The following is a 144,179-nucleotide window of genomic DNA, read 5'->3' on the forward strand; positions in this document are numbered from 1 at the left end:
GAGCCCGTCCGGAGTGACATTCGCCTCCAAGGCCGACTCCAGCCCCGAGATGTCAGTCTCCAGCCTCACCACTGCCTCACTCTTGACCCTCTTAGCCACCACTATCTGGGAAAGGGCGTGTCCGCGGATCACGGTTTTAAAGGCTTCCCACAGGGACATTGCAGACGACACCGACCCCTCGTTATCTAGGAAGTATTGGTCCATAGCCTTAACCAGGCTGTCACGAGTCGTAGGGTCTCGCAGGTACCATGGGTTAATGGGAGCGATCCGCCCTGCAGACCGCGGCCCGGTGTCAAAAAGAAGCCACAGCGGAGAATGGTCGGAGATACCCCGCGCCAGGTGCCTGACCTCTCGAATCCGACCAGTCTGCGCCGCGGGCATCAGGAAGTAGTCTAACCTAGAGAGACTCCCATGCGCCCCCGAGTGAAAGGTGAATTGACATTGGGTCGGATGCATTAATCTCCAACTATCCACCAGGCCGAAGGTATCCAGCATCCCACCCAGCCATGCCTGGGCAGCGGGGAGGGTCCTTGGTGGGTGACGATCCAGTTCCCCCGAAACCACAGAATTAAAGTCCCCGCCCATGAGCAGAAGGCTGTCCGGAAGGTCAAGCAGCATTCGACCCAAGTCAGTGAAGGTGGAGTTCTGGAGGCCCGGGGGGACGTAAACTGAAACCAGGGCAAGGGGCTGCCCCTCCCACCTCCCAATCAAGCACACATAGCGCCCTCTGTCATCCGAGACTATCTTAGTGATCTCCACCGGAAGTGAGGTTCGCAGGAGAATGCCCACCCCCCTGGAACCAGTTGTGAAACCAGAATGGGCCACGAGGCGGTATCCCCCCCTGTTCATTGCATGACAAACATTGCCAACCAGATGCGTCTCCTGGAGAAACACCACGTCAGGAGTCAAACGACGCAAATATTGCAGCACTACACCCCGCTTGATACGGTCCCCCAACCCATTGACGTTCCATGACATAAGCCTCAACCCGTCCCTCCCCATCCCCCCCAATAGATCAAGGGTCCCCCAGCCTGCAGCACAGTTCCCAAATGTGGACAAAAATCAGTACCTCGCCCTGTAAACAAAAAACACACAACAAAACAACCCCTCCTCCCCCCCAACCCCACCCCAGGACAAACTCCCCCCACCCTGCACCCCTGCGGGCCAAAAAACCCCCCCAACTTGCAGTGTGCCTGTCGCCCCTCTAACCCCATTCTACGAAAAGACCCCAGAGGAGGTAAGGGACCCGTCCCCGCCCGCCCCCCTCACTGGTCCTGGTAAAACACAATATGCAAATGAAATAAGACCCAACTGTACAGTGCAAAACGGCAAAATCAAGGACCAAAAGTCATTCTAAAGGGGACCCGTCACCCGCGGTGCCCGCGGAGGGTCCGGGACGGCCACCTCCGTCCGGCAGAGAGTCCAGCCAGTCACTTGCAGCCACAGGAGAGTCAAAAAAGGCTGTCCGATCCCCATGTTCCACTCGGAGTTTTGCAGGGTAGAGCATCGAATATTTTAGGCCCAGCTCGCGGAGACGACGCTTCACCCCCTGGAATCCCATCCGTTGTTTCTGGACCAGTTGCGTGAAGTCCGGATAAAAATTGATGGTCGAGTTCTCATAGCGAACCGGGCCGTGGGCCCGTGAGGCCTGCAAAATAGCGTCGCGGTCCCTGTAGTAGAACAGTTTGGCCACGATAGGCCTCGGGGGGGCCCCCGGCCGTGGCCGACCGCCCGGAACTCGATGGGCCTGCTCCACGGCAAACAACTTACTTAGGCCAGCCGGGGACAACTGTTTCAGGATAAGTTCCTCGACCACGAGGTCAACCGGGCGGCCGTCGGAGGACTCCGGTACACCTATGACGCGAATGTTGTTGCGTCGGGCCCGTCCCTCGAAGTCCTCAAGCCGCCGGGCCATATGATCGTTAACCACCCTGATGTCTCCAAGCGCGGCCCGCAGATCCGACACCTCCGCACCGAGGGTGGAGGTCCGCGTGTCGAGAGCCTGGACCCTCTCGTTAGTTTTGGAGAGGTCGGCCCGGATCAGGGTGACATCAATCGCGACAGTGTCAATCTTACGGGCCAGGGCCTCATATTGCGTCGCGATGGTTTCCCTAATGCCATCAATGGCGCCCATAATGTCCTGTAGGGATAGTTCCGTAGAGACGGTCGCGCCTCCCTCCGCAGTATCCGAGGGGAGGCCAGCAGCGCCAGAGGGCCCCCTGCCCTGGGTGTAGCGGTCCATGTTATTGCTCTGGACAGGTCCCCCGCGGAGGGAAGCCTTGGTCTTGCGGCCCTCGGGACCCCCTTTACCCCCCATGTGAACACGGTCACTCAAGGGGACCTCCAATCAAGAGGTGTAAGGGCACCAGCAAGAAGACCACAAAATGTCAATATAGGGGGTCCGAGGCGATAGGCACTCTAGTGGCAGTTGAAAGGAAACCTCATGCAGAGGCCCAGGAAGCACCTCGCCACCCCGAGCGCACCCCCCTGCCGGTCTCCTGAAGTGCAAAACCGAAACCGAAAGTGATGGATCGGCAGCTGGCACCGCGCTGAAGCCGCTGTTGTTCAATTGCAGCCCGGCCCCTCGGGTCACCTTCACCCCGGTCACCTCCGTCGGGTGGGTCCCAAAAGTTCCGACGACGACAACTCAGGATTCCCAGGTCCGATTTGAGTTCTGAAAAGAGATATATGCTCAGCTGGTCTTTATCTCCCAGATTCCATAAGCCACTTCAGGATATTCTCAGGATAGATTCCGAGGAGCGGAGAGGGTCCGGGGAGCCCTGTGCTCACGCGACCATCTTGGATGCGCGCTAGGCTCCTCCCCCAAAACATTTTGTTGATGTTATAGTTTTATGTCGTTACCCCTGAGTTGTCACACATTTTGGTGACATGTCCCTGCACTGGCCCCTTTGTCACATGGTGCACCAAGACCTGCATCCTGTGTATGATATATTTGGGCATGTATGTACACCTTAAGGCATGTACACATTTTAGTCGGCTTGGTTGCTATTTCCATGCATGCTTTACAATGCATTACACCTTTTGATAGTTGGTTTTAATTAAATGAGATGTGTGCTTACTGGTCTTCACAACTTTTTGTAGGATATTTGCCTCCATTTCTATCTGTTATCCCTTGGCACTTTCTGTTATCATGCTATGTATGTGTGCATCTTAGGACTGTATCAAGAAAGTGCCGCAGCATGGCACCACAAGCCCTTTGCCTGCACCACGCTACGGCACTTTCCAGAACAGGAATGGGACATATTTACATTATTAAGTTGCATTCCGGTGCTCTCCCCTGTACTGGTGCACAAACAGCTGCCAATGCGCCGGCGCAGGCACCCTTGTACCATGGTGCAAGTATGCTTGCGTCATGAGGAGATTGTTTTTGTGCAGGAAGGGGCACCTAACTGCAAAAAAACTATCACTACAGGCGTTTTCCTCTATTAATGCATGCTGTAGAATGCAGCACACATTGAAAGAGGAAAAAAAACAATGTGAAATGCAAACATTTCTCCTTGTTGTGCCAAGCTAAAGTATATCTCCCTTGGAGTGAAGGAGACACTCCCCTGCATTCGCAGGTACCACAACACTGCTCTCTGGTCAGCTGACCCTGAGCTCCTATGGACTCCAAAGGCTTCAGCAGCCCAAGAGTGGGTTGCTATGTCCGTCGGTGTCCGATCTGCCCTCTCACCAAGATTGAGGCTGCAATACCCAAACCCCTGTGCACCACGTACATTTTTGCAAGTGCATATGCTTGTTGGTTTCCCAAACAAGTGCCTTGGGCTCCAAATAGTTCCAACTTTGGCTCCATTTCCTACCAAGAACTCTGGACTCCTCACACCGAGTGCTCCCTGTGATGCTGTTTTGTGAAATTGTTCTAAGTCCTCTCATGACTCCTGTGCCTCTGGCTTGTGGGTCCACTTGAGGGTCAACATTGATTTTCTTGGGCTCCCCTGGTTGCTTCAGGCCTGCTCTGACTCCCCTTGCTGTGGTGAGTCTCCTGGTCCTTGCTGGTCCAAATTCTACACATCCTTGACCTTCTGTGTGGATTGCCGTTGCCAAGGGAGGTTGGTGCTAAAGCCAGCACCGACTTCTCAGTACTCAACATCCTTTGTTGACTCCACAACATTGGATCCACATACCTCAGTGAGAGAGTCTCCTTCCATGTACCCAAGAGGGACCTCCGTTCTGCAGACCTCGCCCTCGCAGAAACCCCCCCGCATCAACATACCAGAGCAGGCGGAAGAGCTTTCTCCTATGTCACAGCCAAAGCCTGGAACAAGCTACCTGTCAATATCAGACTCTCTCCCAACATCCACACCTTCAGGAGGAACCTTAAGACCTGGCTCTTCGACTGATCTGGAGCTGCACCCCTCCTCCCCAGCTCCTTGAGACCCTCACGGGTGAGTAGTGCACTTTATAATTCCCTGATTGATTGATTGATTGATTGATTGATTTGTGGGACAGCTCATATATGGTTCCTGGCTGTCCTTGCAACTCCTGGTCCCTATAGTTGCAGAGTCAAGACCTCCATCAACACACCTGTAGCACCCGAAATTGGTGGCCATTTGTCTACAGAGCCCCTGGTCACTCCTGAGTGACTCCGACTCTGTCTCCTCTGCTTTTAGGTACTCTTCAACAAGAATCCACCTTTGGATACCAATGGACACTTTTCTTCCTTCCAGCAGCGGCTCTTCTTCAAAGTCCTCCATTGGGTCGGACAATGGTTTCCGACACCACTTCAGACCTATGCATCCGGCTTCCCTGGGATAGGTAACTTGGGTACCTTGGTATTCACGGGTGGGGTGGCTCTCCAACCTCCTATCTTCCAAGGGGTTTCATCAAAGTCCATTGGGAAGGGTCCTTAAAGTCTAAAACTTCAATCACGACTTTCCCATTGAATTGTACGGAGCACAGGGTTGTTTTTCCACACTGCACCCTTCCTCTGTGTGGTCGCTACTTAATATCCTTGGGTGGTTCTCTGGGGTCCCAAGGAATCTACAACCTCTCAACACTGTCTTGACTCGAGTTGTGGTTCTTATACCACTTTTTGGTTACATGGTTTGGTCCCCCTGGGGCCCACTGTGTATTAGTGCTATTTAGTATCATTTTTGTTCTTACGTATTGTGTGCTTTGTGATTATCTCTGTGTAGGAGATACTCTCTCGTACTAGATAGTGTTATATTAATAAATACATATTTTTATAACTACTGTGTGGTTCTCCTTTCATTTAACCAATACTATAAGATTGCATTCTGGTAAAACAAGCTCCTTAATATACCTTCAAGACTGAGTCTGAATGCTGCTCTCCAAAGCTACCACTTGGATAGCTTTCTGAAGTTATCTTTGACCTCTTAAATCACCATAAGGGTTGTTTGGAAAAGAACACACATTCCCTCTTTTGAACGAGTGCCTACTGTAATATTGTTTAAATATCATATATTCAATATAGGATGCTTGTAGCATATATCCTTTATATTTGAAATTGCACCAGATATCACATTTCCAATGCTTTCATAGAATTCCTAGTTTAATCATGAAGGAGTATTTTGAACACAGGATAACTCTTAACAGGATGTCATAATCTGTTCTCAGAACCTCTTGCATCCTCAATTGTTGCTGGTGGTGGTAGTGTTATGGACAGTGAATGCAACCATGTCACCCCAGCCAGTGGGGAAGAGCTCGTAAATCTAGCTTGTTACGTCCCCCCTGTAAGAGTGTGCGGAATGGGCTGGCCCACGTATGCCAGGATAGCGTAGGGGTGTGAATAAAAATCACGTATCCCTGGGCATGATTCTCTTCTGGAATGGCCAACATATCTGCCAGGGTGGTGCCTCTTACCCCACCACGAGGCCAACGCCATGTGCGGAGGTGCCTGCAATACTGTGTGCATGCCGCAGCCCAGGCCGCTAGTCCCCGAACCAGTCCACCCCTGCGCATCCAGGTCTCACTGCTCACCTGCCGACACCAGTGTGTCTCCAAGAGGGCCCGCCATGCGCCGGTGGAAGCGCCAAGCCCAAGGCCCGTGATCTTAGCAGCCTCCTCAGACCATCTCGGCCTCCACGAGCAGGGCCCGCAGTACTCCTTTCCTGTTGACGTACTCCGCCGGCATACTCAGCGGGCAAGTAGGTCACACATTTGGAACTGACTCTTGATTACACAATGTGGGATTGTGCTTGTACATTGTTTTTTTATGGGTCACCATCAGACCTAATACATTCTTGTTTTATCCCAAATCATAATGAAGAGCTTTAAAGTATTTTATGGCTGAGCTTATGTCACTATACTTCCTTCAATGTGGTGCCACCAACTCTGTGCATAGCATTCCAACCACACGTGTCTGTGGGCCCTTGCTGACTTCTGCCTTTGGCCTGCACTGCGGTCCAGTGGGCCTCAAACCAATCCAATACAGTCCACACCAGGCAGGACACGGCATCATCGCAGGGTGCACAGCCGCTCAGCTCTGGTGCCTCCATCTCCGTCAACCAGAAATCTTCTCTACATGCCATTTCAACGCTGTGTGTTAGAGATGCAGGAGGAGCAGGCTGCACAGCATTTGACCCGCGCTGACCGCTGCCTCCGGCACACACTGAGGTCAAGTAGGTCAGCCTACACTGCAGACAATAAGGTCACACATTCGGAACTGAGTCTTGATCTCATCATGGCAGAGTTCATATCACAGTACGCAAGGAGAGGAGTAAGAGGAAGAAGCGGTTTAGTCCGGAGGACAAAAGGATCTCTGTTACGGAGTTGATCGAACATCTCCTACAAGTACAACTGCACTGGTGCCACTGACTCTGTGCATTGCAAGCCAATGATACGTGGCTGTGGGCCACTACTGACCACTGCCTCCGGCACACACTGAGGTCAAGTAGGTCACACAATTGGAACTGAGTCTTGATCTCATCATGGCAGAGTTCATATCATTGTACAGGCCTCATCGCAGACTGCATCCCCTTCCAGTTCTGGTGCCACTGACTCATGGACACTCTCTGGTTGAACTTTGGTGGCATCTGAGTCCATTGCCTGAAGGTTGTCTTTATCATCATGTAGCTGATACTGACATGGTGGGATAAAGGAGACTGTGACATTCACCTCCTCCATATTGCCTGTTTCTGCTTGCTTTTGCCCTCTGCATTATGCCCTGGATGGACACCTTCCACTGTCCCCTAACACTCTGCGACATTCTCCTTGGACATCAATGAGGACCCACTCAGCTCTCGTGGCCCCACCTCAGTGCATCGCAAGTCACCGTCCCGTGGCGGTGTGCCTGTGCCGGCAGCAGCGCATCCGGGGCCACTAACTCTGCGCAGCTCAAGTCATGGACCTTTGCTGTTTGAACTTTGAACATCTGATTGTCTGATCACTGTTTTAGTTGTTGCCGGCACCAGCCAACACATGAGGGGTGGTTTACACTACCCAACACCCATCCAGACCAGGCGTCACTGGACATATGACCCTGGCAATAAAATGTGCCTGGCGCACATACCAGTAGCCATTGCCATAAATTATCTCAGTGTGCCCGTGTGGTCATTATGTATGCAATTGGGCCCCGGGCCATACCACATTACATTGTGCAGTGTACAGCGGGCGCAACCTTGTCACCTCAGGCAGTGGGGTAGACCTGGGAAATGTTGCTATGTCGGACCACCCTGTGAGCATAAGGGAGTGAGCTGGCATATGGCAGTATGGCATAGGGTATGGTCATTGAACACGTGGCTCTGGGCGTGGTTAAGTTTAGGCCTTGCCAAGGAAGTAACTAATGCGTGTGTCGCTGGTGTAGTGTCGGTGCCACCTGTCACGCAATTTACAATGTTGCTGTGTAGCATGCCCCCGGAGTGCGGGCTCAGCCGAGGGGTACATGAGGGTGCACAAGCCCCCTCGGGGTCAGGGATCAGACATGCCAACTGTTGTGTGTGTCGCTATTTCTGCAGCATAAACCAAAGGTCTACCCTCAACCGCATGGTGAGGACAGACAGGCATGAACTATGTCTGCCCTGTCCTTATCATAGACCTACACACATGTAGCCACCCACCTGCACTGTGTTGTTGTCAGTTTTGTAGACATGTGCAGACTGGCATGACAATGGTGTGCCGTAGGGGTGCAAGTGATGTAACCGCGCTGCGCACACTAGTGAATAGGCTCAGGGGCAGGAGTAGCAGCAGTGAGGCTACGTTATACACATTGATGCCACTCATTTGCAACAAGCAGTAAATGTCATACAGGAATCACAAAGTCACACATATCACACACCTATGAACCAGTGAGCCTGCCAATACTTCATGCAGAAAAAACTACTGACTCATGTCTCTCTGCACTGTCACAGGTGATCAAGTGCGCTTGGATGATGACACCCCTCCGAGCCCCGAACACACAGGCCCAGAGGCAGTACGATACAGCCCACAAACACACCAGGGGCATTGTGGAACACACATTTGGCGTGTTGAAGTCACGTTTCAGGTGCCTGGACGTCATAGGTGGAAGACTCCTGTTCAGCCCAGACATTGTGTGCAAGATGATTGTTGCATGTTGTGTGCTGCACAACATATGTGTACGCAGCAATGCCCCATGGATACAAGTCAATGAAAACAAGAGGTGGTGAACTGCACACCTACTTTCTCCATGCTTTTATTGCTTGACCACTCCAGAACTGTAGGGGCATGCAAGTTTGCTCCGCACTCTGCCACACTGCACTGCAGAAACAACGAACACGTTGGAACCGGTTGTGGTTCCTAACAAACTGCACAGCCTTTTTCAACTGAATGAATCAAATCAATCACATTTTCCATATTTTCTCCGTTTTAACTCCATGTTTTCTCCCTTTGCTTTTTCTCCATATTTCTTTTATTCCATGTATTTTTCAATTCATTGTATCCATTCTATAACCATTCAGTTGAAAAAGGCTGTGCAGTTCCATGGATACAAGTGCCAGATGCATCGGACGATGATGATGAAGAGGAGGCAGGTGGACCACACCCCACTGCAGCCGCAGCAGGATTAGCCTGTAGGAACACCATCATTGACAATTTCTTCACATGAGCACGTCCCATTGCGACAGTCCTTAGCAATCATGGGACAGTACAAAATGACCACAGGCACAGCATGTGCAAATAAATGCATTCCAAAAAACATTCCCTGAGCGCATGTCACTCATCTGTACAGGCACATCACTCAGACAAGTGCAACATGTAGTGCTAACATTTTTATGATTTGTTCATAGATGGTGGGTGTGTCACCCCTGTCCAGGGAGGCTGTTTAGAGTGTCACGTATTCAAACTGTCAGTTCTGAGTGTCGCAGTTAGTAGGAAATCCCACACTTTGGCATTGATATGTACCACCATGATGCATGGATGCCCTCGGTGACTCAAGTCCCACAACATGGGCAAAATGTACGTAAGTGGGAGTCACTGCCCCTCCATTCGTCCACGCTTTCATCATTGATTGATTATGGACATGACATGTCTGTGTGCAGTAGGGGTTGCTTGTCCCTCTGCAATGTGAAGGGGAGATGGGTTTCTCAGAGTGGTCCATGCATGTTTCAGCATTGGCACAGTTTACATGCAGACTGCATGTCAATGTACATTTTGACTGTGAGGAGATGCCTATTTAATGCGGGACAATGGTCATTTGTACTACATCACGGATGTGGGGTTGTGCTCGTACATTGTCATCTCACAGTTTTTTTATTCTGCTTTTATGGTGCATTTTCTAGCAAGACGTGTTGAAATTGCAGGCCTATCACTGGTTATCACAGATTTTTGTATCGCGATTGGCCTCATCGCTATTATTTTCGTATTCGTTTTTCACGTTTTTTCAGCATCGTGTTAATTCTAACACAGTCATTTGACGCGCTATCATGGGAGTATTACATGGTACTGCCGTGTTGAGAATACCACGTCAACACAGAGTTGTTTTCCCGCTATAGATTGAGATGTGAAGAGTTGCGTTAAGCTAATTTTGCGATGGTTATCACACATTCTTGAGAATATGCCCCTAAGTCAGAAGGCAAAGTCCTAGACCAGGCCGACCTGCTTGATGTATACAAGCTTGAGGTCCATTTTTGTAAGCCATAAAGAGTGCTTAGGTCCCGGTGTACCATAGAATACTATTGCCACTCAAATGTACTTAAAGTTTTAAAATGTCATTCCTCTGGTTCCCCTTATTGGATTTTGATCATTTTGATGACATTTCCCTTTTAAAAATGTACTTGATTATTTTTTTATTCGATTTGGGTTTTATATTGTTCGGTATTTTGAATTTATTACTGTTTCAGTACTGCATAAATAATTTATGCATTTCCCTAGATTAAGCCTGTCTGCTCTGTGTCATTGCTACCATGGGTTTGAGCTCACGGACATTTAGTGACTTGCAGTACACCCTGGCAGTTGGTGTTATTTTTCCTTAAAGAGGGCGACTGCCAACCCCAGATAATAATACACTTTGTTAAATTAGAACTGAGAGCAAAGGGGCATCCCAGAATCCTTTGCAGTGTTATATAAAAATGTGCATATTTGGACTGTGGTGGTGCAAGGGGGCTAGGAGCACTGGGGGAACATTGGTTTCATGTTCAGGGCCACACAGGAGCAGAAGCAGAACCCCCCCGCCCAAAAATCCAAGAGTAATGTTCATTTAAAATTCAAAAGAGCACTTTAAGTCTTCCAGGTCATTGGATTCCTGATCTGGGGAGGATTTATTTTAAACATTTAGAAGTAAATGGGATATAACTATGTTTCCTCTTCATTTGCTTTCTGATTCTCCACTATAACCAATGTGTGCCACAGGTGGGTAGGACTCTGCCACATAAGATGCCTTTTTTTCAGCAAGGATGTTTTTTTTCTTTGTTATGGGTCACCATCAGACCTAGTAAATTCTTTTTTTATCCCATATCATCACAAGGAGCTTTAAAGTATGTTTTAAATGCTTAATTCTGGGATCAGCATAAACATGTTACAGCTTAATCAGCTCAGAGTAGACCCAGATTTCCTGAATGGGACTCAGTTGTTGAAACTCTAATGATCATCTAGACTTTCTTGGAGACACATTCATGGCAAACCTGAAGTCCACCATGTACTTGAGAGACAGTCTTGAACTTCACTTTGGTCCAACCCATCCTCCATTTGACTTCAGAGTGACAGCAGGCATGCCTACTGCCATGGTTCTATGCCAATGGCGGTTTCATCCTGCCTTTGACTGTTCTGTATAGGTGTCTATTTACCTTTATTCCTTTTACAACCCCTCTCCCATTAAACACTCAACCAATAGCTATCCATAAAAAACACAGACCCATAGTAGATGCAGCAGTGTCAACATAAGTTTATAAATTATAAATCAGTTCTATATTGTTTATGCTATGGGGTTTGCTACAGCATAAAGCAGACCAGTCAGAGGATTACAAAGCACAAATAAACTCATAACTCTACGTTCTTCTGTTTTGACATCATCAACACAACGTGGTAGATATGTTCAATGATCTTATATTCAAAGAGGTGTTTAACTTTCAGGCCACGAAAGAGAAACAAAACAGGAATGACCAGAAGCCCCTGGTAATGTCCCACTGATAGTAGACGGCTAGTTAGTTGGGAGTCTCCTGAGAGCGTCTCTGATGGTCATCATTGTGGAAAGAAAGCAGGATGACCTCGAGCTGAGGCCCCCAATGGCTGATCCAACATCTCCAGCTGCATCTCAGATGGGAGGTGACTCCTTGTCTCTCTGAGTCAGGCTCAGATGTGGTCATAATTAAACAACCCTTGGTGGTGGAAAGGAAGTGATAAAACTGAAGGAGTCAGAGATTCAAAGTCAGCCAGTTTTCAAGCATGCTGAAGTGTGTTACACTCTTTGTGTATCACATGTTAACACAGAGACTTGATATGTAATCTGCATTTATATTTATTGGCAGGATATACATTGACTGTACACTAATCATTTGGTGATGTTATTTAAAATAGAGAGGTGACACTAGATTTCAGTTTCCTCCATGGTTACACATCAAGTCGGCATTAGAAGCTCATCGCGAGGAGCGCCTTCTCTGACCACAAGCCAATATCTGTGGGTGGTTGAAGGGCCCGGGCTTGGATCACTCAATGCATCATGCAGATGAAACCCTCTCATGCGCCCAGGCACCAAAGATGGCATAATATGGAGGTTGGTGGTCCGTAAACAGCCCAAATATTACCAAGCACCTTGCCTACGTGTATTCTGTGTCCCAGGGAGGCTGACATGAGTTCATCTGCTTCTTGCTTACAGTGTTCCACTTCACGAGTCCAGACTCTGCATGACAGGTACTTGTAAACGTTTAAAAATGTTTCTACTGACCTCTACTAACCTGGGGTATTACTGCATAAGATGTGTAATTAATGGACTCAAAGCCTCTCTGCAGGTGAACACAGTAAATCATAAGTGTGGGCATGTGACCCAGACAGGTAGAATGATTGACAGAAATCTTGCGAGGCGCATCCTTTCACAAAATACTCTTTCACATCTTTAGCTGCAGAAGAAACACACAGACAATAATCGGTCATTAGCAATGCTGTTACATAAAAGTTTGTTTTCCATTTTGGAAAGAATTCATGCCCATCCCAGTTCCAAAGTCCCCAAGATCTCAGATTGGCAACTAATACAGATGCTGCAAATTGTGAGAAGCAACCTGGACTGGATTCCAGGCCCTGGGAGTTCAGGCTGAATTGTGACTGTCACAAAAGGTCCTTAAGTGTCCTTATGGTGGGAATTTAGAGGGCAGCATGGAACAAGGAAACTATTGGCCTGACACATAAGTCATGATTTCAGCTTCACACTGTCAACAACAAATGTCAATCACCCACACTATTTTATGGAGTTTACCAAAGAACTCTTTTTTTATTGACTGCTTTTTGGAAAACTTGTTCATCATTTTCTTTTACAATAAATATTTTTTCAACTGATTACCAATGCCCATAAATGCTCAGCTATTTTTCAGCAAATCTGATAATGAACTGCACCACATTCATGACTCAAAATACAACTTTTTTTTATTGTAATTGTGTATTTCCTTATGCAACTCTCCTGGTGCACTTGCATATTCAAGCATCATTCTTAAAATACCACTTCACCTTGGTGATGAGTCCATCAGTGGGAGTTATCAAGAAATCCATCCTTGTGCTTCGTCATGTTACGATCCTCTATGTTATAAAGTGGCAATATATATGATGCACACGTATTTGTGCTGGGGGTACAGCAGCAACAATGCACTCATTTGTAGGAGACTGACTGGGCTATGCCACCATGAACAACTTGAACAGTGTGCCCTATATTTATGGACTTACCTGAGAGAACCCATCGTCAAAAATAGCAGAGACACACACACTCATGTCCACAATGTAGGTATTGTTTCTCTTCATGGTATTGTTGCTGGTTGTGTGTTGTGTCAGAGTCCAGTGGTGAATTACAGACTCTGCCAAGGTGAGTATGTAGCTCGCTGCGCTCGCATAGAGCACAGGGCACAACAAGAGGGAACCACTGCTGTTAGGAAATCTGGATTATACCCTCCTGATCACCTGCCTTTACTGCATTCCACAGCATCTCATTATTCCAGAGGGTCTTGTTCTTGTGTGATGTGTTCCCATAGGATATATTGTATGTTGGACACTTAATTATACCCAAAGGTAAGAACCGCAGGGACTGAAGGAGTTATATTGTTTGGCCTCCACTTCTGCATCCTCTCATCTCTTCCACCATTAGGCAGGACAATCAAATATTCTATGAACCGCAATCCTCTGAATCAATATTGATTAGGTGGCACAGAGTTGTGCCACTGACCTAGATGTACCCACTCTGTAAGGCTCTGGATGACTCCGGCAACAGCAGGGTCCTCCCCCTTAACCCAGCCATGGCTGCTGACGTCCCTGGAGGGAACATACCTCGCAGACATCTGGGCATGCTTTGAGCCACATCACAGGCTCACATGCCCTCCACTTTAGCCTTGAAGCTCTGGAGCCCACTACTGCCCAATGTGTGGACGGAGCCTGCTGTCTGCTGGGCATCTGTGATTGCTGCCAGTGCTGCACAATGGCATCACATAATGCTAATTTTAACCGGCCGGACTAATGTCTCCACAGCCCATCACAGATGCCCTGTGCTGTTCTGCGAGGTGCACACTGAAAACTAGGGTCTTTGGCTCAGAAGTGTCTACCATAATGATTAAAACAATGCTTTAACATTTATAATTAAAATCAGGGATCTGCTTATATATTACAATTTTACTCCAACTAATGGCTTTCAGGATAAAAAAATGTGCAATAAAACATGCAGAAGGATCATTTAATGCGTCATAGTGAAATTATAAAATCGAATGTTTTAAGCAACAAGGATGGGTTTAAGATAAAAATGCCTATAGCTTAGAAGAAAGTTGCAAAACATAAAAAATTGCAACGTGCTCTGTTTACACCATCTATCTCACAGTCAAAATATCATATTTAAGGGGCTGGACTTCATATTAGGAAAAGCCACCACATGATGCACTGTGCCAAATTTGAGTCTTGTCAAAAGTGGGCCTGACAATAGTTTGTTCATTTCTCTTATGCGGAACTCTATAAAGCGGACAAAAATAGCTCTGCCACATAGTCCTGCAAGCAGCATAGTTCTGTGCCGGTCACAGAGATTTTTAGCACCCAGTTTTTTAGGTCTCGCTGAGCCTAGCGCATGCGCTGGCTCAGAGAGACATTTTGTAGGTGAGTTTTCAAAGTGCTGCTGGCTGGCCTAACGCTTGCGTTCACGCGACCGTGCACGTGCGAACCTCTAGCCTTCAGCAGCACTTTGAAAACTTGTGCCTCATCGTGATCACTTTCGCTTTCAGAGCGATCATGATCGCGATGACTCACACGCGCATACAACTCCCACTTCTCCCCCTCCCCCACCACATCAAATTCTTTATTTCGATGGTTAAAAAATCATCATAAAAAGTACATATTTAAAAATACACAACATATACAATTATACATTTCATTAGTATAAAAATAACCATCAACCGAACTGTTACAATTCATATAGATGCGAGAGGTGAATTAGTCTCTAGTGCTCCTTAGTCTTACTGCAGCTTTCAAAAAGCTTATCACTGAACATAGCGTATACATATCATTTGCTCTTTGAAGGAACAACAAGGCTACCTTCGCATGTCGAAATTTTCCACGTTTTAAAATATCAATTAAAAACATGCGTCTAGGAAGACAATAAAATGGGCACAATAATACAAAATGAAGGGTGTCCTGCGGAGACAAATTGTCGCAGCCGCAGGCACCCTTCTGCTCAATAGTCGCAGTAAAACCCGATGGGTAAGATAAAATATTATGCAACAAATTGAGCCTAAAACGACACATTAAAAATCTATCCTGTTGATTATGCAAGAGAAATAGATAGGGTTCCATACCCACTGTCTCTTTAACTAAACAATGCGCTACCACTGAGCGTTTTAATGTGAAAGCTTTAGTCTCCCTGAGGGATTCCATTTTATCCAGCAACAGCCTTTTAATTTGTATTTTACTATTTCTTGAAATTAGAGCAGGGGTACTGAAAAGTGTGTGCTGGCCTACAGATTCTAAAGTTAATTTAACATATTTCAGCCATGGGATTGACATTCCTTTATCCCTTTGTAAGCAATCATTAAGAATTTCCTTGCTTAGCTCAGCATCCGGGTTTGCCCAGATGCCGAGCCAAGCCAAAACTGGTTTAATTTTGACCAAATCAGCAATGTATGGGATACCAAGTTCAGAATGTGCAATTTCAGCTGGTATCGCGTGTGGGATCTTCAGGATCCTACGAATAAATGTATCTTCTTCCATTTGTAGCTGTTTAACATCCCTGAAGCCCCACACCTCTGCTCCATATACCGCTTTAGCTATACCTATTGAATTATATAAGGTCATAACTTGCTCGGGGGACCAGCAGCCTAATCTTTGTGCAAAATTCATGATTGCACCACATGACGAAACTAGTTTGGAGCAGCGTTCCTCCAACAACTTATCAAATTGAATTTTGCAGTCGAGCAGTAGGCCTAGATACGGGAAGGTAGTTACTATATCCATGACATGGGTCCCAATATTGAACGTCGGTTTTTTAGTCGGTTTTTTGCCTGCGATCAACGCAAAGGATTTAGTCAGATTTACAGACAGATCTAATTTTTCCATAAAATCTACAAATCCATTAATCAATATTTGAAGACTTCGCGGTGTCCTAGCAAGGAGAACCGTGTCATCCGCATATAGGAGGACTGGTATTTGGCGCTTTCCTACCCTAGGACAATCGGCTGCCTCGGCTATGAGGGTTGACTCCAGGTCGTTTATATATAGTGAGAATAGGAAGGGGGCAAGGATGCATCCCTGCCTTACTCCACTGGAACATGGGAAGGAATCAGTTTGCCCCCCCTCCATACTATATCAAACCCTGATCAATCCCCAAGGAAGTCATCATTTCCCAAAGCTTGCTTCTATTCACATTGTCGAAAGCCGCTGCTAAGTCCATAAATCCCATGTAAATGGTCCCATTACTTGCACTAGTATATTTAGCAACCAGTAAATATAAATTTAAACATTGATCACTGGTCGATTTTCCCGCTCTAAAGCCATACTGGGTATCAACTATTGTGCGCTGCTCTTCTGTCCAGGCCATTAAACGATTTAGAACCACCCGCCCCAGTATTTTAGCCGAAACATCAATCAATGATATAGGTCTATAGCATTGGGGTTTGTCCTTGTTTCCTTTTTTTAAAATAGGAACTATTAAGGCAGTAGACCATGACCTCGGGAGTCCTGTTTTAATGGCTGCATTTAGCACTCTCATTAAAATTGGTGCCCACAAATCGACATTACTTTTATACAGATCTGGGGGAGTGCCATCAAGCCCAGGTGCTTTGTTTGGTGTTAATCCAACAATTGCTTGCGTGATCTCAGTGAGTGTAAAATCCTGCGCCTCATTCCTATTACCAACCCATTCCCCTTCTTGTTTACAAACCTTAGAATGATTGTAAAGTTTCTCAAAATGAGCTACCCATTGCTGTGGGAGGATATTTGTGCTGAGGACCGGTGTGTTACAATCATAAAAAGAGGGCCTATTTATAATCTTCCAGAATTCAGTGAAATCTCTGTTTTCGCCAGCCTCTCTTAAATCAGCCCATAATTCAGCTTTTAAGGTAGTTTTCCTTTCTTTAATCTTAGTTCTATAGATTTTCCTATACTTTGCCACCTCCACTATGTCCCTCGGGTTAACCTTAAGACTTGACTTTAAATTTCTTAGTGCTCGTGCACAGTTTACGTCAAACCATCTTGGGTGAGTCACTGGTTTTCTGGGACCTTTTGTCAACAATAGTTTTCCAGCGCATTTAGTTAGCTCCCTGAAAGCGGCGACTAGGTCAACTCCCTCTATTTGGAGATCTAAACACTCCGCAAGCCACTTTTCCCCCTTTTGCACCAGTGCGGTATAAAATTCAGGGGCATTGATTTTTGTCTATTTTAAGCGCCTACCCTGGTCGGTAGGTTGTAAAATGGTATCCAGCTGTTTATTCATTTTAATATAATCCTTATACGGTATTTCTATAACCAGGGTGTTATGATCGCTAAAGGCACTCCATTTAATGTTTACCTTCCCAATCCGGTGTTTAGCAAAGGTCGATATAAAGATGTAGTCTATAATAGACGAACATCCCCTTCCTTTAAAAGTTGGTATCAGGGTGCCCTCTGGTTCTGGAATTACCAGATCAATAGTGTGTGCTAGTGAGTGACTCCCTAGTATTTTTGTTATTAGTATGCCCTCAGCTGTGTGCTCCAAATGTGGGCCCTTTTTAAGTGGGCAAAGATCCCAGTGGGTAGTTACCGGTATCAACCGTGAGCAAAGATGACAATTTAGATCCCCCATTAAAAGGACGAATACGTTTTCTCCGCCTTTTCTTAGATCAGATTCCTGTTTTAGTCTAAGATCTAATTCCTCCAGCACAGCATTAGTGCCACTTCCTGGGCCAGGGTTATAAAAGTTAAATAATTGTACCCTCAACCCCTGTCCCTGGAAGGTTACTGCTTGCAAGTTGTCTGAGGACCAAGGTGACACAGTCCATCTCCCCTTTAAGTTGACATCAGCGTATATTATTAGGCCTCCCTTTGCTCTACCAGCCCTACTCTCGTGAGCTGGTACAAAGAAGGACTTATACCCCTCTAAATGATGATTATCGGGCTCAACTACCCATGTCTCCTGTAAAGCTATTATATGGGAGTCCCTTAGTTGATTCCTCCACTCTATATTGCTTATTTTTCCAGCTAGGCCTGCGATGTTCCAAGATGTTATTTTCACCCTTGCCCCCTGTGTCCCGGACAGCCTTGGACCATGAGTATCTAATTCATGTACCTCCCTCCTTCCTAGTGGTGGGTCTTGCCTCTCCCCAATCTGGCTTTGCGGGCCAATTTCTGGGTGATTCGGTGTGTGCCTTCCCTCTGAGGTTAATTCATTTATTTTCGTAGATGCCCTTATTTTCTTCGCTACCAGACCTACCTCTGAATTCGTTAGTCAATCATTTCCATCCAGCGATTGAAGGGGACTAAATCTGTTCTCCCACTGCAGACCATTCAAATTTAATAGTGATAGAGAGCTGTATTCATATTTCCTTCTCCAGTCTCCATCTGTTCCTCCTCCCTTCCTGCCTAAATTGTGACCCTGAGGGAACATAAGGCCATGTCTGGGATAAAAATAGGCCAGAGGCATAGTTCGAATAGTACTGGTTGCATTTTTGTTATAGTTTCCCAGTATATACTCCACCAGCTTTGGGTTCCTGAAATTTGCAATAACGCAATCCCCTTCAATGTCCTTTCCTCTGTTTCCCAACCATGGTACTCTTCTTACATGGATGATTTCTCCCCTTTCCCTCCCTTGGAGAGGTCTGTGTATATTTAACCAGTATATAATCTTGTTTTTTAACTCTAGGTGTGTCTCCCTTTGACCCTCCCTGAGTTCAGGAACCCCGGCAAAAATCACAACATAGGGACTTACTTCGGGGGTAGATTTACTCCAGGGGGGGGGAGGGGGGGTTTTTCCCTTACTATCAGGGACTTTCTGCCATACCTCCACCCGCTCATGGGACACAACCTGCCCTGGCTTTATCTGTAATCTCCTCGGCTGATCTTTATTTATAGGGTGACAATCTTTCGTATTTTCAGGGCGGCATCTATCCTGTGATTGGTCTACACTTATGGGTGGATCATGGACCTGTGCAGTAATGCATAGCTCATTTCTGGTGCCAATGTTTTCCATAGGTAGTGGCCTTAGGGGGGGAATTACAGTTGAGGTTAAATTTCCAATAGGGTTAGAGTTGCTTTCCTTCAGCTTCGCCTGTTTATGAAGCTCATTAGTAATTTTATCTAGTTTACTAAAGAGTGGTTTTATTTGGGCAGTAATGAAGGTTTCTAGATGTTTTTGCAAATCGGCTATAACTGGTTGTAGCCATCCTGGTGGACTTAATGGAGTTGGTATATCTACTTCTATGAGCTCATCCTCTATTAGTTGTTTCTTCCCACCCTTATTGGAGGGTTTTGGCTTCCTTGCTTGGAACCTCTTTTGGGCAACCTATGCTTAATTAAATTAGGTCTTTTTGTTACCTTATCAATAGGTGAATCGGCCTCTATTAGCTGCTGGCCACAAGGTAAATTCCCAATTGAAATGTCCGGGCTATTATCCAGCAGGCTATCACAGAGGTTTACTTGTGGGGCTTGCATTGGACTACTGTGTGTTTGTAAATGGGAATTTTGCATAGGGGTCATTGATAGGTGTCTCTGGGTGCGTTCAATTTCCCCGTTTACTGCCCCAATGACCTTACGTAACATTAAATCTATGGCCGTTGGAGGTGCAGAGTGCCCAACAAGAGTATCTGTGTTAGGTTGGCTATTTGTCGTAATCAACGGGGTGCTTGCTTTACGCTTGGTTGATCTAGTTTTTGGTTTAGTAGCCATGATGCTCTTTCTGTTGACAACCCACTTTTCCCCCACTATGATCGCGACTGAGTGGCCAAATATTTATCAAGATTTGTTACTCAGCAATTATCTACTCACAGTATCAATGCGCCTCATGTATATCCGTTACAGTATTACTCAATATACTTCATAACCACCACGATAACCAACCCATGAATACTGCGTAGGCCAAACACCACTACCACTTTAACAATTTTGCCACAAAGCACTGAGCACTTATATGCGAGGCAACTCCAATACCCAAATTTTTCTACAATAGTGAATGGTAGTGGCCCAGCCCGGCCTCCTTGTGCCTCTGAGGGCCACAGAGGGCCCGACCTTTGCCCGGGCTTAGCCCGGCGCCGCCCGCGCGCGGTCCCGCGACGCGGGAGGAAGGTTTACTTTTGTAGCGCCTGCGGGCGCGAAATCCGTCGCTTCCGCTTCCGGCCAAGGGATCTTGGGAGGTGTAGTCCTTTCCTCCCCCCACACAGCGGCCGCGCTGTCCTGCGGCGGCGGGAGGGAGAAAGAGCGAGCAGCAGGGAACTCAGCAGCCCACAGGGATCAAATGAGCACAGGTACGTTTGTGGCTGTTATCACCGTTAGTCCGTTAGTGGCAAGAACCCCCACATATCCTGTCTCCGGCCGCTCGCGCGCGGCCAACGCTTGTTTAAATCATGATTGATTCTGTAATGTAAGGGGTCCTCAGGGAGGAAGGACTATTTGCTCTCAAGTTGCAGGTAGGTACGACTTTATTAGTAAATTAACATGCGTTAAGCTCGCCGGCTCGGTGCTAAAATGAATCGTCCACAAGATGGCCGCCGCGCTCTACATCATCACGCTACACCGTGAAGACTAGAGCGCGACACTACATACCTCCCCCCTTTACAGATATACATTTCACACATAAGATAATGTCTCTCAGGCTACTTGCTGGTGGACTCGTTCCCTTCTCCCATCTCAAAGTTTCTGTACTTCAACGGTCTTACCACAGCTCTGCCAGTGCGGGTGCGCCTCACCGGAGTCTTGGAAGTGTACTCAGCAACTTCTTGGGAATTCCTCGTTCCACTTCTTTCTACACTCCAGGGAACTCCTCTGCATGGCGACCTGCAGGTGCTTCCCGAAAGTTCCTCAGCTCCTGGATTGTTCCTTTTCTCTACTTCCTCCTCTCTCTCTCTTTCTCTGGTTATTCCCGTTCCTGTTCCCACTGGATTGACCTTCGTATCTTGAATCCGCGGAGTTGCTGTCTGTCCACTTTCTTTTTCATTCCATCTCAAGATCTTGTTGCATTTGGACATCCTATCCTGGGACCAAACCTTTCCGTCACTCAGCAAGGCTGCTCAGTTGTAGACCTCTTCCACTTGCATGGGTGCACTGAACTTGCTGTCGCCTTTCCTTCTTAACTGGGCTAGTTTGACTCGAACCCATTCTCCTCTCTCTATCTTCGTCTCCTTGACATTTCTCCTTCTATTGAAGTGTTCGGTATATATTTGTCAGGTTGTCAGTTGGTTCCCCTGTACGGCTGATTTGGTCTGACCATTTGGCAGTGCCTTTAGATTTAGCAGTCCCCCTTGGAGAGGTGCCTAAACTGAGCCCCATTAATAGAATACCTAAAAGATGCTATAAGAACATCACCAATGAATCTCTTATTCCTTTCATTGGGGCTATTTCATATTTTGCAACTAAGGAAGTAGATGAGGCTGCACAACAGCTCGTCAACTCTATCTCTAGAGCGGTAGATGTGTTAGCTCCTGTTTCCCTTCGATATGTGGCAAGACGGAAACCTTCTGCTCCGTGGTTCTCTGAGCCATTAAGGCTCCTGAGGCAGGGCGTTAGGCGACAGGAAAGAAAATGGCGGAAATTCTGGGACCCTAGGGAAAGAGAGACATATAAACATCTGTTGCGAGATTATAAGGCCAGGGTGATCAAGGAAAAGCAGGAGTTTTTTTCTAACCTCACCTCATCCTTGTCGTCATCTAATGAACTCTTTAAGATCGTGGATTCCCTTTGCTCTCTTCAGGTGCCTGATCCTGTGGTAGGGTCACAAGAACTATGTAATAAAATTTCGGAGTTCTTTCATAATAAAATCGAGGAAATCTATCTATCCCTGGAATTACAGAGGAGTACTTTGGGAACTCATTCTTCCTCAGCCCTGGAAAAAATGGAGGCGTGGAATAGAGATCCTTGTAAGACCTTTACTCATTTCCCTTCACTGTCCCTCGAAGAGTTGGAGCTTTTGTTGAAAAAGACAAAATCAGCCACTCCTCTGGATCCTTGTCCCCTGAAGGTGCTGAAATCATGTCAGGATATGTTATTACCTCCTTTGTTGGAGGTGATGAAGAATGCCATGACACAGGGGACGTTTCCAGTAGCCTGGAAAAAGGCGATAGTGAGGCCCTTGCTTAAGAAGCCCACCCTAGATCCAGAAATATTGAAAAATTTCTGTCCGATATCCTTGCTACCCGCCCCAGCCAAATTGTTGGAATCCCACTTGAATTTCCATCTGTCGGCTTTTCTGGACTCGTCTGGCTATCTGGATAATTCCCAGCATGGCTTCAGAAAATGTCATAGTACGGAGTCGGCACTTATTATGGTGGTGAATAACATCCGGCTGAAGGTGGACCAAGGCCAGACTACTCTTTTGGTCCTTTCGGATCTTACGGCAGCTTTTGATACCCTGTCTCCCTCAACTTTAACATCTCGTCTGAGGGAGGCAGGAGTAGCGGGTCCGGCCCTGAGCCTTCTGTCCTCTTTTATAGAACTAAGAGAACAGAGGGTCAAACTTGGAGAGTTCCTCTCCCCTGCCAAATCCCTGCAATGTGGGGTGCCACAGGGGTCGGCCTTGAGTCCGACCCTTTTCAACATCTATGTGGCCCCTCTTGCCAGGTTGGTGAAGTCTATGGGGTTGGAGGTGGTGTCATACGCCGATGATACCCAAATTATGGTATCCCTAGCTCATGCGGCCTGTACCTCCGCGCTCAGCTTCAGGAACTGCATGCAAGCAGTTTCGGAATGGATGATTCAAAACTCCCTGAAGCTGAACGGTGAAAAAACAGAGATACTGATTTTTGGCAATAATCAGGATATCTGGTCTAATGAGTGGTGGCCTCCATCTTTGGGAACCTGCCCTATACCATCTTGTTCGGCTAGGAATCTCGGCGTTATATTTGACACCTCATTGAATATGACTCTACAAATTAATAGAACGGTGGCCACCTGCTGGGGGGTTATTAAGATTCTGAGGAGAATTGCCCACTACCTCTCCCCTCAGGCGCGTAAGCAAACGGTAGTTGCTTTAGTAGGTTCAAGATTGGACTACTGTAATGCACTATATGCTGATATTAACAAGGGTCTCATCTCTCGCCTCCAGGTAGTGCAGAATGCTGCAGCAAGATTTGTGGTCGCTGCACCCTTTTTGTCCTCAGCTACCTTGGTTAGAAAGGGTTTGCATTGGCTTCCAATCCAGCAGAGGATTGTGTTTAAACTCTTGTGCTTAGTGTTTGGAGCCCTATCCTCTGGTCCTTCTAATGCATTAGGCTCTTTGTTAACCTTATATACTCCCAGTAGGAGCCTGCGTTCTTCTGAGAAGAATCTTCTGGTGGTTCCTCGGGTAAAGAAAGTCCGATGGGGTAGTAGAGCTTTTTCCAATCTGGCCCCCCGTCTTTGGAATGCCCTTCCTGTAGAAATTAAGGCCCAACCATCATTAGTCCAGTTTAAAAAAGAGCTCAAAACATGGTGTTTTAGCAAGGCCTACCAGTAAGCAAGCATATTTTATTTACCTAGTTTTTTGGTTAGGCGCCTTGATGCCCAGGGGGCTGAGTTGCGCTCTATAAATCTATTTTCATTATTTTCATTATTCTCAGTGCCTTTTCCAGGTTGTGTTGCACTACAGCTGGAGACCACTTGCTCGTGATATTGCACTCTTTCCAGACAACATTGTCCTTCGTGAATGGGTCTCGACCTCTGAGGATCTGGAAGGGGCTGTATCCTGTGCTGGTCGGGGTAATCCTGTATGCCCACAACATGCACTTTAGTTCTTTCTCCCAGTCCTTCCCAGCTCCTATCGCTGATTGTATTGAGCCCATGATGACTCTATTAAACCTCTCGGCTAGTCCGTTCCCTGCTGGATGGTATATGGAAGTATGTTTGACTTTTATCCCATTCCTTCCCATGTACGCATTCCATTTTTCCGACGTGAACTGAGGCCATTGTCACTTAGGATAGAGCGTGGAATACCTTCTCTAAGGAAAACGGTTGTGAGAAATTTTAATATTTTGTCAGTGGCCATGTCTTCCTGTATGACCACTTCTGGCCACTTGGAGTACCGGTCCACAAGTACCTCCACGTATTTCTGGACTCCCTGATAATCCAATATTGGACCCAAGATGTCTATCGACAGATCTTCCCAAGGGTTGGCGGGGTTGTCGATTTTCACTAAGTGCGGACGCATCAGGCTTTGGGACTGGTCCGCTCTTTGGCATTGTTCACACTCCCGCACGTGCCTTTCTACCTGGTTATCCATTGCCGGCCACCAGTACATCTGTTTCGCCCTGAGCTTCGTTTTCACAATGCCCAGGTGTCCTTCATGTATGAGGGCCAGTAAGCGTGGCACCAGCGTGTTGGGAGGAACTACCTTTTCTCCTCTCTGCAGGAAGATCCCTTGGTCACAAACTGATAACTCCTCTCTCACTTCAAAGAATTTCCTGAGCGCTGCCTCCACGTGTCTCTTCTCTGGCCATCCCCCAAGTGTGAACCGTTTGACCGCCCTGATGTCCGAGTCAGTCTCGTACGCTTCCTGTTCGCTTATCACTCGTTCGTGATCTTCCGTGAACGCCACTCTAGTGTCTTCCTCCTCAGCTCCACTCGGAGCTTCCTCCATGGCTGCGGCACGACTGAGATAGTCTGCTACTTTATTTCTGGTTCCTGGGATGTGTTCTACATCATACCTGTAATCCAATAATTTCAAAGTCATCTTCGCGATGCAGGGGGTCGCACTAGCCTGTCCAGATGATGTGAGGACTTTGACCAGAGGTTTATGGTCTGTTCTTAACCTGAATCTTGTACCCCATAAGAATTGGCGGAACTTTTCCATGGCCCAGACTGCCGCCAACATCTCCTTTTATATTACACTGTACTTTTGCTCCATAGGCAATAAGGATCTGGATGCGAAGCTGAGGGTGGCTAGTTCCCCATCTTTCGTCTCTTGCATTAGGACCGCTCCTAGGCCCCTTTTACTCGCATCTGTCGTTAATACTGATCTAGCTTGGTGATCATATCCACTCAAGGGAACAGCTGTGCTGATATCTGTCTTGATCTTCTGGAATTCTCCTTGTGTCTCCTCTGTCCACTTGAAGGTTGTTTTATCCCGGAGGAGTTGGTGTAAGTGGTGCGTTCTAGTGGCTACGGGCCATATGTAGGAAGCCCAATACCGGTCAGTAACGGCCGATTTTCGGTAAATATCCCGTTACCGACCGGTATTCAGGCTTTTGGTATGTAGGGGGCATATTTCAGGATTCGCTAATTTACCGAATCGGTAAAATTACCGAATCGGTAATTTTACCGATTCGTTAAATACCGAATCCTGAAATGATATGTAGGGGGAGTGTGTGGTTGTTGTGGGGATTCGTTATTTACCACCAACTAAAAGTTGGTGGTAAATGATGAATAGCTGGAAAAAAGCATTTTTTTGCACTTTGAAGTGTGCAATGTGGCAGACATAAATGCCCTTAGGGCATGTATGTGTGCCACATGTGCACACATGCAGAAATCAGGGGTGCAACAGGGTGTCACTGTGACACCCTGCCACCCTTGATTGTGCTCCCCCCATTACCGAATCGGTATTTACCGATTCGGTAATGGTAACTGGCTTCCCATTGATTCCTATGGGCCTCCTGGCCCATAGGAATCAATGGGAAGCCAGTTACCATTACCGAATCGGTAAATACCGATTCTAAATTACCGACCCATTCCGAATCGGTAAATATTACCGATGGATTACCTACATATCATTTACCACTTCATAAATACCGAATCGGTAAAATTCGGTATTTATGAAGTGGTAAATGTTAGGCTACCTACATATGGCCCTAAATGCGGTACAAATTTGCTGTAGAATTCAGCCATGCCTGGAAATGATCTGACTTCTTCCTTGGTTCCCGGGGATGGTGCATCACATATTGCTTTGACATTGGATTGTTTAGGTGTGATGCCTTGGTCGCTGATCTCATGCCCTAAGTATGTGACCGATGTCATCCCGAACCGGCATTTGTCCCACTCTGCCGTGAGTCCATTGCGCTCCAAAACATGTAGGACTTTGGACAACTTGGCGTCATAGTCTGCTTTGTTCTTGCCCATCACCAAGATGTCATCTTGGAAATACTGAACTCCTTCTACTTCCTTGAACAGCTTGTGCATGAGTTTCTGAAATATGGCCGCTGCCGAGGCCAGTCCAAATGGCATCCTGCGAAACTGGTAGCATCTGAACGGGGTTATGAACGACGTCAGTTTTTGGCAAGTGTGGTGTAGGGCTATCTGATGGTAGGCTGATGTGAGGTCAATGGTAGAGAACCATTTCACCCCGTTGGTTTTCGCTAGCATCTCGTCTATCCTTGGTAGTGGACATTTTTCTACTATTATGTTTTTGTTTAATTCCCTCAGGTCTACACACAGACGCACCTTGCCGTTAGGTTTGATTGCTACTACCAAGGGCGCCAACCACTCCGCGCTGGTTATCGGTTCTATGATGCTGTTGTCCTCGAGTCTGCGTAATTATTGTTGTACTTTCTCTCTAATTGCTAGTGGGATATTTCTCACTTTGTGGCACACCGGTTTCGCATCTGCTTTGAGATTGATCTTGTGTGTGAATTTGGTTAATTTGCCAACCTTGCCTCCAAATACTATGGGAAATTGTACTTTCAGTTTTCCTACGTCCGGTTGTTATTCTTCGCTGGTCATCAGGACTTGTGTGGCGCCTCCGGGGTTTAGCTGTATTCTCAGATCTCCTTGGTCGATCCACCCCAGAACTGAAGGGCCTTTCTCCGCCACGTATAGTTTGCATCTTGTGCTTCGCTCCTTAAATTGCAATTTCAGTCTTCTGTATCCAACCATAGGAATGGGGTCTCCTGTGAATGTGACTGGCCGAATATCTGGGGGTTCCATGTGATGCCCCAGGTGCTCTTTGAAGTGTTCATCCCATACCGTTAGTTGTATTATGGTGTACGGAGATCCTGAATCTGTCACCATCTTTATCGGTATACCTCCTATCACCAGGTCGCACTGGGGTTTCTTGGAATGGTTGCAGTTGATCCCTAGTATGTGTTCTTCTATACACAACACGCCATCTTCTTCTTCTTCTCCTTCACTTTCCACCTCTGTCGCGACATATTTTACTGCTGCTCTCTTTTGCTTACGGCGACATACTTTCTCGTAGTGTCCTACGATCCCGCAAAACATACATTTGGCCCGAAAGGCTGGACATCGCTTGTCGTAGGCTGGATGTGACAGACTGCTGCACCTGTAACACGTGTTCTTGCTTTCATTACACGGTTTCTTCGCCGGTGCTTACTTGGGCGTCCATTTGGCTTGGGCTCTCGTGTCCCTCGTGGCTCCCTTGCCTCTTTCCGGTGGTTCTGCTTCGGTGACTTTGTTCACCGTGGGCCTAGCGGCTGTCTCTCTCTTCGCCGCCTCCGCACATCTTTTTGACAGCTCCGCTTTCTTCACCATGGCTATGACTTCCTTCAAGGTCACGTCTCCATTTACCCACAGCTTGTCCTGGATCGTCGCGTTCGTGGTGTGCATGACGATCTGATCTTTGATGAATTTGTCATGTAATGTGCCAAATTTACACTCGGCCGCCAATTTCCTCAACGCTGCCACATATTCATCTATGGACTCCCGCACTGCCTGTTTCATTTGTTGGAAGTTGTATCGGTCTATGGACATGTACACTGCTGGCCTATAATGTTTATTCAGGTCATCAATAGCATGCTGGAACACATCATCATCTGCCGCTTGAGTCGGGACTATGTTCTGGAACACTCTGATGCCTTCTGGGCCTAGGTTGTGAAGTAATATCCTCTTTCTTCTCTTGCTGGGAAATCCTTCTCCATTCTCGTCCTCCAGAGCCTCCAGATAGTTCATGAAGTATTCTCTCCAGTCTTCCCACTTCATCGAGGGATCTCCTGGTTTTGGTAGGAAGGGAATGGGTGTCGTGAGTGAGGATGTTTGGGCGCACATTTCTGCTCTTCTTCCAGGTGACTCTTCTTCACCCCTCGGGCTGCCTGGAGCGCTTTGTCTGGGTAGGCGTGGGGGGCTCTGTTGTGATGCAGCTCCACCCCCTGGTCTGTGTTCTGCTTGCTCCACCAGGTCCTCAGGCGTTTCTTCTGTCTTCCACGAACGAGGAACCTTTGCCTCTGCGCTTCCCCGGTCGCTGTCGCTGTCTTGACCCACTGCTCTTCTCTCTTGTGGGCAGTGTCTATCCTGTTGTGTTCGCCCCCTTCCGCCTCTTCACGTACGCCTTGGAGTGTAGCTTGGTGGTTACTTCCTTCCTCTCCTTGCACGTGGCTGCTAACACCAGCTGCAGTTGGCTTGTATGCTACAGCTATGCTCCGGACTGTTCCTGCGCTAGTTTGGCTGCAGTGGCTTAGCGCTTCCCCTCTGCCGCGCTCTCCTTAATGTTTGTACCTGCGTGAGTCGGCCGCTACTCCCTCGGGTTGCAGGTGTGATGCCCCTTGTCCCTTGGTTTCTGGGCTGCTCCTGGTTGTTTTTCTTATGATCCCCAACCTCGTCGCCAGTTGTAATGTATTGAGGGTCCCTCAGGGAGGAAGGACTATTTGCTCTCAAGTTGCAGGTAGGTACGACTTTATTTGTAAATTAACATGCATTACAGAGAGCTGTTAGAAAAGGTAGACGGACCGGGAGGGTCGGCCGGGGTCAGGAGGAGAGGTCTCCGGGGAGAACCGTCTCCAGCGATCGTACAGACAAGTAACTTCCCCCCCCCACAGACAGATACCACACACGGATAAGGTTCAGTGTTCTTTATAAGCACTTCTTAAGGTACGGTTGAATGGTACAAGGAGGTCTGGACTCTGGAGTCTCGCAAGGTTGGAAAGGGGGTAGCGGGACAGTCTGTTTACCAGTCAGGTAGTTCGGATGAAATGATGAGCTCACAATCCTCGAGCTTGGTGGTTAGGTGGTACGGGCCGTGGCAGCGCCAGCAGGTCCCAGGAAGACGGTCGATGTACGGTCCGCGGCAGCGCCAGCAGGTCCCGGTGAAGATGGTTGTTACAACGGGCCGCGGCAGCGCCAGCAGGTCCCAGGAAGAGGGTCGATGTACGGTCCGCGGCAGCGCCAGCAGGTCCCGGTGAAGATGGTTGTTACAACGGGCCGCGGCAGCGCCAGCAGGTCCCAGGAAGATGGACGATGTACGGTCCGCGGCAGCGCCAGCAGGTCCCGGTGAAGATGGTCGTTACAACGGGCCGCGGCAGCGCCAGCAGGTCCCAGGAAGATGGAGATTGCAGAAGGCCGCGGCAGCGCCGGCAGGCAGAACGATGGGTCACAAGAGCGGGCTACGGCAGCGCCAGTAGGCCGTCAAGGCTGAGTTCACTCGGTGTCTCTCGACTCCAGGATACAACTGCCTTCCTGCTCCGGAGCTGCCCCAGTTATAGGGCTGGTGCCCTTTGATGTCCGGACCCTCGCACTTGGAGGTCGGAGGGTCCGGGAAGAAGGCGTCCAGACACCCAGCAGGGGGTGGAGCCAGTGCCTGGGGGAGCTGGAGGCGATCGGCACCTGGCGGGGGAAGAGCTCTTGACACTTCGTTCTCCCATTGACCTGCCAAGTGGTCCGCTCACCTCCTGGGTGGATGGTGGTGCCGGAATGTCGGGGCCGGCCAGGCCCGGGGTTGGGGTCGGGGTGAGGCCACGCGGCCGCGTGGTGCAGGGCCCAAGATGGAGGCTTGACCCGGCCGGGGAAGCCGGTGGGCTGGACCCCGTGATGAGTAGTGGTCCGAGGGCAGAAGATCCGTCGGGAGACGGGGTACAGGTGCTTGTTGCGGGGGTATGCCTGGTGGGCCGGAGCTCGGGCCCTGTCGTGCGGGGAGGGAGCAAGCCCTCTGTGTGGCCTGTCCAACATGCGTCCCCCCCAGCTGAAGGCGGGGAGAGTCACCCATCTCCTTGGGGACTCTCTTCGTCGAGGTGGAAAAAGCGGGACAGGCCATCCGCGTTGGCGTGGTCTTGGCCTGGTCGGTGCTCCACGGTGAAGTCCATTCCCTGCAGGGAAATGGACCAGCGCAAGAGTTTTGGGTTCTCCCCCCGCATCTGCATCAGCCATTGCAGGGGTCGATGGTCGGTTTGTACCCGGAAGTGGGTACCGAAGAGATAGGGTCGGAGCTTTTTGAGGGCCCACACTACTGCAAATGCCTCCCTCTCGATGGTGCTCCAACGCTGTTCTCGGGCCAGGAGACGTCGACTGATGAAGGCCACCGGCTGGTCATGACCTTCGGGGTTCAACTGAGAGAGGACGGCCCCGATGCCGTGGTCGGAGGCGTCGGTCTGCCCCACAAATTCCCGACTGTAATCGGGGGCCTGGAGCACAGGGGCGGTACACAGGGCGGCCTTCAGCTTCTCGAAGGCCGCTTGACAATCAGGAGTCCAGTTAATCCGCTTCGGTTGGTTCTTGGACGTGAGACCCGTGAGGGGCCCCACGATGCTGCCGTAGTCCTTCACGAACCGCCGGTAGTAGCCGGTGAGCCCCAAGAAGGCTCAGACCTCGGTCTGGGTGACGGGGGGCTGCCAGGACTGGATGGCCGCAATCTTAAGTTGTAGGGGGGCCACCAGCCCGCTCCCCACTTGGTGCCCAAGGTAGGTCACAGACCCTTGGCCAAGTTGGCACTTGCCGGCCTTAATGGTGAGGCCGGCCCGCTGGAGGGCTTGTAGGACCTCGTGGAGGTGACGGAGGTGGTTGGACCAGTGGCGGCTGTATACAGCGATATCGTCCAGGTAGGCAGCGCTGAACTCTTCGAGCCCTGCCAAGACCTGGTTCACAAGGCGTTGAAACGTGGCGGGGGCATTCTTCATGCCAAAGGGCATGACCTTGAATTGATAGTGGCCATCGGGGGTAGAGAAGGCTGACCGTTCCTGAGCCCTGGGTGTGAGGCCGATCTGCCAGTAGCCCGCTGTCAGGTCGAAGATACTAAGGTAGCGGGCGGCCCCCAGCCGGTCGATCAGCTCGTCTGCTCGGGGGATGGGATGAGCGTCGGTCCGGGTGACAGCGTTCAAGCCCCGGTAGTCGACGCAGAATCTCAGTTCAGGTGCGGTGCCGGGGGCAGCGGCTTTGGGAACCAATACAACCGGACTGGCCCAGGGACTGTCCGAGGGCTCGATGACCCCGATCGTGAGCATCTTGGCCACTTCCTCTTGTATGCAGGCCCGTACCCGATCTGGTACGCTGTAGGCCCGGTGTCGGACAGGGGGGCTGTCCCCGGTGTCTACGTCGTGCAAACACCAAGGGGTGACCCCGGGGGTGAGGGAGAACAGGGCAGCGAACTGCAGCAGGAGGTTCTGGCAGTCCTGGCGTTGCTCCGAAGTGAGGGCGTCAGAGAGCCGGACCCCGTCCACGGAGCCGTCCTTCTCCTGAGTCTTCAGAAGATCCGGGAGGGGTTCGGAGTCTTCCTCTGCCCCACTGTCCGTAGCCATCAGGAGGCGGAGTTCTGAGCGCACAAAGTGTGGTTTGAGTCGGTTGGTGTGGAGGACCCGAAGGGGGTTCCGGGAGGTCCCCATGTCGATGAGGTAAGTGACGGGGCTTTTGCGCTCGACCACTTTGAAGGGCCCCGTCCACTTATCTTGCAAGGCACATGGTTCGGTGGGGGACATCACCCATACCTGCTGACCCGGCTCGAATTCAACGGAGGAGGCATTGTGATCATACCACCTCTTCATGTCTTCCTGGCTGGCCTCGAGGTTTGCCTTGGCCATCTCCCTGAAGCGCCGGGTCTGGTTTCGTAGGGCCAGGATGTATTTGAAGACGTCTGGAGGGGTTGTTAGGGGGGCCATCTCCCAACCTTCCTTGACTAGGCTGAGGGGCCCTCGCACAGGGTGCCCGTACAGGAGTTCGAAAGGGCTAAAACCGAGGGACTTCTGGGGAACTTCCCGGTAGGCGAAGAGGAGGCACGGGAGTAGTACATCCCACTGGCGACGGAGGGGCTCTTCCAATCCCCCAATCATCCCCTTGAGAGTGCGGTTAAAACGCTCCACTAGTCCGTTTCCTTGGGGGTGATAGGGGGTCGTGAATCTGTAGGTGACCCCGCATTGTTGCCAGAGGGACTTCATGTATTTGGATATGAAATTTGTGCCTCGGTCGCTGACGACTTCTCGGGGGAAGCCTACCCGGGAGAAGATCCCCATTAGGGCCCGGCCAACCACCGGAGCTGTCACGGTCCGTAGGGGCACCGCCTCGGGGTAGCGGGTGGCATGGTCCACTAGCACTAATATGAACCTGTGTCCTTGTGCCGTGCGGGGGTCCAGAGGCCCCACAATGTCTATCCCCACTCTCTCGAACGGGGTGGTGACCACAGGGAAGGGTTGCAGAGGGGCTTTCAGCTTCCGACCACTCTTCCCGCTGGCTTGGCATGTGGGGCAAGATCGGCAGTGGTTCAGGACATCATTCCTCATTTTTGGCCAGAAAAAATGGGTCACTAGGCGACTGTACGTTTTGTTCTGGCCCAGGTGTCCAGCCAGGGGGACATCGTGGGCTAAGTTGAGCAGAAAGTCTCTGAAGCGGAGAGGTACCACCAGAACTCGACCGGCCCCCAGCTCGGCGATTCTTTGCTCGCTGTAGAGCAGGTCGTTATCCCAGTAGACCCAGTGAGTTCCGGTGGCGTCCCCTGCGCTTTGGGCGCTGGCTTGTTGGCGGAGTCCCTCGAGGGAGGGACAGGTCTGTTGTTCTTGGCGGAACTGTTCTTGGGTGGGCCCCCCTTCTTGACGCCACTGAGCCAGATCCGGAAGGTCCTGGGGTTGCGCGTCCTCTTCGGTCGTCGGGTCCGGGAGGCCGGCCTCGCCGTTGCCCTCTACTGGGGCGACCGGGGGCGGAGGTGCTGGCCATTCGGGTTCTTCTGATCGGGGGGCGGCACGGGCGGCCATGGACCGGGTGGTTAAGCAGGCCCAGTCCGGGAGGCCCAGCATCCCCAGGTGCTCCCTTCTCTCGACGGTGGCCCACGGGGAACTCTCGAGATCATTCCCCAGGAGGCAGTCCACGGGGGCATCGTCCCGGACCGTCACTTTCAGCAGGCCGGAGACCCCTCCCCATTCGAATGGGACGCAGGCCATCTTACACATACTCTCAGAGTTATCTGCCGAGCGGACGGGGCAGATAATGTTTGGCAGGATCTGCTCGGGCTTCACCAGGTGACAGCGGACGGCCGTCACACTGGCGCCGGTGTCACGCAGGGCCTCGGCCCTCTGTCCATTAATGGTCACCCACTGACCGTATTTCCTGGTGTTGGCAGGTAGGGGAGCCCGCGGGACCATGTCTCTTCCCCCTAAGCACGCCAGGACCATGGCGGCCGGTTCCCACCCTTGCTGGGCCGGCTCATACTCTTCGGGTTCCTCCGATAATCGCTCTTCCCCCAGGGCGGCGGCAGCTACCTGGCGGGGCTTGGGTGTTTGGTTTAGCGGGCAGCACGGGTCATTGGCGTAGTGGCCTAGTCGCTGGCACCGGTGGCACGTGACGTTGGCTCGGAACCCGGGCCGCAACGGGGGGTTGCCCCGGCCGGCCGGAGGCGGGGTGCTGGCCACGGGTGTTGCTGGCAAGGCGTCTCTCCCTCGACCCTGGCCCCCTCCTCCTCCCCGAGGACGGTGCTGGCCTTGGCTGCTTCTGTTCTGGTCGTGTGGCCCTTTCCGGCCCACTCGGGTGCTTTCCCATCGGTCAGCTTCGGCGGCGAGCTGCCGGGGGTCAGTCAGCTTACTGTCGAGGAGGTGCTGCCTGAGCTCGACGAAACAGTTGTTTGACAGGTGCTCCCATACCATAAGGTTGAAGAGTTGTTCGTAGGTGGTGACCTGACTCCCCTTGATCCAACCCTCGAAGGCACGGCTGAAATAGTTCACGTATTCTACCCAAGTTGTACCTGGGATCCGGGTGCAATCTCTGAACCTCTGGCGGTACATCTCGGGTGTGAGGCCGTAGCGGGTGAGGAGAGCAGCCTTCATGTGGTCGTAGGACGACATTTGGTGATCTGGGAGCTGCAGTAGGGCATCGCGACCCTCGTTGATAAACCTCCCCCAAAGTCCGGCTCCCCAATCACTCCGGTCGATCCGGTGGGAGGTCATGGCGATCTCATAGGCTTTAAACCATTGCTGTATGTCGTCTTCTCGGACATACTCGCGGACAACATCCTTGGGGATATGGACTTTTTTCTCAATTGGCCCCGGGGTGTGTGGTCGCTCAGGCACCCCCAGTTCCTTATTTTGTTTTCGCAGTTCTATCTCCGCTAGTCGGCGCTCGTGCTCGAGCGTTATTTTTTTCTCCTCCAGCTCTCTCTGTCTCTGCTTCTCTTCTCGTTCATCTCGGAGCCGCATGTGCTCGAGGTTGAGTTTCTGTTCAGCTAACTTGAGTTCCCCATCCATCTTGAGTCGTGCCATCTCTAACTCGTGTAATCTGATTCTGTCTCTTTCTCGGATCTCCTCCTGTGAGAGGCCCGTTCCCCGCTCCTCGGGAGTCGTGGCGTTCCCCTCTGGTGTGACGCTGTTTTGGTCTGGTGTGACGCTGCTTTGGTCGGAGGGTCCTGCGACCCCAGTTTTTGTCCATGACTCAAGGGCGCGCTTTAGATCATCCTTGGTACTTAGGCCGGTGGTAGCAATGCCAAGTTCTATGCAAAATTGTCTCAGTTCGCGGTGGTTGTATTCTTCCAATTTCTCCATTTGGAATTTCTCGGTGGGGCTGCTATCTTTGGTCGACATCGTGTTTTTGTCGTGGGGTGAGCTACTCTCTGTACGATTACGCGTTGATTCGGATCGCGCCGCTGGCCACCAATGTTAGAAAAGGTAGACGGACCGGGAGGGTCGGCCGGGGTCAGGAGGAGAGGTCTCCGGGGAGAACCGTCTCCAGCGATCGTACAGACAAGTAACTTCCCCCCCCCACAGACAGATACCACACACGGATAAGGTTCAGTGTTCTTTATAAGCACTTCTTAAGGTACGGTTGAATGGTACAAGGAGGTCTGGACTCAGGGGTCCCCTCGATTCGAGTCTCGCAAGGTAGGAAAGGGGGTAGCGGGACAGTCTGTTTACCAGTCAGGTAGTTCGGATGAAATGATGAGCTCACAATCCTCGAGCTTGGTGGTTAGGTGGTACGGGCCGCGGCAGCGCCAGCAGGTCCCAGGAAGACGGTCGATGTACGGTCCACGGCAGCGCCAGCAGGTCCCGGTGAAGATGGTTGTTACAACGGGCCGCGGCAGCGCCAGCAGGTCCCAGGAAGAGGGTCGATGTACGGTCCGCGGCAGCGCCAGCAGGTCCCGGTGAAGATGGTTGTTACAACGGGCCGCGGCAGCGCCAGCAGGTCCCAGGAAGATGGACGATGTACGGTCCGCGGCAGCGCCAGCAGGTCCCGGTGAAGATGGTCGTTACAACGGGCCGCGGCAGCGCCAGCAGGTCCCAGGAAGATGGAGATTGCAGAAGGCCGCGGCAGCGCCAGCAGGCAGAACGATGGGTCACAAGAGCGGGCTACGGCAGCGCCAGTAGGCCGTCAAGGCTGAGTTCACTCGGTGTCTCTCGACTCCAGGATACAACTGCCTTCCTGCTCCGGAGCTGCCCCAGTTATAGGGCTGGTGCCCTTTGATGTCCGGACCCTCGCACTTGGAGGTCGGAGGGTCCGGGAAGAAGGTGTCCAGACACCCAGCAGGGGGTGGAGCCAGTGCCTGGGGGAGCTGGAGGCGATCGGCACCTGGCGGGGGAAGAGCTCTTGACACTTCGTTCTCCCATTGACCTGCCAAGTGGTCCGCTCACCTCCTGGGTGGATGGTGGTGCCGGAATGTCGGGGCCGGCCAGGCCCGGGGTTGGGGTCGGGGTGAGGCCACGCGGCCGCGTGGTGCAGGGCCCAAGATGGAGGCTTGACCCGGCCGGGGAAGCCGGTGGGCTGGACCCCGTGATGAGTAGTGGTCTGAGGGCAGAAGATCCGTCGGGAGACGGGGTACAGGTGCTTGTTGCGGGGGTATGCCTGGTGGGCCGGAGCTCGGGCCCTGTCGTGCGGGGAGGGAGCAAGCCCTCTGTGTGGCCTGTCCAACAAGAGCGCCGGGAGACGTCCGATAAGCTCGTCGGCTCCGCGCTAAAATGAATCGTCCACAAGATGGCCGCTGCGCTCTACGTCACCACGCTACACCGTGAAGACTAGAGCGCGACACTACAGATTCGTTGTGTAAACAGTTTATAAAACGTATGTCTTCATTGCAGAGGTACCATCTGAAATAAAATTAGTATTTTTTTCTCTTGAGTAAAAAAAGAAGCTATGAAGCGGTTAATTACGATGAATATGTTGACATAAAAGCACAGTAGCGTGTGCAGAAGTTTCCCAAATGCCGCCTAGAAAAGTGTACCAGCCCCTTAAACTTATGCCTCTGAAAAGAAAGGAAACCTTTCCAGCAGTAGACATCTTCCTCCGACCACTTGCCTCTCATTATATATTACTGTCGAAGAGCCCTGGCCGCCCAGCACGAGTCCGTCTGCTAATCAGCTCTTTTGCAACCTCTGAAAAATTACACTTAATGCGTTTATAACTTCCACCCCAATTACCGAAGGCTTTAAACCACACTGAGGGACATATTTACAAGGAGGCGATAAAAAATTATCGCCGCTTTAGAGGCTGTTTTCGGCCGAAAAGCGGCGATAATTTTATCGCCTAATTAGCAAGGCCACGCTAACGCGTGAAACCTTGCTTTAGCGTGGGGATTCCTAACGCCCAGCTTTGCATCTCTAATGAGATGCAAAGTGGGCGTTCCTGACCTAAGCGACATTTCTCCTATCATCAAGCCCCACGCTATGAAGCATAGTGTTAAGAAAAGTAGCGATAACCCCTGTTATCACTACTTTGCTTACGCCTGCTTCAGGACTGGCTTAGCCATGGTATCCTATGGAAGGTGCATATCATGGCTAAGTTTGTGAGTTCCCATCAACAAGCTAACGTGAGATTATCGCTGGGTTTCCAGCGATAATCTCACGTTTGGCAGTTAGCGCTAGGATTTTTATCGCTTTTGAGATAAGCGTTGCTAATAGCACGCTATCTCAGCGATAAAAATCCACGCTAGCCGGTGATAATTATCCTAGCGCTAAGTGCGCTTAGCGATCATTTTCGCCAGTTGTTGTTGATATGCCCCTAAGACTTTTTAGCGTCGGCTATCCGAGAATCGAAATCGCATGATAGGAAAATATCCTACCAGACGACTTTTTTGGGGCTTTTGTTGTGCGAGGGTAATGAACTTTCAAGAAAAGAGGGCTTTTAAATAGAAAAACTTGAAACGTGCCACAGAAATGCACCATGACTAACACACACTACTGCTCCCATTCAGTTATCGCTTGATACGGATTTGTTTCTACCCCGATCGACAGAGACATGCAGTGTGACCACATTGGCTTCTGCACGTCGGATTCATGGCTCTTCCCATTGATCACACTCTGTGATCCACGTCAGATCTCAATACCTCAATTCTTTCGACTTTTACACAATTTCGAACCTCCAGAGGCAGTGCAAGTGACTGCTGTCCAACACATCTAGTTCATTCAAGAGTTCAAATCTGACACTTGCAGTCACTCAAAATACCTTCAAATGTTTTTGCAGCAGTATGTCCCATTCTGCCAGCTATTCAAACACGCACCAAAGTTTAGTATTCTGGTGGTTAAAATGCTAACTTTACAACCAAACCCAAGTTCCCACTTAACAACAAGCATTGGCATAGCCAATAGGTCTCGCTTTTGGGACCTCATAAGTATTTAGTTTTGCAGCACAATATCCTTGGTGCAACAACAACTGTTGTATGGCTAAACACTTATAAGGTCCCAAAGGCGAGACCTATTGGCTATGCCAATGCTTGTGTTGTAGTGCAAACGGAACCATTCGCAGGGCACGAGGGCGCTGCTCCTTTCTGCAGCTCGAGGAGATTTTCTCCTCGAGTGGCACATTCCTCAAAACAAGCAGTTGGTTCGGACCGAGAGCAGTCGTGACCATCAGCGGCCGCCAGCATTGAGAAAGCTCGCTGGGAGGTGGTCTAGCATTGGACTTTGCTGGGTTGCGAAATTTTGCAGAGTGGAGTTTTTCACAACTCTGTGTGCTCCGCAAAGCACGGAATACAGAAATATCTGCTAACACAACGAACGGAGAAAAGTTCACAGCCCAGGCCTAGTCATAGCAAAATGGTACCGCATGTTAGTGACACAGGATAAATAGCTTTGCAAACGTCTTCTGTATCAAGTGACATGTAAAAAGCATCCGTCGATTTCATAGTTTCAGTGCCCATTCTCCGACCCTGTAAGTGCCGAAAAATAGTTCATTTAATAGTCTTCTTAGTAAGTGACAGTACTTGGGTGGGGTCTGAACAAATGGGCAATTTAAACAACAAACTAAAATAAGAACTAATATATGATAGCCGAGGGTTATGTGGTACATTATCCAGATGTAAGCAGTCAAGGATAATAGATGTGGTAAAACTGGTTTACTCTCTTGCCCACATAGAAAAGCATAGTAACAAAGGTCTTGCAAGTGTATGTCCTCCATGTACTGAGGACCAACCTACTGATGTGCGATCACAGCTGAGGGAGAACCGGAGAGGCACAATAATCATTTAAAAAAAAAATAATAATCCTCTGCTTGCAGGACTGTCCTAGGAAGAAAGCCACAGGCCATCTTCATAGGAAGCAGAAGCCACCCCTCTAGCCTCACACATCTCCACCATTTCTATAATGTGTTGGCTTCCTAGCTTAGAAGAGAACCTAAGAATCCCATGTGAAATGTGTTCATTTTGTCTTTGGCATTTAATATCTGTTGTGCCCAAGAGCTATGACCTGTGAATAGAACCTCCAAGTAGCAAAACTAATTTACGTTAAGAATTAGGTTATTATCATTATAAAGGTTGTACATTGTTTGGGTTTTTGCCCACACATCATTGTAAAAGTTGCAGATTTGTTGATCACCACATTTTTAGAAGATATAAACTCTCCAAATGCACTCATCAATTTCCGCAGTCCTAGACAGCGAGACAGCGTAGTTAGAATATAACAAGACTGGTATAGGACGCACCGGCACACAGGGAGCACACAGTGAGCATCAGCTTGCAATGACTGCAAAGACTTATCCACCCCATTGATAACAAGCATTTGCAATGCAATAGGTCTCGCTTTTGTGAACGTTTAAGCTATTGACATTGAAAACTTCAATGCCTTTTATTTCTGTGTTTTTAAAAGGAACACATATATAAAAGGCTTTGTTGTTTTCAATGCCAAGTGCTCAAACTCTCGCAAATGCAATACTATTATAAAGGTGGCCCCGCCCTTTTTTGGAAACTGCTCACATATTCAGGTTACCTTGAGCAGTGTCTAAACAAAGGGGCGTGAACACTACGACAGTGAAAGCGTGTATGGTGCTTTCACCCAAAGTAAAAAAAAAATCGTAATTTCAAAAACTCTGTAGCTTTGCCACTAAAGTGAATACCGACCCCGCTGTATATTAAATAATTAAATAAGCGCGGCCGCTATGAAGTGGACCACGCTGTAATTTGAATAATAAAAATATATAGATGACAAAGCGGGCAGGTGCACCGATGCCGTGGGTGGAATAGGGGAAGAGTATTAAAGAAAATAGTGCTCACCAACTTATAAAGCAGACCGTGTAACAACCGAAGTAAAGGGCCAGTGCTTGTGGGAGGTTACAAGTGAAGACAAGGCGGTACTAAGGTGGGACTAACAAGCCTATGTACAAATTAAAAGCCAGCATTTACAAAGGGCAATGACATAAGCCAATGACACATAGGAGCAGAGAGTGGGCGGGGCTTCAGTAGCGTGATCCAATACAGCCAGCCTTGCAGAGCGAGCACTGCACGCGCGCTGCCCTTAGGCTTGTCCTAAAAAGCTGGTATTTTACCCAATCGTACGTCGTCAACAATAAGTGGCTGTTAGGTGGCATCTGGCTTGGCTGTAGAGTATATGTTTTGTTTGCCTCCTGACTTTTTCCAGTAGAATTTAAAATCACTAGATCCTGGATGTGCCTGTCACTGACAGAGGATAGTCAGTCAATCATTAACTGCGGCTATGTAGTGCGTGTGTCCATCAGGAAAGTAGGGGTGTACCGAGCTGGTGTGTGACTATGAATGAGTGAAGGTGGGGGGTGTGCACACGAGAGCTGGAGGTGAGAGACTGAAGGAGGGCAATGGACACAAAGTGAGGGGCAGCGGAAGGAGGGAGTTCATGTGTACGAGGGGGCTGGCTGTGAATGATTAGGTAAAGCAAATATATTTCTTTAATCCTGTAGATTACAGAGAGCTCATTTTGGAGACAGCAGGGGTATTCCTAGGATTCCAATGCACATACGTACCAACCCACGAAAGAGCACACCTATCCCACGGGCTATATCGCGCTACAGTCAGTAGGCATGACTAGTTGGCATGTCACAGAGCTCGCCTTAGCTTCTAATAAAGCAATATATCCCTCTGATGAGAAAACGGAGATATCTGGGATGCCCCTCAGTACCACGACACGAACATCAAATGTTTTTGTTAGCCCCCAGTCAAAGTCATCAGTAGTGCCAGAGACAGCACAACTATCCCTCTGTTTCCACTGCTCTCACTAACCCACATTCACAGCGCAGTCATTAAAGGCGACGATGGGACACGGAAGCCCCATCCCTCAAGGACCAGATTCTCACTGATGTCGGAAACAGCAGTGCTGTATCTCCTGTTGAAATAATCATGCACAAACCTACCCAACCACAGGGAGGCGCCTTGAGCGGTGTGTGAAGCACTATATGGATAACCATGGGAATGTTGAGTGATCCTCGTGATCAGGGCCAGCTTCAGAGGAGGTGGCAACAGCCTTTTTATGTGGCACCCCACAATGACGTCCTTCACGAACATCCTCACTACCACTCTCCCACGGTGCTCCTCATCTCTCCATAGTCTCGCCCTGCGCGTGATACATACCTGTCAGCAGTGAGGCAGAGAGTGACATCAACCGGCTGTAGTAAGTCGCTAACACCGCCACTACCCCTCAGTTTACAAAGTACTCGGTGGACTGCAGACCTCTCCCCACCACATTTAACCTGGCGCCAGAGATGTCCGGATCTCCAGTGTTTGGAGCAGGACTTCCACCCGCTACTGATTATGTTCTTGCCCCCCATTTTACTACTGCTATTCAATTTCCATTGATAACTAATACAGAACTACAGATACCAGAAAACAAAGCAGCGCAAGAAAAGAAAAAATATTGCAACTTTTTCGGCAGCAGCGCAGCACGCCGCCTGTGCTGCACTGCTTACGAAAAGCGTATACAATTGAAAGAAGCAGCTATGGACAGAAAGCAATATGGACAGTATATAATGCACACACCTGTTAAACTAATGTTCGCAGTGCATGCGATCGCCTACTGAGCAGTGCCCTCTTAGACAAGCTGACGGTGAAAGTCCTGGAGAACTTTTATCGTGGACAGAAGGAGTACGATCACAGCCGCTGCGGACCGCAGAACACACAAGTGAAGCAAGCCAGGCGCTGCTATCAGACTCAAGCTGCCCCGCCATCTTGGTAGCTGGCCAGAGAGACGCCCCAGGATCTAAACAAGCATTTGCAATGCAATAGGTCTCGCATTTGTAAGAGTTTAAGCCATAGGCATTGTAAATGACAATGCCTTGTATTTATCTGTTTAAAAACTAACACATAAATAAAAGGCATTGTCATTTACTATGCCAATAACTTAAACTGTCGCAAATGCGAGACCTATTGCATTTCAAATGCTTGTTGCAATAGGTCTCGCAATTACGTGAGCTGGAGCTATCGGCATTCTAAATGTCAATGCCTTTTTTATTTATGTTTTGGTTTTTAAAATATAAATAAAAGACATCGTCATTTACAATGCCAATAGGTCAAACTCGTGTAAATGCGAGACCTATTGCATTGCAAATGGTTGTTTACACTGGTTATGTGGTTTGCACTTCCAATATTGTGAGGTTTGTGTAAAAATTACATTTGTTTTTTTCTGGGCTGGAGCAAAAAGCAACACACATACCTTCAAACCACTGAAAACTTCTCAAACAATATCAGTAATTAAATTTTTTCAAGAATGCATATGCCGCAATCCAGTAAACTACATACAAATGAAATGTAGACGGAACTAAAGAAATTGCATACGATTTTACTGTTTTCCTTGTACTTATAATGTTGAACTTTTCTTTAGGGAGCAGTTTATTTAATCTTTCAACACTGCTTGAACCCACATTTATGCGGTCACATTTCACTGGGCAAGGATAGAAAATGGATGCTTTAATTCGTAGAAAATGGATGAGGGAACACAAAGATGCTGAGTTTCTTTTCACTCACCAGCACGTGACACCAAGCTGCCTGCAGCCCCCACTGTGCAGAGCTGGGGGCTCTTTGTATAGCTACGAGTTCAGCCACCTAAAGGGCCCCTCAAAAAGTGCAGCCACAGGGATCATGCTGGAAATGTAGGCCTGCGAAAGGAGAAACTACAAGTCCCAGAATGCAAAGTGCTTATGGCTCAACAACTAGGACCGAGCGAAGGAGTCGCAGGGCTTGAGGTTTCTTGATAGTACAGAGACCTACACTTGTGCACAGACAGGGAAATGTGCAGACCGGGGCGGGAGTAGGAGGAGGGGCGTACCTGTAGGAACTCGGCACAGATACTGTGAACATTGTAGAACAAGCATCTGCAATGCAATTAGGGCTATTGGTGTTGCACATGATGTTGTTTTTTTGTTGTTGTAAATAATGTCCCAGAAGTAGCATAAGTCTATGACATGGGGCATCGATGTAGCAACAGCAAAGCACATTCTGTTCCAGAGCACACATCTCCCCAACAGAGCAGGCTTGCACCCCATCATCTCACGCCTGTGCACTTGTATGCTATGGTACAGGCACCGGAGTCCTTACACAATCCTGCATTTTGTTGCAATATAGCGCCAAGATGACATGGGAACATAAATCAGAGCACTGTATTCGTTTCTTATGTTTAGCTGTGGGATTGCGCGAACCCCCATCCTTCACCTGCAGACACTTTAAATAGAATACCTACCTGCTTTGTCAAGTCATAGTCCGGACTCCGAGCCCAGGCGGGCTCGATAACGAAACTATATAATTCAGCCCTTTGTTATCACTGACTGCGCCTCATGAGGACAGGGCAGCCATTACTAGATAGAGGTGTGTGGGATGGATAGGGGGAGAACCATGGTAGAGTCCAAGAGTTAACAAGACCAGCATGCCTTGCCCGTCCGCCCATTCATGTTATAGTGCTCTGAGGCCCACAGGGGGCTCTTCTACGCTACATAAAACCACATGAAAATGCATTTCAAATATGTACAGTTGCATATTATACTCTCTGAGTACATCAGGTTTAACTATTATTCAATTTAATGGTGCCCAGTTTACGAACATTAAAAGTAAAGCTGCTGGGACTTAAACTAAGCAATGAACTAGCGAGCTCCGTTCCAACAGTGGAGCGGAACAAATTGGAGAGATTGGGAACTTATTAAATATTTAAGGAGTATAAATACAGGGGAGAAACTCTGTGGGAGTTGAGGAAGTAAAAGAAAGCTTATGAAGGAGCTGGCCGCTGTATATTCTGCTGATGTTATCAATGCTCTGTCGGAGAACACCGCCGAGCACTACACACACTGCAAAGATTATGACTCATAGCAGCATATGGGATACCGGCTGCTACCCCTTCCACAGACTGGCGAAGGGAAACCTCGCGGGGATCCAGACAGATGCCAGCACACACCCGTGAAAAAAACACATAAACAAATTATGAAACAAATGCACATGGCCCATAAGGCACTTTTCTGCTCTTTGCCAAGACATCTTTCCCAGTCTGTGAACTCTATGGCCAGACCCCCGCATTCCAAATTCAGAGAGATGACAGGGGGCGAACGGACAGCGGGAGGGAGAAAGCTTTGCAAGTGGTGTGGACAGGGCTGTAAGGGAGGGCCCGGGGGCTGCGGCTTGGACGTGGTGGGGGCTGCAGGCGCTCAGCACACTCGGGGCAGCAGATGTCCAGCCTATGCGAGACTCAAAAAACAATGTAGTGCTTACATTAAAAGATACCGCCCTGCAGTGTAAGTCTACTGCAGTTGGTCGATGCTGCTTCCGGCCTACACGGAAGTTAGGTATTGGATCAACAGCCAACAGAAAGTGAGATAAAACAACAATGCCACAGTTAAACAAATCACAAGTGGTATGACAAATCACACAGATTTTCACACAACATACAGATTACTTTATCTCTCGCTGAGACAGCGCATGCAGCGCATGCACTGCCAAGGTGAGACCTAAAAACGGAATAGTGAAAAAATTGGGTTTGGCGAGTCTTACCGGAGAAAAGAAAGGCGTGGTTCGCCAAACTCTATTTTTTCAATCTTGTAATTTTTTCGTAAGCAGCGCAGCACGCCGCCTGTGTCGCTCTGCTTACGAGAAGTATATACAATTGAAACAAGCAGCCACAGACAGAAAGCAGTAATGTAAAAAAATGAAAGAGTTCTCCAACAAAACACATAAGGAATGAAATGGGAAAGAGACTGTAATCAGCCGGTGCTCTTCTGGCTTGACCAGAAGTGAGCTATCGGCTGGCAGAACAAGTCCGAATGCTGCAATTAAGAGAGGGACTGGTGGGAACCTATGGCAATCAGCATGACCTAAAAAGAGAAAACTGTAAAGAGGCCAAAACTCAACCTTGACGAATGCCTTGCCCTAATTTGAAAGTAGGCGAGCATTCACACTGTGTGCCAAAATTAAAATATGTACTTACGAAGTGTAAGGAAACCTATATTTGGCCTAGAAGCACCAAGGGAGATCAACAATGACCAAGAGATGCTATGGTTAACCAAATCAAATGCACTAATTAGATCTGCGGATCAAAGATACCAGATTGTAAAAGGACTCATCATTTGATGTAGTGAATCTTTTGAAGACCAGTGTCTGTGAAATTCTTTATATTATAGGAAGATAATTCTGCCTATATTTAAGTAAAGGAAGGTGGCAAATCGGTCCCCCTTTGGGTGGTCTCTCTACATTCCTGCAACCTCCTCAGTAGGATCTGCTCATCTTTCTCACCGAGGTGTCCAGGAGCGAAACAGGACGATAGTTTTTAGGGTCTGATTAATCACCCTTTTTAATAGCCCAGGAGGGTGGGATAATGTTGAGAGGAGCTACATTAAATGCTCTTGTAAGAATAGGCCCCCATAATTTAGCAATAGATTTAAAAGCATCTACCACCCCCCAGCACTAGCATCTACCACCCCCCAGCACTAGCATCTACCACCCCCCAGCACTAGCATCTACCACCCCCCAGCACTAGCATCTACCACCCCCCAGCACTAGCATCTACCACCCCCCAGCACTAGCATTAGCATCTACCACCCCCCAGCACTAGCATCTATCACCCCCCAGCACTAGCATCTACCACCCCCCAGCACTTGCATCTACCATCCCCCAGCACTAGCATCTACCACCCCCCAGCACTAGCATCTACCACCCCCCAGCACTAGCATCTACCACCCCCCAGCACTAGCATTAGCATCTACCACCCCCCAGCACTAGCATCTACCACCCCCCAGCACTAGCATCTACCACCCCCCAGCACTAGCATCTACCACCCCCAGCACTAGCATCTGCCACCCCCAGCACAAGCATCTACCACCCCCCAGCACTAGCATCTACCACCCCCCAGCACTAGCATCTACCACCCCCCAGCACTAGCATCTGCCACCCCCCAGCACTAGCATCTGCCACCCCCAGCACTAGCATCTACCACCCCCCAGCACTAGCATCTGCCACCCCCCAGCACTAGCATCTGCCACCCCCAGCACTAGCATCTACCACCCCCCAGCACTAGCATCTACCACCCCCCAGCACTAGCATCTACCACCCCCCAGGACTAGCATCTACCACCCCACAGCACTAGCATCTACCACCCCCCAGCACTAGCATCTGCCACCCCCAGCACTAGCATCTGCCACCCCCAGCACTAGCATCTACCACCCCCCAGCACTAGCATCTACCACCCCCCAGCACTAGCATCTACCACCCCCCAGCACTAGCATCTACCACCCCCAGCACTAGCATCTACCACCCCCAGCACTAGCATCTACCACCCCCCAGCACTAGCATCTACCACCCCCAGCACTAGCATCTACCACCCCCAGCACTAGCATCTACCACCCCCAGCACTAGCATCTACCACCCCCCAGCACTAGCATCTACCACCCCCCAGCACTAGCATCTACCACCCCCCAGCACTAGCATCTACCACCCCCCAGCACTAGCATCTACCACCCCCAGCACTAGCATCTACCACCCCCATCACTAGCATCTGCCACCCCCCAGCACTAGCATCTGCCACCCCCAGCACTAGCATCTACCACCCCCCAGCACTAGCATCTGCCACCCCCAGCACTAGCATCTACCACCCCCCAGCACTAGCATCTACCACCCCCCAGCACAAGCATCTACCACCCCCCAGCACTAGCATCTACCACCCCCCAGCACTAGCATCTGCCACCCCCAGCACTAGCATCTATCACCCCCCAGCACTAGCATCTACCACCCCCCAGCACTAGCATCTACCACCCCCAGCACTAGCATCTGCCACCCCCCAGCACTAGCATCTGCCACCCCCAGCACTAGCATCTACCACCCCCAGCACTAGCATCTACCACCCCCCAGCACTAGCATCTACCCAGCACTAGCATCTACCACCCCCCAGCACTAGCATCTACCACCCCCCAGCACTAGCATCTACCACCCCCCAGCACTAGCATCTACCACCCCCCAGCACTAGCATCTACCACCCCCCAGCACTAGCATCTACCAGCATGCAGAGCCACAAGGACCTCGTCCATAGTGATATCCAGAGGAAGGGGTTCTCATCTGTGCATCAACTCACGACCTTCTACACCATTGTCCAGATTATTCTGTTTAAATATTCCAGAAAGATGTGCATTCCTAGCCTCACAAGAAACAAAAGAACAGAACTCAGGAATAGCACATTTGTTTTTAAAAAACAAAGAATTGGCCGTAGCCCAAAAAACGTATTATTATGAGTTTCTGCAGGTGAACTCGAGTTTTTTCTTCTTTCGGGAAAGGTTGTGTTTGTACTGTAAGTGAAAAGACTAAATACCCATAATACCCGGGATGACGTTTTAGGGCTTGTTTCAGACACCGGGAGGACTGGGTTCCAACAATCCCCCACTACTTCCTCCATTACCAACTGTGAACGGGTCAGAAGTAACTTAAGGGGACGGCTCATATGATTAAAGCCATCCATCCATCAGCTGACCAGGAGTCCCATCACCCTATAGATAGGAACCAATGTACGTTGAATTGTCTGTCACTATTGGTTCTAGTATGATGTTTGGATCACAACCTGCCCGCTCTATCCGTGCGCCGTTCGGCCATTCACATTTCTCACCCCTGAAAAGAAAAGGTTATATAACGGGGTCCTGGTCACTTAAAACAGACTAGTACAATGCTAAGGATGCCACACAAATTGATTAGAGAGTCAGAAGTCAATACATGGTAGATGACTGTGGAGGCGTTTCTTCCAGTAAACAATGGAATCTCTTTCCCATTAATGTCTGGTCCACACTTTATTAAATGTAAATCATGCTTTGAAATGAAGGAGTTCAAGGCATCGCCATATTCATTAAGACAAAAATGAACAAAGCCCATCCCACCCTGATCAGTTTATCCATACACACGTGTTGCCGTAAGGGGTAAGCCTGAATGTTAAAATTGGAAGCCCATAATAACACAATATTAGTATGGATTTGGTGTAAAAAGTCTTCCAGACCATATTCTAGTGCTCTGTCTACCCTGCTGCATGTAACATTAAAAAGATTGTTATAAAAATTCATGCACCTGTTTGCCAGATTATTGCTACATACCTAAAGAGACCCATCTGGAAACCCTGGTGCTTCAACATTACATGCTTCAAAGTTGCCCTGAATAAGATCCACCTTAAATCTTACATGACCACTTACTGAAGAGTTTGTAAAACATCTTTGGGCAGCTAAGGACCGTGTCCAGGGTCAACTAATGAGAGATGCTGCCCTCAAGGACAAACTTAGGGAGCAGTGACATCCGCCTCCACACTCCATACATGGGGAATAGGCATTTGCTAAAGAATGCCAGAATAGAGCTTAACTCCCTATGTACATCTCAGGGAGAGGACATGTTCTATAAACTGAACAAACTACATTAGGAGCAAGGACAGAAAGCAGCAAGGCTCTTGGGTGCTTTACTTAGACAGCGGTAAGCCACAGTCCCACACTGGCGGTCAGAGAGTACACAGATTACGTTACTCATGCCCCACAGAATATCTTTAACACCGTCAGGATCTACTATAGAAAACTGTACATCTCTGAATTCAATAACAATGAAGACAAGACAGGGTGTAGTGAAGGCAGGGCCCTGCCTGCACACATTGCTATGTTAGCATAAGCTTCTTAGAAGTTTAAACGCCATTTTGTCATTTGGCAGATTTTGCACACAACACTGCATGTGGCTGCTGTTGTAAGTTAAATTGCTTGAATTTCTTCACATGAGAACGGCTTGTTTTTAACATCCCTAGACTTACATCGTGACCTTAGCCTGTACAGTGCGCGCAGAAGCCTCCAAGGTTACCATAACAAAGTACGCTGTTATTCGGGCTGATCGGCACACGCTCTAGACACAACATGAACACAGCTGCAGCTCATTGAAATTCTAGCGCCTTTAATATTGCACTGCATGCATGATTGGGGCACTTGGAGAAAATCCTTTTCCAGAGAGAGCTTTGCTGATCCTGATGTGATTCACTTCTGCTGATCTTGGAGGTACGGGGTTCCACATTCAAGCCTAAGAGACCTTCTATCATTATTATAAAACCTAGTTCCTAGCAGAGGAGGGTGGTTCACAAGGCACTATAGGATCTGTTTCCACTATCATTATATTATGATTTCTCCCTTTGTGTTTTATGGAATTGTAACAATGCTAATCGTATTATTTTTAATCATATGCCTGCTTATGTTAGCAAAAATGCTGCATCTTAGAGCACATCGTTAAAATAAACATTTTAAACTTTTCCGTGTCTCTATTTACTCACGTTGTGGACTGGTATGAGAATAACAAACGAAAGAGTGTTCTTGTTTCCCACCATTCCTCAGAGTACCCGAAGTCGCATGTTCTGGGTTGTCTAATGGAGAGCTAATGTGACACTGATGCTAGTCGGTTAGGGATTCTGGGTACTGAGGTGAGTTTTTTGGTACACCACAATTCACTGAGCTCCTGGGTCTCTGTACACAGTTCTGTGTATGAGCAGAATCCCCACAACATGGCGCACCTAATGATGTGGTCTTATATTTGAGACTCTCGAGTAGTGCTTGTAACAGTCCACGACACCCTCACTCCTGTTTCCGATTGACAGTGGTGACGGATTAACCTACCTGTATGGTTTAAGCATAGGTTTATTCAAGCTTGATATTTTAAAAAAGATTCTTACTTTCAATTACAACCCATTTTTGCTACAATTCTCTTCTATTTTTTTCCCCATACTGTGTCCTTATGGCTGAACTTGACATTGCTCAGCATAGTCGCGTACCACTCCCAAACTCAGTATGGGGTACCCGCTGACGGTATTGCGGTACTCTTTGTGGTTAGTGCAGATGCAGCATACCCCTTTGAGCTTCTCTACTCTTGGGTTACTTTTCCTGCTGCAAATGCGGATGATGGTACTTTCCATAAGTACACTCACACAGTGGTGGCCACAGTATATGCACCATATAGGACACGGGAGATTCCTCTTTCTGCTTGACAGCATTGAGTTTGGTTTGATGGCACCCTTCCCCACTCGGTAATGGCGGTTCAGTTGGGTCCCTAGTCTATTCCTGGGGCCACTTGGCCTGTTTTAGCTGGGTTTACTCTGCACCCACATTACCTTACAGTCCCCGTTGCAGACCTAAGAGTCCTTTATGCCTCTGTTGTAAGGGTGCTTACGGTTTTAGTGTAATACGTTTCCCGCAACATCCAGTCGGGGGCACCTGGTGCTATGGGGCAACCAGTTGGACCGGCCGGGATAGAAATTAGCCCTGTCATGGTTAATTCAGTTATGGACAAGCACCCCCAAGATAAGGACGATATGCCCTTTTGGCTTGCCGAGAAATTTGACCAACTGGAAGCAGTCTTTCCTAACACAACTCCTGTTGAGAAACACTGGATTCTAACCATTAGTTTGCAGAAAGACTTAGTACCAGAGGTAACAGATTGTGAGACCTGGGGTAAAGTGTTTGCGACAGTCTATGCTAAGTGCTTCGGCACCCCGTCCATGGCTGTCCTGCCCTCCATGATCAAGCGTGTCCAGGATCAACACGGTCCGGAGGTGGCTGTTGAATTGGGAATGAGGCTCGTTGGAGTGTTTGACGTAGTTTCTGATCTCATACTTGCTAATGTCAAGGGGGCTGCGGTAAACTTTCAAGTGTCTAATGCTTTGCACGATGTCCCCGATGCCGATAAACCCTGTCAGTTGCTGAAACTCATTGCGGAGGCTTATCAGACCATTGGCCGCAATAGTTTGGGTGTTAAACCTTTTGCTAAAACAGCAGCACAACAGCAAACTCAGATGGCTAAGTCTAATAAAGACGTTCGTCCACTTTTCCCAAAACAGAATTGGAAGAATAAAAAACAGGGGAAGCAGAAACAGAAACAGGGGTTGCGTCCTGCATCACTGATACCGATGTCTACTGAGCGCACATATGATTTGCACGACAGCGCGAGTATTAAGTCACCTGATCGATTTCAGGTTCCTGATCAACGTTCTCCTTGTTCTTTGCAGGAAACATCAGTCGCACAAACCGGTGGAGAAGAATGCGGCAGAGGCCGGGGTGCCCCACAAGGACGTGAACAGCCCCGCCAGGTGGATGGCAAATGCAGCAGGACGACTTTCAACGTCAACTCCCTCAGTTTCAGAAAAATAAGGTTGCTGCTTTAACCGCAAGGTATGCCACGGATAGTGAGAACACAGTTTCGGAACCTGACATGGGCGCTCATGCTGCTAGACAGCACGGCGGAAATTACAGTAGTGCGGGAAGCACTGTGTCCGTATCTGAAGGTGACAGCAACTGACACGTTCATCACTGTAGAAACAGCTGACACTAGAGTGGCTCCCCCTGACAGACCAGATTAGATAGTCCTTTTAATTGAAGGTGACATACAACATAAAATAAATGGGTTTTTGGGGAAAAACCTGACCTCTACGTATGACATTCTGTTAGTGGAGACAGACTGGCCCCCGCCTTTCGTTCTGGCCACTCAGAGCTAGTTTTGCACACACTGTGCCGAATGTGCAGGCGCTCAATTTTGCAGAACAATGGGATAAGGTGCTTGCACCGGCTTTGTACCGTACTCAGTGTGAATGGGACAAACTCGCCCAGACATGAGATTCCATTGCGGTCTATGCCAGAGCCACAACCCCAATATCCCATGCAGCGTGAAGCGAAAGCTCCCATTGCAGAGATCCTTGAACAATTGTAATATCAAGGTGTAACTGAAACATGTGTGCTACAGATGAATAATCCTCTTTTCACTGTTACCAAACCTGATGGGTCATACCGCTTGGTATTGGATTACCGGCACTTGAACGCTCATTGTTGGACCTGCACGGTACAGAATACTCACAGTTGTTCCCCTGTGGATAGTCTCGTGAGAAAACGGTTTAAGACTGCACTTGACATATCCAATGGCTTTTTTAGCCATAACCGTTCCTATATTAGTAGTCAATGGACAGCTTTTACTTCAGGCAGCAAACAGTATCAGTTCAAAAGATTAGCCATGGGCTACAAAACAGCCCAGGCATCTTTGCCGCCCGCATTGTCTCTCTTTTGGAGGGACTCGACCCTGATGCGTGCTCGTATGAGGATAATATTTATCTCACAGATGAAGAATTATGGTCACATCTGTGTCGCGTTGACCGCATCATTTGTATGTTTGCGGACTTCGGTTCCAAATTTAACTTTGCAAAATCGCACATTGCAGAGTACACAGTGTTATTCCAGGGCTATGATCTCAACAATGAAGTTCAAGGTTTAGCACCTCACTTCCTGGAGAAATACGCATAGTTGCGCAGTCCTACAACTCTGAAAAAACTACAATCTTTACTGGGTTTTTTGAATTTCAGGCTTATTTACATTCCCGAATATGCCCAGAGTATCAAGCCGCTATATGCCTTGGTACAACCAACTTTCACCAAATCTTGCTGGCTGCCTGAACATTCAGCTATACTGCAATCTTTGCAGTCTGATCTTCTTGAATCTAAATACTTACTGACTTGTGACAACCACACCAACCGGGTGATAAGAATTGTGCCTGGGGCAGTGGGTTTCACGTACCTGACTTTTAATGAGGGTGACACAGTCCCTATTGCTTACAAGTCACACCTGTACACTTCGGCTGAAATGTGTTTTTCCTCGGTCGAGAAAGTTTTGACTGCAGTGCAGATGGCGATTCTGAAAGAGAGAGCTGTTGCAGGGGAAACGCATGTTGGTTGTTACACCGTATCCTTCCCTGGAGGCAGTGACGAAAGCCAGTGTACCAAATTCAAAAGCTTTGCATCCGCGTTGGATACGTTGGATTCCTCTTTGCAAACTCAGGAGTACTTGTAGTATGAATTTGTTCATCCGACTCCTTTGTCGTTGCGCCCACTGGAGAATTTCCATTGTATCATTTACACTGACGGTTCGGTGCAACCGGCGACGGATTCAAAGCATGCTTATTCGGCAGCCTGCGCAATAGTGGTGGGTACCATAGTGAATGGAGAGTTCAAATCCGATGTCGTGCAGACACAGACATTAGGGGACTGTACCGCCCAGTTGGCAGAGCTTCGTGCTCTGGTGCTTGCACTGGAGTACGCTGATCCTTGTGTGACTACTCTTATTGTAAGTGACTCTTACTACTGTGTTCAGTATTACAATGAAAATGTATTCTTTTGGACTCAGAATCAATATTGAGATTCCAAAGGTAGCATGATCAAACACAAAATGCTTTGGGTTAGAGTGGGAGAACTTAAAGAACGTCTGCCGCTCGTGTTTCTAATTCATACTCTTGGTCACCAGCACGTAGGAGTACACGCTGTTGGTAACTGTCTTGCTGATGAAGCAGCGAAGACAGCAGTAGCAAAATATGTAGTAGCAGCAGTTACACATTCCAAAAGTAAGATTGATGATGACATCTTGGCAGCCATTGCTGCAACAGAGAAGGGAGGTAATTACCCTAGAGGTTTCCCTTCTAAATACTCTTATCATTTAAGTCCTGATAAAGTTCCCAATGTGAGAATTAACGACATTGGTAATAGATTGATTCCCAACACAGACCTCAGACAAACCTTGATAACAGCCGCTCACGAGGGCATGGCCTCGGCTCATGCCGGCATTTCAGAGACTCTCTTACAGCAGCATTACTGGCGGCGTAGACTGTACAAACAGACACATGATTATGTTCTTTCTTGTGACATTTGCCAGCAGATCAAACCTTCAACTGCTGTGCGACCGCCAGAAACACAGCTGTACATATCTAATAGACCACTTGGGTGTGTTTATTTAGATCACTGCGGTCCTTTCTCCTCAGATACTGCATATAAGTACATCTTAGTTGCAGTGGATTCGTGCACACACTTTTATTGGCTCTGGCCACAACGTAGTGCTGATGCTCGAACTGTCATAAAGGATTTGCGTGTCTTTGTGGGAATTTTTGCATGTGGCACCCATCACTTGGACCAGGGTCCAGCATTTGCCTCTAAGGCAGACAAGGATGCTATGAGGTCATTGGGGGTGCAGGTCAAATTTTCGTCTCCATACAGGCCTGAGGGCAATAGTGGTGTGGAGCGAATGAACCGTGACTTAAAGCAATCTTTGACAGCTAGGGTTTTAGGTACTGGCAGGAACTGTCTGGCCCATCTTTATAGCGTTCAACATGCACTTAAAAATCTCCCTTGAAGGTCTTTGGGTGGGCGGACCCCATACGAAATGCTCTTTGGCATCAAAATGTTTGTTACGGACCTTGAGCGTCTAGACATGGCGGCGTCTGCCGCACCCTTTGACGTAGATGATCATTCTACTGTATTACAGAACCTACAAAAGACTCGTGACAGTCTTACAAAGGAACACTTGCCCTCCATAACTGATGCTATGCTTCAGATTCCGTTTGTTGGCTGGCTACCCCGAGTCGGTGACCTGGTCCGTGAGAAGGTGGAGAACAAGAAATAGTTTGGCCGCTCATATCGTGCACCAGTTCCTGTGCTTGGCGTGCAGGGTACAAGAACGGTCATTTTACCTCCACTTCCTAGTCGCAAGGAAAACAGGTACATCTCCATTGAAAATTGTCAAATTACAGTGAGTGGCCGATTCTTCTTAGTATGAAACCAGCGATCTCTTGTCCAGCGATGCTGAGAAATTCTATTTTGGCTCCGGCGAATACCAACAGGCCTGACATTGACATTGAGATGCATACAGTTACTAATCCTTTATTGTATCCACCTGCTGGTGATCTCAATGATGATACTGAGTATACTTACCCCACAGATGTGTCATTGCCTGGTGTCCACACAAATGCTGTTAATCAGTCACACTTTTCATTTGCCACTGACTCTACAACATCGAGGTCCCTATCGAAAGTTTCTATTTTTGCTGTTTGGTTTAAAAGACATTTTTTGATACCACCTTGGACTTACATTTGGCTGGTCCTTATTCCAATTTTTTTATTCATGTCATTTGGATTTGTAATTATGTATTTTCGTCTAGTAAATGGACATTATGTTAAAGAAAGATCTACATTAATCGATGGAACTTTGGCACCACACTGCTCATCTAACAGAATTAAGAGGGACCAGATTTTTGTCAACATCACAGCTTGGCCTGTATTAGATGGAATTGTGTGGGATGCTGTAAAATTTCAGCTACACGGCCCTACAGAGGTTATAAATGTCCCCAATGTACTTCGTGTTTCAACGGGGGATTTGTAAAACAAAACATTCGCTCTGATGATTGGGATGTCCAAGCCGTACAGGCTCTTTTTTCTGATTTGAAATATTATGCTGCTTTTGATGCTGAAGATTTGCATTTGGACTCAGCTACTTATGCAGACCTATTCTGCTACCAACATTATGGCAACCATTTTCTGCATAAACCCAACACATTTAGAAATGTGGTTAATTACACACAATGGGAACATTGTCCAGCTTCCATTGAAGGCAGCTCGAAAACTCTTTTGAAAAAGTTTACTTATTGTACTGATTTTATTCGATCTAATCCTGACGCATTTTATTTTAATATGACTGCTAAATCTTCTTCCAAAGTTAGACTCACCCACACTAAATTACTGTATCGATCAATTAGCTATAGTGGGCTATGAGCTGTGGAAAGATACTATTGATCTTAAATCAGTTTGGGGTTCTAAAAGCTGGCAAGTGCAAGGCACTGAGGCTTTGCATCGTGCATGTCTCATCCTGAACCATATGTTGTTTTTGAATTCGACTATTTCACAAACCACTTGCTTTGGATTGGATACGTCTACAACATTAAATGTTCCCCCATTGCTGATTTGGGAGAATACCCTACATGGTACAATCACACCGATAGGTCCATTGATGAATTGCTGTCCCTGTTACTAAATTCCTCATTTAAGATTTCCAGCTTGGAACCCCAAGGTTGGTTATTATGGCAAAAAATTTAGATTCATGACAACATCGTTTTCTGGGTCTGGCACCTGGCTATACACAGGTTAGGGTGCATCTCCGTTTTGAAAGGGATCATTCTGTTACTACCTATTCAGTAGGCAAGTTATGTCAGAACTGGCTTAAGCATTCCACTTTGGCGTCAGTTAAACTTCATTTGTCCAAATTGACTGATGATGTTGATTTGAATGACTTTGTTATAGGCCCCGTAGGAGGCAGGTTGAAACGATGGATATATGCTATAAACAACAAGTTTGGAAACTTTCTTAAATTGAAGCTGCTTCCAGATTAAGGGCTATTGATCAGGCTAATTTAGAAAAAGTGCTTGCAGTTGTTGATAATAGCATTAATACCCTTTCTTCCCAAATTTAAACATTAGATAATATTGCTTCATCTGTTGTTGATATTGTACAGGATGAAGTGTCTGTTTTGTACCATGGTCAAAATCAATTACGTTCTATCATGCAGTTTGCTTGGACTTTACAAACCTTAAAATCTGTGAAAGTTCCTTGGGACTACATGAATACCTCTTCTCTATTTTTACCGTTTAATTTGACTGAAAAACAACAATTTATGTCTATGAAGGATGCTGCATATTCACTTTTGCATATTGAAAAGTTGGAACCTTCACCTTTTTCTGTTGCTGAATCAAATTTAGCTGTATGGCTCATTCATGGGTTAATAACACTGCACTTTCCCCCAGTTTAAATTCAGTTCATGCCTGAAACATTATGCCAGAGGCAGATATGAACCATTGGGAAGCGCGTATCTCCATGAAGTTTTGTCTCTGCCATTTACCTACAGATGCCTGAGGGAGGGTAAAGAAGTTAATTCAAAAGTCAAAGAGTGCACTTCTACACCTGATCACTCACTAGTTTGCAAGAACATACAATTGCACGGCTTGTGTAACATGCAAGCTCCGACCCAGCCTGCATTCTAAAGGGTAATCCAGTTCCAGCAATAACACCAACTTTCACGTTGCTAGCTAACGGTAGCTATTTACTTTTAAATAATGAAGATTGCTAAGGTATGCTGGCAGGCATTCCGTATATTGTGACCATCTCCCAACATGTATTCTGCTGTAAGAATGTGCTTTTCCCACCTCCGCATGGGAAGTTCGCTGTGTCCATCTGGCCTTCCATTCCGACTTTGAAAGCAGAGTTCAACAAGATGAGTAGAATAAGGGCTCTATTGTCACAGAAAGAAGTTGCCCTTACTTCATCCCATACAACATTTGTCCTTCACGTGGCAAACATCCGCACCAAGGTCATGTGCTTTGAAATACTGATCTCCCACTGCATTTCGGCGCTTTGATTCACACTATATTCAATGCCTCGTCGACCACGGGTTTGGCTCATTTTTTTTAAGTAGTAAGCTCTGGCCTTGTGACTTTGTTCCAAACTATATTTGGTGTAATACCGGCATTTTTTCATCCTATTTTTTCCAGCCTCTTTGGCGGTTTACCGTTAATTCTCGCCTTGGCTGCCACTGTACTGCTGTTAATTTGCTTGCTCAAAAATGGCTGCACAGTCTGTGTCACAAGACAACCTGTCTCGGCTGTTCCAGCTTCACAACCGGATGCTTGAATACTATGGAACGCTACCTCTGGCCACCTTGAGTGTAGCCTCCTTCCGGTTCTCCTACTTTACATGCGTGCATCCTGTTTTCCATTGCCTGGATTGCTGTTTTGAATGGGCTCTGGATTTGTTTCTCTGCAATACGGTGTCTCCTAACCCGGATTATGATCTGCTGATGAGTCCCTTAGTTGCTCATGAGTTAGACTGTTCTGGTATTGGAATTATGGCCTGTGAGGCGGCACATGGAGTCCAAGACAATTGGAACATATGGTCTGCAGCCCATAACTTTCTGGCACACAGTAATCTCAAAGAACAACCGAGTTGACCTCTGATGGTGCTAGAGGCTCCGGCTGTCGAAGAACATAAATGTTCCTTCACGTTATTGAATTGGATGACTGAAATGTTTTCTGATGATAACAATGACTTCCACTTGGAGGCGGTTGCAACGTACTGTGTCTATACGCTGTTGGGTTGATTTGGCATTTGTCCATCTTCACCACGTCCTGTGCTCGAACAACAATTTTTTACTGTTTTTCCCTTTTTACGGTTGGGCAGTACATTCCCCCTTATTGTTTTTTTCAATTTTTTTTTTTACTATTCAGAACTTATTACTCCCAATTACACGTTTTGGAAAATTTTGAACTTGAGTCTGTCTCACTTGAACTTGAACTCTGCGTTCCTAAAATTGCCTACCTTCATGTACGTGTTCCGATCAAGGGAGGGTGTAGTGAAGGCAGGGCCCTGCTTGCACACATTACTATGTTAGCATAAGCGTATTAGAAGTTTATACAGCATTTTGCCATTTGGCAGCTTTTGCACAGGACACTGCATGGGGCTGCTGTTGTAAGTTAGATTGCTTGAATTTCTTCACATGAGAACGTCTTGTTTTTAACATCCCTAGACTTACATCACAACCTTAGTCTGTACAGTGCGCGCAGAAGCCTCCAAGGTTACCATAACAAAGTACGCTGTTATTCGGGCTGATCGGCACACGCTCTACACACAACATGAACACAGCTGCAGCTAACTGAAATTGTAGCGCCTTTAATATTGCACTGCATGCATGATTGGATTTTCCAGAGAGAGAGAGCTTTGCTGATTCTGATGTGAATCACTTCTGCTGATCTTGGAGGTATGGGGTTCCCCATTCAAGCCTAAGAGACCTTCTATTATTATAAAACCTAGTTCCTAGCAGGGGAGGGTGGTTCACAAGGCACTATAGGACCTGTTTCTACTATCATTATAATATGATTTCTCCCTTTGTGTTTTATGGAATTGTAACAATGCTGATCGTAATATTTTTAATCATATGCCTGCTTATGTTAGCAAAAACACTGCATCTTAGAGCACGTCGTTAAAATAAACATTTTAAACTTTTCCGTGTCTCTATTTACTCACGTTGTGGACTGGTATGAGAATCGAACGAAAGAGTGTTCTTGTTTCCCACCATTCCTGAGAGTACCCGAAGTCGCATGTTCTGGGTTGTCTAATCATTGGTAGCTTCGCTATAGGACGGAGAGCTAATGAGACACTGATGCTAGTCGGTTAGGGGTTCTGGGTACTGAGGTCCTGGGTCTCTGTGCACAGTTCTGTGTATAAGCAGAATCCCCCCAACAAGGGTAAAACTCTTTCTTGACTCCCTGTCACTACCTTGCCTTAATGATGAGGGCCAAGATGGTAGGAACTCCGAGGAGGAAATCCTGCAAGCCAACACATATAACAAGGTTCCAGGAGAGGATGGTTTTCAGAGAGAATTACATCTGTGCCTTAGGGTGGAGACTGTGGACTGCCTGCAATGTGGCCTTCCTAAAAGTCTAACAGCACTGGGTCTCTCTTGCAGATGTCCAATAGTGCAAAGATCACTGTTCTGCTTAAACCGGATAAGGAACCTTTGCTCTACAGCAGCTTTTACCTGATCTCCATCCTGAACTCTGACAGCAAGATACTTGCCAAAATCTTACTACCCACCTCAAACAGGTTATCCCCACCCATAACAATAATAATAATAAACTTTATTGCTTGGTTAAAAAAAAAACCTTTGCAATCCACTACATTATGAGATGACATATGTCCAAGTAGATACGCAGCACATTTTATCCCCAACCTGATCCATCATTCCCAGGTAGGATTCATTCCACATGAATATGATCACCTAGAATTCCTGGCCCACCTTCTCTGGCTATCCAGGGGCTCACAGGAGGACACCCTGACCCTTTAACTAGATGCCAAAAAGGCATTAGAACGTATTGAGTAGAGCGATCTGTTTTGACCCCTATGACAGTTCAGACTGGGTAAGGACTTCATTGTGAAAGTCGGCTGGCTCTACACTTCTACTACAGCATAAGTCAACTGCAGGGGCTTACTGTCGGACATATTCTCTGTCTTAAGAGGTACATGCCAAGGCTGCCCCATCACTGCTTTTGTTCCTCCTGACGGTGGAACCTATGGTGGCAGCCATCACGCATATCTGAAAATCTAGGGTGTCCTCACTTTCAAAAATTCCTCTACATGCGGATGACAATTTTACTTACACGTATCAACCTGGATAGCTCCCTTCTAGCCCTCTTGTCCCTTATCACAGATTTCTCTGACATACCATGATTGAAAATCAAATGGCCCAAGAGTGACGCCCTGCCCATTATGTAAGCCATGATCAGAGCAGCTTAACTGACTATCAGTTCTAGTTAGCCCAAAAATACACGAGTTTGTCATGCAGTGCAGCACAGCAGGTTGCCTTGTATTTAGGGCTATACTGTGCACTTCTGTCCTTTCCCATGGGCTGGCACCCTTTTGGCAGCATACAGTCAATGCAGGAACCCTTGCACCATGAACCAAAAACAAGCCTGGCAGGGATAGTCCTCTTTTTATGAGTGCTGCAGAACGCAGCACACAGAGAAAGATTAAGAAATGAGGAAAAATAGAGAAACTTCTTGTTATTACTCCTCCCCTGGGAAGGCGTAACTTTTTGATTAGTTTCCATGGTTACCAGTGCTGTAGAGGAGAGCCTGACTTGATAACATAAATTAATTACAGCAATATTAGATTTTACATCCTTCTCTGTGATAGGTCTAACATTTGACCAGCAAATTAATTGAGGAGCACCTTGATCCAGTATTTCTTCAGATTCAACTATAAATTCTGCCAGTTCTGAAAAATATCTTTTGTGTGTTGAGGGAGGGGGGGGGGGGTTGCTTGGGGAAATGATTCATACTTTCTGTCAAGAAGTTATAACCTGCAAGTAGTGCTCCGGTAGGGTTCTTTGCTGAAATAATTCAATTATGATAGTGACTACACCTGGTTTGCTTTCAGATGCCCTTTATACATCCTAATTTATGATTTATAAGCTTATTTCCCTGCCTCAGATACAATGAAGACCCAGCTGATAAATGAGCGTGATGACCCCGTTTGTAGTGCCGGCCACAAGCTATCTGAGCATAGAATGGATGGAACAAGACACTCATTCCAGGTGTCTTAGACTCAGTTTCCCAAACACTGCAGTCGTTCTGAAGCTTAGCCTTGGTTTAGTTTGCCTTCGACCATGTACAGCACCTTTGTGCCTTTTTGTCTAGGTTTGCACCATAAAAATACCACATCATCGGGGTATATTTGGTCAATGAGAGATGATTTCTACTATATATTTTGGTAAAACAGTGCACACTGAAGATAGTCAGTTGGATGCTATGTTAATAATTAAAATTAATTATTGTGAACAGCTTTTAGGGGCAGATTATGATGATGGTCAAATGAGCGCCCGACTGCCATCGTTGCGGGGGTCAGACTGACTGACAGGTAGTTGGTCGTCCTGCCTACAGAATTGGGATCTGACCGCTGTGAGAGCGGTTGGAAACATGTCGATTTGTATTGAGGCAAGAACCAATGCAAAGAGACATGTTTTCAAACAATCCTGCACCCCATGGAAGGCACCATGTGGTGTTTGCTACATGATGAAGGGATATTTAGGGGTGCACCAGAGATGCCCTCAGTGCCCGAAGCGGAGAGCCACAGGGGACAGAGGCCCTGCTAGGGGCCCCAAAAAAACCTTTTTGCCAGCCTTTTTTCACGATGGCTGGCAGAGAAAGGCGGATCACAATCCCCACAGCGGTGCCTGAGAAGGAGCTGGCTCTATTGTGGAGAAAGTGATCGGACTGACCACCCAATGGGATCCTGGAGCCAGTTGGAAGCTATTGGTCAGTCGCTGGGCCAATGGGATCGGATCAACTGCATCCGAATGCAACAGTCTGATGGCGGTTAGAGATGTCAGTTGGACTGACACTGAGGGCAAGTCGGTGTCAGTCCCACCAACATCATAATCAGCCCCTTAGTTTAAAAGAAAGGACCAGAAACCAAGAAGATTTGTGCAGTGGGATATATAACTCATAATTACAAAAATTGGTTTATCTCACCAGGTCTTGCGCAAGTTCCAGAGAAGCTGGTACAGGTGTTGAGCTCCCCGGTACACTGTACTTCTCCAGCCGCTGAGCAGGGGTCCACAGACTCGGTAGTGAGACAATCTTTACATTTATATCCATTGGGAGTTTCGTCTACAGCAGGCACTGAAATAACAGAACAGGAATTGAAAAGTGTATTTCTATTCATAAGAGGGATGCCGAGGTGATGCTAAATTCGCCCACCCTAACACCAATAGCATTAAATACCCCACACTGTATGAAAATGAAACAAATGTTAGGTTTAACTCATGAGGCACATATATTTTATATACTTTATCCTTGCCCAGAATAACAATTATTTTCCTCTAACTGCTGTAGAATTTTGTGTGCTTGACGTAACTCACTAGACCTGAACCATTGCATTCTCCATGTCCGGGAGATGTGAGGACAACAAACCATCCACATATCAGCCACGCACCAGAGCGCAACGCACCCTTGAGGTTTAAGTAAATAGTGTCAATGCCAATATGTTGAGTGTGTTTTGATCTTACCAGTTGGCCCATGCTCCATGCCCCAGCATACAGATAGATTTTAAAGGAAGGGGAAGGTGGGCTCCAGATTTTAGGCAGCACATCATTGCAGGCACCACAATGGACACACAGTGGGAGTATTAATAATGTTACAGGTAAGTGAGACAATTGCTTTTGAAACTCCACTTTCTTGTTGACATCTTTGAGACTATGAGAAGGTGGCTTCATCAAAATACCACCTGCCCTTAGAGAAACAGGTGTATCATGGAGAAGAGACATAGTGGCAAGAGGATGAGCAGCACGTTGTGTTTTCACTTCTTCTCTAGCCCTTGTTTGAAGGCAGCATCTGAAGCCCACACTGTCTTCACTGGCAGCTTCTCAAAAACATTCAGAAGCTGGTGAGAAGCTAATGTCAGAGGAAGTTTGAGATCCAGGCCCTATTGACAGAATCAAGAGTCTTTCCTGTGGTTGACAGGATCTTTATCTTTCGATGTTAGACAAAAGCCCCAGAGAACGACAATATGGGGTTAACGAGCATGACTCACATTGATCATATCTAAATTAACTTAACCATGAAGGTCTTTGTCATGAACATATTCTGGCCTTAACATCTCCTTAATGCATGGATTATGATGCATACGGAACCTTTAAGGTCTAAAATTAGTCTAGGAGGGGAACTGGTGAAAGGTCTCTATGATGAGGTTAGGCTAAAATGGGGCAAGATTATCCCTCTCCAATTTGAGGAAGATACCATTACAGCAAATTATCACCTAATTATGAGGTGTTTACAGCACGATTACTCCCCAGATGAGGTTTTCTGGGAGTTTGAGCTGCTTTGCTCGGATGTAGCTAGAAGGATGACCAGACCCACCCATTGAAGAGAACCCCAAGAGGTATGGTGGTGTGACACTGAATGTATAAAGGCCCCAAATAACCTTGGAAGGGCCCTTCATGCTAACCCCTGCGACAGTACCTAATTAGTAGTCTGAGGTTTAGCGAAGGGGATATGTTTGAAAGCCCCAGGTCCTGACGGTGTCCCACTTGATTTGTTTAAAATGAATCCCAACCTGTAGGCACCTCTATTGACAAATGTCTTTAAAGCAGTAGTTATCAGCACTGTTCCAGTAACTTGGAAGGAGGCCATAGTGGTTTCCGTTTTTAAAAAAGACAATAGGAGTGACCCAGCATGTTATAGGCCAATTTCCTTAATTGATGCTACAGTAAAGGTATTGGGGGAGGGTAATCCTTGCCTGACTAGAGGCCTGGGCGTCCACCACAGGGGTCATATCAAAAACACAATAGGGCTTTAGGAGAGGGTTGGGGACCACTGACCAATGTCTCAATTTGTCTGTGATCATTGGCAAGTACATGAAGACCAGACAGGGTTCTATCCACCTGGCCTTCATGGACTTGTCCAGTGCTTTTGACACTGTTAAGCAGGACAAACTGTGGGCCCTGATGGGAAGAATGGGCGTAGAAAACGGACTGATTTCCCTCCTGCGCAGGTTACATGCTAACCCCGCAATTGTTATAACATACAGCACCCAAGGGGAAAGGACCAAGCCGATTGTCTCTACAGAACATGTTCGTCAAGGGTGCTTCTTAGCCCCCTTTCTCTTTCTAATGTACACAAACGGCCTTTTTATTGGATACGGAGATTGATTTTCATTGAATTTGTGGTAACCGTGTCCCACCACTATCATATGCAGACGGCACAGTGTTAATGGCAGTGACAGCAATATCCTTTAACAATTGAATAATGATTTTACCGATTTTTTGTTGTTGTTTGACTTAAAAGTACATTTTATTCCATCTTATGCCATGGTGTGTCCCCAAATCTACAAAGCCAGAAATGTTGCTGTAAGGGGCAAAATAATAGAGAAGTTGAACAACTTTACGTACGCAGGGAACCTTTTCAACAGTCAGATGAATTGGGAACCACTTATTACAGCAAGGGTGCAACAAACAAGTACAGCTGTGGAGGGGCTATTTAGCACCACCTGCAAATTAGGACACAAGCCTGTGAGAGAGCGAGTCACCCTTTACAAAACTAAATGTATGTCTGTGGAAACCTATGGTGCAGGGGTGCGGGGTCACTACAAAAGCTGCCAACTACAAGTTTTGAAAAATACATTTATAAAGAAGGTTATTATTGACTCCCATGAGAGCCCCGACATACTTTTGTCATCAATAACTGGGGTTAGAGTTCGTAGAGGACAGAAGAGGTAGTGCACTTCTGCTCTTATGGGGACAAATTTGGTATCTGACGAAGGAATGTTCTCAGGGGAAGTCATTAAAAATTGTATTAATCTGGACAGCGCCTTAACGATCCCATGGCTTCAATTTGTAAGAGACAAATTCCAAGTGGTAGGACTGGGGTACTTTTATGACATCCCTGAAAGCATTCCAAAAATTGGGAAAGTCATAATCAAAGAGGCATATCACTCTAGGGCCAATATGCGCTACTCACAACACGAGGAGATGGGCCTCTCATATTTGCTTCCCGGCCCACAGCAATTCTATCTAACCTTTACCACCCACGTACAGAACAGAGGGGCATATTAACAAGGGCTTTAAAAGCCAAAGAAGAAGAGATAATAATATCGCTCTATCAACAACAGGGTGCTAACATGCAAAATCGCATATTAGCACCCTTTTTCACTACGCTTCCCTTTGCATCTCTAATGAGATGCAAAGTGGGCGTTCCAGAGCAAAATAATAGGATAAATGTCGCTAAGCGACACTTCTCCTATTATCAAGCTTCACGCTAACCCTGTTAGAGACAAAAAAAACAGCGCTAACCATGGTTAATGCTGCTTTTTTACGTCTGCTAATTTTCAGACTTAGCCATGTAATCCAATGGGAGTGGATTACATGGCTAAGTCCACCATGGGCTCTCAACAAGAATATCCCTATCCTTGTAGTTTTATCGCTGCATTACCAGCGATAACCTCCCAAAAGGCTGCTATCGCTTGATTTTTTATCACCTAGGCGGTTAGCGTTGTTAATAACGCGATAACCAGGCGATATTATCCAGCGATAGCGGGTGTTAAAAGAATTAACGCTAAGCGCCCTTAGCGTTACTTTTCCCTGTTCCTTGTTAATATGCCCCAGAGTTCTTTTAACCAGATTTCGCTGATGTACTTTGCACTTTCTAGTTGCATTCCCGTGTGAATATTTGGCAAGCCAGAGCACTGTGCTTTTTATCTTATTCTGCCCCCTGTACAAAGAGGCGAGAAATACATTTTTAGCCCCACTTTGAAGGGAAATCCGCCCCTGTACATATATTGATGGTTTTCATTTTCTGCACACTTTGGTCACTCCTGTTATTTGCACTGCGGTATCCAATTATATTAAAGTTACGATGGCTATCAGAAAGCGTTACGAACTATAGCGGCTGAACAAGAATGTTGTAATTTCTCATTGTCAAAATATACACTGCTGGAATTTTTAAGGATCTGTGTGATCCTATGCTGTCCCAAACTTTTTACTCTATGATCTGAAATTTGCAAACCACAAGCTCTTCCCTGTTTTTCCTATTTGCTGTGATGTTTTTCAAAGGTGTTATACAGTTCTTAAACTGTAATGTTTTTATTTGTCAAACCTTTATGGTTCTTGGAACCGAAATAAAGTTATTCTTGACTTGACTTGACCTGGCCGGTGTTGATGCTTTTTGAATTTTTATTCAGATGAGATTAAAGAATGTCGCCGCCTCACTGTGAGTGCTGGGAGATGGACATCCCCTGAAAGAGTTGAGTCTTTTGATGGGGACAGTGCTTTCTATGGTCCAGTTATTGGGACTGTTGAAGCACAGTCTGGTCCCATGACACGCTCAAGGCATATAATCATGCACATTATTTTCAGGAGACGCCAGAGGATCCAGACAGGCCATTTCTCCACTCAGCAAAACTCTAAGGAGAATTTCCCCCAGAAAGATAATAACTACATAAAAGTACATGTTACATACAAGTTTATAAACCATACACATAAACATGTTTGGCCTCATTGACCCTCCTTATTCAAGCACGCCATGGCCACTACCTGCTGCACGCCTTTGCCTCGGGGTTGACTTCTTCCAGGATTCTCACAAGGGCCCATGATAATCTGAAGCGGCTTTGCATGCTAGAGGGGTAGAGATGCATCTCCATTGTTTATGCTGCAAGCAAAGAGCAGGTGGAGAAGAGATTGCATTATACTGCATGATGTTTATTGGGTTTCATCCCCCTGACAAGGCCGCAGAACCCTCAGAGTTCAGGTTTAATTGTCCTTTTAGGAGGATCCTGTTTCAGAAGTGTTGGATATAGAAGTGCTACATGTGTAAGATTCAAAACTATTTTCCATAGTTGGTTTGACATGTTTTTCACTTGTGTGCTAAAGAAAATATCCTTTGATTTGAATTGATTTCAGCACATGTGTGTTGTTTTGCTGAGACTGCGAGGTTAGAGGCAGCCTAGAATATCTGATTACAAATCTGTAGAAAGGGGTATCAATGATCACACCAATACCTACCATACTATTTGGAAGTGGAAATGATTGGCTGACTGGATGATTGTGAAGGAGGTATTGTCATATCTTTCAAATGTGTGGTACAGTCAGTAGTTGATCCATCCTTTAGCTGTAACTCTTGCTTGTTCTATGTAAGATGTTATTTTTGCTGCTGGAAGCAGGGTCTGTCCCCGTGGAGTGGTCAGTGAGCTGTGGATGCGGTTTCAAAAGTGACCTGTCAAGCTTCTGCCATCAACTTGAAATGCGTCCTGGTGTGACTCGGCTCAACATCAGTTGAATGGGAGGCTGTCTGGCACCCACATTTTTGTTTCACTATAGTTTCTTAGGTATTAAAATGAAAACATCACTATGTAACCCATTGGAATAGGTAAGGTGCCCCTTGCGATAATTGCCTTTTTACCGATGTTTAGCATACGTTAAGTGATCAATTGTTTGCAAGCACAACATTCTGGAATCAAAGAGCAAATGCAAGTTAACTTTCAAGCTATACAATCATGTATGCATCTTTAACATCACTATATCAGGTGAGATGAAATGATGACCTCCATGTAGGTTGTGGACTGAGGTAGGTGTGATAGGCCTGAGGTACGATTGAGGACCAGAGTTGAGTCTCGACATACAGCTACTCAGGCACTCAACAGCTGAGAGGCATAAGGATCACTAGTTCTCAGTTACAATCACTCTCACTCACAAACACAAATACACTCACAGAACCACTCATTCACTATCACATTGAGGGGCATATTTACAAGCCCCTAATGCCACCATAATGTCACTTTTATCGATGTTGTGTCGGCGACAGGGGCTTCACTGTATTTACAAGGCAGCGTTAAGCCACATAATGTGGCTTATTGCTGCCTCATAAATAAGGCACCCTTTCAGGCTGTACTTAACATGAAAGAGAAAGGCAATGGGAGTTGCGGTGGGCGTTCCACTGCATCACCCGTTGATTTTGACTTTGCCCCCTATTTACAAGGGTGCTGTATAAAAATTACGTTTTGCAACTTCTATGTGTGCTGCATTAAGCAGCGCACATAGAGGTCGCAGAACGCCATGAATGATTGTTTATGTGCCGGAAGGTCTCCTTCCCGCTCATAAAAAATCATTGTGTGCTGGGAGACCTTTCTGCACATAAACAATAATTTCCTCCAACTCAGGTCCCCTCGCACTATGGTTAAAGGATGCCTGTGTTGGCGCTTGGCAGCTGAACTCAGCGCCAGTGCTAGGGGAAATGCACGGTGCCCGCCATTCTTGTGACTATGGCACATTCCTGCCTGCATTTTCAAACTGGAGAAGAGCTGTGCCAACAATTTTTGCTTAATGACATGCTTCTCCATTCTTTTGTAAATATACCCAGGAGTCTCTTTCACTCAGTGATTTCCACTCACGTTTATTCACACACAAACACAGTTACACATTCTATAACACTTACTACTACACGCTTACCTCATACACACTTTTGCTGTTTCTCATTCTCCTGCTGGGTTAGTGGCTTAGTGGACTAATGAGGCCACTGTAGGGGCCTATATTTGAGCTCATAGTCGCAGGTTCAAGTCCTGGTGTGTCCACTCAGCATCATTTCATCATCCTGAGACTGATAAAGGAGTACCTTGGGTGAACGTGTGCTTTACAAATACACATGTTATGTTATTCACACATAACACTGAGGGCATTCAAAAAAAGACCCACTCTTTCACATTTTCACGCTCTCCTTCATGCACTCATTATAAATGTTTCTCATTCCTTCACACACACCTGAAGACACTCAAACACATACTCTTTCATATGGTCTCCCTCTCACTTTCACTTTTACTCACTTTCCCTCATGTACTTATTCTAACTTAGCCATGACCACAAAACCTCCCAGATTCTCAATTCGGGGCTCAACCGGATCACTCCCTCTTTGAGTTACTCTTTCTCATTCACTCATTCTCTGACTCATTCTCTGATCTATTTTCCAACTCTCACTTGGAAACACTCACATATATGATCACTATCATCGGTTCTCATTCCCTGAAATCCATGCACAATCACACTCACAAACACAATCCAGCACCCCTCTCACTGATTCCCACTCCTTCAAACACATGCACATACAGACTAACTCACACACACTTCATGTCACGCATTCACACTCACACACAATCCAGCACCCCTCTCACTGATTCCCACTCCTTCATACACTTGCACATACAGACTAACTCACACACACACTTCCTGTCACACATTTATACTCACACACACAATCCAGCACCCCCTCTCACTGATTCCCACTCCTTCAAACACATGCACATACAGACTAACTCACACACACACTTCCTGTCACGCATTCATACTCACACACAATCCAGCACCCCCTCTCACTGATTCCCACTCCTTCATACACTTGCACATACAGACTAACTCACACACACACTTCCTGTCACACATTCATACTCACACACACACTTCACAAATGCACAAAGCAACAACTTTGGAATGATCTTTTTTTCTTATCTTGGTTCCTCTTTGGTGACTGTTAGCAGCAGGGTATGAAACTGTCACTGGACATAAGAAGTAGCGATGCATGATTACTGCACTGCAAATCAGTAACCAGGCAGGGCAGAAGATACCCATAGAAGACATGTATTAATCCATTTCCCATTTTCTAATTCCAGTGCAAGAAGAAACTAGGAGAGGATTTGGGATCCAGCACCTGCTGCCCTGTGTCACTCCTCATTATTCTGAAGAATGCACTGGTGAGTGCCATGACAGACCCATTGTAGGTGATATACTGCAGTGCCTGGGGCTTCCACAGTACATCCACTATATGGAATGAATTGTACCTGTGTGAGTCGAACATAGTTGGATTACCCCCTACACATGTGCAGTCAAGACATCTGCTTACACAATGAGATATTCTTAAACAGCATCTATTAGATGGATTGTGAATTAGCCCCCTCCTCCCCCTCCTATAATCAGGAGCCTCAAAAGGCCAATAGGGCTGACCTGTGGTGTGTTCTCATTAACACAACTAAATGAATTCAAGAACAGTGTGACCAGAGCTGAGGGGTAGTGTGGCATGGCTCACAGGAGGCAGCTCAGCACCCCGACGCCCCTATCGATGAGATGAGTTGTTACTGCTCCCTATCCAAAAGGACTCTTTTGCGGCCTGAAATAACTGGTCCAATGATCCTTGCTGGGGATTCGAGCAGAGGCTTGCATCTCCTTTCCTCCTTGGCCAAGTTGTTTTTCAGAGTCCTGCTTCCCACTAAGAGACCTTCCTACATGCATTTATTTTGGGAACCAGTACTCCCCCCTTAATGTTTAATTTTATTAGGGAACATGGAAGAGCTGGGAGATCAAGTGATTTCTGACTCATCTTTAAGAAAACTCTACACATTGGAAATCTTTATCTCTGGTCCATTCCTGTGAGAACAGATTTGATGCCAATGAGAATCCTGTGAGTAGGGGTGTGTATTCAACATCTGAATTCCCAGTATATGATTGCTATGACAAGACGGTGGCTGATTTTGTGGAGTCAATCTATGTGAAGGTTGATATTATTGGCCTCTGTGTTGTGATATACAACTGTCAGAGGTGTGTACACTCTTGATTTTGGGGTTACGAGCTGGGGCAAGGATGTGTGATATAGAGTAATAAAGATTATTTGTGAGAAGTCATGCCACTAGCTAAATCAAGCTCCATGTGTTTCACAAGTTCCAGCACTTACAGCTAGCTCATGCACATATGTTCCACATCCCCTCTGTTACTGTAGAAACTCAACTAGAAAACATTGCACATCGCATCCCTTATAAAAGTTGAAGCCACACACTATATGTACATAGTACATCCCCTGTGCCACAGATGTCACAGTCACACATTGAATGCATGTTGCACATCCCCTGAGTTGTAGATGTCACACTCACACATTGTATGACCCTTACATAGCCCCTTAGTCACAGATGTCAGAATCATAGGGTGCATGTACCGTGCACATCCCTCTGTTAAAGATATCAGAGCCATAGGCAGTACATACCGTGAGCATCCCATCTGTTACAGATGATGGAGTCACAAACTGTATGTATCCTGCCCATCCCTCCTGTTACTGTGTGCACCCTGCACAGCCTTGTGTCACAGATGTTGGAGTCACAGGCTGCACCTACGCTGAACATCTCCTTTGTCACAGATGTTGGAGTCACAGACTGTATGCACGCTGCACATTCCCTCTGTTACAGGTGTCAGAGTCACAGGTTTTATATACCCTGCATTTCATTTATGTTACTGAACATACCTTTGCTTTTTATTTCATGGTATGTTATGTTATGTTATGTTAGAGTTTTTCATAAAGAAAAAACAGCTGCCTGAATCGGTATTCCCAGAGCTAAATGACAGATGTGTCCAATGGATGGGACATCTTGGAGACTGCACGGAGTGACAAGTCATGAGATCTTTGTGCTCTTGAAGCAGTATATGGGTGATAAGATGTTGTAGTACATGAGGATTTTAACTTGTGGGCAATGCACAGAGCCTTACAGTCTATCTGTCTCTTGGCGGGTAGCCAATTCAGTTTTGTGAGAGCCAGGCATTCCCTCAGTTACAGATGTTGGAGTCACACACTGTACATACCCTATACCTACTTTATATTACAGATATAAGAGTCACAGACTTCATGTACCCTAAACATCTCCTCTGTTACAGATGTAGGGATCACAGACTGTACATACCCTGCACACATCCTTGGTTTCTTATATCAGAGACAAAGACTGTCTGCATTCTGCATCTTGCCTGTGCAAAGGATGTCAGAGCCAGGGACATACATACCTTGCACATCTCCTCCATTGCAGAAGTCAGAGTCACAGCAAGTTCTGCTAATTCTGAAAGAGGAAACTGAGTTTTTGAAGGTTGAGTCTCTTTCGCAGGTTGCTTTGTTGGAGGGATCCAGACAGTCCTTGAATGCAGTTAGAATAAGAATATTCCCTGTTGGCCGAATGCATATTGTGAGTTCCAGAGCAGACATGAGTAAGCAGTATGGATGAAACAGCTGTCCCCTGAAAATGCAAGGGTTTGGTGTTTAAAAATAACTTGGAAAAGGTTTTTCAGCAAATGTCAATTGTATGTAGGGAGAAAAATTCCTCTTGGACATTTTTTAATGAGGTGCCACATACCGCACCTCCCTCAACATTGCTTCCTTCATGGAAATCTGTCACTTATGTCACTCTCAAATCTTTATTACTTTTTCCACAATTCTAAACTGCCATTTTTCCGGCCATGGACTGTTTGCAAATCAGTACTTTGAAAACAGGCAAGCAAGAGAACTCGGCTGGCAAGGTTGAGATAGTTATCCCAGAAACCACACATGAGTGAATCACAAGCTGCTGCCATGTGGAGGCAATGGAGGGCACTTTGAAGGTCACAGAGGCACCTTACAACCAATCACTAAATGGCCAGAATCAGTTCTTAATTTGTGCTGGTGTGTTCTGGTGCTTGGCACCTGCACCTATTTCATATCAGCAGCACGTATTTATGACAATCCACCACATGGTGGCTCTGCCACTCCATGTTTTAAAAAAGCACATGAGCAAAGTGTTTAATAATTCAGTGTAGGATTATTAAAATATTAATACCAGGGTGCTTGCTTAGGCCTTTCTAATAGCTTTAGTTCACATAGTGTAGTCCACATTTTCATACTTTTTGTACTGTAATGGTATGTAGGTGTTGTTGGTCCTGGTATCTGGTAGCGCTGACAGGGGCTGCAGCCAGTGCCACCTGCAATGGCCTCTTAAGAAATATCTTTGGCTGCTGTAATCATTATTGTACAAATGAGCACTGGCCATAATGTTGATAATTAAGTCACATTACCAACATATGGCATTTGGCACCCACCGACTGTGCTGTTCTCCAATCCTTTGATGCAGTGAGTGACGTCAGCAGAGCATTGCTTGAAGATACCTGAGCACTGGCTGCTGCCGGTAGCGAGACACTGCTCGCAAAACAGGCAATCTGCTGGGAAAAAAGAAACGAATTTTAGAGATCTGAGTATAATTGTGCTTAAAATTCAAATCATGTAAAAAAGAAGCATAGATGTTAGAGACTTAGAGTAGGTCCTCTTCACTCTTTGCAGTGAGATGATTTAGGAATAAGGAGAAGCCAAGAGACGTCTGGGCTGTATCATACATGTGGTGCATTTTCCATGTTTGCACCAGGCACATCTTTTTAAATGTGCCATATTAGGATGAATAATGCAAAAAGAACTATTGATGGATGGAATGCAGAACAAATCAAAACATTCACCCCCAGTCAAGAGATCTGGGTTAAATCCATCATTATTTTGCTCACCATGCCATGCCAGTTTGAACCCAGACATATGCAAATCAGTCTTGACCCTGTGCCTCATGGGAACAGTCCAGCCCGAACTGCCAAGCCAGATCCTCCCTGGACCGGAAACAAGCATCCTAGGACCATTTTCGGGGTTTCCCCCCTCTTCAGCCAGGATAGCTTGATTCCAGTGGCATGGAGAGCAAGGGACTCACATCTGAGCATACCCGTCCCACTCGGGGTGACAAATGCAAAAATAACTATTGATGGACGGAATGCAGAAGAAATCAAAACATCACCCCCAGTCAAGTGATCTGGGTTACATGCATCATTCTTTTGCTCACTCTGCCACCCCAGTTTTGACCTGGCCATATGCAAATCAGTCTTGACCCTGTGCCCAATGGTACTTCTGCCTTTGAATAGCCTTTTTCATACACTAAGAACCTGAGTTGGGACACAAGTCTCATGTTTGGTGGAGCTCAAGTCAAGGAGCAAATTAGACTTGTTGGTACAGATTTTGTTCCATATTTCATGACAAAAAAGGAAATCTTTCGAAACGGAGTCACATTGACGTAAGGTCCTGGAGGAAACAGCTGACAATTATAATTCTTCATTCAGCATTATCAGCAATGCCTGAATGGTTCCACCACTTCAAACCTGACACAATCCCAGCATCAAAGCACCTGAGACAGATGCAGAAGTTAGGAATTACTAACTGGCTGAGAGGGGACTGTGGAAACAAGACTGGGGAATCATTTGCTTCCACCTGTGTCTTGACACTGTGGACACAGGCAGCCTATGAAAGGGCTGGATGAACTAGCCACGTGCTTCTCCACACTCCCAACTTTCAGGCAAGTATTGTTGGTGATCAACTTATGGAAACTGTGAGAACAGATGCTCTGAAGGTGATGACCCTCGATGCTGCACCTGTTGCAACGTTTGAGACCATAAGTGACTGCATGGTCACAGGGAGACATGTCTCAGGGTACAGGGCTAAGAAACGTGGCAAGGTCTAGCAAGGCAGAACCTCAGGCAGGCCCCCAGGTAAAGTTGGGCACCCTCTGAATACTCCACGTCACTGCAAATAGTTCTACTTATAGCCTACCTTAGAGCACACGGGAGGGGTCCTTAGGACAGCACCAGAGTTTTGGTTTGTGGGTGGAGATTCCCCTGCAATTACAGGTTGTCCAAAACTGAGAAAAACAATGGAACAAACAGGGAAAGACAGGGATAAAGGTAACAAGGGCAATCATATGAAAGTAGATAGAGTCAGCTAGGGACATTTCAACTTACAGCTCATTTCTGGCGAAAAGTGAGCTCGGTCCTGACCGTTACTCTCCTCATATCTATGTGCACCTTTAAGTGAACTCTAAATAATTATGACTATAAAAGGGCATGCTGATCCTACCTCCAGGTATCAGTGCGTGCAGCACTGCCACAGCTGCAAGGATGGCCCTCATGTTGCTAAGAGAGTAAGGAGTTGGGGGATGGAGTCTCTGTGCCTGGGTCCTCTGTTCATCTCGTGCTCAGGACGTGCCTTTTATACTCTCACAGAAGGGGTGGGGCCTATGATACCTGAGCTCTGTACACAGGGTGTGGCTGAGCCCTGTGTGTCTGTCTGTGTGTCTGTGTGTGAGATTGGGTGCACTTCTCTGGTTACTGGCATCCCTCCTTAGAAATGAATTAGAATAAACTGTATGACACGATGTAAGGCAGCATTATTGAGTAAATAGGAAATTGTACTGAGGCCATGCTTATACGTGCAGAGCTCAGTTCCATCCAAACAAACACATATAAATATGTGCACGAATCATATCTATTATTAATATAATTTCTACTCAGGGATATTTAACGCGGGTGGAGGATTTACTGCATACAATAAATATCACACCTCTGAGAATTTAGAAAGAAAAATGCCAAAAGTAGAAGCAAACATGAAGACTTTGCGCATCCGTATGTGTAGCCACACTACAAGGGCCACAACCTTGAATAAGAGTATTTAACCAGCTCAGAAAATACTGATATCTTTGGTTAATATTTTGTGCAGTAAATACCTCATCCCGTTCCATCCTACTATTTGTTGTGACTCCTGCTAAATATGGTGCAGATGCTGTTTTGTTGTGTATTATATCAATTATACATTCATACATTTAAATAAATCTGCTAATTGGAATTCTACCACCTTAATTCTGAGGCAAGAGAGCGCTAAGTCATTTACCACGGTTAACGAAGATGCAGAGAGCATGCCTAAGAGCAGGCCTAGGAGCATGCCTAAGAGCATGCCTAAGAGCAGGCCTAAGAGCAGGCCTAAGAGCAGTCCTAGGAGCAGGCCTAAGAGCAGGCCTAAGAGCAGGCCTAAGAGCAGGCCTAGGAGCAGGCCTAAGAGCAGGCCTAAGAGCAGGCCTAAGAGCAGGCCTAGGAGCAGTCCTAGGAGCAGGCCTAAGAGCAGGCCTAAGAGCAGGCCTAGGAGCAGGCCTAAGAGCAGGCCTAAGAGCAGGCCTAAGAGCAGGCCTAGGAGCAGGCCTAAGAGCAGGCCTAAGAGCAGGCCTAGGAGCAAGCCTAAGAGCAGGCCTAGGAGCAGGCCTAGGAGCAGGCCTAAGAGCAGGCCTAAGAGCAGGCCTAAGAGCAGGCCTAAGAGCATGCCTAAGAGCAGGCCCAAGAGCAGGCCTAAGAGCAGGCTTGTATCACAATAAATGGTACATTTCATATTTTCCATTTTCTCCTCAGGTTTCCTTGTTCTCTGGTTTCTTGCTCACCCTATCAGCTTCAGTCACAGACTGAGGAGTGCCCAGCCAGAGCCTTGTTTCACCTCTTTCTGGCGTGCACGTCTGGGGGTCTTCAAGGCTGGGAATTAAATGCATATTCTCATTTAAGAAATGATCAAAACTTGGAGAAGCTGCTTATCCCTGAGATGTGACACTGCACTGCACTTGAGCTGTGACTGGAAATGTCACGCTGCTCAGGGGAAGCACTTGTGTTGTTTGTGAAAGCACATGAAAGAAAGTAACACAAGTCCTCCCAAGCCTTGTGCTGGCAACTACTCCTTTTAAGGATGGTTTTCTTAAAGACATACCAAAGCTTCATAATCTCGTTCATGTCTAAAGCAAAGATTAATAGTGGGGTGAAACTCAAACAAGCGTGCCTGAAACATTAATGTTTCTTAAAAGTTATTGGACCAATCTTTCAAGAAGTTAACAAGTTATTGACAAAGTTAGAGCTAGCTTGAAAACGTCTAAAGCAATATATTAAGCAGACATCTCCAGTTAACAATGCAACATGTTATTGAAATTATAGCTCACTATTGTGTTTGTCAAAGTGTCAAAGTTAACCAATTCCTGTTTTGTAAATTGTCCGTGCTCAGCTCTACTCAACACAGATTGATTGATCAGTTTCCCAGAGGGTTTGTGAAAATGGTAGGATGATTGGATCATGATCATTTGAGGGCTAACCTCAACAGAACATTGATTGATTTACTTATGTCAATTATAAGAAACAAAGACATAATCAATCATGCTCTGCACACTCCTAGCATTGAAGGTATAGATATTACCTGAGCCATTCAAATTACTTTGGGAGGCTTTCCGTAAATTCGCTGTCAGCACATCCACTAATCACTCTCCTTGCTTGGACCTAATTTGAAAGATACTACGAGACCAAATATCATCAGACACAAATTTTGGGTAGAGAATCATTGCCCCAATTAAATGGTGTAATCACCAGGAAGAATAACAAAGGCTTCTTTTTAGGTTGAGCCTAGCGTTGCAGCGCATGCGCTGCTCGCTTTGCAAAGCATGCACTATTCAGTATAGCTTGGAAGATGTGTGTATGCTCCGCTCACTCTCCGCCCATCTTTTTCATTGGCTTTTGTCTTAAATGCTGTCTTCCGATTGGTTTGTTAGTCCCTCCTTATGACGGTCATGTCATAATTTCTGTCCTTCCATGGTTACTGGCCCCTTTACTTTTACTGTGGCACTGCACTACTTTCTTCCTGTGCACCTCCCCAAAGTTTGTGCCTTCTCATTCGCCACGAACCTCCCTCCACACTCATTATTTGTGACTTCCTAGGGAGTGCAGCACCTGATCCCCATGGCAGGCGCCCTGGGCGTTTACTTCCATAGCAGGGGCATGCACATAATTCTTGGTCATGTCGAGATCAGGTGCTGCGCTCACATGGAATGGGTTAGTAGGGTTAGGATCTCTGTTTTTTTTCATTTTAAGCAGCGGTTTGCGAACTTTACTTGTGGTATGTGCACCTCAACAACATTGTTTTCATTTCACGTGCCTGCTGTTTGGGTGGTGCTCCAGGGAGAGGGTGGGCATAGGGACCACTGCAGGGAATAACAACATGGTTGAGCCCTTCCGGGACGCAGCTGCCCCTGGACACTGTGCACCGGGTGAGAGTGTGCTCCCGGCTGCCTTAATGCATTCACCAGTCAAAACAAGGCAGGCGTGGGTCCTGCCCTCCCCAGACCGGACCACCCACATATTGAAATCACAGAGAGGTGTCAAGGGAAGTTTATTTTAACTATTCGTGATAAACCTGAGACCACTAATTCTGAGGATTTTGAGCATTTATTCTGCTTAGTTTTGATAATTCAAAAAGACATTCATAAGTCAATTGGGCATGTCTTTTAAAAGGAAACACCTCATCAGTAAATCACACAATTGCAACACATTGGTATGCGTGATTTAGAACCATTTTGTTTGTGAGACAATATATACAATACATACATAATACCAAACGTTATTTGTGACAAAAATATATACTGCAAACCAATGATCACACGACAAACGTCGAAAAATGATGTGTGCCAGCCTGAAATTAAACCAGTCCTACATTAGGACTGAAAATACAAGGCGGACAATTTCTCATTCAAAGACACATGTCTACTGTCCTGCCTGTGGGAGGGTGGGGGTGCATATCCTACTTGAGGGTGTTGAAAACCTAGAACAAGGGGGAAATCATTTCTATTCAGTCCCCTCGTGGCACACCCTGTTCTACCGTCCCCCACACTCAACAGCCAACGCGTTTCGAATCCCCAACACTTCCGGGATTCTCTTCAGGACTCGGACTTGGTTTGGTTTGGGTTCTCAATTGTGCTGCAGACAGATGTCCATTATCTGTTCTTCAATTCGTAGTGTTAATCGAGGCTTACATTTTCTGGGTGTGTGGAAGCTCTTGATAATGATTTAAAAACGGTCCAGGATCTTGAGACTCGTGAAATGTAGTTAGAGCTCACGGGCGCGTCGCCGTGAATTTCTTCTGCAATAATCCTGACTGTTTCCTTTCATTTCAGCCATGTGAAAATCATCTAGCTCCTCTCATTCAAACCGGCGTATATTTAAAATAAACCTCCCTTGACACCTTTCTGTGATTTCAATGAATGCATTCACAGCATTGCAGACATGGCATGCGCTAACTATAGCGGCCGTGCCCCTTCTCTTCTTTTTATCGCAGCTTCGGCTGCAGCATTAATGGCAGCTCCATTTATTGTTTTTTTAAATCACAATCAGCACGACTGCGCTTTATTTTTGGCAGCCACGTGATTTTACTGCCTGTTAACATTTTTTACAGAAAGGAAGCTCTCTTGCGTTTTCCTGAGAAAGAAGGACCTCGATTTATTGAAAATAACTTTATCGCCATGACCTGTTCTGCGGCTGTTGCTGCACAGAGATTGAGAACTCTCAGAGAGGACAATGCAGTGCTGGGTGTGCAGTGCTGCCATGCGCTGCACAGAGATTGAGAACTCTCAGAGAGGGCAATGCAGTGCTGGGTGTGCAGTGCTGCCATGTGCTGCACAGAGATTGAGAACTCTCAGAGAGGGCAATGCAGTGCTAGGTGTGCAGTGCTGCCATGTGCTGCACAGAGATTGAGAACTCTCAGAGAGGGCAATGCAGTGCTGGGTGTGCAGTGCTGCCATGTGCTGCACAGAGATTGAGAACTCTCAGAGAGGGCAATGCAGTGCTGGGTGTGCAGTGCTGCCATGTGCTGCACAGAGATTGAGAGCTCTCAGAGAGGGCAATGCAGTGCTGGGTGTGCAGTGCTGCCATGTGCTGCGCAGAGATTGAGAACTCTCAGAGAGGGCAATGCAGTGCTGGGTGTGCAGTGCTGCCATGTGCTGCACAGAGATTGAGAACTCTCAGAGAGGGCAATGCAGTGCTGGGTGTGCAGTGCTGCCTGTGCTGCACAGAGATTGAGAACTCTCAGAGAGGGCAGTGCAGTGCTGGGTGTGCAGTGCTGCCATGTGCTGCACAGAGATTGAGAACTCTCAGAGAGGGCAGTGCAGTGCTGGGTGTGCAGTGCTGCCATGTGCTGCACAGAGATTGAGAACTCTCAGAGAGGGCAATGCAGTGCTGGGTGTGCAGTGCTGCCATGTGCTGCACAGAGATTGAGAACTCTCAGAGAGGGCAATGCAGTGCTGGGTGTGCAGTGCTGCCATGTGCTGCACAGAGATTGAGAACTCTCAGAGAGGGCAATGCAGTGCTGGGTGTGCAGTGCTGCCATGTGCTGCACAGAGATTGAGAACTCTCAGAGAGGGCAATGCAGTGCTGGGTGTGCAGTGCTGCCATGTGCTGCACAGAGATTGAGAGCTCTCAGAGAGGGCAGTGCAGTGCTGGGTGTGCAGTGCTGCCATGTGCTGCACAGAGATTGAGAACTCTCAGAGAGGGCAATGCAGTGCTGGGTGTGCAGTGCTGCCATGTGCTGCACAGAGATTGAGAACTCTCAGAGAGGGCAATGCAGTGCTGGGTGTGCAGTGCTGCCATGTGCTGCACAGAGATTGAGAACTCTCAGAGAGGGCAGTGCAGTGCTGGGTGTGCAGTGCTGCCATGTGCTGCACAGAGATTGAGAACTCTCAGAGAGGGCAATGCAGTGCTGGGTGTGCAGTGCTGCCATGTGCTGCACAGAGATTGAGAACTCTCAGAGAGGGCAATGCAGTGCTGGGTGTGCAGTACTGCCATGTGCTGCACAGAGATTGAGAACTCTCAGAGAGGGCAATGCAGTGCTGGGTGTGCAGTGCTGCCATGTGCTGCACAGAGATTGAGAACTCTCAGAGAGGGCAGTGCAGTGCTGGGTGTGCAGTGCTGCCATGTGCTGCACAGAGATTGAGAACTCTCAGAGAGGGCAATGCAGTGCTGGGTGTGCAGTGCTGCCATGTGCTGCACAGAGATTGAGAACTCTCAGAGAGGGCAATGCAGTGCTGGGTGTGCAGTGCTGCCATGTGCTGCACAGAGATTGAGAACTCTCAGAGACGGCAATGCAGTGCTGGGTGTGCAGTGCTGCACAGAGATTGAGAACTCTCAGAGAGGGCAATGCAGTGCTGGGTGTACAGTGCTGCCATGTGCTGCACAGAGATTGAGAACTCTCAGAGAGGGCAATGCAGTGCTGGGTGTGCAGTGCTGCACGGAGATTGAGAACTCTCAGAGAGGGCAATGCAGTGCTGGGTGTACAGTGCTGCCATGTGTTGCACAGTTGGGAACATATCTGACAGAATATCTGCCGCTGTCCTGTGCCGCAGTCCTGGTTCTTGGCTTGTTCCTTCCACACTTGTTAATTTGAAGCCTTTTACTTTCTCAAAGGGCTTGATAATGTTTCTGGCCACCGGCTTCTGACTCTCCAGTGGTGTGAAGGAGGAAACGACTCGGCTTGCTTCTTTGGTGAGAAATGGCAGAGCGCGTGGCTGAGCCTGGAAGCTCTGCTCCTACAGCAGAAAACTAAAGATTTGTGATCCTCGTGAAAAATGGTGACATCCATTCAAGTCTGTGAAGCTTTGGAAACACGTGTCCACCCATCAGCATGCCAATAAAGCATTCTTCTGTTCTCATGTATTCCCCCTACCTTCTGAACTCTTGTTTCACAAGTGAGCTTACATTTCAGGTGCAATTGTGCATTGCACCAATAGTTTGCTTTCGTGGCAGCTGTGCCACTTCAACGTTTGCACGCGTGCAAAAACTTGGAACCAATGTACTTTGAACGCGGTCTGCTTCTAGCTCACGAACATTTGAGGGTTTGAGCCGTGCATACGAGGGTGCCTTGCCGTTTTGCTCGGTAAACCTATTTACCCTGGAGTTCTTGTTCAGTCTGTATTCTCTTGAGGTGTTTTTATTTTTAAAATCCCGAAGCCTATGTTTTTTACCCATGTATTTGACGGTTTTAAAAAAAAAAATTTCCAGAGCAATTGACTTTACAAATGCCTGTGTTTTAACTGTAGAAGATACCAGGGGGTACTTGTAGTTCTAGTCTTTCCGTAGACGCATAAAAGAAATATGGCCGGGATAGCTTTGTAAAGTCCTCAGAAAATGTGGGGCAGTGCTTAGCGGCAACCGCAAGGGGCATACAAACATGGCTCTGCCTGTCTGTGCCTCAGAGGTTGGCCCCTCCGTCTAACACTCCCCTGTCTCCTGAAACAATATTTTAAATTCACAATTTGCTCCCCAAACTCACTTTCTCTGTCTCATGCACAGCCCCGTTAAACCCAGCGTCCTTCCCTTCACCCCAAACTCTGCCTGTCTCTGTTTTTAAACTTTTTGTCTCAAATGCACGCTACCCCCGCCGATGCTCCCACCCAAAACTCTTTCTCTTTCTTCTAGTTTCTCCTCTCCCTCACTCCTAACTCTGTGTTTAGCTCTTTTAAACTAACTGTTGTCCTCCAAACTCTCTGTTGGTCTCTAGTTATTCTCTCTCATTGACCCCACTTTCTGTCCTTCTGCAGAACTCTCTCCTCTCCCTATGTCACACGGCCCCAAACATTGTGCTTAAAGTCTACCCAAACTGCGTTAGCTTTTACTCAACACAGCTGGTCTCCGCATATCATGCCCCTACTCTAAATATGCTGAATCGCTAAATACGTTTAAGGTCCCAAAGGCGAGACCGATTGCATTGCAAATGCTTGTTTAAATGAGGAAGGAATAAAAAATGCTGGAACATTCCAAATGGTTAACGTTTGTGTTATAGAAATTGACAAGCAGAATAATACCTTTCTTAGAAAAGGTCAATTAATGAGCTTGAATAGTCCCTTATCTCGAATGACATTTCAGGTTGATGGCATTAATCAGATAACAACTAAGAGTGCCCAAGTAGATGAGAGTGAAATGGTTCCCTCTGGTGTATCTGGTTATTCGACTGTTAGGGTCTCCGTAACTGACGAGACCGTGGAACCCTTCCCTCAGCCATTATTTACAGGACACGTTGTGTTACAAGATAGGGGATTGGGGAGGGCAACCTCACCAGTAAATAAGGTCATGACTTTGTCATGGAACATAGCTGGGCTGAGAGCGAAAAGAGGTGATATATGTTGGAAGTCTTTTCTTTCTACTTTTTATATAATTGCCTTGCAAGAGACGTGGGAGGCTAGAGACCCTTATTACTTAGATGGGTGTCAGTCTTTTAATAAATATGCTGTGTCTTCATTGTCGGGGAGATCTCGGGGTGATCTTTTGTTACTATTTAGTCTTAAGTTACTGTATAGTGCAGAACTCGTAGTGACTAGTTCACCTAATATATTGGCAGTCAAATTAGTAGGTGATAATCTCCCGACACTACTAGTTGTGAATTTCTATAACTCATTCACCAGGTTGGATGAATTGGAACACCTAAAAGCACTATCCACCTTTTTGGATGAGTTTGATGCAAATAATGTTACACCTTATCTTTTGTTACTTTTTGGCGATTTTAATATTCATGTATGTCAACTCAATTGTTTTGGAAATTTTAATCATGTCTATTGCCCTCAGGAGGAAGCCCACTTTGATCATTCTAAGGGTGGGATGTTCCTAGAGAGTATTGTATCTGCCTTTCATTTATTTGTTCCGACGCAGGATTCTTTGTCTCCTGTTCCCACATTTACTGGTCAGGGCCACAATAGTATTATTGACTATATCTTTATTTCCTGTCTTTTGAAGGATCGGATAGTTTTTTTTCGTGGTACTCCAAATGCCTTAAGCGATCATAATCCTCTGTCTATGGAAATCAATATTAATGCTGTGATTAGGTCAAATCCTCTGTCTGCCATCTCTAATTTAAACTTAGTCCCTATTAAACAGGGAAGACGTCTGAGATGGGATGTTATTACCCCGATTGACTTTCTTGAGAAATTGTATCATAGTAATCTGGTGGATTTAAATATATGCTTGGCAATAGAGTCTAATCCAGTGGATATTCTTGGTGCCTTCGAGAGAATAACTAAACAGGTAGCGGATAATTTAACCCTCGATGGGAAACCAAGACCTAAGAAGTTTAAAAACTGGTTTGACCAGGCATGTTGTAGTGCACATTCCGCTCTCTTATTGGCATTAAAAGATAGTGGGAAAGATGCAGTAGGATTGTGGAGGCAAGAAGATCCTATAAAAAAACAATAAAGGCAAGGAAAATTCAACTAAAAAATATGGCGTGGGAGGAATTGTCAAACGCTAGTGTTTTAAAAAGTAGTACCCAATTCTGGAAAGTGATTAACAGTCCACTTTTTAATGAATTGGAGAACACAAATAATGACTGCGTTATTCCCCCAGATAAATGGGTGGCTCATTTTAGTGGGCTTTATTCTGAAATTCCAGACCAAAATCCAGTAAATTATGGGGATATTAATCAGGCATCGAAACTCAATTTTAATGAGGTAGAAGTCCAGGACGCCATCGAGTTTATGGCAAAGGGCAAAGCACCTGGCCCTGACGGTGTTCCTGCAGATTTGTATAAGGCAGATTCAAAGTATTGGGCGAAGCTTTTAACCTCAGTTTTTAATGCTGTATCGAAGGTGGGTGCTCCCCGTTCATGGGGTAAAGCTGTGATAGTGCCATTATTTAAAAAAGGCTTAATAGAGGATCCGGCATGTTATCGGCCTATTTCTCTTTTAGATTCCGCTATGAAGATAATGGGCAAAGTTGTTCTCGCCAGATTAACAACTTGGCTGGAGGATAATTACATTATCTCGGACCTACAATTTGGGTTCAGAAAAGGAAGGAGTACTGTGGGTCAATGCCTCAATCTGCACCTTATAATTGGGAAGTACACGGTCGCGAAGCAGGGGGTCTTACATTTAGCATTTATGGACCTGTCTACTGCTTTTGACCTTGTAAATCGGCAAAAACTATGGGCTTCCCTGGTAGTGATGGGGCTTGACCCCGTGCTGATTGCCTTTTTGGCACTTATGCACGAGGATACTACTGCTGCCGTCCGCTATAGCGAGGATGGGAATCTATCAGAAGCTTGGCAGGTGAAGCATGGGGTAAGACAAGGGTGTATCCTTGCGCCCTTGCTTTTCTCGCTCTATATTAATAAACTAGGGGATGTCTTGTCCTCACTCTGTAAAGATATATCAAGAGCAGGTACAAAATTGATTCCTGCTTTATTGTATGCGGCTGACACGGTTTTGCTGGCAAGAACTGCGAGAGGCCTACAAACCCTTTTAAATGGATTTAACGATTTTATGGTTTCTTTGGATTTAGTAACAAACTTTAAAAAATCACATTCTATGACAATTGGCTGTGGGGGGGCAAAAAAGGCAAAATTCTTCTGTAATGGGCAGGAGCTTACTAAAGTGCAGACCTTTCCATATTTGGGGATCATCTTTGATGATAGGAGATCCTGGGTCATGCAACGTGCCCAGAAAAAGAATATTCTCGCTAGGGCAACAGGAGCCCTATTGGGCTTTGCAAAACGGCTGGGTTGTAAACACTTGCCCGCATTTATGAAGATTTATAACGCCAAGTGTGTGCCTATGGCCCTATATGGCAGTGAGGTCTGGGGTTACAAGGCGTCGGTAGAGATTCAATTAGTAGAAAATGCCTTTTTCCGGAAATTGCTGTCATTACCCGCATCTGCTCCAGTTTTTAATATCCATGAAGATTTGGGGGCTGGGTATTTAACTGATCAGATTTCTGTTGCCCCATTAATGGGTTGGTTAAGAGTTTGGGCTCAGCATCCACCAAGCCTAAACCAGCTCATTATTCAAGACTGTCTGGCCCTTGATAAAGCCTTGTGTATTCCTTGGCTGCGATACATTAAATCCAATTTGGAGATACTTGGCTATTTGGATTTATTTGACAGACCAAGTGCGATGAGCAAACTAGAAATAAAAGCCTTTAAGTCCCAGTTCGTGTGTAGGGCAAGGTTGCTGAGGGAAGGCGGGGAAGTGGGCAAGCCGTCAGTGTGGAGTTTTGCCATGTTAAGTATTGGCAGAGAGATTCAGCCATACTTGACCTATATAAACAATCCATTTCATCTGTTTTTGTTGACAAGGTTTAAACACGGCATGCTACCTTGGCTCTTAGCTCACCCGAAGGGTTTCTTTAAAGAGGGCACCTTGGGTCCTGTCCTTGTGATAATGCCTCAGAACAAAATACGTTGCATATGGTTTTCTTTTGTAACTTTTATACTTTACAACGTAAGAAATTCATTTGTCCTATCTTCAAGAACTGCCATTTTGAGAAAGTGAGGCCCGCATTGGTCTATCTACAAATGCTAGGTTCTCCATTGGTATGTTTCGGAGTAGCCAGCTATCTTACTGGGGCTATTAGATGTACAAATCAAATGTAGTTTTGTAAATCCTTCCCCCATTTTTAAGTCTGTTTGATAGTTGGAGATTGGGGTTTTGCTCTTCTTTTTTGAAAATGTAACAATTTTATAATTTTAGGGCTGACATACTTTTTAATGTGATTGTTCGCTAATTATTTGTTTAAATTTGTATTTATGAAATATTCAGCCTCATGCATCAACCCAAAATCCAGTCGGTAAAATACCGATTCGGTAATAGCTCCCGGTATTAAGGAAAAAATACCCAATCCCAATGCATCAACCCAAAAGCAGAAATCGCTATTTAAGGAATCCTTAAATAGCGATTCTTTAAATAGGGATTCCTTAAATACCGATTCCTTAAATAGCGATTGCATTTAAGGAATCCCAAAGTGAGATTCCTTAAATGCAATGCATCAAAGTTAAAAAATTAGCGATTTCGCAAATAGGGGGAGCAAATTACCATGAAGATGAACTGCATGGTAATTTGCAAAAACTTTGAAAAATGCACTTTTGTGCATTTTTCAAAGTTTCATGTTGCACACACACATGCCCTTAGAGCATGTGTGTGTGCAACATATGTGCACATATCATTTTCAGGGGTGCAACAGGGTGTCCTTTTGACACCCTGGCACCCTTGAAAGTGCTCCCGCTATTAGCGATTCGGTAATACCGAATCGCTAATACAGACTGGCTTTACATTCATTCCTATGGGCCTCCAAGCCCATAGGAATGAATGGGTAGGTATTCCTTATTACCGATTCGGTATTACCGATTCGGTAATAAGGAATATTAAGGAATCGCTATTTGAATAGTGATTCCTACATGCATAGCCTTTTGCTATTCCTTATTAGCGATTCCTTATTTTTCGCTAATAAGGAATCGCAAATGGCATTGTTGATGCATAGGCCCCATTGTTAATTTGTGTGTTTGTCTGAATAGATTTTGTAGATTATTTTGATTGTAACTATTTGCCAATTAAATTTTGCTGTATGCTTTGATGGTTTTAACTATTAACCGAATAAAGCTATTTTTGACTGACTGACTGACTGAGCTTGAAACATATTCGGCTTGTGGGATGTTCTACTGTGGCACAAATAAAAGGCTAAAAAGACCCCAATAATTAGTCTACCTTTAGATCTTCCTGAAAAAGATGGAATAGCAGGCGAATGAGGACTATGCATCCAGAACATGTTGTCCCTAGACCAGGTTTTTGGAAGGAGTACAACTTAAGTATTCATACCTTTTAACCAATCCATATTTTGCAACTTAGAGTCAACAGCAGCCATCTCCCACGGCAGTAGCACATGTGATTTATTAATAGAGTCTCGTGTGTGCTCCCCTCCTAAGTTAGACTCATCACTAGCCACGACCAGAGTCTGTGGATAGAAAGACTCCTTCAAATCACTCAGTACGAGAGTGCAATTAATATTATGATTAGACGACAGGCTAATTGGCCATCAATCATTTGTTGCCAACAATAAAGGGGACAGTGTGTTCTCTGCGGATCAATATACCTGTCAGGAAAACAAGCATGCACTGTAAGTTCTTTCTTGGAACGTTGTGACATACCAGGTTTGAAGAAATATCCTAAGTGTATGACACAAATCCCTGAGTTAGGGATACAATCAGAAATCAAAACAGAACTTGTTTCCTAGAAAACAACTGTCTCTGAAGTTAAGAATTAGCCAAACCCCATCGTTTTGGGAGTTTCCAATAGAGCTTAAATGCCTAACGAGGATACATTTGTGAAAAGTAGGCCTGATTGAAATTTAAATTAGGCAGGCCTAATTCCCATAATTTTGCCAGTTTCGTGTTTCACTTGGTACACATTTCTGAAATGATGTCATCATACCACTTTGAGTACTGCTGCTGCCTTTGTGGACCACTGACGCAATACAACAACAAACACTGATCAGCTGTGATTCACAATGGTTTTGTTTCAGCACTCTTTTTAACAGCAAAAGATGTAACTTGTTGTCAGAGGTTGGGCGTGGCCAAGATGGCAGCAAGATACGACGCGTGGCGCAGAGCTCCGCGACATGCCGACCAAAGATCCTGATTAATACTTGGTTGTTTGCCGGCCAAATGGACGAAAATCATGGCTCAGCACTGCCAGGCAGGGCGGTACCTTCCTACAGCCTGCAGTTCATCACCCTGGTGATTCGCAGGCAGAGCTGGTCGGGCAGAGGCTCGAAGCAACAGTGCCCTGCAGGTTGCAACACAAGCCTCCGATAGAGACGTGGCTGTTCGGCACCAGAGTCAAAGTGCTGTGATGACCCCTGAAGGAGCTGAGGTGGATATCTGATTCTGGGAGAAGACTGCACAACACAGCCTGATGTCTGGGTGCTGACCGCGACCCCACAGAAGACATCTGCCCTGGGCCTACCTCCACTGGCGCCCATAGCAGACCCTGCAAGTGCTGTACGCGGCAGAGCTAATGTTCCCCTTCTTCTTCCACTGATGCAAAGAACTTCGGTGCCCCCCGGTAAGCTGAGCGCCACAGCCGGGGAGCTATGCTATGAAAGGGCGCGTCACTGGCAATGTGCAGATATGTTCGGTAAGATCCACTGTGACCTAATGCGCAGCACTGCACACTGGGACCAAGGATTTACTGGACTTATGCCATATTAATAATATACATAAATGACCGTCACAGAGGGGTGCTGCTGCCTGGTCGCTTATTAGAACTCTACGCATAGTCTGCTCGCGTGGGGCCCCAATCATACTGGGTTACGCAGCGGGCCCTCCAAACATCAAGTGCAGGCTGAATCCTATCTCTAGGCCCGCGACACGGAGCTACCAAGACACATAGGGTTCACTGGTAGTTGGGGTGCTCCAGAGTGCGGGGAGAAGTGGCTGCAGGGACCTGCTGAGACCTGAGCCGCCTACATAGAGAATTCCCATAGCGCACTAAATGCAACGGCAGCTACACAACACTGTATGGACTATATGTGCACCGGGTGTCTGCTTGACCACCCTATCATCCCCGGACGCTTGGCATATCAATCCATCAATCTACCTGGACAAGACACACAATACTTTGCTGAGATGAACATTGTAAGGCCCCCACTCTGTCCTCATGCAGTCTCCAATAATCAGTGTGCATTGACTCACAAAGTGGTCATTTTGGCTCTACAGCATAGCAAGCGATAAGGTCACCCTTGTGTGCACACTTGGACAATTGAAAAGCATACCCCACAATGGCCCTCACTGTGGCCTGCCCAACAGGGACGTGAGGGAGCCAGTTATTCTAACAGATTGCCAGCATAAGTAAGACAGGTCAAACACATGGCATCTTAATTGGCTACATTATTGCATAGGGTAAGCCCACAGCTGATAGGGCTCAGAACCAGCCAGGGGACGCAGTAACCCAGAACTCTCCTGCGTACAAAAAAATTCAAACATCGACTCGTAAACCTACAGACCACGCAGACCTCTCCCATCGGTTCGATGAGCTAAACGCAGCAGTACTTGACATTAAAATCATGCTGGGCCCTAAAATAGATACATGTTGTGTGGATGTAGGATTCCTACGTGAAGACCACACAAAATTCAAAGGCAGAGTAGGAGAGACAGAGTTGATGCCCCATGGTGGTATCGGCAACAGAACAGATTAAGCTGCTAAAGAACAGGGCAGATGATCAGGAAGGCAGATCCTGTAGGAACAATGTACGTATTGTAGGGCTGCCAGAATGAATCGATGGAAAAAGTATGGAGCTATATTTGGAGACTTTTCTTTTTTTAAATGTATTTATTAACTTTATTGCACATATTGGATTACAGCAGAATAAAAGACAATCCACATGGTAACGACAGTTCAGATCTGATTACCTGCAGCACAACCTTAGCAATTCAATTGCAGTTCAGCATTCAAGTATCACATTAATACAACAAGTGCAGCAACCAACATTGGTGCACAGCAACGATATTCGACACATGTCATGCCTAAGAACGGAAAGGCTTGGGTTAGTGAGTGGGAATAAACATGAGAGATCAGCAGGGAACAAGCAACACAGATATATAGGCACAGCATGGTAAAAGGCATTAGGCAAGTCACAAGGCTCCAAAGATTGAGTGGGGGATCATGTTTCACGTCCATTATCAACCGGATGTTCCAAGAGATATGATTGGAGCGGGCCCCAGATATCTCGGGGGCATGAAGAAGTCGGGAGGAGTTCAGCATATGTATTTGCTTGCTCTTGCCAAAGTATAAGGTCTTCAATCCATTCCTTGAATTTGGGTGCCCGTCCTTGACCCCACCTGCAGGCCACCTTCCATCGGGCCAGCAATAGGCTAAAGGAGACACATTTATGATATGCCACTGGCATTTGTTCGGTATACCCAAGTAATGCCAAGAGGGGAGACATCGGGATTGTCATGGAGATCATCAGGCCAAGTGCAGGAATTCAGCCCCTTCTGCCCGGCACCTGTCACTCCTATTAGTATCCCGCAGCCCAAATTTGTGTAGTTTAACCGGGGTGTAGTTGGTGCGGTGCAGAAATATATAATGTATTCGGCGCAACCGATTGCTAGAAGAAGTCAGTTCTGTCTGCGTACAGCAGAACACCCACTGTCGATCTGAGAGTTCCAGCCCGAGCTCTGATGTTGATTTATCCCGAGCTGCACAGTGACAGTGTAGAGGTTATGGTAGAGAGTAGAGATTAGATGAGAGGCAGTGGTCGCAGTGTGAGGTGTAACGGGGGACCATTGGGGGTTCTTGAGGGTATGTCAGAGTGCAGTCTTTAATCCCTTGACGCAGTCGAACATAAAGAGTCTCCATGGCAGAAGGGGGGTCCAAACATAGCTGTTGGAGTGTGTGAAATGTGCCATTCGAGAAGAGGTCGCCCCAGCATTGTATATGACCCTGAAGTTTTACTCTTTTGAAAACGCCTTCTTGCAATAGGGATAGTTTCAGATGGTAAGTGAGCGGAAGCAATGGGGAGTATAGCATGGGAGTAAGCAGATGGTTTGCAATGCGAGTCTATGCCTTAATTGTGCAGTCAACAGAAGATGGGTGGCTGGCCCGGGGTGTTAATGTGCCCAGCAAGACTCCGTCCAGCGGGATGAGATCTGCTAGCCAGTGTTCAGCTGCAACATGGGGCGTGTATATTGGAGGGGGGAACCAGTAGTGGGCATAATGTGCCTGGGCGCACAAATAATACAATTCAAAATTGGGGACATCAAAGCCGCCTTGAGAGTATGGTCTCGCGAGCATGTCCCGTTGAATACATGGTTGTTTGCCACCCCATACCAGTCAGAGCAGTTCCATCCGTAGTAAGGAGAAAAAATGTTGGCCTGAGTCATATGGAAAACAGGTGTAAGAATTTCGGAGGGACTACCATTTTAATAAGGGAGATACCGTCCGCCATATTAAGGGGAAGTGCATTCCAACTAGTTATATAGCCCATTACTTGTTCAAGTGCTCACCTGTAGCTGAGCCTCATCAGTTCCTCGTGGTCTGCAGTAACATGCACACCTAGATATTTGACTTCAGTAGAGCACCATTCTATGGTGTAATCTGTAGCACATGGTGTCACTAGGCAGTTAGTGGAAAAATCTGAGATTTGGTCTAGTTTATGTGGATACCGGAAATCCCACCAAACCAGATGAATTTTCGCAGGAGTGGGTTAAGGTTCTGCTGAGGGTCTTTTACATACAATGTGACATCGTCTGTGTGTAATGATAGGAGGATTGGGCGAAGGAAGCAACTAAAGGCCTTTCTCGTATAGCAAGGGCTTATAGGAGGGGGGATAAAGGGCATCCTTGCCGGGTGTCATGAGAAAGAGACAGAGAGGGGGTGACATGTCCATTAATTAGAATTATAGCCTTCGGGGAGGTGTAGAGGAGGCGAATATAAGCTAAAAACCCATTGGGCAATCCCATGCACTGAAAAATAGTAAAGAGATAATCCCACTCAACCGAATCAAATGCCTTCGTGGCATCTATGAAAACTGCGACAAGGGTTAATTGTGGATCAACATTTTGGAGAATGGAGAAAAGCGTCCGGAGATTGTGAGATGTCTCCCTCCCGAGTATGAACCCGGCCTGGTCAGGCAAAACCAATTTTTACATCAGGAGACTGAGGGGGTTAGCCAGCAGCTTAGCAAGTATTTTTGCATCTGTATTGATAAGGGAAAGAGGGCAATAGGAGTCGCAACGATCTGCAGGTTTGCCGGGTTTCAGAGCAAGGTAATGAGTGCCTCTCTCATCGTCTCTGGGAGAATTTGAGTCTTGTGGGCTTCGAGATAGACATCTTTTAACAGGGGGAGTAATTGGTCAAGGTATGTTTTGTAAAAATCGATGGGTAGCCCGTCTGACCCCGGAGCTTTCCCGGATTTCATTTGCATAATAGCTACCTGGAGTTCATCATCCTCAAATGGGGCTGCTTGGAACTCCCACTGGTTATCTCCCAGCCAGCGCAGAGCAACATCTTCGAGATAAGGAGAGAGGTCTGGGGGTAGTTCCACGAGAACTGTAGAGGTCAGTATAAAACTCAGTGAACGTTCGCAGGATCTCGAGAGAGAGTCCCTGTGGTGCACCCCAGCTTCATCAACAACTTCTATTACGTAATTAGAGAAACGGGAAAGTCACCGGAGCCCTACCGGGTCTTGACCCCTCCCCATACTGCCGAGATATAAAGTATTTGCCCCGGAATTTGTCATCATGGTCGGCTGTGGTGGTGTAGTCAGTGAGCTTTTCCCTAAGTAATGCTCGTTGAGCTCCCGATGTCTCATTCCAGAGACCGTTTTCGAGTTGTTTCAACTCCCCCTCCAGACGTCGCAAGTTACGACGAATATCTCGAAGGACTCCAAAACTTTTTGACAAGCAAGTGCCATGCACCGTAATGAATGAATGCCTGCCAGACCGTACCTACTTGTGTAACCAAACCCTTGTTGTGAGTAAAAAAATCTGAAATCTCCTCTCCAAGCTCTTTCTGAAAAACAGGATCTAGCAGTGCCTCAGGCACCAGCCTCCAGCAGCGTGGGGTCACAAGAAGTTTGGGGGGGGCAACCGTTATACATACTTGTGCATAGTTGGAAAAGGTCCGGACCATATGTTCAGCTGAGAGGATCCAGGGGCCAACCCCTCGGGTGCATACTCAATAGTCAAGGCGCGACCATGATGTGTTTAGCGTAGTGTAATAGGTGCTTACCCTCCCAAGTGGGTGAACATACTGCCAGGCATCAATGAGACCATGGTCGAGAAGCAGCCGGGATAGCGTGTCTTGGGTTTTGGTGTAGTGATGCAGAAGGGGATTAGACCTATCAGCTAAAGGACATAAAGTAGTTCTGAAATCACCCCCACATAAGACGTGAGTGGACCCCACCATGAGAATGTGCCCCCAGAGGGTAGTGAAATCGTCTGTATTCGGTCCACAGCACTAGACCAACGTTATGGACTGTGTACCCAAAGTGCCCCAGGGAATGCAGCTTCTCCCCGAGGGATCACTGTAAGCGCCAGCAAAAATGAAGGGGGTGTTTTTCTTAATTAAAATCAATGTGCCCCATGAATATGTGGAGTAGGAGGAAAACACTCGATCAGAAGCTCACTTGCCTCCAAAGCAATGAGAGCGACGATGGTCAGTGTACATTTCTTGAAGCATTGCAACCTGTATATGATGCCTATCGCGGTATGCAAGGATTTGTCTATGTTTGTGTGGGTCGCCAAGACCCCTGATGTTCTATGTAAGTAATTTTAATTGCAACTGATCAGAGTGTGAAAACATTACAAAGTACAAGGTGCTATAGAACTGATGTCTCAATGTGTGGTATTTTTGTAGGTCGTATAGCGCAAGTTGGCATGTCTATCTGCTGATGTGCCAAATTTTCAATAAAAAGATGCAACATTCCCAAACAACCCACCACCCGTGGCAGCACCCCAATTGCGCTGACAGTGTAGTAAAAACCCAGTGACAAAGCCACACCCACCCACAACATCAGACCAATCGTGCTGGTACATGAATGCCCAACCCTACCCCAAATGCTTCCTAACTTTACAGACCCAGTCAAGAGAGCCCAACAAGAAAGTGTGAAACGGGGGATCGCCCATTTGGGGGTCGCGTGTGGGACACAAAACCCTCCCGCCTCCCAGCCAAAACTGCAAAGCAGTTACCCAGTTATATGTGGATGAGGAGGCGATAACTATAGAGGGAGGGTGCTTGGCATAGTCCAGAACAAATCTACTGGGTGGAAGCAAAAAAATACACTAATAAGGCGTGGAACACCTGTAGCTTACAGGATACATTCATCAGTCAATAACTAATCATAGGACTGTGAAAACAGCAGACAACATGTATTGATCCAGCCAGCGAGAACAGGAAGAGAGAGTAACATCTGAGAATACGCAGAACAAGGTGTCCGATAGGGAAGGAAGTGGGAGTCAGTGTCAAATCTCAATGCATTGATGTCTAATTCTCGAATCAGCTCCCTGGAGGGGATGGTGATCTGCTCTTGAGTGTCTTTAGAAAGTCCTCAACTTGCTGCAGATTGGTGCAGATTATGGTTTTTTGTTGATGGGTAACCCGCAAGTGTGCCGGGTACATGAGGGCATATTCAATTTGGGCCTTGCGCAACGTTTGCTTAACTTGCAGTAATTTTTGGTGTGCCTCTTGAACTGCAACAGTAAAGTCTAGATCTATGGTGAACTCATTGCCTTCAAAGTGCAGCGATTTTTGCTCACGTGCCTTTTTCAGTGCGGTGTCTCGGTCTCGATAATTAAGGAGTCTGGCCACAATGGGACGTGGAGGGCTGCCTAGAGGGGGCCAAGGACCCAAGGAACGATGTGCATGGTCCACAATAAGCTGCGATGAGAAGGATTTAGTGCCGAAGGTGTCCAACAAGAGGCACTCGATAAAGTCTTCCATGCGGCCCGTGTTCATGTTTTCGGGTATGCCCACCACCACTCGGATGTTATTGCGGTGGCTGCGAGCCTCGAGGTCCTTATTTTTGGCCACAATGACTTTCCGGAGCTTATCCATTTGTGTCATTTGGAGCTGCATCTGAGAGGTTGCATCTTCAGTATCGGAAATACGCCGCTCCGCCTCTTTAAGTTGCTCATCATGTTTGTCCACTTTCTGTGCGAGAAAGTCAAGGTGGCTATTCATGGTATCCATCTTGCCAGAGAGATCAGCAAGGCTATGTTGCAACAGTGTTTTTACCTCATCCTCCGGGGCCGATGGTGGGTCCTGCAATTGTTCAGGGCCTTGCTGGCTATTATCAACCGGAGTTGACCGTGTAGCTACCTTTTTGGAGTGAAAAACAAGTTTGGATTGGCGTCCATCAGGTTTCCTCATTTTTATCCAACAAGTGCAATCTGGCGAGTGTGCAGGGGAGCTGAATGGTGAGTAGTGCGACCAGGGAACCATGGAGGGATCGGTATGTGGGTTCCAAATCTCTGGCTGCAAGGTGGACAGTACGGGAGGAGAGGACAAACTCAATGAGTCAGGGTGGTCAGCAGCAGCAATCTCCAATATAGTCAGAGAAGATCACTGGAGCTCCACTGTGGGAACAGCAGGCTATGGAGGTTCAGGCCAGGATGTCCCTTGAGGCACAGCAACAGGCAACTATGGGACACCGCAGGTGTTTGTCAGTCAGGCAACATCAGTGGATCCCAACCACCAGGCAGCAGGAAAGAGTTAGCGCTCTACACTGGTGGCACAATGCTTGTGGAATCAGGATGCAAAAGACTCTATGCATGCAAGTATGTCACACCCAAGCGGGGCTGATGTCTCTCAATCCGTGAAATGCATACCTGCAGCACACTGTAAGGTAACACGACAAGTGGGGGCACAGAGTAGGAGCAAGCAGTATTGTCCAGACCTCCAGGGACAAGGTCTCCAAGGGCGAACTCGAGCTGCACTCAGAGGGTGGGTGGCAGGCAGATGAGTGCAGCAAACATGGACAGAGGTAGTCACGAAGAGGCAATATGCAGCGATGAGTAGTGCAATGCACAACTTTGGTGCACTTCGAGAGTCTAATCGACAATGGCGTCCCTTCAGCTGTGATGTGGGTATGCAGCAGAAGCCACGGGGGCCCACCGCCAACACCAGCAAGGAATAGCATCTACCGTGCCCAAGTATATAATAGTCACCGTCGGCAATGGCGATGGGAGGCCCTCAGAAGCTTGAGGATCGTGGAGGCCGGATTGTTATTGGGGCTCCTGGGTATCACTGGAGCGTGACCGATGGGAAATCTAGTCAGGGAGAGGGTAGCAGCACTCGATCAGAGTGATTAGTCTAGTGCCGGGCAGCATGCACCTCAACGTATGCCCCAGGAGTCTCCGATGGGTCCCTCCCTCACAGTCCGTGCCAGGCAAGGACAGTAGGATGTGCCAGCAGGCGGGGCACCGGCGGGAGGGGACATGCAGCAAACCGCCACCACATGAGAGGCCCACTGCTACGTGGAATCCCCTGGGCTCGTGTAGCAGCAGGAGCCGCGCAGGCCTCTAGGAGCGTTGCTGCGCTCACCCCTCGATGTACAGAGGTGGATCTGGAGCCGCTCACCAGGGTCATAGAGCCACGAAAATCATCTTGGTGTTGAAGGAGATGTCACGGAGCATTCATCAGGCAATTCAGGCAGGATTCATGTGGTAGGACAAGGATTTTTGATGGCTGTTGCTGCCAAGCTGCCAGAGCCTCACAGGTGTGCGGCCATCTTGGTTGTGCACCACCTAGCGCCCCCAGCTACATTTGGATACTTGGTTCACAACAGACGTTCTTAATGGGAAACATTTGAAATTCTTCTCAGTCGAACATGCACATAGGGTGCCAGGTGGCCCCCTTGGCCAGGCACCCCCCCCAAGGCCAGTGATCGTGCGTTTGTTCAGTTACTGGGACAGAGACCATATCTTGCAGGTTACTCTGGTTTGCAGCCCATGACAAATAGAAAACTCTACAGTACATATATCTCCTGATTACACTCTGTCAGTTCAATGGTGCAGAGAACAGGAGGAAGCTATTAAGCAGGCAGAACAACAAGGCAACCTGGACTTGCCCTACAGATTGGGATCTGATACACATACTGTCCTGGACCAAGCGTACAAACTAATGGAGTCACAACACTCAGCGTTGATGGGGGAAGTACCCACAATTACACTGGAAACAGCGGATGAACTTGGATGATCCATCCAGGCATCTTCCAAGGAATTCAGGCAGCTGTACATCTGTAAATGTTAATTGCAACCTGTCCATTTTGTATCGACAAACACCGTACTCAATGTACACTACACTACTAAGGCAATATCCGAGGTACACCTGCCACGGAGGGGGTCCGATATTTATTGGCCACACTGGATGGGGGAATATCTTCCTTGTCATTTGCTACCAATTGGACAAAAATGGGAAATAATGATTAACTCTTACTCACCTGGAACGTGCAGGATTGGCTGGCTGTGCCAAGCAGCACAATGTATACCAGTATCTATGCAGACATAGGATCACTATTGCGCTACTCCATGAAACACACCTCACACAGCAAACCCTCAAATCAGTATGCAAGCTTTAGAGCATTATGGTGATAGGGACCACGTACTTGGGCTCTGCTTGGGGTACTTTGATGTGGGTGGCACCCGGAACTCCCTTGCAGCTATTACACACTCGGTGGACCCACAGGGTTGTTATGTGATTCCAGAGGGACTCTTAGATACTTGTTTGCCTATATGCACCCAACTCGGGACAGGCAGCGTTCCTACAAACCATGACCCTATCCTACTCCGTCAGCTCAAATGTATTGGGGGAGCGCCTTTAACTGCATACACTATTTGGACTTAGATAGGTCACACCCACCATTACCAGGAGCACAATCAATTGGTCTGATGTAACATGTGAGGGATTGGGCTAGAGACATGCAGCTAATGGACGTCTGGCGTAGCAAACATCCCAGAACATGCACATACTCATATAACTCACCAATACACAAACTATATACCAGAATAGATGCAATTTATTGTTCAGGAGATGCTTTAACTAAAGCAACATGTGCTGAGTATATATCCTGCACGTTGTCAGACCATAACCCTCTTCTGGTACACCTGTTACGGGGCACGCGTAGTAACAGCATTCCAACATGGCATCTCCCCCTGGAAGCACTTAAGGATGCACCACTGCTCACGTCTATGGAACAGTTTATGACCTCAAACTTTCAAGAAAATGCAGGTTCTGCCACATCCACTGATGTAGAGTGGGAGGCATTTAAGGTGGTGTCGCGAGGATCAATGATTAAAGCTGTAAACGGCTCCCATTTGATGCTCTTGAAAGAGCTTCAAAAGAGGAGAGAGGGACCCCAAAGACAAAGGAGAGGGGTACCAAATGTGACCTTAGTCAAAAAACAGAACCTCCTTGTCATCAATACATAACACTCAATACATAACAATCAACACCTTTCACATTACAGGGGTGAGAATGGACAGCACAAATGTGATCACAATAATTAAGAGAAAAAATATGTCATAAAAATTTATTAACAATTTCATTACAAAGATCTGCAAATACACTACTGTATATTGTCATATGGCTAATTAGGAAGCGATAACAATATGAGCACATAAATATATGATAAAAAGCATCAACAAAGGCAATTCAATAAACACCATAAATTATAAGGTTAGGGACACAGTAAAAAAGGACAGAGTAGTCCTTTTAACAGAGGAAAATCACCAAACCAAAGACTTATTAATTGTGACCCCAATCGATATTGCTTTCTATTACATGTCACAAAAAGCTGTAATCAAAGATTTTGTGTGGTTTCCTCATTAAAAGCATCGACGCGTTTCGGTGGGCATAAATTCTCGGCCAACACCTTCATCAGGAAAGATTAAAATAGAGTCCCAATAGCAGTTACAGTAAAATCAATGATCTGGAAAAAACATGACATAACATTTTTTTAGTCACTTACAAAATCTATTTATTCTCTCAATACTTAGACACATATATGACTGTCCAAAAACTCATCCCCGATTATTAAAAACATATACATCAAACAGACAAACCTACGAACAGAATTCATCATTCAAATTGACACTCATTTATTCTAATAGTGGAAGTTCCACTTCGTATTGCTTTACAAGGACTTTATTGTCAGCACAATGTGCTCATGTGAGCGCGTCAAAGTAAAAGGATTCGCGCAACGTCTAAGATATATTGCATATGTTGGTAGAGACCCGACTTAGCATTGCTATAGACAGGCTATCTTATTGGCATTTAGTGTCTATGATAGCGCAAAAAGATGAGACTCTTTACATAAGCATATTATTAATTTTATATATGTGCCATAGGCTATAGCATCAGCACTACTGCTTATATTGCATAGCACGTTAAAATTATTCACATTTGTAAGGGACCAACTACCTCATTCATTTAAGAAGCTGTATCCATGCATGTACCGCCACAAATTCTTTATGTCTTTATCCGCCGCCAAGATACGTCATTCGCGGTGAGTATTAAAAGCACCTAGTTAAATAGAGACACGACAAACTCAAATATTTTGTTTTTCACAAAAGTCAAAATATAAGGGAAAACTAATACCACTTTGAAATACCTCAATTATGTCTGCATTGAGTCTAAAAAGACTTCACGACACACGTGTTTTTCTATTTTGGGTATTATCCTTATATCTCACACGGAAACGTATAGGCACCTATGAACAAAAATGAGTGCCATGATATATTAGTACCTATTCGTGCATATCCTAAGTAATCATTAAATACACTGTTATGGTTTCACAGTATTCTCATGAGGAGTTCTTTTTATACAATCCCAGATACGTGAATCTTGAGAAGCATATAACTTCTAAACTATTCGGAGCTTTCAACTATCTTATACGGTACCTTACTACACAATTCTTATTAATGCCACACCTATGTTTAACATACACTTTTTTGTCAAGACAAGTATGTCGCTCTCTATATTAAAGCCTCTATCACTGAGATCTAAAAAATACAAGTGACGGAACCCGCGAGAGTGATTTATAGTTAATCATTTACCTTGAGCAACTTTCATCTAAGGAATCCCCGTTTCACCATCAAATGTAGGTTTAAATTGTATTCGAACCAGGGTTGGTGCCAATAAAGCACTGTGAAGAAAAAACTCTGTTTTAGTTTAAGTTGGAACAAGCCTTTACCAAACGGATCATACTCCCTCCCCTATTAATTGTTACGGCTAAGGCTACCTCTTGTCAAGTCCTACCTCCGTTTTGCCTGTTGCGGTGCGCACAGTGCAGCCTTCTTGTGTTGATACAGCTAGCCTCAACTCAGACTCAAGGTGTTATATATACGGAGTAACTCTTAATGAGACCAAAGGGAAGTGAAAATACCACTTCCGGGTCATCAAAGGCACAATACCCTCTCTGTTTAAACCTCCGTAAATGTCATCGCCATCTTGGAAGTATCAGCAGATAGTCAGTACCCTCTGTGAAATGCAAATAGTGAGTTAACCCAGAAGAAACGGAGTCCAATATATACCTACAGTCGCCATCATTGCATAATGGGTGAATTTACCCCAAAATGTATAGTCGATTATAAAATCGGAAATATACACCGGTGTATTGTCTGCTGTGATGTCACACAGTTCCGAACCAAAAAATGGGTTCTAGGTTCAAACCAAAGGGCAGATGGTACCTCAAGATCCTAATTTCGTTCATTCTACCAAATCGGGAGAAATTAGCCCTTCAATCTACCAAATCGGGAGAAATGAGCCCTTCAATATACCATCATAAATATACATTGTGATTGCTTTTGTGACCATATCTCTCCACTCAGAGCCTTCCTCATCACAAGAACTCGATCTTTTTTGCTCAGTGATTAAGTGGAAAGTGTGCCAATATACCTATAGTGTTAGCTCTGTGGTAATATTGGCACCTGTCTTGTCCATATATCCTATATATGGATATTGGTGCAAACACCAATTTAAAGATCACCAATGTATCTTACTTCTGTATGCCTAACCGATAAGGGAAGCAAACCCAGGGGTCTTGCAACAAAACTACGCTTATAGTATGCTAGTATTGCCTTATCTCACCACCAGCAAATGGTCCCATTCTTCTCTAGAGTTTAATCCTTTATGTACAGTATTTAGATGGGAGATGTACCATTGTTCGCGTGCTTTTCGCTTGTTAGTAATGTTACCACCTCGCCTATCAATTTTGATTTTTTCCATGATGAACCACATGAAATCGTTTTCTCCATGCCCATACTCAAGGAAATGTGGCACCAAGGGCGCAGTTATTTTTTTCGTTTTAATTGCTGATCTGTGCTCTTGTAGCCTAACCCGTAGTTCTCTGCCCGTCTCTCCCACATATCCAAGTCCACAAGGGCACTGGAGGAAGTAGACCACATTTTTGCTCCTACAGTTATTAAGTGTGTTAGCTCTAATTGTGTGTCCATTATACTTCATCTCTTTGGATTGCAGGCACTGGGGACAGATATTACAAGTACCACATCTGTAGTTGCCAAATGCTCGATCATTTGCAATGGTTTGCTGGCTATCTGATCTGTCTTCACGATAGGTGTGCACTAAGATGTCTCGCAAGTTGTTGTTTTTCTTAAACGCATACAATGGTTTGTCTAATTTGACCTCCTCCTCATGGTTTAAAATATGCCAGTTTCTGTTGACAATATTCTTGATTTGGTTGCTCATGTTACTGAATTTACTTACAAAAACCACTTTGCTGGGTAATTCTTTGCTTGCTGCAGGTTTATTCACCAGGGCATCTCGAGCATAAAACCTAGCACGTTTTAGGGAATGGGTCAAGAGTTTTTTTGGATACCCTCTATCTCTAAATTTGCGCTTAAGATCATTGGCATGTTTATAAAAGTCTTGTAAATCCGAACAGTTCCTCCGAAGACGGAGAAACTGGCTAAAAGGGATACTGTCCCTCTGGGATTTGGGGTGAAAGCTCGAAAAGTGAAGAAGAGTGTTCTTAGCCATAGGTTTAGTGTACAGCTCCACTCCCAAGACTCCGTTAACATCTTTGATTGTGATGTCCAGGAAGTCAATTTTAGTCCTACTGAAGTGGAACGTGAATCTTAAGTTGGGATCTCCCAAATTTAACCATTCGAGAAATGTTTCCAAATCCTCAGTAGAGCCTGCCCATATGAAAAAAATATCGTCAATGTAGCGGTACCAGCCCGCTACATTTTCGAAAAATGGGGCCATCTCATTATATATACGCTTGATTTCAAATTGGCCAACATACAGGCAGGCCAGACTGGGAGCACAGGTAGCCCCCATGCTGGTCCCTTTAAGCTGTTTGAAGTATTCGTCTTTGAACAGAAAGATGTTGTTCTTCAAAATCAGATTGACACAGCTGACAATAAAGTCGCCATTGGCTCCACCTAGGTCTCGGTCAGCCAAAACCTCGCGAATTACATTAACGGTATCATGTTGTGGAATATTAGTGTAGAGAGACTCAATGTCCAGGGTAACTAGACATTGAGTCTCCCCACAGAAAGGTTTTCCTTCGACGAGAGAGATCATATGAGCAGAGTCCCTCACATAAGAGCGCAACCCACAGACAATAGGGCGCAAAAAATGATCAACATACTTGCTGATGGGCTCCAGGAGAGATCCAATACTGCTCACTATTGGTCTCATCGGTGGATCCGTACAGTTCTTATGGATCTTTGGCAGACCATATATGGCAGGGGTCCTTGGTTCCGAATCGTTGAGGAATTTGAACTCATCCTCACAAATCCAAGATTTTTCTTTAGCTTCTAGGAGCAAGGCTAAACATTCTCTAGATATAGTGACTAGCTGCCTCTCATTTGTCCGTACATAGTGTTCCTTGATGTTAAGCATTTACAACATCCTGTGTTCATAGTCCAGGGTGTTGAAAACCACCACCCCACCTCCCTTATCGGCAGGTTTGATGGTGAGATTTCTATCTGCTTTAAGGGAATTGAGGGCCTGTCTTTCTGCTCTATTAATGTTGTTATGCCCCATAAATTTATTTGATTTGGTCAACATTTTTTGAATGTCACTCTCAACAGCTTTCTCAAAAATTTCGACATTTTTGCCAACCATGGCCAAACTTGGAGTAAATTGTGATTTAGGTTTGAGACCCGAGTGATTAATGCGTTCGAGAGTATCCCTATTTTCAAAGAATCTCCTCAATCTCACTTTCCTAAAAAAGGCACGCAGATCTTTTTCTAGCTGAAACTTGTCAATTGATGCTGATGGGACAAAGCTAAAACCCTTACTCAAAATACTAATTTCTATTTCATTAAGGGACTTATTGGATAGATTGATTACTGGTGCTCTGTCTGTCGCCAATACCTCTGGCTCCTGGTGCGCATGTATTCCTGTTGTTGAGGAGGACCCCTGTTCATCTGGCCTCTCCCCGGATTCCCATTGTAACGTGACCCTCTCCTCGGGCGCGAGTCTAAAAAAGGCACGTAATCCCTAGTGTTACCCCTATTCATAGGTTCATCTCTTGACATGCTGTCATCTTCACTACTCGAGCCGGAGGTTTCAGAAAAGGTGACCTGTTTTCTGCCCCCTCTGTTATATACTTGTCTATTTGGTGGTTTTTCCCAAGCCATGTCATTCCTCTGTTGGAAATAGTTCTCCCTGAGGTATGGGTAAACCCTTTCCTGAGAGAACCGATCCATGTCCTTTCTCAGTTTATTAGTTTTTTTGTTCAACAGATAATCTCTGTATCCTTCCACGTCTCTATTAATATCTTCTAACTTTTTCTTAGCTTCTTCTAATGCAGAACAGTTGTTTAACTCTAGCTCCAGTTTATCAATGGCCTCTTTTTCAATTATGATGAATTCTTGGGCAGTCTCAATGATCAGAAGCATCCAATCACGGCTGCATCTATTTGATATCTTAGCCCATGTCTCCAAAAATGTTTTATTTTCTATAAACAGGCCCGGTTCGTTACGAACCTGTAACCCAATAGGTGTTGTACCCGATTTCACATATTCAATTAAAAATTCGGCATGGGCCTCAGTGCGTATTAATTTCTTTTTCAAATTCAGCAGCTTACCCCAGTTTTCACCTCTCCCCGATATAACGGTAATTTTACTCCCGTTTTTTGTGTTAATAATTTTATTTAGTTGGTCATCACTAAAACCAAATGTTCTGAATTGGTCCATATGTGGGCAGAAAGATCTCACTTGGACTCGTAGAATAAAGAAGAGTATATCAACGCAGACTCTCCAGCACCAGGGGCTGTACTATATGTTTCAAAAGAGGAGAGAGGGACCCCAAAGACAACGGAGAAAGACAGGCCCTCAATTCCCTTAAAGCAGATAGAAATCTCACCATCAAACCTGCCGATAAGGGAGGTGGGTGGTGGTTTTCAACACCCTGGACTATGAACACAGGATGTTGGAAATGCTTAACATCAAGGAACACTATGTACGGACAAATGAGAGGCAGCTAGTCACTATATCTAGAGAATGTTTAGCCTTGCTCCTAGAAGCTAAAGAAAAATCTTGGATTTGTGAGGATGAGTTCAAATTCCTCAACAATTCGGAACCAAGGACCCCTGCCATATATGGTCTGCCAAAGATCCATAAGAACTGTACGGATCCACCGATGAGACCAATAGTGAGCAGTATTGGATCTCTCCTGGAGCCCATCAGCCGACTTTATTGTCAGCTGTGTCAATCTGATTTTGAAGAACAACATCTTTCTGTTCAAAGACGAATACTTCAAACAGCTTAAAGGGACCAGCATGGGGGCTACCTGTGCTCCCAGTCTGGCCTGCCTGTATGTTGGCCAATTTGAAATCAAGCGTATATATAATGAGATGGCCCCATTTTTCGAAAATGTAGCGGGCTGGTACCGCTACATTGACGATATTTTTTTCATATGGGCAGGCTCTACTGAGGATTTGGAAACATTTCTCGAATGGTTAAATTTGGGAGATCCCAACTTAAGATTCACGTTCCACTTCAGTAGGACTAAAATTGACTTCCTGGACATCACAATCAAAGATGTTAACGGAGTCTTGGGAGTGGAGCTGTACACTAAACCTATGGCTAAGAACACTCTTCTTCACTTTTCGAGCTTTCACCCCAAATCCCAGAGGGACAGTATCCCTTTTAGCCAGTTTCTCCGTCTTCGGAGGAACTGTTCGGATTTACAAGACTTTTATAAACATGCCAATGATCTTAAGCGCAAATTTAGAGATAGAGGGTATCCAAAAAAACTCTTGACCCATTCCCTAAAACGTGCTAGGTTTTATGCTCGAGATGCCCTGGTGAATAAACCTGCAGCAAGCAAAGAATTACCCAGCAAAGTGGTTTTTGTAAGTAAATTCAGTAACATGAGCAACCAAATCAAGAATATTGTCAACAGAAACTGGCATATTTTAAACCATGAGGAGGAGGTCAAATTAGACAAACCATTGTATGCGTTTAAGAAAAACAACAACTTGCGAGACATCTTAGTGCACACCTATCGTGAAGACAGATCAGATAGCCAGCAAACCATTGCAAATGATCGAGCATTTGGCAACTACAGATGTGGTACTTGCAATATCTGTCCCCAGTGCCTGCAATCCAAAGAGATGAAGTATAATGGACACACAATTAGAGCTAACACACTTAATAACTGTAGGAGCAAAAATGTGGTCTACTTCCTCCAGTGCCCTTGTGGACTTGGATATGTGGGAGAGACGGGCAGAGAACTACGGGTTAGGCTACAAGAGCACAGATCAGCAATTAAAACGAAAAAAATAACTGCGCCCTTGGTGCCACATTTCCTTGAGTATGGGCATGGAGAAAACGATTTCATGTGGTTCATCATGGAAAAAATCAAAATTGATAGGCGAGGTGGTAACATTACTAACAAGCGAAAAGCACGCGAACAATGGTACATCTCCCATCTAAATACTGTACATAAAGGATTAAACTCTAGAGAAGAATGGGACCATTTGCTGGTGGTGAGATAAGGCAATACTAGCATACTATAAGCGTAGTTTTGTTGCAAGACCCCTGGGTTTGCTTCCCTTATCGGTTAGGCATACAGAAGTAAGATACATTGGTGATCTTTAAATTGGTGTTTGCACCAATATCCATATATAGGATATATGGACAAGACAGGTGCCAATATTACCACAGAGCTAACACTATAGGTATATTGGCACACTTTCCACTTAATCACTGAGCAAAAAAGATCGAGTTCTTGTGATGAGGAAGGCTCTGAGTGGAGAGATATGGTCACAAAAGCAATCACAATGTATATTTATGATGGTATATTGAAGGGCTCATTTCTCCCGATTTGGTAGATTGAAGGGCTAATTTCTCCCGATTTGGTAGAATGAACGAAATTAGGATCTTGAGGTACCATCTGCCCTTTGGTTTGAACCTAGAACCCATTTTTTGGTTCGGAACTGTGTGACATCACAGCAGACAATACACCGGTGTATATTTCCGATTTTATAATCGACTATACATTTTGGGGTAAATTCACCCATTATGCAATGATGGCGACTGTAGGTATATATTGGACTCCGTTTCTTCTGGGTTAACTCACTATTTGCATTTCACAGAGGGTACTGACTATCTGCTGATACTTCCAAGATGGCGATGACATTTACGGAGGTTTAAACAGAGAGGACCCGGAAGTGGTGTTTTCACTTCCCTTTGGTCTCATTAAGAGTTACTCCGTATATATAACACCTTGAGTCTGAGTTGAGGCTAGCTGTATCAACACAAGAAGGCTGCACTGTGCGCACCGCAACAGGCAAAACGGAGGTAGGTCTTGACAAGAGGTAGCCTTAGCCGTAACAATTAATAGGGGAGGGAGTATGATCCGTTTGGTAAAGGCTTGTTCCAACTTAAACTAAAACAGAGTTTTTTCTTCACAGTGCTTTATTGGCACCAACCCTGGTTCGAATACAATTTAAACCTACATTTGATGGTGAAACGGGGATTCCTTAGATGAAAGTTGCTCAAGGTAAATGATTAACTATAAATCACTCTCGCGGGTTCCGTCACTTGTATTTTTTAGATCTCAGTGATAGAGGCTTTAATATAGAGAGCGACATACTTGTCTTGACAAAAAAGTGTATGTTAAACATAGGTGTGGCATTAAGAAGAATCGTGTAGTAAGGTACCGTATAAGATAGTTGAAAGCTCCGAATAGTTTAGAAGTTATATGCTTCTCAAGATTCACGTATCTGGGATTGTATAAAAAGAACTCCTCATGAGAATACTGTGAAACCATAACAGTGTATTTAATGATTACTTAGGATATGCACGATTAGGTACTAATATATCATGGCACACATTTTTGTTCATAGGTGCCTATACGTTTCCGTGTGAGATATAAGGATAATACCCAAAATAGAAAAACACGTGTGTCGTTAAGTCTTTTTAGACTCAATGCAGACATAATTGAGGTATTTCAAAGTGGTATTAGTTTTCCCTTATATTCTGACTTTTGTGAAAAACAAAATATTTGAGTTTGTCGTGTCTCTATTTAACTAGGTGCTTTTAATACTCACCGCGAATGACGTATCTTGGCGGCGGATAAAGACATAAAGAATTTGTGGCGGTACATGCATGGATACAGCTTCTTAAATGAATGAGGTAGTTGGTCCCTTACAAATGTGAATAATTTTAATGTGCTATGCAATATAAGCAGTAGTGCTGATGCTATAGCCAATGGCACATATATAAAATTAATAATATGCTTATGTAAAGAGTCTGATCTTTTTGCGCTATCATAGACACTAAATGCCAATAAGATAGCCTGTCTATAGCAATGCTAAGTCGGGTCTCTACCAACATATGCAATATATCTTAGACGTTGCGCGAATCCTTTTACTTTGACGCGCTCACATGAGCACATTGTGCTGACAATAAAGTCCTTGTAAAGCAATACAAAGTGGAACTTCCACTATTAGAATAAATGAGTGTCAATTTGAATGATGAATTCTGTTCGTAGGTTTGTCTGTTTGATGTATATGTTTTTAATAATCGGGGATGAGTTTTTGGACAGTCATATATGTGTCTAAGTATTGAGAGAATAAATAGATTTTGTAAGTGACTAAAAAAATGTTATGTCATGTTTTTTCCAGATCATTGATTTTACTGTAAATGCTATTGGGACTCTATTTTAATCTTTCCTGATGAAGGTGTTGGCCGAGAATTTATGCCCACCGAAACGCGTCGATGCTTTTAATGAGGAAACCACACAAAATCTTTGATTACAGCTTTTTGTGACATATAATAGAAAGCAATATCGATTGGGGTCACAATTAATAAGTCTTTGGTTTGGTGATTTTCCTCTGTTAATAGGACTACTCTGTCCTTTTTTACTGTGTCCCTAACCTTATAATTTATGGTGTTTATTGAATTGCCTTTGTTGATGCTTTTTATCATATATTTATGTGCTCATATTGTTATCGCTTCCTCATTAGCCATATGACAATATACAGTAGTGTATTTGCAGATCTTTGTAATGAAATTGTTAATACATTTTTATGACATATTTTTTCTCTTAATTATTGTGATCACATTTGTGCTGTCCATTCTCACCCCTGTAGTGTGAAAGGTGTTGATTGTTATGTATTGAGTGTTATGTATTGATGACAAGGAGGTTCTGTTTTTTGACTAAGCTCTTGAAAGAGCTACAGGACCAAGAATACAAAGTTAGCTGCTGCGAACTCCTTGTTCCTGTCGATGTGGCTTTTGAGCCCTCATTGGCTTTCAAAGAGACACAAGACAAGCTCTGTGCTCTTGAATACAAGTAACAACTGGCCCAGCAACATGCCGATGGCGACAAAGCGGGCCGGACGATGGCATGGCTGCTCAGGTCTGCTTCTTTGCAGCCCCCAATCATGGCCATATACAAACTGGATGGGCAATTAGTGAACACTTAGGAGCAAATCAATGACTCCTTTTACAAATTAAGGGCCACATGCATCAACGTGAAAACTGGTCGCAAACGGGCAGATTAGCAGAATCTGCCCCTTTGCGACCGGTATTTTTGCATTTGGGATGCATCATCCCAAATGCAAAAATCGCAATTTAAGGAATCTCAAAATAGTGATTCCTTAAATAGCAATTGTATTTAAGGAATCCCTAATTGAGATTCCTTAAATGCAATGCATTAAAGTTTAAAAAATTGCGATTTGGCTATTAGCGGGAGCAAATTACCATGAAGCTGGACTTCATGGTAATTTGCTAAAACTTAGAAAAATGCACTTATTTGAATTTTTCTAAGTTTCATGTTGCGCACACACATGCCCTTAGAGCATGTATGTATGCAACATGTGTGCAGAGTTCAAATACATGGGTGCAAAAGGGTGTCATTTTGACACCCTTGCACCCTAGAAATTGTGGGAGCAATTTGCGAGTACCTACTGGTACTCGCAAATTGCTCCCGCAATCTCCAATGCATTCCTATTGGCCTGGAGGCCCATAGGAATGAATGGGAAGCCATTCATTAATTGCGACTCGCAATTTGTGAGTCGCAATTAATGAATGTTAAGGAATCGCTATTTTAATAGCGAATCCTATATGAATAGGCTTTTGCGAGTCCTTAATTGCGATTCCTTAGTATTAGCAATTAAGGACTCGCAAAAGCTTTTCTTGATGCATGTGCCAGATTATGTCTCCCTGTATACAGCCCCAGAGCCTAGAACATGACAGGTAATCCAGCGATTCATGTCACGCACCACACTGCCACAGATAACGTAACCCTGGTATGAATCACTAGAGGCCCCTATATCTGAAACTGAGATTTCAGAAATGATTAAACAATTGGCGAGAGACAAAGCACCAGGGGCGGACGGTTGGCCATAGGAGTTCTATCCAGCGTATGCAGAGGACTTGTTGCACCGATTATACTATAACTAACGTGAGGTGTTTGATCACAGCACGCTCCCACCATCTCTAAGAGAAACCTGGGAGGGACCCATTGTAAATGAGCTTATACCGTCCTTTGTTGCCTCAGAACACCGACTATAAAATTCTGAGTAAAATATTAGCAGACCGGTTAATAGATTGTCGCATATGGTCCCTGGGTAGGGGAAATGAGCCGCTGTACATGAGAGTATGGGGGTTTCTTTTCTTTATTGATTAGTTTAACAGACAACGTAGAGGTGTTTGTAGCGACGTCTTCCCGCTTTTCCCGTCTTCTTTCGGAATGCCTCCTACTGGTTCTGGCTCCCCTCCTCCGATTCTCCAAGGCGGAAAATGTAAAGAAAAAAAAAACACGGGGACACACGGGTGAGATGAAGGATTTCAAACCGGATGGTAAAGGGGTTACGGGAGTGGGGGATCACCGGGGCTGCCAACACGTTATATTCACAAGGAAAAATTGAATGAATATTCGTAGACGAATGTGAGGGGACAAAGAATGAAACGTAACGGCATCCAAAAAAACACTCACACCTCCGTGACCACCCTAGCTCACACTACCCAGTCCCTCCCCGTGGAAACGTAAATCCCAGGACTCGGTCCCGTACCTTTCCCAGCCACGCTCCTCCAGGAACGCGGCGGGGCGAATCGCGTTGTCGTTGGCCTCCTGGCACTCCAGTCTCCTCGGCTCCTCTCTCTCCGGTCTCTCTAACGTCCTTCGCTCTCCTCTCTTCACCGCCTCCGACTCTCCCTGGTACTCGCTCTCGCTCCTCTCCTCCGATCCCTCCTCCGGCTTTCGCGTCTCTGTCGTCTTCCGGGTCTCCTCCCGCCTCCTTAAAGCTCCAGTCCACGTTAAGGGAGACGTCTGTGTCCTGTGGTTGGGGTGGAAACGAAGAATCATTAATGTTTCCACCCCGACCTTCCTCCATAACGACCCTGTGACATAGATGTGGTGCAGCTCCTAGTCCGCAGCGATCAGAATCGGTTTATACCAGGGAGGAATACTAGGCTGAACCTATGCCAGCCTTTTAAATTATTGGAGTGGGTGCGGACTGAGGCAGAAACACCTTGGATTGACTCATTAGATATTGAAAAAGCATTCAACACCTTAGGCTGGAATTACTTAGAGGGCCTTCATCTCAAAGTTTGGCATGGGCCCTAATTTTCTCTGTTGGGTACGGATACTATATACTAGCCCACATGCTAGGGTAAAGACAGGTCGTACTATCTCCCCTTCCTTCAATATTGAGCATGGTACGAGACAGGGATGCCCTCTATTGCCCATTATGTTTGCACTGGCCATAGAACCCTTGGCAAGCGTACTTTGAAGCCACATCCTGGATTGGGGCATCCAAGCATTCACCCAATGGCATATTGTTTCCCTGTACGCGGATGACACGCTGCTTTATCTGCATGGTCTAAGCATAAATCTTTTAGTGCTTAACAAGGGTACTGGATGAGCACGGCCAAATATCCGGTCTGAAAGTAAACTGCCTCATATCAGTAGTGTTCCTAATAAAACACCTGGCTGCTTCTGCCTATTACACCACTTACATGGAACTTTAAATCTTTCAAAGATTTAGGGGTCCAAATGTATTACTTTTGGACAGATTTAATAGAGGATAATTTGGGCGGAGTACATGCTACAATTCTGGACCAGGCTGCCTTTATCTCCAATTGGGAAAGTGGTCATCGCCAAGATGTTACTACTAACCAGACTCCTATAATTCTTTGCAACCATCCCCTACAAATTCCTGCGCACATTCTTCCAAGACCTGGAGTCACTCCTGATATCATTGATTTGGGGTAATGCTCGGGCTAGAGTAGCACTTCAGAAATTATACCTCCCCCTCTCGGAGGAGGGTTTGGGGGCACCCAAATATGAGTACTACTACGCCACGGCGCCACTCGAATGGCCAATGAGATGGCTTCCAAATTGAAACCTCATTGAACTGAACCCCTGGGTGATAAAGCTCCAAACACCAGCCGTGCTTGAGTGGCTGTCTGGCACAAAAATTCCACTGCAGAAAAAGCAGGGCAATCTGTTGATGTTAATGGCTCGGGACAGCTGGTTGATATATGTTCTGACTGCCCAGCGACCCTCATCGTACGTCCCAGATTTAACCCTTGAGTTGCAACCCGGCTCCTGTGCTTGCCTCAAGAGAGCGGAGATAGGTGTGTGGCTCACAGCTGGGCTTGAAACTTAGGGGGATTTACACATCGATGCAAAAATATGGAGTTTGAAAACTTGAAGGACGGATATGGATGCCCACTGGGCACTTTCTTGCGCTATGCAATATTGAAGCAGCAAATTATTCAGGAGTGGGGTAACACAGATACCGAACCCCCCACATCCAGGGTTCTACAAACACTGCTGAATCATGGCCAGGGCAGAAAAGCAATCACAGCGCTATAAAACTCCCTTAGACCTGACTCCCTCTCCCTTCTGGAAACATTATGAGAATACTGGGACAGCGCCTTGGCAGCAGACCTCACTGATTAACAGTGGACAGAGAGCATAGGCTACCCTAAGTACATATCTACTAACTTCAGACTGAAATACACACAATTCAATTATCTCCACCATACATATTTACCTTCACACAGGCTGTCCCGCATGTTCCTACCTCCCTTGATATATGTCCTAGGTGTTTATCCACAGACGCTACATTACCCCATATGGTCTTTACATGCCTTACATTTTGGACATACTAGAATGGAAGAGCCGAGATACTCACCGAGACAGTGCTACACTTTATCCTTGGAATCACAAAGCAAAATTCCCACCGAAAAAACCTTAATAGATTCTTGGATCTGGCACTGGGATTGGCTAAGCGTAGAGTAGCCATGTCTTGGAAATCATCCATGGGCCCAGTCATACATGTATGGCTCATGGATCTTCACGGAACACATGAACCGGTTCCCCTTCAGACCCCCTCCCACACCACATCTTCAACAAAGCCAGCAAGTTTATCGCACCCCACCTGCACAAAATCATCAACCTCTCCTTCGAGACCGCCACCTTCCCTGAGAACTGGAAGCATGCAGAGATCAACGCCCTACTGAAGAAACCCAAAGCAGACCCGAGTGACCTCAAAAACTTCCGGCCCATCTCCTTGCTCCCGTTCCCAGCTAAGGTCATCGAGAAGATAGTAAACTCTCAGCTCTCAGATCACGCGACACCTCGAAGACAACAACATCCTAGACCCATCACAATCAGGATTCCGCAGCAACCACAGCACCGAGACCGCCCTCATCGCCAATAGGGGTGGGCGGACTTTGCGAAATTAACTTCCGCAAATTATCGCGAAATGCAGAAAATCTCCGCAAACACGCCGGAAATATCGCGAAGACGCGGAAGTTTTTTGCCGCCTGTTCGCGGTATTTTTTGCGTGATCGCGGGTCGCCAACTTACCCATGCGGTTGCTCACGGGCGCGGCCATCTTGTTTTCACTTGTCCCGCCCTCTCGCGATGCTTACTTCCTGTTCGCGCCTGTTCGCGGTCGATATTTCCTGTTCGCGACCGCTTTTACTTGATCGCGTTGCTTTTTGCATGCTCGGGGAGAAAATATCGCGCGAATTTGCGCACTTGGTCGCAATGGGCGCGGCCATCTTGTTTTTCACTCTATTGCATGGTTCTGGGGCCTGATTTTCAATCCTCCCTAAATCTTTTCAATCCTTTGTTTATAGCCACTTTTTTTGGATCTTTATTACTTATTATTTCTCTAACTATTTTCCTGCTTCTATATTTTTGGTTTTTGTCTACTTTTTTTTTGTTTTTTAGCTACTTTTTCACTCTTTCTATTGCCTATTTATTTCCTTTACTTACTTTTTAAATTTTATTACCTTTTCTTTCCCACCCCGTCTCTCATCCCCAGAACCATGTCAAAGGGTAGGGCTCACCGCAGCCAGAGCCGCGACCGCCTTCCATGTGGAAGGCGGCGCCCACAAGTGGTGCAGGCACGGGCCTTATTTGGGGAGGTGGAGTTGGCTGCACTCATTTTCTTTGTGCAGCGCCACCTCCCCTCAACCCTGGCAGCAGGTGGCAGGCCTGGGTCCGGGTACGGCCTCCGGGAGCGTCGGCAGCGGTGGGGGAAGGTGCGCCGGGCAGTGTCGAGCATCTCTGGGGTCCGGCGCACCCAGGCACAGCTGACGCACCGCTGGTCCGACATCCTGGACCGTGAGCAGGACCTGCTGGACCTGCTAGGAGTGGAGGTCCCGGGGCTTGGTGAGTACCTATTTAATTATTACAACTTTGTGTCTGTTCTTCTGCTCTTTGTTATATATTGCGAATATCTTTTTTTCCTTCCAACCAGCTAGAATGTTGCTGCTTACAATACATTCCAGGTTAAAAACGTTTAAAAGTCTTCTGTGATTATGACACAGGTGCTCTTCTGCGCTACTACTATTCTTACTTGTTTGCAGCTTTGCGTTTGCGCTTGCTTAGCGTGATTCTTTACGAGTTTATTTTAGAGAAATTAAGTTACGTAATGCTACAGTGACTCACGTCCACTCCTTACTTTGTCCTGTCACTAATAGATAGGGGCGGATTGATACTTAGGTTTAGGTACTTTGTAAGGACCTTCTAATTGGTTAGTGGTATGCGTGATGCCCCCCCCTCACTCAGTTACGTGACGTGCTGCTAGTACGGCAGTCTTTAGAACCTTTTCTAGTTTGTTCAATGAGTGGAGGTAGGCTTAGCAGTTACTTAGCAGTAGCAGATCAGCATCAATCAAACCAAAATTTGGTGTATACAAAAAATGTAGTCATGTTCATGTGTCCTCCATGATTGGACCATACGCATTGTTGAGGAATACAGTGGAAATGCATACTTAATGTACAATTGGCATGCCTGGAATAGGTGGGCTAGGTTGGGTGGTACGTTGTACTACTACTTAGGCTTAGTTTTAACTTAGTTTTCTTTAATCAGAATGGAAGATTGGATCACTGTTGATAAATAGTAACTTAAGTAGTCGAACTGCGAATCCCCCGATATTACATGTTGACCAGATGAGATCGGTCAATGTAGTTATTGCAATTGTTGTTTACATAAGTGTTTTTTGACCGTTATTGAAAAATATTGTATTTGTTTGACACCATCCATCAATGTTTGTCTCTTTCTTATATCTTTCCTGTCCATCAGCACCCAGGGGCAGACCGACAGGGACTGGGCAGTCGGCGGGACAGGAACACCACCAGGAGGACACCGCTGAGGGCTCCTCTGCTGGCCCCAGTAAGTCTTCTTGTTTTTAATAATATTTCTTATTCCATAAGTTTTACTGCCCCATTTCTCCCGAACTATAGTGTGTTTCCAAATGCTATTTTTTTACCACCAATTATCCTTCGATCTGTACGGTTTCAAAAATCTTATCCCTGCCTCCGCTATGATGACTCTGAGTACTACTACATCCTATCAATCTGTCTGTACTGTAGTAGCTAGTCTTGCCCAGTTGGCCAGTGCCACTCTTTGTGAAAGGTTGTAATATAAAACTCATATTCACCAGTAGCTCGTAGAATCCGTTGGGTCGTTGTCTTGTACTACTTTTACTCTTATTGATGTTGAGGCTTTGAAAATTCACAGCAACAGCCCTACCAGATTTCTTAATATTTTGATATGATACCCTATAGGACATACCACTGTTGTAGGGATCTTGCACATACATTTGCACCAGAATAGGATGTTGGTGATGGTAGGTTGGACCTTCCTTGCACACCTCAATCAGAAATTCCGCACCTACCACAATTCCACTGCTTGACTATAGTACTGTCTTGTCATACCTATTAGGTCTCGGAACCCTCCCCCCAAGATTCCCAACAAGTAGACAACCCAGAACATAACACACCCAACCTCTGTCGTGGAAGCAATTCACATGCACACCCTTACTTTAATTTGCTCACTCGTGTAACTTAGTCCACTCCACACCAAATACCACGAAGTCTATGTAAGTTTAAAATGTTTATTTCAATTTGAGAAGGTCTGTACACTGTTTTCTTAGCAGCACCAACCGGCAAATCAATAACATTAAAACAATATACATTGTTACACTTATACAGTTGGGAATTAAATCATGATAACTGAACAGTGGTGGAAGGCAGCACCACCATCCCATAGCAATTTAGTTTATATACATTTATAAATGAAGATGTGAGTGAATGGACCCCTCACCTCAGAAGAACCTAGTACTGGTAGTTGATGCATCGTTCAGAAGCTCTGGTTCGTAGAAGGGAATCTTGCGTCTGTAAAGCGAAAAAAGAAATGGTGTGCGTTAGTATATTGCAACTTGCAAGCATTTCTCAGCCGTGCCAAAAAGTGTAGCATCTATGGATAAGCAATATGGACTAACAGTAACAGTAGTACACCAGTTCTTCCTAAAAAAGTGGCTTGTTAATGTTTGTTGACCGCTTGTACGCAGCGCGTAGACTAGACAGTAGCAGTGTGAGGCAGGTCATGTGGGCTCAAAGGTGTCTTAAGAAGCTGCAAGGTAAAGGTAACGTCACATGTGCATGGCTAGGGCTAATCAAGCAAAGGCTACAATGATCATATAACTATTAGTGTCTACTCTACTACTACCTGATTTGTACTAGTAATGTATGTTAGTATTATCTCATTGTTCAACCTTGCTACTGATCAATAGGGGGGAGGTGTATATAACGCCTAATAAATGTGTAATGTTTTCTAGGCGCACTACCGACCACCATTGCTGGGGCCAGCGAAGGCGACGCCGAGGGCGAGGATGCGGCAGTTGCAGATAGCAACGGAGCGGAAGGGGGAGTGGCAGCACCAGTGGCAGGCGGTGGTAAGTTAGATTCATAATCTTTAACTACTGTTGAACTTGACAGCACACTCACTGCAAGGGTGTACTGTATGTATATGTATACTGTACAGTTGTGACTTAGGGCCCCCATTAGGATGGTGGGCGTATTGCCCCCGCCGGGCCGGCTGGAATTCACTGCCGTCACCGCAGGGGCAAACCTCCCGCCATCCCTGTAGAAAATATTCAGACATGTCCAGGCGGAAAAGGGTTCAATATGGCGGTGGTGTCTCTCTCACCACACCGCCAGCCATATAATCTGCATTTTGGAATGCCTTTGCGTGGCGGCATTGCCGTCCGCCATGGAAAGGCATGCACACATTGCAGAGTATGCTTGGGGGCCCCCATGGAGGGTACCTACTGATGCTATGGTACACCACCGACTTTCAAAGCAAAACGTGACAGACTCCGTGCGGGGACCGTCATGTTGTGCTTGGAAAAGCAGCACAACATTTTAGCATTGCTTTCAGCAAAGCCAACCAGAATTTAAATTTAAAAAAACAGGGTTCGCCCGCCACTGTGCCGGGCGCATCATCCTAATTAATTGTCCCCACGGGACCCCCACCCTTTTTAGCAGTCGGATGGCGGGCGGCCAAAGTCCGCCCGCTATCCGATGTCGTAAGTAAGTATGAGTTCTTGGGGACGTTTGAAGAGTGAACTAGAAGACTAGAATTCCCTTTAATTGGTATAGGACTAGGAGCCGGAGTATTGAGTAACCAATGGCCTCATCTATCTGATTTGAACTCCGCTTTGAAAGTTTTATGGAGAAGAGCACCTGGTGCACTGTTCAACTAAAAAGTGTAAGACAGGTGGAAGGAAGAAGGACGGGCGCCATTTAAAATGTTATGTACTACTGTGCTTTATTTTATAGTGCTACTCTACCATGCCACTATGTGTATAAATAATTACCTTGTCCTACTGTTTTATTAACCCCTTCAGTGCCCATGACGAGCTGGACTCGTCATGGGCCGCGGTGGCGCTGTGCCCATGACGAGTCCAGCTCGTCATAGACCCCGCCCGCTAATTCAACGGCCGGCACAGGGCGGGGAAAGGGGCGGGCACTGAAGGGGTTAAGACTATATTTTACAATTGTCTTGTTTTTTTCTTTTTGATACACAGCAACTCCGAAACTCAACCGGAAGGAGTTGGCCGCCAAGGCACGGCGCCGGAAGCTGGAGGCAATCCAGCATGAATACCGGCGGCTGGTGGTCCTAGCCGAGGAGGAGGAGGAGACTGCAGCAGCTATTGAAGCTTCCTCCAGTGCCCCGGGCCCCAGCCACCGCCCTCCAGCGTTACGGCGCCACTGCCTGGCGGCTGCCCGCCGCCACCGTGTCATCTCCGGTGCCCCCCCCACTGTGGCTGCAACTGCCGCGGCCTTAGACGCCGCGTCGCCCATTTAGAGGACGAGATGCGCCAGATGTGTGTCCTCCTCCAGTCCCGCCCCACCAGTTAGTCCCTGTCACTGCCCCTTTTTTAATTCCTGTTCTTTACTCGTTTGGTGTTTGACTTTTTTCTACTGTGGACAGTGGTTGGGGTTAGGGAGGTGGGTGGGTCAGCTTTTGTGGGTTTAGTTTATTTGTTAGGGTAAATTAAATATATTTTTCTATGTTACATGCAATGTTGTTAATGTTTTGTAGGTGGGGTAACTGTTTTACATCACACTGTTTCCTTGCTGGTGCATGGCCGCCCATAGCCTGTGTTTGATTTCAATAATTTGCTGACTGTATAAGACACAAACAGATAGATGCGACACACCTCACTCATTGACTGGTCCTTCTAGTACTTTCAGTCTGTCCTCTAGTCTATGCATTCTTTGGAGTGGTGTTTGAAAATGAAATCATTGACAACATGTCCATTATTATTTCTGCCTCCCCCAAACTTCTCTCTTACCGGTGCTTGATGTTTATGTCCAACTGTGGCACAGCACTGGCTGCATGGTGAAGATGGTTTCCTTTTTCATACATGCCATGATTGGGGTGGTGGTAGTATAGTAGTAGTAGTAGTATACACTGGCAGGGTGGCAGCATTTCCAAAAAAAGAAAAGGAGATAGTCAATCGCCTTTGAGAGACTGTTAGAGGAGTAGTTGAATGAAGTACATCACAGAATTTACCGAGCAACAATTATATGCTCAAATATTTGACAAAAAAACTGAATGGTGGTTATTATGAGGATAGCCTACTAGACAGAGTTACAAACTATAGTTTTGTCGACTCGAGTCACTTGACTATGCCTACAGTCTAACAGTTAGTGCTGTATATGAGGAATGACAACAAACAAATCCAATCAATGCCGGCAATTCATGCTGAGGTATATGTTCCTTTGTTAAATAAAATAACCTCTGAAATATCTTACTCATGGGTAGCCAAACAGAAGAAGATCATCGCTCTGCATTGAAATTGAAGTAGTGTTGCTTTCACCACATCCGCCCCAGCAAGTGTGTGATTAAGTATTGGTGTACATTTAATTTAGTTACACCTCGACAATAAGTAACACAGCCCGGGGGAAGAGGGTTAGGGTTTGTTGAATGGATGGGAAGGGGGATTTTGGGAAAGGTTTGACATAGAAAAACAGTATGCATACATAGACAAACAAACGACAATCATTGAAGACTACCATACCATATCCATTCCATATGTTAAGGGAGAAAAAGGCAATGCATGCATGATGATGAGACCCGGATTACATACACTTCTATTTCTTGTTCTGTTCCGGCCTTAATACTTTAACAGATAGCATATATAAATTTTAAATATTGGTAGTGAAGAATCGTAAACACAGAGCAAACGTAATGATGATTGATAATAACAACTCCAAGAACACACTGTTGTAAAGATTGTATACAAGATATTAATCAAATTATTTAAAAGAAGTTAAAAGTGGATACTGTTACTGTCTTATCCTGGTCAAAAATGTGGACTGGTTTTTTGCATCTCGGCATTCCTCTTGCTCCTCTCGTCCATCAATCTTGGGTGTGTCGCCTCGCCACTCGCCACTGCCCGGCTGGAAAAAAAAGGTGATTGATTGGTAAGGTAATTAATATGCATTGTAATGTTTTACAAAGTTTTGGCCAAGGCCCGGCCTGTAATTTTAAATTGAAAACCAAAGGGGATATTGAGAAAGAAAGTGAAAACAAATGCACAAGTGATGGTGTAGTGCCACAAGAACACTTTCCGAGGTGGCATGTATGCATATGCATCATCTCTACTCTTGTCTGTTTCCAGCATTGACCTTCAACAGTAACAGGAGAGATCAGGCCCACAGTGCTTACCAATTTAGCACATCCTACGTTAACACTTTAGAGTCCTTTTTTTTTCTCTCAAAGAGTTGGACAAACGCAAAGCACATTATCCATTCCAAACATAGCATTTTACAGTTAAAGTTAGTAAAATCAATGCACTGCAGTCATCCCACCGCTACACTCTATTCAACTTCTACACAGACATTTGGGTCTGCTGTGGTTGTTGTTGACGTGTTTACCTTTAGGCTTTTCCGTTTTATGCCACTCCTGAAACATCCTCCTCCTGACTTCATCATCATCTCTGATACTTTTACTGACTGAAGATCGGCCTGCAGTACAAGTATAATTTTTATGAATCACCTAGAGTAGAAATATAAATGTTATGTTATGTTATGTTAAATGGGACTTTTATAGCGCAACGGCTACTCCAAAGGAGTGTCCTGGCGCTTTTGTGCTCCAGACCAAAGAAAGAGCTGGAAAACATAACAGTAAAAAGAGCAGGGGCCTAAAGAGGGGGCAGATTATCCAGTGAACAGCCAGGTTTTTAAGTCTTTTCTGAAGGCAAGCAGGTTAGCGGTGTTTCGCAAGGACACCGGTAAGGAATTCCATAGCTGCGGAGCAAGAAAGCTAAAGGACCGGCCGCCTAGCCGAGCCCTTTTGATGCGTGGCACCCGAGCCAAAGCCAAAGCTTCTGACCTGAGGGATCGTACAGGTCGATAGAAGTCCAGCCTCCTCTGAAGATATTTGGCACCATTGCCATGCAAGGCCTTATGGGCGAGAGTCATGGCCTTGAAAAGTATCCTCTTCCGCACCGGAAGCCAGTGAAGGGATACGAGGAGATTGGAGGCACTGGTGCGGCGGTGCAGGCCAAAAATTGCACGAGCAGCAGCGTTCTGAGTAACCTGCAAACGCTGGAGGAGGTATTCAGGCAGACCCAGATATAGGACATTTGCATAGTCCAATCTGGACCCTATGAGTGCCTGAACAGTGATCCTCCGATGTTCCTCCGAGAGAAGGGGAAAGAACTTGCGCAACATTCTGAGTATCCCAAAGCATGTTCCCGTAAGAGTGGAAACCTGGGATTTGAGCGAGAGCTCGTTGTCAATTTTAACCCCCAGGTTCTTAGCCCACTTAGAGGACTGAGTGGGAGGGAACATGTCAGCAGGCCACCATCCCTGCCAATCTGGTTCTGATGGGCATCCGAAGAATAGTATTTCGGATTTGTCCGAGTTGCATTTGAGGCTGTTGTGTGAAAACCAGCTAAAGACAGCCCCAAGGCACTCGCAGATCCTTTCTCCATCGAACTCTTCGCTCTTACGACAGGTGAATAGAAGCTGGGTGTCGTCAGCATAAGAGACGATCCGGGCCCCGTAGGACTCCGCCAGTGTCGCCAGAGGGGTCATAAGGATGTTAAATAGAGTGGGGCTCAGTACAGAGGCCTGAGGCACTCCGACTCCCAATGGCGGCATCTCGGCGGACCCGGGTGGGACCCAGACCGTCTGCCGGCGGTTGGCCAGAAAGGAACGAAACCAGTTGAGCACCGTCCCCCCTAGACCGATGTTATGAAGTCTAGTGAGGAGATCCTCGTGGGGGACGGTGTCAAACGCCGCCGACAGGTCTAACATGACTAACATCGCCCTGCCTCCTGTGTCCAGCACCTCCTTCACGATCTCCGAGACTTCCAGGAGCGCCGTCTCGGTGCTTAAGTTGGAACGAAAGCCCGATTGGGATTCATGAAGTAACTCATTAGACTCCAGGAAGTTAGAAAGCACGCTGTGCACGTGTTTCTCCAGGATCTTGGTCAGTGCTGGAAGGAGCGAGATTGGCCTATAATTAGAAGGCGCCTCTGGATCAAGATTGGGCTTCTTGATCAGGGGGATGACCATGGCTTGCTTCCAGGCCTGGGGCAGAAAACCCTGACTCAGGGATAAATTGAGGATAGGATTAGCTATGGGATTAATGACATCTGCCATTTTCGCTAAGAATTTTGCTGGACACGGATCTAATGGTGAGCCTGATTTAAGGTTCCTCATCAAGGCTAAGGATGCGGCAACCGGAAGGGGAGGAAAGTCTAGCAAAGCTGGGCCAGGAGGAGACAGGAAGACTGTCTCCGTCGGCATCGTAGATAAATCATCTAACGCTCTCGACGGGAAAGAATCCTGAATTAGCCTGATTTTGGTGGTGAAGAAATTGGCAATAGTGTTAGCCCAGGTCTCCACCGGGGCACCCTGAGTAGAGGTTGTCCGGGGGCTGGTAAATTCACGTACAATTGAAAAAATCTCCTTACAGGAGTTAGCTGCGTCTTCAATCCTTTTAGCGAAGTAACATTTCTTGCCCTGTAAGATAAGATCGTGGTAGGACTTCATCATGATTTTATAGCGTTGTTTGGCTTCAGGCTCATACTGGACTCTCCACGCCCACTCAGCAGCTTTACATTGCCTACGAGCGTGGGCTAAATCCTCCGTAAACCAGGGGGCAGAGACCCGCCGGGCAGCAGATTTGGGTGGCTGTGAGGGAGCGAGCTCATTTAGTCTGGCAAGAAGCCAGGATTGTAGGCTCTCCAGATCTTTCTCCAGGTCGCCAGTACAGGAAACAGGGTGATCTGCCAGAGCATGCGTTAGCATGTCTGGGGTCACCCGGTTGAATGCCCTATAGCTGCTGCCCTGCTGCCTCATGACACTGGCCGGAGAGGTCACAGTAGAAGGTATTTCAAAGTGGGCAAGATAATGATCAGACCAGACGACTGGCAGAAGAGTTACAGCCATGATAGGTGTGGTGGAAAACACCTGATCGAGTGTGTGGCCTTTGTTGTGGGTCGGACCAGAAAGATAGGGGGAAAGGCCTAGAGTGGATGCAATATCCAGCAATTTGATGGCGTCCTGGTCATTATGGTCGTCCATATGGAAATTAAAATCTCCCGCCAGTAGGCACAGCTCCGATCTAAGGACAAGGATCGACATGGCCTGCTGGAGATCATCAAGAAAGGATCCCACTGGGCCCGGAGGTCTGTAAACAATCAGACCCTTCAGCGCTTGTTGCGGCGATAGGGAGATGGTAAAGGCTAAAGAGTCCGCCCCTGCGATGGTGTGAGTATGCGTGACCGTGCACGGAAAAGATTTTTTAACAACCAAGGCAACTCCTCCTCCCCTACCCTTGTCTCTGTCCTGTCGATGGATGGTATAGTCCGTGGGGATGGCTGCCACAATGTCCGGGTGGGAGGAATCATTCAGCCATGTTTCAGTAAGCATCAGACAGGTAGGACTGGTCGTTGAGAGGAGATCAAAAATCTCTTGAGTGTGTCGGTGCAACGACCTCGTATTGAGGAGTAAACAAAGGTGTTTTATGCTACACTCCTTAGCAGGGATAGGGGAAGGGAAGGAGCGAACAGGGTGCCAATGGCAAGCAGGGCACGTATGTTTACCCTTATATCGGCCAGGAAAAACCGTGTGACACGACGCATTCCAATTACGCAAAGAGTATAGCTCCTGAGCGGAGTAGGAGAGCATAGGGGCCAGAGGTACCAGCCACGCCAGACGCTTCCGGGACGCTGACGGGCGCAGACGGGCAGGACTCTAGCACGACTCCGGCGCAGGTCCGGCGCATCCGCTGGTCGCGTCCGCTGCGCGGAGCTGTAAGTGCCTGTTTTTATAGTCCTTGTCTATGGCCTCCCCAACCCAGCCCAAACGAAGATGGCCGCCAAAACCGGCGTCCAGCCCTCGGCATCAACACTCAGCAGAGGGTGGGACCGGAGCTGCAGGGAGGGGGGAAAAAATATTACTGACTTGAGTAATTCTTTATTGTGTACAGAAAGATAGATTACTACTAGTACACTTTGACATCACTTTGTGCACAACAAACAACGCAAACACAAAGACCAATAGCTCAGAGTCAGGTGTCCAATGCATGCCATTAATTGTCATCATTCATTACCTGTTCCTTCTCATCTTAAGTTAACGGGCCGTCTCTTTCGCCATCATCATGATGGACGGTGCTGTTAAGTCACAGTCATTTGCATTGCGCAGATTGAGTGAGTCCCCTTCCTGTATTGAATTAAAAGCAATGTATCACCAAGATGCAGGAGAAGTACACATTTCTTGTTTGCAAGAAGGGGAAAATTAGTGTGTTCTGTAGAAAGTTGATTAGTGGCAGTGCACAATTACATCAATTCATGCGCAACACACACAACAAAATCTACATCATTCAGTCTGCCATTCTGCGGCCAATGCATGGCATCAATCATTACCTGTTGCATCTCATCTCATTAACGCTGCAGGCCGTCTCTTTCGCCATCATCATGATGGACGGTGCTGTTAAGTCACAGTCATTTGCATTGCGCAGATTGAGTGAGTCCCCTTCCTGTATTGAATTAAAAGCAATGTATCACCAAGATGCAGGAGAAGTACACATTTCTTGTTTGCAAGAAGGGGAAAATTAGTGTGTTCTGTAGAAAGTTGATTAGTGGCAGTGCACAATTACATCAATTCATGCGCAACACACACAACAAAATCTACATCATTCAGTCTGCCATTCTGCGGCCAATGCATGGCATCAATCATTACCTGTTGCATCTTATTTTCAGTTAATGGCCAGTCTCTCTCGGCTCTGAAGGAGGATAGCTATAGAAGTACATCAGATTCATGGTCCACTCGTTTTGGAAGGACGAGGAAAGTTTGAATTTGTTGTTACCATCATCCAATCATCATTCATGAGGGAAATGGAATTGACCATGAGATGCAGTATGATCGAGCGGAGGAGCTGGATTCTGAGGACTGTAGTGTCAAATGGCAGACACCTGAAACTTGTATCTTAAATTAGAAGAGTAGAAGACGGTGATAATGCATTTGTTGTGATTCACAAGTTTATAACCGGAACGACAGACACAAACAAAGGGGGAAAAAAGGGAGGAAGACAGTAAGTGTGAGCCTAATTGTCAGGGAAGTATAGCTCGTCCTCAAACTCTGGGGGATCTTCCAGTAGTAGGTAATCATCTGACACAATACTTCCGTCACCTGAGCCGCTGTCCTCATCTTCCTCTGTTGATTCATGCATTGTGTAATTCGGTGGTATGAAGTGCTGATTCATTTTGATCATTGTTAACCTCTCCACGTTTTTGGGAGATAGACTGGTCCTTCTCAAGGTTACAATGGAACCAGCAGCACTGAAAACACGTTCGGAAGAGACACTTGCGACAGGGCAAGCCAGATAGCTTATCGCCAGCCTGCTGAGCTGTGGCCAATGAGACCTTTTCCTATACCAATACTGCACTGGGTTTTTATCAACGTACACCTCTGTTGGGTCGTCCAGATAGGCCTGGACCATCTGCTCAATGTTCAGGGTTGCTGCTGGTAAGCTTTTGTGCTGTTTTTTCTGTGCATCAGCACAGTGCTTAAGGCCCATCTTTACATACCAATCTGATAATGATTGTACTCGGCCGAATGATCCAGTTATTGTTTTTGTAGTCGATGGTGATGGTGAGTGTTGCGATTGTGAGCCAACCGCACTGCCCTCAGCCGACGAAGTTGCACTTGATTCTGCATGGCCTGCTTCAGTATCAGTACTTGTTGTGGGTTGATGTGGCGGGCTTTTAATTAGCAGCCCTTCGTTTTCAAACTTGATGGCTGCTTCAGCTATACAACTTTTGTAGCGGGCAACATCATTGTCGGAAAAAGAAAGGAATAGTCCTAATTTTGCACGTGGATCCAGAATTGTGGCACAAATGTAATGTTCTTGTGACAAAATTTTATTTTGTATCCTTACATTTTCTGATAAGCGCCTGGATAAGCTCTCCACCAAGTCATGGGCTTGCCTTCTGTCCTCTACACCTTTGTAGGATTCAGACACATTATTCAGCTCATGCTCTAGCATTTGCAACAATGGGATAGCTTGGCCCATTGTACAGTCCTGCTTGCTGACTTCACGTGTGAAGACCTCAAAAGGAGACAGCATCTCAGTCAGGCATTGAATTAGGGTCCATTGCTCCCTCTGAAGGGTCATGCCTTTAACACTAGCATCACTGCTTCTGTACCAGACATATTCATTGAGTCACCTGTGCTGTTCGTACAGACGATCAAGCATGTAATACGTTGAATTCCAACGTGTTGCCACCTCCTGGATGAGTGCCTTGACTGGCATCCTAAGTTCACGTTGGATGATCCTCAGCTGCTTCCGAGCTTTAAAAGAATGGCTGAAATGAGTGCATATTCTTCGGCAGATGGCCAGTAAATTGCTTACTATGGGTTCTTTTTTCAGAAAGTCTTGCACTATAATGTTTATGCAGTGTGCCAAACACGGAACCCTGAAATAGGAACCAAGTTCCATGGCTTTCAGTACATTACTGCCATTGTCTGTGGCAACAAAGCCAATACCAAGCCCTCTGGGCCGCAGCCATTCCAAAACCTTGGTGCGAAACTCTTCCAAAATGTTTTCAGCCGTATGAGATTTCTCCATGGCGAACATGGCTACATTTGCATGTTTCCGAGTACCTTCAAAAATCGCAGCTGTGTCAACAACACCTCGTGCAGATAGTTGATCTCTAACCCCCACAAAAGAGATCCAGTGTGCAGTGATGCACATGTAATCTGTGGCTTGGCAACTGCTCCACATGTCTGTTGTCAGGTGGATATTGTGCACAGCACTCTGCCGCAAACCATGACCAACCAATTCCAGCACATCATGATGTAGTGCCGGAACAGCAATTCTTGTGAAATAGGACCGGCTGGGAACTTTCCATTTCGGGCAGATGGCAGACACAAATTCAAGGAAACCCACCCCTTCCACAAATGAAAAAGGAAGAAGGTCCAGCGCTAACATTTTAGCCAGCTTCGCATTGTACAATCGTGCCGTTGGGTGGTTGCGTTGGAACTGCCCCTCCAACCTAAACATGCTGTCAATGGTAGGCTGGCTTACTTTCCTTAGTGGTGCTGTTTTCATTAACCCACTAAGGCTCAACGACACAGATTGTCTCATTGAGGTACTCGCCGGTCGCCTTGGTGTCTCACCCACACTCTGAGTATGGCTCTTACTGCAGTGCCACTCTGATGTTACTGAGGAGGATGTGGGCGTTACCACTGCAGTGACTGCACTACTGGAGACAGGGCTAGAAATGCCTCCCTGTTCTTCACCTGCCACCACAATAATATCGCTCCCTGATTCCTGACCAACTTCAAAGGGTTTAGTTTTTCTACTTTCTTTTAACTTACGTAGGTGATCCTCCCACACGATATTGTGGTGTATTTTTAGATGACTTGCTTGTCCTCCGGTACCATAGTTTGTACCAAGCTTACCACGCCGAACACCTTGCCGACAAATTGCGCATATAGCAACGTTCTCCTCCTTGGCGCTAACAGAAAAGAAGTCCCTAACTGGGGAGGAGAACATTCTGGCACTGCTGGATGTGCCACTTTCAACACCAGATGAACTTGAGGGGGTGCTTGAAAATATGTGACCCTGTCCACCTACACTGTGACTTTTACTACCACTTCCTACTGAGATGGTTGAGCTGGATGTAGGTCCCTGCCGGGCCTTGGAAAATATGGCAGCTGGAGGTAGTGGTGGTGTAACCTGTGTTGGTGAGATCCGTGCTACATCCCGCTCAGTAGCAGCCTTTCTGGATAGGGTGAGAATGTCGGTCTCCAATCCCTTTGGGGTGGGAGTAATGTGCGTGATGACTGGCTCGTCTTCATCAACATCATCACCCCACTCTTCTACATCTACCTCCATAACTCTAAGTTTTTCTGGGACCTTCCTTTTCAGAAGCAATGTCTTGTGGCGTACTTCACTCTCAGACCGAGCTGGTGGGACCCAAGTGTCATCACGATCATCAGAAGTGGGGCTTGAAGAAGAAGATGATGGACTAAGCCTCCTTTTCCTTGCTGGTGGTCTGGAAGACAATTGATCTTCTGAAACAGTGGTTTGACTTCGCTCCACTTTGTCTGCAGGAAGCTCGATTTCCTGAAATGCCCCTACGTCAGGAGCAACAACTACTATGGTGGGCTGTTGCGACGGCTGCTGCTGTTCTGGTTGCGGCGGCTGCTGCTGTTCTGGTTGCGGCGGTTGCTGCTGTTCTGGTTGCGGCGGCTGCTGCTGTTCTGGTTGCGGCGGCTTAACACTGATCTGCTGAGTTTGCGCCTGCGTTGAACTTGATTGTGTACTACTTTGCGGTAATGACATTTCTTCAACATCGCTGCTCGTTAGTAGACTGGCTACCTCTGCTACACTAAAGCCCTTGGGCCTAGGTTGGTGGGGTTGGACCGCTGTGCTGCTCCCAGCTTGGTTCCCGGACAACGCTTTGGTGCCAAAAAAAACATTGGCCGGCACACCACCAGTCGTGGTTAATGGCACTTCCTTTTTCTGTTCCTTCTTCTCACCGGCAACTTTCTTGGTACTGGACCTGGTACCTTTCTTTGGGGCCATCTTCTTCAGATGTCAGGCAGGAGGCAGATGCACAACAAGTTCTGGTCACACGTGGGCGTGATGCGCAGCAGGACTTCTGTCTGGCTGGCAGTACAACGGGTAGCCAGGTGATGCCGATGACACCTCCTACTCTGTCTTTTGTGCACCTAAAAGCAAAGAAGACAGGAGAAGAACATCAGTGAAATGTTGCATTTGTTTTTGTGGTTCAGTTACTTAGTACTGTACTAGTGCAAACAAAAGATAGTCTAGCCATTTATGACTATTTTTTTTAACTAGAGCTATGTTATACTACTAGTACTGTGTACAGCCACACATTACACTCTCAGGAAGGATAGGAAAGTTAATAATAAAAAACAAAATAAAAAACTAATGGAAGTGGGGTGGACCATTGCATTATTTGAGCATCTCAGCATCCATGGAGCTGCTGCTGGCAAAGGGGGTGGATGGATGGAAGCAGTAAGCCAATAGGAAAACCATGCAGGCCTATATGGCAAAAGCAGGACACTAATAACTCCCAACACAAAAAAAGGCCACCAGCCACATGGACACTCACAAATCACTAACAAGCAGGGGGCTTGGGAAACACCAGGAGCTGACAAAAGGCCTATGAAAGTCAGGTAAAGGATGCATGCTGAAGCACACTGCTCTGCCTTTTTAATGCAACAAAATGCAAATACGAACATTCACAGACCCCAAAAAGGTCTGCAGGGAGCATGCATCGCACACCAACACTCACCAGACACACACAACAAAAGCATGTCTTTAAGACACCCAACATCAACAAGGCCACCCCAAAAAACACACTTCCCCAACTCAATCCAATGCCATCCATGCCCTAAATGATGTCTAAATTCAACAGAGCACACAGAAAACAGTAGATTACTAAAGCTGTGGCTACCTGCTCTGGTCCTAGTGGATGAAAGCAGGCCTGTTGGCAGACAAGGCCAGGCAAGCTTGCAGGCCTAGGCCTCAAAATGGCCACCAGCCACATGGCCAGGCCCAACAACATCAGCAAGGCCACCCCAAAAAACAGACTTCCCCAACTCAATCCAATGCCATCCATGCCCTAAATGATGTCTAAATTCAACAGAGCACACAGAAAACAGTAGATTACTAAAGCTGTGGCTACCTGCTCTGATTCTAGTGGATGAAAGCAGGCCTGTTGGCAGACAAGGCCAGGCAAGCTTGCAGGCCTAGGCCTCAAAATGGCCACCAGCCAGGCCAGGCCCAACAACATCAGCAAGGCCACCCCAAAAAACACACTTCCCCAAATCAATCCAATGCCATCCATGCCCTAAATGATGTCTAAATTCAACAGAGCACACAGAAAACAGTAGATTAATAAAGCTGTGGCTACCTGCTCTGGTCCTAGTGGATGAAAGCAGGCCTGTTGGCAGACAAGGCCAGGCAAGCTTGCAGGCCTAGGCCTCAAAATGGCCACCAGCCACATGGCCAGGCCCAACAACATCAGCAAGGCCACCCCAAAAAACACACTTCCCCAACTCAATCCAATGCCATCCATGCCCTAAATGATGTCTAAATTCAACAGAGCACACAGAAAACAGTAGATTAATAAAGCTGTGGCTACCTGCTCTGGTCCTAGTGGATGAAAGCAGGCCTGTTGGCAGACAAGGCCAGGCAAGCTTGCAGGCCTAGGCCTCAAAATGGCCACCAGCCACATGGCCAGGCCCAACAACATCAGCAAGGCCACCCCAAAAAACACACTTCCCCAACTCAATCCAATGCCATCCATGCCCTAAATGATGTCTAAATTCAACAGAGCACACAGAAAACAGTAGATTAATAAAGCTGTGGCTACCTGCTCTGGTCCTAGTGGATGAAAGTAGGCCTGTTGGCAGACAAGGCCAGGCAAGCTTGCAGGCCTAGGCCTCAAAATGGCCACCAGCCACATGGCCAGGCCCAACAACATCAGCAAGGCCACCCCAAAAAACACACTTCCCCAACTCAATCCAATGCCATCCATGCCCTAAATGATGTCTAAATTCAACAGAGCACACAGAAAACAGTAGATTACTAAAGCTGTGGCTACCTGCTCTGGTCCTAGTGGATGAAAGCAGGCCTGTTGGCAGACAAGGCCAGGCAAGCTAGCAGGCCTAGGCCTCAAAATGGCCACCAGCCACATGGCCAGGCCCAACAACATCACAAAGGCCACCCCAAAAAACACACTGCCCCAACTCAATCCAATGCCATCCATGCCCTAAATGTGCTTGAAAATGAAATATATTCAAAAAACAAAAGGAAAGGTTGCTTCATCATGCACACACACACCCATGAGGCCATGCCCATGGCTAGCTCGGGCCTACTACTGCAACCCACAAAATAAAAATAAATAAAAAAGGAATGATGATAATTAATTAATTATCAAAAATAAATTGTAGTTACACAACAACTGCAATGCCCACAATCAAACACAACAACCACTTACTTGTAAAATATCCTATTCCAAAAATCCTGAAATCCAATTGCAATGATGCAGCAGACAAAAAGAGTGATCTTTCCAGCTCCAAATCCAAAGGCAGAATGAGCAGGAGATGGACAAAGTACTGGGAGGAGCCTGCTGGACAGGAACAGGAAGTTGGAGATTCTGTGTCACTTCCTCCCTCTGTCCACCTTGTAAAAAAATGACTCCTTGCACAAAAAAGGAAAGCCAAATGTCAATGTAAGGAGTTCTTTTCATCCCAAATCAGTATTTGCAGATGGTTTCATGCTGCTAGAGCCGATATTCCTCTCCAAATTGTAAATTTTACGTTGTTGAGTTCTCGAGCTTCACATTACTTCCGCCTGCGTGTCGAAAACGATTTGATCGCGTTCTCTTCTTTGTCCCTGTCGCGTTGGATATGACGTGTTCGCGGTCTCTTTCTCCTGTTCGCGTTCGATTTCACGTGCCCGCGTCCTCATCCTCTGGCTCGCGATGTAGACTGACATGTTCGAGATCTCAATCTTCTCATACTCGCGCGGTGCATGATCGCGAGAAGAAAGACGTGATCGCGCGACAAATGACGTGATCGCGTGAAAAATGACGTTAATGCGGCCGCGAACTCTCGCGAGACAGCGCAAAATGGCTACCAAAATCCAACATCTCGTGGAGAACGCGACCGGGTCAAGAAAACTTGTCGGAGAACGCAGGGATTCAGGTAAGGCGATCGCGCGCGCGCGAGAATGTATTATTTTACAGCGCGAGCAAGAAAGAAATTATCGCTAAGCTGCGGAATGCGGAAATTTTGACATTTTCGCGCTTTCCGCGGAACGCGAAAATGCCAAAATATTGCAATTTCCGCGAACGGAACGGAATTTTGGCCCAGGCCTAATCGCCACCACAGACGACATCAGAATCCTGCTAGACAACGGCGAGACGGCGGTCCTCATCCTCCTAGACATCTCCGCCGCCTTCGACACCGCCTGCCACCGCACACTACTCACGCGCCTCCACGACGCAGGGATCCGAAACAAGGCCCTGGACTGGACCACCTCCTTCCTCTCCGGCACAATTCAGAGAGTCCGCCTCCCCCCGTTCCGCTCCGAGGCCTTCAAGATTATCTGCGGCTTCCCACAGGGATCCTCCCTCAGCCCGACGCTGTTCAACGTCTACATGGCACCACTAGCACGCATTGCCCGACAACACGACCTCAACATAATCTCCTACGCCGACGACACTCAGCTGATCCTCTCCCTCACCAAGGACCCCGTCACCACCAAATCCAACCTCCACCAGGGAATGAAGGCCGTCGCCGACTGGATGGAGGACAGCTGCCTCAAACTGAACACAGACAAGACAGAAATCCTCATCCTCGGGTCCAACCCCTCCGCATGGGACGACTCTTGGTGGCCCATGTCACTGGGGTCCCCCCCGGCCCCCACCGACCAAGCATGCAACCTGGGAGTCATCCTCGACTCGAAACTCTCCATGACCAAACAAGTCAAGACAGTCTCCTCCACCTGTTTCAACACCCTCCACATGCTCCGCAAGATCTTCAGATGGATCCCGACAAACTCCAGGAAAACTGTCACCCAGGCCCTGGTCAGCAGCAGGCTCGACTACGGAAACGCCCTCTACGCCGGAACCTCGTCCAAGCTCATCAGCAGACTACAGAGAATCCAGAATGCCTCTGCACGCCTGATCCTCGACGTCCCGCGCCGCGACCACATCACCCCCCACACTGGCTCCCCGTCGACAAAAGAATCTCCTTCAAGCCCCTGATCCACACACACAAGGCACTCCACAAAACCGGCCCAGCCTATCTCAACAGTCGACTCTCCTTCTATGTACCCAACAGGACCTCACCCTGGCCACGGTCCCACGCATCCGGAGAACTACTTCTGGAGGCAGATCCTTCTCCCATCGCGCCGCCAAGACCTGGAACAACCTCCACCTACGTCAAACCGAAGACCTGCTGACCTTCAGGAGACAACTCAAGACCTGGCTTTTCGACCAGTAACATCTTCCACCCCCCCCACCAGCGCCTTGAAACCCACCCGGGTATGTAGTGCGCTTTACAAGTCACATGATTGATTGATTGATTGATTGATTGATTGATGAATCAAAAATTAACACTGAACGACAAACCGAACAACAACAAATCTCACACAGTGGCAAGACCACCTAGCTGCCATAGAATCAAAATTGCAAACCATGGCCTCTGACACATCATGAATTTTGGGCTGGTCTGCATTCCCGTAGCGTTCCACAGGCCAAGCAATACTTAGAAAAGAGAGAAGCTGTTTTTCTCACACTGGTGCATTCCGGTACATCACAAGCAGAGACCTACAAAACAACACTAATCATGGCCTCCCCCTCCCTCATATGCTCCCACCACATATGCACACACAAGAACATAGGTGGAGACCTGATAGAACCCTCAATCAGGTACACATTACACATATACAGATAACAAAGGACAGGTTGTTCTTTCTTTTCTTTATTCTTTTTTGTCATTTGTTAATAAAGTTGGAGAAAGTATACTCACAATACAGAATGCCACAGTTGATGTAAAATTAATGTAACTGTGATTGCATGTTGCCCTATTATTACTCAACTTGCTCTTTACTTGTCTCTACCAATTTATATGATCATACATATTGTTGTCAACATGTCAGAGTGGGGGAATATTTGGTTCCTCTCCTCCTTGTTTCTCAATTTTGTATTCTTTTAACAAATCAATAAAGACAATCCAAAAAAAAAACTTGTTGTGAGAGGTCTCTTCTTTATTGATTTAGGTCATGGATGGTTTGGCCCTTAGCATGTTTTGTTATGGTGTGGCTAATGTGTGGGGTACAGCTTTGCCCCCCTGTCTCTGCAATGGCAGGGCAGAACAATGTCTGTTGCATGTTATGTTTTTTGTGGTTTCAATTACAAGTTCTTTCAGCTGTGTTTCAAACCTTTACTGAAGACTCTAGGTTTTCAGAATTGTAGAGCAGCCTTATCTTATCTCCAAATGTTAAATAGCCCTGATATTTATTTAAATGAATGTTGTTTTCTTAAGATAACTATTCATAGTTGAAAATGTATGGAGGAGAGACAATCGGGTATTTAAGCTATCCTCGATTTAGATTTGAGTTTTACTGATTTTAGTCAAATTGAATGCATTGAGAAAGGAATTTATAATATTGTACTTTTATTACAATGTTTTGCAGTATTGTTTTATAGCTTGTGATTTTATGATTTTTTAAGATATAATAAAGATTGATTGAGGGTGATTATGAACAAAAAAAAGTGTTCTTGCATCTAAAAATGACACAAAGGTGCATTTCACATTTAAATACAGTGCTAAATGGCACATTTTCCTTTTGCCTAATTTCATGTAATTTTATTGAACTTTTGTGTAATTGCACAACAGCAAATTGTGTGAATCCCCCACACCCTAGGTAAAAGAGATTTAAACATTCCTACACTGGAATCAAAGACTGTGGACAGCTTTGTTTTTAAGCTTGGAAACAGTCTCAGTCCGAGTAGCAGATATAACTCGGAAATGTATTAGTAGTATGATGGGGTAACGGTGCAATAGAGGAAACTGGCTCTGGCAAATGATGCAATGACTCAATCATGGCAGCAATGAATGAGTCATAGAAAGGTCTCATGACCAAAGTAGGAATGAAGGCATTCTGGAGATGATCTATCAATCAATTTTTCTCACTGGTCATCAACTTACATTTACCTAAGAAAGGATAACAGTTATGAAATATGTTAGTTTTTGGTAGGGCTTTCATCATACCTTTGAAGTGAGTTGGAATTATTTGCAAGTACAATCATTTTTATTTTTCATTTTGATACCTGCAATCTTTGACACCCAAATTAGTCATTACTTTCTAAATATCCTCCTGTGTAACTCATGTATAAAGTATATAGCGTTCTTTCGTTCAACCCCTTGTACCAAATGTTTTACTCCCTGCAGACCTCTGCCTAATCCCTTAATTCCATAGCCTGCTCCTGGTTAGCAGGAGGACTCATCCCTCCATCAGTAACAGACTTGTCCCACCTCTTGTCTCAAGCTTCAACCATGAAGAGTATGCCTCTACGTTACTTGAAAATCAAGCAAGACTTGCTATGTCCACATGGCTGCAGAGCCATCCATTGCCAACACTATGCAGGCAGCTTATGCAGAATATGAATTCCTTGTTCCACTGTCTTAAAGACAACAATTCACAAGCTGCTAAATGTGCAATGTGTGTGAACATCAGCATACATTTCAAGCAATGGGTCTTTCTCATGTATGATGACATGAAGAAACTGTTGACATGACCCGGATTCAGAGCCACTGGGCAATCTTTTGTTTTTTGCTGCTAAGCCAATTATCTTCCTTTTGAACTTCAACATTTAGGAATAGCACCACTGAGCATCGAAGGCTCACTCTTGAATGGAGCTCTATCGTTTTGAAATGAAATTAAATGGCATCTACCCAAAAATAGAAAACCAAAACTCTTTTGCAAATATCAACTTAGTCATGCTTCTCAGTGTGTTTCGCACTGTAAGCCTCATTACAAGTTGATGGTAAAATGGGGTTTTGGAAAGGGCCCATCTGGTGGGTCACTCCTAGATTTTTTCCCTTCCTCCTCATCGTTTTTCTGAATTTGTTTTTGTTGGACCTAGGACTCTGTGCACTTTATTCCTCCTAACCAGTGCTAGAATGCTTGTTCTCTCCCCTCTGAACATGGGATAATTGGTTTACACCTGTTTGGCATATTTAATTTACTTGAAAGCACCTTATAGCATGGTAAGCATAAACCCGGGGCCTGCAGCACCTATAGTGCCACACAATTAAGTAGCACTCTAAAACATGGCACAGGACTTCAATTGCAGCATGAATGGAGTGGTACGTTGCCATGTCGACTTGTCATTTAAAACCTCTTGCCTAAAACTCCTCTTTTATTACATATAGGTCACTTCTAAGGTAGGCACTAGTTAGCCCAAAGCGTAGGGTGCTGTCTAATCAAAAGGTAGGAAATGTACTTTTAAGTTCGATACTACTCCCAAATTTGTTTTTTTCACCACTGGGAGGCATCTTGTGCCCACAAATCAACTTTGGGGATTCATTGTCACATCTAATAAGCTGCTCTTCCTAACTGGAAGGAGGCAGAGCTGTCATGTTTAGTACTTATGGAGTTGTAATGATACATCATCTTTAAGGGTAAAGTCAAAGTTATCATTACAATTCTAAAAATACCGCTCTGAGAAATATGGCACTTTTCTGCTCCTTGCTCTGTGCGCCTGCAACTTGTCTCCAAGTGCTGAGTGGATTGGAAGCGGCACATCGCCCCTTTTGCGTTGAGCAGACCTGGTGCATCACTGCAAGTACGTGGCTCAGAAAAAGCACCACCTACGGAATTTATCCCATCTCTGTTGGTGACAGCCTTGATCTGGAGCTGAAACTTCATTTCACAGCGACTGGCTCATTGGAGCTAACGCATCACCACTGTTGAGTGACCAGGACCAGCGCATCGATGCTGATGCATGTATTGACAATGGCACATTGCCCCCCTCTGTACTCCGCAGCCTCTCCATTGATAGGATCTTCAGCGTCAAGACATCACAGACTATGGTACTTTTACTCAATGGGTTCAATCTGGTCCCTGTAGTTAGCCCGCACTCCTTTGCAGTGGACCTGAGCTATTGATTTTGACCTGGTCCAGCATGACTAGATATCCCTTTTTTGTGATTAATGCATTTTCTTTAAAAAATCAATATTTTCATTTTTACCCAAATACAATTTATGTTTCTAAATTGGTTTGAGATTTTTCATTTGTCATGGTTTTGCTTTTTAACTGTGTGTGTGCTGTATAAATACATATTTCCTCTATGTTAAAGCTGGACTGCTCGTATGCCAAGCTAAAGCACATAACCCCAGTCAACCAACAACCCTTTTTCTAACAGTGAGTTTTAAAAATAGAGTATTTCCATGTCCAGGTTTTATTAACATCCCATCTACCAGCCATTATGATGTTTATGCAAAAAGAACAATTGATGGACAGAATGCAGAACAATGTCATACATTCACCCCAGTACAGAGAACATATAAGCCTCGTGAGTTGTGATTTCAGTGTATTAAAAAAGAATCTCCCTGGATGGTAGGGGTTATTAACAAACAGGTATAACAGCTTCGGTAGCAGCACCATCTTAATCAACGATATCCTTCCTGCCATGGACAGGGGAAGTCGCAGCCATTTGGTAACATTATCAGTGATCTTATCTATGGCTGTCCCATAATTCAGTCTCATTAATGCATCTTTATCTCTGGTAATACGTATTCCCAAATACTTCAAGTCCTCCACTTCCCACATTAGGGGATAATCCAACGGATATGGGGCAGTACTTCCAGTTAAGGGGAAGACAGCCGATTTTGCCCAATTCATTGCACGCCGAATTTTGTTATCTCCTGCAGTATAGGATTGAGATTGGTCTGGGGTTGCTTCACATAGAGTGTCATGTCATCTGCATATAATGAAATAAGCAGTTGTCTAGAGGGGTATATCAGTGCTTTGTCATTATGGTGCTGCCGGAGTTTCGCTGCTAAGGGTTCAATAGCAAGGGCAAACAAGTTAGGGGATAGTGGGCAACCCTGACGTGTGCCCCTGGAAATATCAAAGGGTGGGGATTTAGCTACATTTGAGAGCGCTGACGCCGCAGGCCTACTATAGAGCAACTTAATCCAGTTTAATAAAGTGTACGGCATTCCCATACGCTCCAATACACCCAGCAAGTAGTCCCACTCCAGGGAGTCGAATGCTTTAGTAGCATCAAGAAAAACCGCTACCGCCGAGCTATTGGGATCAATATCCTGTAATACTGCAGCCAACGTCCTAAGGTTATGCCACGTGGCCCGGCTAAGGACAAACCCCGCCTGATCGGGAAGAACCAGCCTCGGCATCAACAGACCCAGCCTGGTTGCCAATACCTTAGCAAGGATTTTGTTGTCACAATTTAGGAGCGATAAGGGGCGGTAGGAGTCGCAAGACAGAGGGGACTTCCCTGGTTTCAATAGCGAGGTTATTAAGGCCTTGCGCATAGTTCCGGGCAGGCTACCTTCCTCCAATGCCACATAGAAGACCTCCTTCAGTATGGGATCCAGAAAAGTAGCATAGGTTTTGTAGAATTCTATAGGCAGTCCATCTGACCCAGGCGCCCTACCAGATTTCATCTGCATAATAGCCTCCGTAATTTCGTCTAATTCCAACTCCAGATTAAAAAATTTTTGCTGATTTTCCCCCAGCCAGGCCAAAGCCGTATCTTCCAGATATTCAGGCAGATGAAGAGGAGCACCCCTCTGAGAAGTGTACAGTTTCCTGTAAAACTCCCTAAATGTGGTCAATTGGTCCGGAAGATTTCTATGTATCTGACCTTGCCCATCCTGTATCTCCGTTATGTAGTTAGAGAACCGTGGGGGTTTGATCGCTGCCGCCAGTGCCCTTCCCGGCCGATCCCCCTCCCCGTATCGCCTGGCCAAATGCGGTTTCCCTCTGAATTTAAGTTCCCTGTCCGCCATCTCACCAAACTCGGTCAATTTGTAACGTATCATAGCCTTGAGCTCGCACCCATCCGCGTGACCACTAGCTTCCTGTTCCAGCGTTTTCAACTCAGCTTCCAGTCTGGAAAGGTCTCTGCGCAACGCCTTAAGGATACCTCCCCCTTTAGACAAACACCATCCCCGAACCGTCACTTTGAACGCTTCCCATACCACGGTCATGCTGGAGACCGATTTGATATTACGCTCAAAGAAGTCCCGTATATCCTGTTCTAGTTCTGCTTTAAACACAGCATCCTGTAAATGTGAAGGGTTGAGGCGCCAGCTATTATATGGGGAGTGTTGCAAAGGAACTTGTAAGTCCACCACAACGGGGGAGTGATCGGAATACGTTCGGGCCAGATGGGTCACATCTCGCAGCCAGTGCGCCATCCCAAACGACAGGAACAGGTAATCCAATCGAGCCCAGGATGCGTGAACTGCTGAGAAGTGTGTGCCCTCCCGTCGCTCGGGGTGTATGTGCCGCCAAGAATCCAGTAGTCGACAGTCCCCTACTATATCGCTCAATGTTCCATGCGTAAGTGTGAAGTGTGTTGGAGTGACTCGGGACCTATCCAGCCGTGGCTGTAACGTTGTGTTAAAGTCTCCGCCCCAAATGACATATGCAGTGCCTATCTCTTGAATTCTATTCCATAACCTAGTAAGAGTGTGAGGGTCATCAATATTGGGGCCATAGTAATTATCAAACATCACACCATAAGAGTAGAATGTCCCCCAAATGAGGCAAAATCGGCCACCAATATCCGCCTCCATTCTACTAGGTACAAACGGCACACCCCGTTTGAACAGGATAGCTACTCCTCGAGAATAGCTGGAGTAGCATGCAAAGCATCGGTGTGCCGCCCATCGCGAGGCAAAAACAGGCACTCCACCCGGGCCCAGCTGTGTCTCTTGTAACATAGCTATGTCAATATGGTGTCGATCTAAATATCCAAGTACCTGCCTTTTCTTTCTGGGGTTGTTCAAACCTCGCACATTCCATGTCGCAATCTTCAATCCATTAAAATCACGTGTGGTGTCTGCCAAGATGTGCACTGCAATAATCTGTACCTATCGCTGCATCGAGAATTACTTGTAAGACTGTCAGCATACAACTTGCAACCAAATACCCCCCCTCCAGCTCCCACACCAGCAACCCCAACATGCCGGGGACATATTCCCTCCCCTCCCCAACATTCGTCAATATCCCACATTGACTATCCCTCATCATCAAATATTTGGGGGATGTCCACATAGGGGATGCCAGAGGATCCCGCCCCGCCCTCTCCCTCCTTACTTTCACCCACATACCACTCCACCATAAAGTGGGCAGCCACCGTGGGACGGAGGGGAGGTGCCGAGCAGGACATCATATGGAACATAATAAAGTAAGATAATAACTACAGGCCCATCAGTAATGGCACATTGTCCAGAAGAGTCACAGAAGGCACCAATGTCCAGTTAATCAGGGTCCGATAGAGGAGAGTGCGATCCGGAACGGCGCTGCGTCTCCGGGCCTCCGGACGCCGCACGCCGGTGCTGCTTAAGGAAGTCGTCAACCTGCTGCGGATTCTGGAAAAAGTGTTGCGTGCCCCTATGTGTTATCCGCAACCGCGCCGGGTACAGCATGGCATAAGAAATGTCCTGCGCTTGAAGCTTTTTCTTAACTGCAGAAAACTTACGCCTGGCCTCCTGAACTGATTGAGTGAAATCGGGGTAGAACGCCAGTATGGTATTCTCATAGTGTACCTGCTTCTTTTCGCGAGCTAGTCGCAGAACCGCATCCCTGTCACGATAATTCAAGAAGCGGGCTGTCACCGGCTGCCGCGGCCACCCCGGAGGAGGGCGAGCCCCCAGCGATCTGTGCGCCCTCTCCACCGTAAGATGCGCCGAAAAGGAGTCCCTGCCGAACAGTTCCACAACCAGTCGTTCTATGAAGTCTTCCATGCGGCCTACGTTTGTGGACTCCGCCAGGCCAAGAATGCAGACATTGTTTCTTTGAGAGCGAGCCTCCAAATCCTTGTTTTTATCGGCTATGATCTTTAGCAGCTTGTCCATTTGCGACAGTTGCCCTCGGCTGGAAGTTGCACCATCCACAAGGCCCGAAATCCTGGTCTCAGCCTCTTTTATCCGCTCCTCATGCTGGTCGAGTTTATTAACCACAGCCTCCATGCGCATGTTCATCGTGTTGCTCTTGGTACCAATGGACGTGAGACTGTGTTTCATGCCCAGCAGGAGGGCCTTCCGGTCCTCTGCAGGCGCTTCCGAGGCGTCCGAATCAGCATGCTCCTGCGAGGCCGGCTTGGACGCTTTGCGTGGTTCAAATGGAAGCTTGGTCTGCTTGGTATCCGTGCGTCCCATCGTGCTGCTCTCCGATCTAAGCAGCAGCACGAATAGGGTGTCAAGAGAGGTTATCAACAGCAGCAAATACCACAAATCGGGGCTGGGAGCTCTCCCCCGGATCGCAGGGCCAGCAACACCTGCACGCTCGTATCCAAAAGCAAGATTTGTGACAGCCACTGGAGGTGAACCCAGCCAGTCTATCAGTCAGACACCCCTGACATCACCCTCATTGCACCACAGGATGTAACGTTGCGCTTGGAGTGTAACACTATGGTCAAAATCTCCTACCACTAATCTGCTGCTTAGTAGGGGTCAATGCTCCACAGGGGCAGGCATGGCACGTCGTAGTCCCTCCTCCACTGTCCACCGCGAGTGTTCACCCACCTCCTGCCAGACTGAGTATCAGGCGCCTGAGCTCCCTCAAAATGGCTGCCAAACTAGTCCATGATCATCCCAGCAGGAAATATTCACAAGCTGAGCAGAATCCTCCAGCCCAGCGCACCTCTGACAAACACTCAAGAGTCCCGCTCTACTCCCAGGAATCCCTGCAGATCTTCGGGATCAGCGTCTCCACCACAGGGCACAGGATGTCAGGTAGGTAAAATGGCCGCCTGCGCCTGTACTCGCTAAATCCTCCTAGCGCCAGGTCCGCCTGCACCGCATGAAGGCCAAACATGCACCGTGACCCAGCGGGCTTTTGCAATGAGTGCCCCCGACTTCGTCGTCTCCTGCAGCGTCCGCACCTCCAGGCAGCCGGTGCCCTCACGTCTCTGTCCGCAGCGCCGTCAGAGTCTCCCAGCGCCGGGAGGCAGCACCACTGCGTGCGTCGCGCCTACCTCCGTGCCGCTGTGAATCCGCCGTCGAAGCGTTGATGTCCAGTCACCTGAGCACCGGCACGTCAAGGCAGCACTTCCACCGCCGCGGCCTCGGGCTTGCCAAACCCGAGCGTCTGCCTCCCAGCTCTGCCCTGAAGCGCGGGAGGCCGCCCGAAGTTACGGCAGCAGCGTCACCGGTATTTCCCTCAAGTTAGCAGGCAAGCCCGGCACCGCTAGACGCAGCAACTCTTCCAGCAGCTTGTGGTGCCTTCGGAGGATCGCGTCCTCCACACAGTATGAGGATTAAGTGTATTTTCCTGCTCGGTGTAGCTAGAGACTCACTGGCGTGCGGCCATTTTGGTTGTGCGCCACCTAGCGCCCCTGGAGATCATTTCTTTAATGCCAGCGCATAGGCTACTAAATTTCTCAACAATCTTTGAGTTGGAATCACTAATTGACAAACAAGTTTCAATAAGCTGTGAGTGTGATTTTATCATATTAGCAAATAAAACTTTATTATCAATGCCTTTCCAAATTACTCTTAGTTTGTCGGTCGAAGCCACTAAGTTCCTTGCCCCAGGCTCTTTAGCAATGCTAGGTCTAGGTGAGAATCAGATTGTTGCTAAAATTGGGTTGTGATCGCCCTGCATGGTGCACAGGACCTCCGCCTTAACCAAGAAGTCCTCCAATGTGGCAGATATAAAAAAATAGTCAATTGTGGAGGCGCTGCCACGGCCCCTGTAAGTGGGTATTAAACACTTTTTGTTTTGATGAACATCCGCTATTTCCATCACATTAAGTAAGGTACAGGTGGACAGGTGATCTGATAATTCCAACCCTCTTTTACATAAAGGTTTGAAAGCCAAATAAATAGTGGTTGAGCCTTTTTTTAAGAAATAGCGGTTGGGCCTTTTTTTAAAAATAGTGGTTGGGCCAAAATCCATTGTTTTTTTGCTCACTATGCCATTCCAGTTTGGACCCAGCCATATGCAAATCAGTCTTGACCCTGTGCCCAATGGGAACAGTCCAGCCCGAACTGCCAGGCCAGGTCCTCCCTGGACTGGAACCAAGTAAAAATGCAAAAAGAACAATTGATGGACAGAACTGGTATGGCGGAGTGAGCTAAAGAATGATGATGGATTAAACCCAGATCAGTCGATTTGGGGTGAGTGCTTGCAATGTTCAACACTCTGTCCATCATCCTCTTTGGTTTTGCTTTGTTCGCCCTAAGTTGGCAGGGTATGCCCAGACGTGGGCCCTTGCTCACTTTGCCACTGGATTCAAGCTAGCCTGGCTGATGACGGCTGATTAGCCAGAAACCGGCCCCAGGATGCTTGTTTCCGGTCCAGGGAAGACATGGCTTGGCAGTTTGTGCTGGAATGTTCCCATGAGGCACAGGGTCAGACTGATTTGCATATGGCCATGTCTGAACTGGGGTGGCGGAGTGAGCTAAAGAATGATGATGGATTAAACCCAGATCAGTTGACTGGGGGTGAGTGCCTACAATGTTCAATACTCCGTCCATCATCCCCTTTGGTTTTGCTTTGTTCGCCCTAAATTTGCAGGGTATGCCCAGACGTGGGTCCTTTGCTCACTTTGCCACTGGATTCAAGCAAGCCTGCCTGATGACGGCTGATAAGCCAGAAACCGGTCCTAGGATGCTTGTTTACGGTCCAGGGAAAACATGGCTTGGCAGTTCGGGCTGGACTGTTCCCATGAGGCACAGGGTCAGACTGATTTGCATATGGCCATGTCTGATCTGGGGTGGCGGAGGGAGCTAAAGAATGATGATGGATTAAACCCAGATCAGTTGACTGGGGGTGAGTGCTTGCAATGTTCAATACTCCGTCCATCATCCCCTTTGGTTTTGCATTATGATGTTTATGGCCCAGAATCTTTAATACCACATGAGCTCTCTTTATTATTATTTAGATCTAATTGTCCCAGCTTTTGTGACCATTAACAGTACTTTAGAAGCATTACCACCTAAAGCACTGATCACTTCAGCCACTATCTCTGAGTCCACTAGACATCACTGTTGACATACATTTCTTGACTTTTGCTGGATATTTGATTTTTACTCCTGTTCACTTTTACATTCTACTGCTATGTCTTAATCATAATCAAGCAACAAACTTTCCCCTACACTGGGAACACTCCATCTCCACTGTGTTTGTTGTAGGGTATAGTTGCAAAGCAAAGAGGTACCATCCTCATCACTCTAATCCCTATTTTTAGTAGCACCTCCTAATGACGGATGATTCTCTTACACAGGGCATCTGATGTCATTTCCACCCTAGTCATCTCCAGCTGTGGGGCTTCATCTGCTGGGACAATATCACAAGGTGCCAGGTCTGCGGATGCAGTTCAGCCCATCTATCATGTGTAGTTGTTATGACCATTCTAATATTGCCACTTGTTACTGTACTATGTACCCACTTTGGATTTATTAAGAGATGTACAAATCAGAAAGCTGTCGGTAGCCTCCCCAGGCATGCTAACACCCTCATTCTCAGGTTTGACATAATGGACTTCATGTGATGTTCAAGAAGATGCAAGAACAGAATCTGACTTCCTGGATCTGTGATTTGAAATGTGGCCTTGGACACCATCGATATAGCTCAATCTATTCACCTCCAAAAACCGTAGAAAAAAAGAATAGAAGAAAAGGGAATAGAACTATTTTTCCTCTTCATTTGCTTTGTGAATCTCCATTAGAAGCAGTGTGTGCTGCAGGTGGATAAGATTCTGCCACATAAGGTGCATTTTTTTCAGGCAGGAAGTTGCGTTCGTTTGTATGGATGAGAAAGGACAGAGATGCAAATTTTATGCACATCAGAAATGAGAATCAGTGTAGATTGTCAAGCGTGTGAAGGACTAGGGGCGAGTTATCAGATAGGTCACCATATATAAGAAATATTTTAGATTAGTAATTGTGGGAACAAAAAACCAGTGTGCATGAGATTGTCCTGTTTCAACATGAAAGTATCTATTGAGAAGATAGATTTGATGTAGTGCTTGAGA

General features: G+C 46.5%; 1 protein-coding gene across 1 annotated transcript; it reads right to left on the reverse strand.

Moving 5' to 3' along the window:
- Positions 1–12,363: 12,363 nt before the first annotated feature.
- LOC146863625 (phospholipase A2 inhibitor gamma subunit B-like) lies at positions 12,364–74,674 on the reverse strand. The gene is made up of 5 exons (XM_085640659.1): positions 74,608–74,674; positions 72,768–72,887; positions 71,706–71,861; positions 61,882–62,031; positions 12,364–12,488 (listed from the first exon to the last, which is right to left on the reverse strand). Exons 1-5 carry the CDS (start codon positions 74,657–74,659, stop codon positions 12,364–12,366), a joined length of 603 nt encoding a protein of 200 aa, XP_085496785.1. The 5' UTR covers positions 74,660–74,674.
- Positions 74,675–144,179: the final 69,505 nt, after the last annotated feature.

This window comes from Triturus cristatus, chromosome 2_1, assembly GCF_964204655.1.
Source record: "Triturus cristatus chromosome 2_1, aTriCri1.1, whole genome shotgun sequence".
NCBI lineage: Eukaryota > Metazoa > Chordata > Amphibia > Caudata > Salamandridae > Triturus > Triturus cristatus.

Coding starts and splice junctions, on each gene's coding strand:
- LOC146863625 (XM_085640659.1), bottom strand. CDS start 74,659: ATGAGGGCCATCCTTGCAGCTGTGGCAGTGCTGCACGCACTGATACCT. Junction 72,888..74,607: donor GCACGCACTGATACCTGGAG/GTAGGATCAGCA, acceptor CTTTTTTCCCAG/CAGATTGCCTGTTTTGCGAG. Junction 62,032..71,705: donor CAATGGAGGAGATGTGCAAG/GTATGTATGTCC, acceptor CTGTTATTTCAG/TGCCTGCTGTAGACGAAACT.